The sequence below is a fragment of the Trichoplusia ni genome, chromosome 8 (genome assembly GCF_003590095.1).
Source record: "Trichoplusia ni isolate ovarian cell line Hi5 chromosome 8, tn1, whole genome shotgun sequence".
Lineage (NCBI taxonomy): Eukaryota > Metazoa > Arthropoda > Insecta > Lepidoptera > Noctuidae > Trichoplusia > Trichoplusia ni.
The window spans coordinates 1,253,212-1,375,107 of NC_039485.1; the positions used below are offsets into that span (position 1 = coordinate 1,253,212).

The window sequence follows — 121,896 nt, forward strand, 5'->3', positions numbered from 1 at the left end:
AAATCTTCACTATACAGCCTACATTGGTTGAGTTGGACTTATCATCATCGGCCTAGCTTTTTCCCAACTATGTTGGGGTCGGCTACCAGTCTAACCCGGATTCAGCTAAGTACGAGTGTCTTACAAGGAGCGACTGCCTATCTGACCTCCTCAACCCAGTTACCTGGGCAAAACGATACTTAACCCTTGGTTAGACTGGTTGTCAGACTTTTCAAGCTTCTGACTACCTGTAACGACTGTCAAAGATGTAGGAATAACAGTCGGAACCCACCATTTAACGTGCCTTCTGAAACATGGAGGAACTCGTTATGACAAAGATGGTCACCCATCTACTGACCAACCCCATCAAGCATAGCTTAACCTGTAATCGTTTCACTTATGCGATTATAGCTTAGCCACGAGCTCCTGGAGTTGGACTTATCTTGAATTTATTGAATTATCCGCACTTACGAAGTGATGCCCTATTTTGTAGATAGCTCGGGAGATCGGCTTCGTAGATAAGGGGCAGGTTTAGACAACCATTTCAATGGGTGACAAAATTATTAGATATTCATTCCGAAATAGATTTCACGGACTATGTTTGGCTGCTCATTGTTTGTTAATTATTTATCAGGTATCGTTAAGGATATTTTATGGTAAGATTTTATTAACTTGTAATATTACCTCATCTCTATACAAGTGGGTATTAAAATAAAAAAACGACTCCTCACGAAGGAATTTAATACTTGTGCCCTATGATTTCCACAAAAAATCGAATCACATTCACAAAAACACTTTTAACAATTCGTGGATTACTCACGTTCCTGTCCTAGGTGGGGGTCAAACCCGAGACACGGCACACTGAAAGATTGGTAGTAAACTTTACCACTCAATTATACGTACAGCCCGGGCCTCGGATATAGTCACTTCAATTGGTAAAATCTTTCATATACAACTGTCAAATTTATAATTATTTCTGAGGAAAATTTCTCGCAAAGTGACCTGAATCATCATTCATCAATGGCCTAGCCTTTTCTCAACTATGTTGGGGTCGGCTACCAGTCTAACCGGTTTCAGCTAAGTACAATTTACCACGTACTGCATGACCTGAATTAATTTATCAATAAAAAAATATTTATTAAATGATGTAACGGTTTACTCACGCGTATTTATCGGGGTAGCCCGACTAGTTTCGGACCCAGCCGGAGTCCTTAACATCATTTAATAATGAATCAGTCTCACGATAGTTATTATAAAAAAAATATTTATCACATTATTTAAAGGTCACGGCTCGTTACGAGGCTATAGTAAAATCTACATCCAAAGGTACTACGTTAAAAGACAATCTAAAATATAACCTATCTGTTACCAACTTCGCTTATTGTATCGAAACCAAACATAACCTCCTACAAAAGACTTACAATATCTAAAACTAGAAATCGCTAATAATTGAGCTCTAAAACTTATTGTGAAAAGGTTCTATTGTTGTAAAACCAATAAGAGCTGCCGTACCTTATCCAATTCGCACTTTGTTCTGCGCTAGCACTTTGTTCTTTGAAGGATAGATACGATTCGTGAGGGGAATACTATGATACTAATGAATACTATTCTTTGAAAATAAACGATGTTAGTAGAAGTATAGTGAAGAGTAGGGAAAGACAGGTTTTAGAGTTAAATATAAGAAAGAAAACCTGATTATGGTGCTAAAAAAAGTTATGGTATTTTTTTAATAATAATCTTCTTCTAACATATAAAATTCCCGTGTCACAATGTTAGTTACCGTACTCCTCCGAAACAGCTTAACCGATTTTTACCAAATTTTATAATATAAAATACGCGTATTATGCGTATTCAGTAGGTCTGAGAATCGACTAATATCTAATTTTCATTCCTCTAAGAGTTGCTCAAACTAAAAAAAAAAAAAACTTTTTTGGACGAAACTTTATTTTTTTATAATGTGGCATTAAAAATACATACAACTAGAAATAATTTATCAGGCAAAACAACGTTTGCTGGGTCAGCTAGTAATAACATAAGTCTATGATGTCTGTCGGGCTGTACATTCGTCTGCCTGTAACTGTAACTCATATTTCTTGATAGCTAGACAACTGAAATTTATACGAATGATATTTTTTTAGGGTTATCGCTATAACAACATTATAAATAAATTTCGAGCGTATATAACAGTTGTTACATCATATACATATATTAAAAAGAAATGTTTTTGTACTTGTTATTTTATAGAACTCTCGGTGTTGCGGTATTTTAATAACAATTAAATAGAATCAATTTATTACACAAATTTAACCCTAGACAGGACTCGAACAAACAGCAGCTCCACTTCACCAAGCAACCAAGTTGAGGTCACTGACCGGAAGCTCAAATCCTTCCACAAAACACCACTTTGTAGGTACCTAACGGCTGTTATATTTCACTAGTATTCCTAATATTATAAACGTAAAAGTTTGGCCCTTTTCCAGCAGTGGGTCATGATAGAGGGCTAGATAAAAAAAATGTTTGCATATGGATGTGATTTATTCCTCTTTCACGCAAAAACCACTGAACGTATTTTGACCAAACTATGCACACAGATAGTTTACGAACAGGATTAACACATAGGATCTTTTCATCTCGATTTTAAATTCCTGCATGATCATTTTCGACTTGTAGCAAGCTCACTCGCAACAGCTGGTTAAAAATTACTTTGCATAGCATACATAATAATATTCAAAAAGCATTCACAAAATATTGTTAAAGCATGCTGGTAAGAGCCAACATCAGTCAATTGAGTGAAACAGCAAACACTAGGAACTTCAGACAATATAATTTCCCACGCATCCGTTGATCTGCAAATAACATCTGATATATCATTATTAAATGATGTAACGGTTTACTCACGCGTATTTATCGGGGTAGCCCGACTAGTTTCGGACCCAACCGGAGTCCTTAATCATGAGCAGACGCGGCGGGATCGCGAGTCGAGTTCGACTCGCGATCCCGCCGCGTCTGCGCGTTACATCATTTAATAATGAATCAGTCTCACGATAGTTATTATAAAAATCTGATATATCATTGTTTAACTTGTAACTACCGCGGAAACTATCCATTATCAATATACTTGAATATTAATTAAGCCTGTTTTCCTCAAGCCTCGATTTGAGAAGCTATTTGTCTTATGATTTTTTTTTATTCTATGTGGTGTGCTTGGAAATTTTTTTATCAATTTTCGATAAGGTTCTAATTACAAATACAATTAGGAATAAAGATTTTCATAAGTGACTTTATGCGCATTAATTTTTCCGATAAACAGATTTTTGACGTGTTATAATACTTAAATAGAAATCTATGCTTACTTCTCTTTCATATAAGCAGGTTTTCTTACATTTAAACAAAACACACTATACTTTTTTTTACAAATTTGAAGTAAAAAACGGTATAAACTTGAATGTCGTTCGTACAGTCTCGTGAACTCCACAACATCTCTTAATTAGACAAATTCTCTCAACAGACGAAGGAACTCCCAACACGCCGTGCAAACCGAAATCTCTTTGAAATGCATAATTCATTTTAATAAAAACTTTGACCGAAATCGTCTACAACTCAATTAAATTGTGATTATTATTGCAGACCGACAGATGTATTACCGAACTTGAAAAAGAAAAGGAATCGCAATAATATTGCAAAATCGCTTTCAGAGAACATAATCTCAAGTATGAAAAATTATTTCGTTTCGATATCGCAAAGTCGTCGCTCTTTGCTTGCTTTTGTCTGACATGTAATGTCCGTGCTTAGAGTTAAAGACTTGGGAGTTGCAATTTGTAAATATTGGTCACACTCAAAACCGGACATTTGAATTATTAAGCCAATGCTGTTCAGAACTTTGACTTGGTGATGTTTCAAACGGATTTGTTTTTGATGATAAATTGGTTGGAAGTTAGCGGAATGTTAGGTATGCCCACAGTTTTAGGTCAGTTGGATTACGATTAAACTTTGTGAATATCTGATCCGTTATCTCTCGGTGTGCTAAGTGAATGTTACTGGAATTGTAGAAGACCGCCAGTTCAGAAATCATATTGAATATTTGCGAGAATTTCGGAAATATCTTTATTCTTTCATGATTTAAGAAAATAGATTTCTATAGAAAAATAGCAGGGAAAGACCTAAAATACATCGAAATTTTTGCTTCTTTATTTCACGAGTTCACTAAACACACATATGTTATATATGACTTCACTTGACGGCGCTGACGCCACGAACAACGCTATCAAATCCAAACTCCCAAGTCAAAGTCTTTCATTCCAATAAAATGTCCGAATCAGACGAAAGCATTACTTTAGTTCACGTACAAAATGAGTTAGCAATCCATCAATATGAATTGGCAATCATAAAATCAGTAACCTTGCAGTCCACGTGGCTCCCAACTTTACAGCAATTGAAGGACCCTTAATGTTTATTTAAGATAAAACACTTCGAACTCGATTCAATCAATGTGTACAGTTTTTAAAGACAATTCGCCGACGCAATGAATACTAAGCGTTTGACCTTTGGCCCACCCTCCTTTATAGACGAAATCACCTCTCCCTCAAATTAGAATTCGTTCAAATCAACTTTCCCTTTACACAAAGGATCACGGGTATTAAGCACCAATAAAGCTATAATCATAAAACTTTTATTCAAACCTAATATTTACGTAAGATTCGAGATCCCGGGGGAGATCTGGGCGAACTTAACAACCGACAGGTTTAATTAGGGAACGAAGCTAATTCCCAAGTTTTGATGAATGCGATTTCACGGATACAACCCCATTTCACCCTCGCCGGGAGTAGCATAATTTGAAATTTTGATTTAAAGCCTTGTTTGGTTAATTGCTGTTAATACTATCTGCGTCGGGTTGGTTATCGTAACCGAAGTGATCGTAACCCTTTTGTGATTTATATCAGATTTTGTTGAGAGTTTTTGATTAGATTCTTATAAAATTTTCGGGTTAATTGTTAACAGCCGAGCAACAATAGCCGTAGGGTTTGTTAGTGACTTCGCGATATTACTAACGATACAATGTTAACAAGAAATACTTTAGAAAAGGTACCAAGAAACTAAACTAAAATGTTATTTATATTCAAAAAATGTTACAGACACTGAAAATAGTTATAAATATTTTAATACTAAACTCATAAAAATTCGTGTCACAAAACATTGCGTGATACGAAAACTTTTAGCTTTTGAGAAAGAAAATTTTACTTACGACCTAATACCTACTCGTATCTCAAAGATCTTTTCCAACTTGTGATTTTATTAGGTATACGGGCTTAATTTAGTCTATTTCTAGACGCTCAAATATTTGTGGGTGTGAAGCTGTGGAAGTATGAAGCGCTGCGTAAGACAAACACTCATATGAAAGTGTAATCAATGTTCAATTTGTGAGCCGTCTTAGTCCAAGATGAGGTACTGAACGAAGGAGGTTGCTTCAACACTAGATGTTTAGGTTTAGCAATGTTACTTATAGTGATATACCAATTGTTCAGTATTTAAAAAAAGGAAAACTTAAAAAAAACTGAAGTTGGTTCGGTCATAAATTTGTTGGTTCATCATCATTCCCCTGCCCTTATCCCAATTATTTTATTTGGGGTCGGCGCAACATGTCTTCTTGTCAAATTTGTTGGTTGGTGACTCATAATTTTCCAACCTACTTTTCTTTGGCCTAATTGTCGTACGGAACCCTCAGTGTCACGAGTCGAACTCGCATTTAACTGGTTTTTAAACTCCCTTTGACATGAACAACATTATAAAACACAAAATGTAGCAAAACAAATTTTAATTCAATAATCGGTTAACCAATTTCAAAAATTGAGATAACAATATTATCGAATCTCGTTACGTGTCGAATCTAATTATATTTGATTGCGTTAAAGGGAACTGAGTGTTATTTTATGAGAGTTTGACCCAACTTGTTATCGTCTAACTGGAAATGTAAAATTAAAGTGATTGCTTTGTAATAAGCCTCGGAATTTGCTGATCAAGTTGGCTGTTTTAAAAATGTTATTTTTGTGCTTTAGTTTGTAGTTTCTCTTTTGTTTTGTGATATATTCGAGGTCTTTTGCGTATTGTTTATTAGATAATGAGTAAACTTCTTTTAAAGGTGTGAGTTATATTCCAACTATTGCTTGTTAAGACATAATTTTTAATATTAAGATGAAACTAAAAGTAAAGGGCTAAATAAAACGTAAGTAAATCTTAAGATGCAAGAGTTTCACTTCGCTTTTTTGTTTTGTGGTGCTTAACGATGTAAGGAAAAGTATTTTGCTATATGCTTAACTGTACAAGATAAACGATCACAGGTTGAGCTACGCTTGATACGATCGGTCCGTGGATGGGTGATCACACATCGTGTTTTAGAAGTCAGGTTAGGATGTGAGACTTAAAGTGTGAATATTACGAGTAGTTAGAAGCTAAAAAGTCTGACCACCAATCTTACTAAGGGGGAAAGGCGTGCCTAGGTAATGGAGTTGAGGAGGTCACATTGGCAGTCACTCCTTGTAAACAATGGTACTAACATAGTTGCATTCGGTTAGAAGCCGACTCGAACATAGTTGGGATAAGGCAAGGCTGATGATCTTGAAAAGAAAGATTATGAACTCTCCAGTTTGAAGTTGCGAAAAAATAGGGTTTAGGGTTAAAAATATGAAAATGTCCCCCGAATATAGAAATAACAAGCTCAATGGTACATTGAATTGAGAATTTATTAAAGTTCCTTCCACCGGTATGGAATCTGCATTATTGCTTGCGCTGCTCCTTTCCGTTGTTAGTTCCAAGTCAACTGAAAACAGATAACTCAATTGAATTTGTGAGATAAACTGCATGTAAAGTGTGTGGGAAAATGCTGTTGCATTGAGGAATATCAATAGCACTTAGATACATACTTAATAATTAGATGTACCTAGTAATGCAAAGAGGCAACACCATTATCATGTAGAATGATTTTGTTGAATTGAGTGAGTGAATTAATTTTATCATAATTAAGAATTTTAATTTTAATTTTGGAATGCAATTATATCGGACTTTTTTACGTTATGAAAAAAGTAGAATTGCGTCATTTTTATTGTTCGATGGTAACTATGTGTTATTCACTTCCACTGACTGGACTATGCTGTAGGAATAGTTTTATTTATGCGATACCTACGTCAAATTTAAAATTAGGCTAGCAGGCTAGTAGTAAAGGTATCGTAGAGTAGATTTCGTAGAGGTAAGCTAGAATCCAACAATAGAAATGGATTTTTTTTTTCATTGATTACATTACAAAAACCGCCCTCGAAAACAATACCGTCGTAGAAAAAATCGCACTTGCATAAAACAATACTGACATATAAAACCTCTTTGCTGCATGAAGATAAGCTCACTTGATTACCATGATTCCTCAGTTAAGTAAATAGTACTGAATAAACATTTAATGCACTTGATCTGGACAAACGGGTTCGTTATTTCAAAGAATAGCTGAATCGCACAAAGTGACGCAGACATGCTTCAGTTTCTCCTGGATTTATTACAGCTGACTACGTTTATAGCGGACTAAAAGAATTTTACTATTGTCTATCTAAGAATAAAGGTTTGTTTGTCACTATGAAATATTAAATTGAGATGTAGGTAGAAAGACAGGTATTTATTTGAGAATCAACATATTATTATAAGTAACAATTTAAATGTGTTTTTACATAAAAAGTATGCAATTAAAATATGTTCTTATTACTTTCTTTTTGTAAGCGAGTTGCGACACTGTAGTCTTCGTAAAAGTAGGAAAAAAACATATCTATACTAATATATAAAACTGAAGAGTTTGTTTGTTTGTTTGAACGCCCTAATCTCAGGAACTACTGGTCCAAATTGAAAAATTCTTTTTGTGTTGAATAGACCATTAATCGAGGAAGGCTTTAGGGTAAACCATCACGCTGCGACTAATAGGAGCTAAGATACAATGGAAAATGTGAAAAAAAACCTGGCAGGTATACCTAAATCATAACTTATAGGTATCTTCTACCCACGGGGACGAAGTCGCGTGCAACAGCTAGTTTTAAATAATAACATATGGTGACATGCGTATGGTATGCGTCAGTAACATATTTATGTTTATTTTCGAAGAACTGAAACCATAATTTAATATTAATTATTGAAAGTGGTCATTTAATCATAATTGTACTTAGGAGAGTACAAAACATTCGTTTTTGCATTTTTGTTTATGAAGCGAAAACTGTCGCGGTTTTTACAAAATAACAAACGGAATTCTTATATATGTTTTGGTATGTTGCGTAAAATTAATAAAGGCAATGTAAAACGCAAGCAGACCGAACATAATCGTACTAATATTATAAACGCGAAAGTTATATGGATGTTTGTTCCTCTTTCAAGCATAAACCACTGAATGGTTTTAGACGAAACTTGGTTTACAGATAGTTTATAGCCTGGATTATCACAATACATAGGATAATTTAAATCCTGATTTTATGTTCCCGTGGGTTCATTTTTGATTTGTAAAAGACGAGATTGCGGGCGCCAGCTAGTTAACATAAAATAGGAAATAAAATAAAAACGAGGTCATTTTAAGGTAATTCGGTAAGCCTTAAACATTTATATAAAAGCATACGATCATAACAATTGTTAACTACATTCTGAATTTAAGACTGGATTGATATGACTGCTGTAAACTTTGATATGATACGTGCCTGACCCAGTTCTGAGGAAACAAAGGATTTAAGTCGAGCTCCAAATAAAGTTGGATATAAAAGATTGACAGCGCGTAGTTGAAAACAAAACGAAGCCATCTTTTAATTTAAAATCCTTCACTGATTTTCTTCGAGTATAATTTCGCTTATAAGAAATGTACTGTTTTTATTTACAAACCAAAAGACAATTGAAAGTTTAAGCACCTTTTTTTAATAATGAATAATGATGATTCCTATCTCTATAGAACCAATTTTTAAATAATATGTAACGTAGACAAACACTTAATATTCAACTAGAATAAATCAAACAATAACAACTCATTAAAATAAACCTAACTTTCCACCCAATTTAAATCATAAAATTTCATCTTTAACCATGAAATATGAAACAAACCCTTGAAAACACAAAAGCCCATTAGCATGATATCAAACGCTCTCCACCGGTCCGGAACACCTAAAAACTCGATTGAAACATTTATCTTACGATCCTAAAACATTCAGTTTTTCATTCACCATTCACCGTATTTTAAACTGTGACACTTCGCTTTAATAGTTCCCTCTAACGATCCCTGGGTACATAAAAGATAAGATAATACCAGCTATCGACACGCTGAACGGAAAATTTCCACAGTATTTGATCGTCCGGGAACGGATAAAGGTCCATGGTTAAATTTTAAAATTTTCATTTTCATCTCCTTTCAGACCATTGGTCGTTATCGTCCTTACATGTTACGTTACATCGGGTTTACATGCAGATAATGTTGCCTTTGCTTAGTTTCAAAAATTGCATGTTTGAAGAGCTCGTAAAAGTTGATTGGTAGGATAGTAAAATGTTGAAATTTTGGGACTTTGCTGCACTTTGCAGCTTTAAATTTAAATTTAAATTAAAAAAAAAAAAAAAAATTAAAAAGTTTTTATTGACATAAAAATACAGTTCAGCATAAATGTAACCCTGACGCCTGTGCTAGGCTTAAAGCCTGTGTTACAGGAGCCAGTGTCTTCGCCCGCTTAGGTTATTATATTTATATCTTAATACTAACTTAATGTTAAAACTGAATTTATATAAAACTTATTATTGTTTAAACTATATTAATGAGATCATGTTTTGCGCGTGTGTGTGTGTGTGTGTGTGTGTGTGTGTGTGTGTGTGTGTGTGTGTGTGTGTGTGTGTGTGTGTGTGTGTGTGCGCGCGTGTGTGTGTGCGTGTGCGTGTGCTTGGTGAGCTTAACTTGGATACGAGAGCTTTACTTAGTAAGAACATCGTACGTTGTAAAGTTGTTGATGTACTTTCGTCCGAATTATCTCTACATCGTTTCTGCTTTAATGAAGGTTCTTGGCAGGACTCTGACTGATCCGCTTTTGTAATCGTTTCGTGGTCAAACTTAAGGTGCGTCAGGAGGCTTACGTTTCATATCGACAAAACCAAAATTTAACATGGCAGTTGCTGTTCCCAAAGTTGATTATACCTTTGCTATCTTCAACTTATTGGTTTCGAATATTATTATTCGACCAATTTCCAATTACAACTTTTCTTTCTATATCCCAAAATGGATCAAGCATGCCAAAAAAAAGTGAGACAAACTCAGGCATTTTGGAGGGATTCCCATCAAAAAGCCAGTAATGTTACACCATAGAAACGGCTATTAGAATAAAATATATATATTACGTGCTGAACTGAACTACTCGTTAAGTGTAGTTGAGTAAATCCAAACGAAATGAAGGGTAGCTTGTCTAATTACAGTGGTATTAACTGTAATGATCTCTAGGCACGGAATGAGAACACGCGAACGACCAAGGAGTCTGTATCCTTAAGACTAGATGAGGCATGTATTTTGGTTTGAGTTTTTTGTTCCATTATAATAATGAAATGAAAGGTACTTCCAGTGTTAATGTGTTTGTGGTTTTTGTTGATCTTAAATGATTGTTTGTTTCAGTTGGGGATGGAACAATGAACTTCGTAAGGTCGAGGCTGATGGGAGGAGACTACAACAATTATATATTTTGATTATTTTATTACTGAAAGAGAAAATAATACACCTATTATTTCATGGAATATATATTTTCAATCAAGACTTATAAAACATAGAATTACTTTAAAGTTTTTGCAAGTTATTGAGATAATGTCCTTTTCTCGATGAAGTCCGTATTTATGATTTTAAATCTAGTCGGGCGAGGACAACAGCATGCGACCAACATTCGAATGACAGTCACACAAAGCACACTGACTCACCCAGACACACACACTCACAAGCATTTATATACCACACAAATACTTATCCTACGCGAGGGTCGAACTCGCGGCACGTCGCGCACAATGGGTTTGGCGTGGTGACCTATTCCACTCGTCTATCCATGCAGTCTAAAAGAAGAAATCTAGAAGGAAAGTAATGATTGCAGGTACAAAGTAATTACTGTACTTGTTTTATTTCAGACACAGCTACACAAAAACAAAACGTATTTTATTTTAGCTCTACTTTTCTCTCAGTGCCTTACAACATTCACATAACTTAAAATTATGTAAACACATCATATTACGACAACAGCAAATAAAACATAAATTCAGCGCACTGTATTCATAAAAAATAGCGGCAAGTAAAACCGACGACAGATTTACATAGCCGTACAATAGGAACGCATGTTTGCGTCCATTCGCGCTACAAAAAACGCGAGAATCCAAAATCATATACAGAAAAATTGTTATGGAAAAACTTGAAATGTGAAGACATATTTATACGATGGAGTTATATGAGACTTACAGCTTCATAAAGTTTGTAAATGTGATATGTGATAAAGCGAGGAAATGTATGGGTTCGATGCGAAGGTGACGCTCAATGCGACTCAACCAATGTACTTGGATTATATTTTATTTTGTAAGAAATGTAACGTATTCGTTGATGTGTATAATCAAAATATCTCTTTTTTGTGTAGTTGATGTACAATCTGGTGTCAGAGTTTGAACCACACATTGGAATCTATCGCGGCTGGCAGGATTGACACATAAATGATTGAAAACTACCAAGCTTAAAAAACAGGTCCATAGAAATTCAAACTTTTTCTGGAACTGCCTATAAAGGATTCAGGTCTAAATTAATGTCTTAATATATTTTAAATTCATCCTAAAAAAGAGTCACTAAATATACTTTTTAGCTCGAAATTATACCCAATCAACTCCTCAAGCCTAATAGCTATGGTAAGTATAGTGATAAGAGCGAGATAGCGCAATGCTATCCGTTTATCGGCGGCGGGGGTCTCGCTTGCACAATAACCCTATTTAAAAAACTCAAAATCCACTGATTTGGCATCTAAAATTCTACAGCAAATGCACAAGCACACATACAATAAAAAGAACTAAAAACGATGCACGTACAGAAACTTCAAAAAAATCCCAACAATTTCACTTCAAAAAATCAACACGTCCGTTTAATACCCCGGTCTTTTCCCACTGCTATACCTTTATCTCCGGCATTGTTTACAGCAAGTACCGTTTAATTTCTCCCGCGTTATAATTGAAACACGCACACGTTACGCCGCTTGCATTCATAATGTTTATAAATGGTCAAACTCGACTTTTTTCCGAATAATAAAACCGTTTTAATGTAAAAAGTTTTAAGAGTATACACCGCTTTTCTGGTTACAACTTTTTTTCGAGAGATTCCTTTTTTAAATTTTAGATTTTATTTATGTCGTTGCTCGGTTTGCGGTTGGATATTGTTTTTTGTGATTATTTATTGGAAGGTTGAGAATTTAACGTTTTTTTTTTCTTTCTATTTATAACTTTCTCCGCTTTTATTATATTGGCATTAAGACAGAGAAAAATAAATATGATTTTAGCATTTTACGGAAAAAAAGGAACGTAATAATTTTGTTTGTCTCACCTTTTAAGCCTTAACTCGAAAATGTCTCAGAAAATTTTTAGATCGATTTCTATTAATTTAATTATTACGTTTTATAACTGCAGTGTGGTACCTAAGCACCTTTTTGATATTAATATGACATATTCTTTTAAAAATGGTTCCCTCTCGCGTATTTTTCGTGATCGCCCAACCAGTTTCAAATCTAACCGGAGTATTTAATCATGAGCTGATACAGCTTCGGGCTCGCGACTCATAAGTAGGTTTAAGTAAATTTTAATTAAGTATTTGAGTCAACGACGAGGAACTTGCAAGGCTTAACCGAAATAATTTAATGATGTCTTCATCTTGAGGCTCGTAGAATGTAAGTACTTAAAATTATGTAGTTAAGATTAATTAAGTAATTTGTCTTTAATTTTTTTACATGCCCTGGTCTAGTATGAGTCAAACTATCATTTATCATTATGATAATGCTCATAAATGAAATTTACTAGATGACGGTTCCATATAATTAGTCTAAAGAATTCAAATCGTATCGCTGTGTAACAAATAAATTTGCGCGTGGGTATCCAGCAGCACAAATGTATTAGATACAAACTCGATCTTAATTTTTGTTACGGAGCGTTAAGAGATACAGTCTGGTAGAGGATGAACGAAGACAGTAGACCTTCATTCATGGGGTTCTATTTGCACTCTTGTTTACGGGAGTCTAAAAAGTTTTTATTTAATTACATAAATAGATACTAGTCTACAATCGACCGTCGTAGAAGCAAATCCAAAACTTCTCGAAGGTAGTATAAAAACAAAGCATGAGTGCTTGACGTGTTTTCCAATACCGAGGATGAACTAAGTTCTCCTAACTTTGAATGGCCCCAGTCCGGCAAAAACGGCGCAAAGTTTTTAATTTAACTTTAAAAGCGATTTCTCTTTTTAAATGTAATCGTTGCGTGTCTTGGTGTAGTTAAAGATTCCATGGTGTGGGTTACATGCACTAGAAAAGAATGTTATTATGATGATTTGGTCGAATGCGTTTTGGAATTGAATTTATATATGGTCTATTCTACCGCCATTTTATACGAGAAAATGATGTTATTGTTTATAGAAATGTTCAAGTTGTGGTTATGCGCAATAAGAGTACCTATTCATACTTGAAATCAGAAATCTTCGATTTTGATTTTGAGTTTATGAGTACTTTCGTGCCTTTACGAACAAAAATATAAAAGTAATTCAGCCAGCGAAACCGACCTCTATTTCACACGCACAAGACCCTTATTTATATGAATTAATTGATGGACAAGATATTAATACAGTGAAAGTTATTAAAAAAAATTGTTTGAACAATCAATTCAATTTCCTTTTGGAAAATCGACGAATAATGGGCAAAGTGGCACCAAACCTGTCCACTCATAAAACCCATTTTACGAGCCATTTTGGACCACAAAATGGTCGTTTGCAGGGTACAATGTGTTCCAGAATCACGTCACCGTTTCTCCTGTAAGCTATTAAAAATAAATATTATGTTTTACCCATTTCAGGGTTAAAAAATGATAAGTATGTTTGTAAGGCGAAACTGTCGGCTTGAATAAATATCGCAATCTCGTTATATAATTCAGTGTGTGAGTTTAAAATTGTGTAGAGGATCCCTAGCTTATCTTAATAGGCATAACCTATACTATGCGTATTTTACGCATTCTCTTTATCTAGCCAGACAATCAGTAGTCAACTGTCTAATAAAACTTAAGTAGCTGTTGCTTAGCTGGTTTTTTTCTTCAGAAATGAAAGTGGCAGTATTTTGCCTTTAGAGATGCCTTTTCCTTAATTTAGCTAAATACTTTGACTATCCTATAATATATCTAGACTTAAGAAGTACTGAGTGGAAGTACCGAGTAAAGTCTAGATAAGTATATTGTAAGAATTCCACTCAGTACTTGCAATTTAAATAATAAATCCAAATCGACATGCATACATAGTTATCTGAAACAATATTAACCCCGTCAGAAAAGGACACATTATTTTGAAGCGAAATCCGCAGTACTTTTGCATGCCTGTTCGTCGAAACTGCCTGCAAAAAAATGAGGTAATCAAAACCCTCTCCTGAAATACCCAGAATCCAGCGTAAACCAAAAGCGCCACTTGCTAAGTACAGAGGCTTTTCCGATCTCTTCGTTTTTCATTCGTGTACTACAATATCGAATTTTGAGGTGTACTTGCATATCTGGCAAACGCTGGAAACTTCGTTCCCCTGTTTTTAACGTAATTAAAGACAGGTCGTGTTTAGCTTTTTTGGAATTCGTTTGAGTGCTGTGGTTAGCTCAAGGATTTTTTTCTTTAGAGTTTCGTCGGTTTTATGGCGTTTCTTTTGATGGTTTCGTTTTGTTCCTGATGCAAAAATAGGTTTTAGTACGATAATAGGAACTGATAGTCGTGATTATTTCATAACATTTTCGATTTAAACGAACTACGGTACTCCCGAAGTTACTTAAAACTAACAATTTATGATTGTATACTTTTTGCCAATTACGGAATGTCGCTCATAATTATTTATTCAAGACAAATTTATGTAATACCCACTGTAACAATATTCTAACAAATAAATAAATATTCTGTAATCTATTCTATTCTGAATGAGATTTTCTTAGAATATCAAATTCAGAATATTATTTACCTGTCTATCTAATATTTATACTCCATCTACTTTATTTAAAATTGCTTCGGGATTCAATAGAAATCCTACTATCCATCCATCATGCTTAAAATATGTTTGCATTATTCTCTCAAACATAACATACCGAAAGATTTAATCACATCATTCTGGAAACACATTTCGCAGAACTTTCCGGTATTTTATAGATCATAAATATTGGATGTAATCCACAAAATTCAATCAAAATTATGTTATAATAAAATCAGAATGGCTTAATACTGAATTCCGTTCTAATTTATTCATGAAATTGACGGTATAATTGCGGTTTAAGGCCCGTTTCTAATTGCTCCTTTGTAGGAGAAGCAAGAAGCCAATATTTTGTCTTCGGTGTATGAAATACGGTTAGGTGTAAATTGGACGATAACTGAGGCATCTGTGGGTAATTTGGTATCAAATATGCTTTAGTATGGAATTCGATCAATATGATATGACCGCGTGCATACAGTATAGTAGTTATGATGAGATGCTTGAGCGTCACTAGTAAATATTTCAATTTGTGCTTCGTCCCGTCGCTAGGCACAGGACCAGGTTCGAGCATATGATCACCTGAATTTTTCTCATTACTTGGTAGTTTTATGGAATGTGATAAAGTGTCTATTTTGTTTAAAAACCAACCATGGAACTGTTGGTTTTTAGGGTCTAAATTATGCCTAATTTTAATTAAATTCGTTTAATTACTTCTTTTGATTTATCTTGCAATATCAAGTTTTAATTTTTATCTCTAATAATTATCAAGGTTTACCTCATAAGGACTATAAACGCGTGTTATACTACCTGAAATTTTCAGTTAATATAAATTCCACATCAATTAATGTTCTACGAGATCTCTCTCAATTTAATCAGATTTCCATATAATCAGGTGCTTATTAGCGAGAGTAATTTAATGATTCTCTTTAATGTGCTTAATAAGACCCCTCGCAAAATTCCCATATCAGTATGGATTCGATTAAAATTTTGATTAATTTGTTGGATATAACAGTTCCAGCTAAAGGCTAGTGGATATTTCGGTTGCTGGTTAATGTGGAGACGAAATACGAAGTACACGAAGTAAATACGAAGCTCTTTTCGCGTTAAATTCATGATAATTTCTCTTGATGAACATCAATTGTGTCACTTATGACAGTGAGATGCTATCTGATAGGCTCAAAATAGATTTTGGAAAACCCGTTTAGACGAAAACACAATAACTGGTCAAGTTCGAGAAAAACTTTGATCCTTTTTAGTATTTGTTGTTATAGCTCTAAAAGAAATCTATACTCTATATTCTAATATATAAAGCTGAAAAGTTTGTTTGTTTGAACGTGCTAATCTCAGGAACTGCTGGTCCAAATTCTTTTTGTGTTGAATAGACCATTCATCGAGGAAGGCTTTAGGCTATAAACCATCACGCTGCAACTAATAGGAACTAAAATACAATGGAAAATGTGAAAATAACAGGGCAGGTATAAATCATAACATATCTTCTACCCACGGGGACGAAGTCGCGGGCAACAGCTAGTACATTTTATCTGTGAAAATGACAAGCGTAGCTATTGAGGTTTGTAGGATACTTCCTTGTGACAGTCGAATAGACATCGGTACCCAAGTAATGGGGTACGGAACCTTTTAAAAAGATATGCTAAATACAGACTAGATCAAATGTAGAAATTGCCAGCCCCATCCATTATTCACTCGGGTAATTCCGTAGGTTGTCGGTAATTTTCGGGTGATGACTTTACCTACATTAAATCGTGTAGGTCCTAATGGGCCTCTGAGCTGAAATTTCAGCAGAGCCCTAATGCGTCAGTCCAGTGTAAAGGGTGTTGTTACACTTTGTCGTGAAAATGTAGGAAAAATTACTTTAGAACCAAAAATATTTTTTGCGTAATTTTAGTGCTTTTTAGGATTCCATACTCATAGGGTGAAAACGAAACTCTATTACTAAGTTTGTCCGTTGGTCAGTCACCATTCGGTTTCTCATTAACCGTCATTGATATAGAGTTCAAATCAGATGATAAAAACAGTAGATAAAAAACAACCCTTTTCCTTTCAAAACTATACCGTTTGTATACTTAATCCAAACAAGCTATGTAACTTTGTTTTGTGAAGGTGGAATTTAAATAACACTTCCAAAACTTCATCAGGAAAATAATATTCCAAATAAACTAAAAAACTTATTTTTGCCACGTCTTCACAACTCCTTTCATCAAAGATATCCTTTTAAAGAGATCTTATCCTCAGAACGCAATGCAGTGGCACATATTAAAAAATTCGATCAAACACGTATTAAAACCACTTGTTTGTCGCAAAGAGCAATAAAGCCTTCACATCCGAAACCGGAGCAAATGAACTTTTTAATTACACTTCCTCCTCAATTTCGTCGGTGTTTTGTATTGACGTACAAAACCGACAATGGAAATTGTATTTTGATGGAAAGGTGTCATGTTTCAAATGGCCTTTCTTTTTGTTTGTATGTGGTATTTACATATGCTGGTTTGCAAACATCGGAGTTACAAATGAGTATCTGTATCTTTGGAGAAACATGATAAGAGAGAAATGTGTTTAGTGAAAAGGACTGTTTCCACCCTGACAAACTGGTGGCTTTTTTTGTTTCATTTCAAATCTTAAACATACATCAACAAGTTTTTAAGGAAATCTACTCACGAGTTAGCTTCTAATTAAAATGAAAATTCCATTCTTTATGAAAGTAGCGTATGGAATGATATTTCTCGATCATTTAACATTTTTCCAAATATTTCCTGCTTATTGCTTGAAAGCTGGATGGGTATTCAGTATTTCTGAATTAAATGGAAAACTTAATTGGTCATAAAACAAATCTTCTTTGTTTCTTTCTTCTTAAACAGGTTTCTCGGAATGACAAATAATTTTCATGGAAATTCACAAAACTTTGTAATTTTTGGAAGAGTATTCCAATAAATAGTTTGCTGGATCTGAAATCGTAGAAGCTTTAATAAGTAGTTCCGTATAAGTCATTCTATTCGATAAAATTTCCAAAAGAATTTTCATGTGAAATTCGTTAATACAAGACCGCTTCATACTCTTTCTGCCTTGTTCTTGGAAATAGTATGATAGCGGTGTAATAATTCGATTAAGAAATTCACAAATCTCTTTACAGATTGCTAACCTATTTTATCCTTAACATCAACTATTGGAAATGACGAGAAAGTTGCTCTACTTCTAAATACGAATAAGATACAATATAAGAAAAAAGTGAGAAAGTAGCTCTACCTTCGATAGTAAAATGAAACACACTTCGACATATATATAATTTGTATTAAATCAACAATATTCTCAAGTCTTTACATTCTTTGGCATAATCGTCAGCTCGTTAGGTACAATTAACTATTTTTTCATTTAAATTCACAATTTCATCCGATAGAATCGAATACATCTACCTATTTATATTTATATTATCAATTATTTTATAATTTATACATTTTTTATTTTATGCTTAGATTTATGCCTATGTATTATTTGCCCAAACAATAATATGAAGTAATAGTAGAAATTGGCACACTTGTAGGTTTGAAGCCGCTCCGGGTGATGTCACTGAAACAAAAAATAAAAGTAAATCTTTGACAAACAGAAGTGTTAAAAGAAGAGTCACAGAAGTGAAATCTGCAAAAAAAAAGTTTAATTAAGATTCTTGGAAGCTTGAAGGCTTAATGTTCTATTTTGACTTTTCTCATATATCACGTAAACTAAAATTACTGAAGTATCGAAGGAAGACACTTAAAGTAAAAAGTACAAAGAAAAGAAGAACATTTGGTAAAATAGACGCGATACATGTTTAAGAGTTAGCAATTGATGAAAATATTTTTCGTAACGAAAAGTTGAAAGTTGGAGTGATCATAAAACGTTCAAGCTTTAAAGTTAAAAGATCAATTATGACCTACACATAAAGTTATTATTCCAATTTCTACACTAATAGTGACATGCTATTGTGTAATGAATGAACAAAAATACCCACAGTTTAATATATTCAATAAACATTTGGGAATAGTTCCAGATGGGGTAACATAGCGGAGGTTAGTCCCACCGTCCCACGTTAACTAACGACGCAGTGTGGTTTGTGGGGAACGTCGAACGCAAGCGATGTCCCATGTTAAAACAGGACCCATAAATTGTTCTATGAACTCGGTACTGTAAAGCTAAACCTCACTAAATACTGTTGATATAGGGTATTGGAAATATATTAGTATATTTCAGGAAACAACTATATTATATAGAGTTAAATAGTATTGGTAAGCTTTCCCTATAGAGTGTAGACAAACACTAATGATGATAGAGATGAGTTCAAGTGTGACGTCAATTACCAGTACTTTTTTCTGGGCCCCGTCCTTCATACGTTGTCCAGTATTGGATTTGGAACCTATAAATCTATTATTTTTAGTGTCCAATGCAATGCATTGTTAATGATTTAACTTTTTACTTAGCTTCAGCGTGGTTTACAGCAGGTCTTAATTGTAATTGTGATTAAGGGGATTTCTCTCTTGTGGTTTTGTCTGTGTCATGATTGTTTTATTGATACTATCGTTATGAATTTAGTCTGAACAACCTAAATTGATTGGACCATTTGACACGTGACTTATAACCGTAAACAGCATAAGCCTAAATTAAAAAAGCCCAGTAAAAAACTCTATAATGTCGTAAACAATGTAAAATACTTTTGACTGAAAAAATGTAAATTTGAATTAAGTGAGAGATCAGATAACTTGATTAAACCTTTTAAGATAAATGCAAATTGTAAAACCTTTAGACGCAGATCCTGTTCATAAACGGCTATAACCTAGTTCTGAGGAAATCTCTCAGACGCTTACAATACGTCCATTGTAGTTTGACCCTTAGCTCATAGATAGAAGGTATTCTACTCTTCAAATTTCACATCACCATTTGCATTGGACGATTTCCAATTCATTGGGATCTCATATTTGGTTTGGACAGAGTGTTAACGAGATTCGATATTTAATTTAGAATTCGATTTGATCGAATATCTGGAACTATGGAACTTTTAAATGAATGTAAACCGTATTCTATAGTCGAGCGATTTAAAGTAGAATGTAGCAACAGCTCAAGCGGAACCCATTTCTTTTTCAGGAGTAATAATAAGAGATAGGGATTCAATAAAGAAATAGAGATTCTTAATAGAGGTGTAAGCATCTCATGCAAAACGGTATTAATTCATTTACATAAATACGTTAAAAATTATAATTTAAAGTATACCCTTTTCAAAAGAACTCTGTGCGAAATAAATAAAAAATCCGTCTCTAAAGACCAAAATTCTCTTTCATGTAGATGTGGATCGTTTAGGTAAGGTACAAAACTGTTTACTGTACAGGGTCTAGACTTTCTAGAGTAATCTCAAGTAAACTTCCCTATGTAAGTACGTACAAAGGGTGTGTAGAAGCAGAGTGCCGACGAACCTTGCTCTTTCTTTGAAAGCCTTCGCTAATTTAATTTCTGCCTTAAAGGTTTTCGATACAAGGAGCAGAAAACGCTGAATTTGAGTGAAAAATTGTGCGGTCTATTGTTTTTTGTTTCCCCTTTTCAGCTATTACAGTTTCTTCTATCGAAACAGTATGGTACGAAATTGGAATAATATTGGCTTTTAAGTCTCTTAAAATGTACCTTTACCAAAAATGTTTTTTTTGTTTAGCTGTTAACTGTTGCTGAATAACGCGAAGTCCTGTAGACTTCGCGTTATTTTTCAATTACAATTCCTATCATATTACCCTAAAAAGTTGACTTACAAATAAAACAAAAAATATACATATTTAAACCCAAAGTAAACAGAGGGAATGGCGACTCCTGAAAATTTGACTAACACCGAAGAGATTGCGCAAACGAAGTTACATTATAGCATCAAATTCGAAAACGAACAGAATATTTATCAGAATTTAAATATCAAAAATACGTAACAGTTCTGCGAACGTACAAAATTCAAAGAGGCAGGCGTTACCGCTCGTCAGTGAGCGTGTTTCCTGCTGTAAACGCTTACCGTGTGCCGAAGATAAATTTATTATCTACCGACAAACGCCTCACTGTTGCCCTCAGAGGAAATTGTCTGGGCAAATGAGACGGGAGGCAATAACTCATTGAGCCCTCAATGCCCTCTTTGGTTCTTGTAATCTTATTAGCCAAGCTTCCTCTCCACGGATATTAAAGATACGCGGGTTAGGTCTACTCAAATTTAGGTATTCATTGTTTGTATTTTTGCTTTTCCTGTTGCGTCATTCGTTTTCGTTTGTTTTTAGTTTTGTTCTACTGTATTGAAGGGAGTGTGGTATTTTTGGTATTGTATAACTTGAATAGAAAAGTTATGAATAGAACTGTTTATTTTATAGAGTTGTCGTAGTTTTTTATCGATTGATTATGTGATTCGTTAAAATTCTTAAAATGTGGGTGATCTTTAGTTACATTTATAAAACTAACCAGTTAAATAAAATTACCACTGAATTCACATTTAGGTACATACATAATAATACGGAAAAATACGGAAACAATAATTCTAGTAGAATATTAGTCTAAAAAAAGCACTGAGAACATATCGCACCCAATAACCCGCATGATTTGCCCTTCCGCGCCAACCTAACGTTCACAACAATAATTATGTATTGGATAATGACGGGACGTTAGTGTGTTTGACGACATAATCGATTTCAATATAACAGGTTATAGGTTGATTAAAACGTTTATACAATCAGCAATTACGCTTTGCCGGCGTCAAATTGGAATGTAGTACATTTGACGGTATACGAAGCTTGATTGTTTGGTTCCCGTATAAATTGAATAGATTTTGAGGTTTTGTGATTGTAATCAAAGAGTACAATCGTGTAAATAACAATGCTAGCCGTAATTGGCTTTGAAAATGGCTCTGAGTTATGAATGGAATTTAGGTGTTAGTTGAATTCGATAAATTTAGCATGTTCGGTCTGTGAATTAGTATGGATACAGTTAGAATCGATACAACTGCAATTGGTAACGACAGGGAATTTATATCAAATTAAAAAGAGAATGGTTAAGAAACAAATGAGGTTTTAATAATATATATTCAACAATATTAGCGATGTTAAAACTGTGTGATGTGAGTGAGTTTACAAAAATAACGATGTACAAAATATGTTATGGGAAATAATAAAACTGAAATTGTGACCACACTATTGAATTGGGAAATTCCTGTAATGATAGTGAAGATCAGTTTGTAAATAAATAAATAACTAAGGCTGAAATAGTTACTACTAAAACAATGGATTATCAGGGTGTTCTTCTTCCCGATAGGTTTCACAATTTTTGCCTAGATAATACCTATTAAGACAATATATACATTGTGAAGAGCGAATCAAGTATTGAGTGTTGATGTTATCAAATGCGTTATAACTGCGATGTATTTAAACCTCCTTAGAATCAACGTAACAGTCAAACATCAGCCTCTAACATCGGGCCATAAGAACAACCCACCCAATTTCCTCAAGCCATAACTCCAACTCTTTACAAGAACACTTCGAGTCAGACCATATGTGAAGTAATAATGCTCAGATTTAATAATACACGAATATTATGGGCCGTCATGAAAATTGTAATTATGCCTGAAGGAACCCCACGCAACAGCCTTTTCTCAGAACATCGTAATGAATAAATTTTCTTAGGGCTGTTGGATACTTTACATAATTTCACATTATGAATCCACCCTCGAGATTACTAAAATCCAGAATCCACTGCAAGATGTAATTTTAGTTGAGAAAATGTAAGTACCTTACTGTTGTAATTGCGAACGTTTATTTAACATTTCTTTTTAACCTGTACGTTGTTGTTTTCTTTAAGAACAGTTGTAATAAGGTAAGTTGCGTTAAAGAGATTAAAACTCAAAATATAAGACTTAAATAAGTTTTTTTTGGCACGTATACTCTTACATTAATCGTTATTTCATTATCAACTTACCTCTCTCAATTTTAGGGTCGCTATTCCCTGAGTATAGCGCGACTGCGGCATCGTCCCTGTACAGGTCACCTATCTTGGCCTGGCAGCGCAGTATGGGTGCCCCTCGCTCGTAATGGGCTGGCCACAACTGGACTTGCACGTAAAGTTCGGAACGGAACAAACCCTCGGGTGCGGGGTGGACTTGATGTGTGCCAGGAGTCACCTGATGAAGGAAAAGAACATTTAGAAATTTCATCGATATCAAAAACTGTTTTACCATTTTCAAGTAGAAAACAGGAACTAAAATGTTATAATACTTTATTTTCCCCTTAAGTCTGAAATGCTCGGATCCAACTTTTGCTAGCTTACATAATTTTGTTTGAAAGCTTAATACAGTTGAAAAGTTAAATGTGTTCGAATTTCTATGTACCAGTGGTCGTGCCTTTACTGGCATCTTTGTAAAGGAAGTCCGGAAGGAAGTCAGAAAGGAAGTTTGTAAAGGTCGGAGTAAAAGCACGACCTACATAAGGTCCAAACAACTGTTTACCGTTCAGAATAAAGTTCTGGAGCTTTCAGTAAATCATTGTTCCAGTTTGATTACATTGTCGATAACTTGTATAACATAGTAAAACGTTAAGTATATCAAGTAATATGAGAAACGTGACTTCATGTTATATTTTTTCAAGCAAAGCTCTCAAAACTTCAACAAATGATTTCATAAAGCTAAGTGGCATAATAACATAAGTAGAACAAACAAATTCACACTCTGTACATATTCATATAGAGTTAAAATTTCCATAATAGCGGGCAATGCAGATGTGATTAAATCTGAAGAGCCCTCGCACCAGACGAAGCTGCTTAACGTTGGAAAATTGCAAATATCAACACAACAAACAATGAGTCAACAGTTGTTGTGTTCGCGCCGCAACGAATTCAAGCGACTGTTGACTGGGTGGTGATATACGAGAACTTGCTTTGGGCGGACACGACATGAAAGTGACATGAAGAAGTTTATTTTATGATAAAAAATACATCGATACTATTGACGTGTACCATTACGTACTTAGTTATTTTTTCAAGTGATAGCAAATCCGGTCAAATGGGAGATTCGGTACAAAAATTATAGCAGCAACAGATACACGTCATTTGAACAAATCTCACCCGTCTAGCTATCACGGTTCATGAGGCTGATAACTTGGGTTAATAGGGTTCCAGTTTACCCTTAACATTTTAAATTTGAATAAAGTATATGAACCAACAGAAGTATTTTTAGCATGGCACAAATAAGCATATTATCCGTATATTGCAAAAAAAAATCGATTACTGCCTTAAAAAAAACAGCTTAAACCTACAAATTTTGTCTATCCAAATCACGAAAAATAATAAGAATTACATCATTAAATAATACGACAAAGTTTCAGATACGCAAACAATACGATTTTCCTCTCTCTAAGCTTTGATTAAAAGTTGTTTGAACAATGTCGCACCCGAACAATTAATAACCGCTCCCTATGTTTCCATTGGTGAGCAAATTCATACAACTGGTACTATACAAATATTTTGTTTAAACAAATTTTATTCGGAGTCATAATGAGTTGTGGTGAACACTTTTAATGTTTAATTCTATCATAATTGAGTTACAACAAATATTATGTTTGGTTTGCTCTTAGTAAATACGAGTATGAACAATTGTATATTTTATGAATTTGAGTTATTTTCATCGTCATACTTAAAACAAGAGAACGTGCCAATGGCCTCAAAATTAAATATCTTACGGAAGATTTTTGTCACAGATAGTAATTCAATTTGTCGAACTTAAAATAATTTCTGAGCTGAACAGACTAAAGTGCTCCAATATAACTCACAAAAGAGTCTGAATTCATGAAAAAGATGAAAACTGCACTGAATTTCATCGTCTGGTTTAAAATGTCCCACTAAAATCATAATATCGTCACTAAAATAGTTTGTTCAGCATCCTTTGGAACAATGGAATCAAAACCGCGTTCCAGATACTTTCCAAAATCTCAAAAGCATTCGCGGTGAGATCTGCGAAATGTGAAACTGTGAAGGCATTAAAACTTGCCACTATAGAATTTGAGTTGGAACAACTGTAGCTTTCGTGAAGTTATTTTAAGTTAAAACTCTTGGATGTTGAGATGTGGAAGCCGGATTTTGTAAACGGATTTGTGAGAGAGGCTATGGGCTGCCAAACTGACAGTACTTGTAATTCGATTATCTTATGAAGCCATAGACAATTGTGTTTAGATAATATCGAAGGACAAGCAGATAATATAATAGATGGAATATACTTTTGTTGAAGATACGAAATGTGAGAATAAGATTGGCTAATCATTAAATGAAGCATCTCTATTTCTTTTACGTGTAGTATTTCCACCGTAACACTTTAGAGCTGTCAGTTAGACAGATGATATAACGGACTTCCTAAAATTGGAAAAGCCTCGGATTTCGATCTCGCTTCCAAATCGAACGTGATCTGAGTTTAAGATCATCCATCATAAAGTGTGCAGTTATTGTACTTGGCCAAGGAGTTGTTTATCGCAATAAATTTAGTTTCTGCGAAGTCATAAATATGGTAGAAATGTTTAGGATAAAGCGTTTGCGGCTGGATCGCTGTTCAGTCTTGGCTTTTGCCGCAAATTTCCGGATTCGATGCCTAAATCCATTTAATGGAGCGTGTGCTTCGTAAACTAGATAGTCATAACTGGATTCGATTTACATGTTTGTGAGCTAGGGATCGTATCTCTTATTGAATAAATTGAATAAACAGAATCTTAAGGAATCGTGTTGTTGTGTAAGTAGAATTTGTAGCAATTTCCTGTTGGAAAGGTCAAATAAAGGTTAGTCTGCGTGGGCTTGGAATAGTCGATTGTCACTTTGTGTGCCTACAGAACAAGATTTGACATTATTATAAGCGATTAATGTAAGCCAAAATGAAAACAAACCGTAATAATTTATCAGTGTCTGAATTGAACTACAATTTCATGTCATCAATTAAACTAATACTACCTTTCAAGAGGATTTCATACATATCCATGGTGGTTTAGCATGCACCTAACCACTTTAATGAATGCAAAAGTTATGTCATAAAACCAATTTATGTTATCTACTAAAACCTAGCATTTTACCATCGTGTATTTATAAAAAAGATGCTAAGATCAAACCTTACCCTTATGGCTAACAATATTGACTTATCCTTCGACTATAATGGTCAGATTCAATCCTATGCAAATTTACGGCCAAAAAGGGTCCTGTCAAATAAATCTAGGAGATCTAGCAATTCGGTTTGGAGATTAAAAATGATTGTCAGTATTGGCATTGCTTTCAGAAAGGTTAAGCCAATAATTCTTGAACTTGCGTTTATGTTAATTATGTTACGAGTAGAATGAATATTGAAGTGGAATTTAAAATTGTATCTAAGTGGATAACAATAATAACTTGCCTTAAAATGTAACGAAGTATAAAATCTGATAACTCTAAGAATATGATAACATGAATACTACTAAAACTGGCACTTCTACAAATTTGAACTAAACTCTATCAAATATGCGTAAACAAAATGAACTGGATACTGTACTAGATATTTATAATTCACAGAATTTCCAAGGTTGGCAAAATTTTTGTCATTGCAAGGATTTATTAAAAACAACTATCAGGCAATGTTAATTCTTAAGAACTATTTGGGAAATATTTTCTTGTACAACAATTTTTCCGTGTAGTGGATTGCGTTGAAGTGAATTTAAAGTGTTGTTTATACTGACCGGCATATCATTGATGAAGAAGGCGAGGTCGGACGGCGGACGACTGGGCCCCGACGAGCAGTTGGCTCGCAACACGTCGCCCGGGATGTAGTAGTGTTGACTTGTTAGTATCGTTGGCAACGACGGTGGTAGGGCTGTATGGGTAGACAGACAAACAATATAAGACTATTTTGGAACTTTGGTTGCACGGATAGCCAAGTGGTGATGATACCTACTCCAGTGATCACTATATGTATGTTCGATCTTTACATGGGACAATTATTTGTAAGATCCACAAACGTCATAACGATCATGTGCTTTGAATGCCTGTAAAACCCATTGCGACGCAAGGATTAACAAAAAGTTCGTGTATGCAAAGAAAATATGTATATAGCTAATTATTTGATTGACACTGTTAATTTGATGATTAAATAATTGAATTTTAGGCAAATGAGAGTAGATAATACAATCTTAATTGATATTAATTAATTTACAAGAAATCTTGGTCTATAAAAGTAAAACCAGATTTTCACTTACCAACAACCTCCATAGTATTGGATACAATAGAAGTGGCGAATGACGGAGCATCGGCTGTGACCTCACAGCTGAAGTTACCGGACAGGCCAAAGCTGACCCTGGTTAGCACGACTTGGCTCTGATTGGATCTCGCCAACTGTTACATAAAAAAAGCATTATTGGCTATAGAATACAAACCAGAACAACACCGATAAATAAGCACAAAATTATGAAACATTTTTATGTTCGACAAAAAAGTATCGTATATCTTATAAATAAAGGTTACTTTAGCTTAAACAGTAACCTCGTTTGGATATTGAAAAAAAAAAAACATTGACTTTTAAAGATATTTTGCGAAATAATTTTCTATTTGTGCTCGGTCGTAAGGTGCCTTCCGGTGACTGGTGACTGATCCCCGAGACGTTGAGCAAAACCAAGGATTACTGGCGAGGTAGAAGTAATCTTACTTATTTCTTATTTTTTGTATCTTAAACTTTGTGTATAAAATAGGTTTTCTTTTACTGGACCGGACTTAAGTCTGACTTATTTTTATTTACATTATTTTTAGGTTTTACCTGAAACTTACAAGCTGTCAGCGTTAGAGTTATATCGAACTCATGATAATGAGTAAATTTGGAATTTATCGATTCAAGGAGACCAAAGAAGGGATTCAATCAAATAATAATTATAAAAAGTATATATATTGTAGCTGTTATCATTTTTTAAGTTATTAAATTTTAAATTTATGCATTCTTTGTAAGAAGTTTTCTTCGCATTTCTCGTAGCCTAAACTGGAATTCAATCCTCGTTGCTATCACAGATTCCATGTAGCGGTCAGAACATCGAACGAGTCTAATTGTCGATAAAAAAGAAACTCGAAAAAAAAGTTCAGAAACAAACATTTCATTACGGTAACAAATTAACATCGTTTGTCTCAGTAACAAGTTAACAACCTGTTTTAATCTAATTCTGACCGAGATTGAGTTGAGATTCAAAGCAATTAATTCTTGTTCCACGTATTTTTCTAGGTCTTGTTCGTTAACAAATGGCGATCCGCGTACCAATTGGTATGTAGGACGGAACTTATTAACCAATTGAGCTGGACTGAGGCTTTCATTTAGGAAGGAAATGTAATTGTTTTCAGACTGATTTTAGTATGTATAGTAATAGCGTTAATTTGCCTCAAGGTTGTTTTAGAAAAAAATCCTATTAAAATGTGGGTTCATATAACAAAATTTTTACTTCAATGTATTATTATTTGTACAATAATAAACCACTTTTTCAATAGACTCGAGTATCCGCCAAAGATAAGTTAGCGACGCATAAGTTTTTCTTGAAAACCTGTGCATAATTATATAATGATACAAACGGTATAGAAAAACGCGTTTTTTGCTAAAAAGCTTTGGTAGAAATTTAGACTAATATGGCGATACTTATTAAGTTTTACTGATATTTAAAGTCAAATTAATTTTATTATTTATTTTACCGAAAACTGTCCAACTGCTTTCAATAGCAATTAATCTTTTTGTCCCCTACAATAATTAAAATTTATTTGCATAAGATAATTGGGAAGGAAACGTAGCCCGGAAAAATATTTAATAAGAATTTCCTTTTTTCATCTTTGTTTTCTCTAGAGCATTTTTTGATTTCATTTTTAATTTTTATGTTATTCTAAAAGATAATTATTTTAGATTAACATAATTCCAAAAATAATCACAGAAAGTTACTTTGAAATAATTGGTCATATTTACTACATTCATTTGCAAAGGTACCCATTTTTTTTGGTAGATTAAACAATTTTGTATGAATGGGAAGGTATTACAATCGTCAGCACTCAATACCCTTCACAATACATAATAAGCGTGATCTATATGCTCATTTTGTCGATCAATTCCTCATTCGGACGCGTATTGTGTTATAAAAACGAACGAGTGTCGTTTTAGGCTGAACGCTGAGAGGGAAACTGGAATAAAAACGAAACAAAACGACCCATAGGGTTATTATCGCCGCAAGACTGCGAAATAAGAGGCAGTGATAAAGGGTTGGATTTATGAACACGTGCCGCATAGACGACGAGGAGAAATGGCTCTTTTCTAAGGAAAAAAATGTACAAGCCGTTGCCCGAGACACGGGGATAAAGCATGTGAAAATTGCTCGGATTTCCCTTCATAGAGAGTGGAGTGAATGGCTGATTGTTTTTTTAGGGTTGACGCGAAGGAATGGGAAGCAGCTGCTCCTAAAATTAACTGTTCGGATTGCCCGAAGTTTATTTTGTATGAAAAAAATAACATATTGTGTTTGAGCCAGTTGTTCTTGTGTTATGTCAAAAGGATATGGGGAGCGGAGGTTTAATTTATTTTTATGCTTCAGGCGCAAGATTGTAAGATCCTTGAGGAACTTTGAAAATACATTCGAGTTTTGTTTCCTCCTTAGGTAACAGCGACCGACCGTTTTCATTTATTATTTCGTACTTCTAGATAATTGTTTTTGGAATTCATCTAATAGTATCATTTTGTTTTGTTACTTTGGGAACACATTCTCATTAAGCTATGCAATTATGATTTTTGAACATCTTAATTTTTATCAAGCATTTACTATTACAGGTCATTTACTGATTAAAAACATCAGAAATCCTACAAATATAGCAGTTCATATTCTATTTGCGTGTTATTACAACACTTTCCAGACAACTTTAGTATTTACAAGTGAGATTAACTATTCCTAAGACAAAGCTGAATATCCCTTTGTTAGAGTAGTCCTCTTTGATGGTATTAGACGAGCAAACCGTTACATTCCAATATAATTGTGTTGTAGAAAAAACCAGCCAGATGATAGCTGGACTCCCGATAATGAGGGTTCCGTAGGAGTAGCTTAAAGAAATAGAAATAGTAAGTCATTATTTGCGATTATTGTAGTTTTAAATTGGCACCGGTTATAGAGAAGCTACGTGGCAACCGGCTGTCATGGTATGGGCATCATAAGCGGAGGAATGAAAATCATGTGTTGAGCATGGATGTGGATGGATTTAGGAGAAGAGGACGACCAAAGAAACGTTGGATGGATTGTGTAAAAACGATATGACTGCAAAAAGTGTTACTTGTGAGATGAAATCAGATGAAAAGGTACGGAAGAAGAGCCATGCAGCGCCGACCCCAAATAAAATAATTAGGATAAAGGTAGAGGAATGATCATGGTGTCATTATGCTGGCAACAGAAAATTTCAACTCTCTAGCTATCACGTTTTCTGATTTATCGCCCGGTGATATACGGACAGATGGCCTAACAGCGGAGCCTTAATAGGGCTAAGTTTTTGCCCTCTGAGTACGGAATCCTAAAAACAACCTTTTCTACCAAGTCAACGTGAATTATACAAACAATTAGCATTGAGTTGGGCAGATAAATAATTTACCGTCCCTGTCTGGTCCAAGTGGAATAATTAATCACAGGGCTACCTTTTGTCGAGTTGTTGTCGTCTATAAAATGACGGATTTTTTGCGAACCTTCAAATTTCTATTGAAAGTCAGTCATTTTGATCTTTCATTTAAATTAATGCTGTCTGAAATAAAGTAGCCCATTGTTATGGCGCTATTTGGTTCGGAATTTCAATGGATGAAAACTGACGAAAACAAAACAGATCTCTGTTGCCATTTATTGTTTTCATTATCCATATTTTGTATCCTTTTGAATTAATGGGTTCTTAGTAATCTGGTTGTATCTTTATTTCTATAACTTTGTTTTGCAAGTGACAAGATTTCGACGCTGATGAATTTGGGAATTCAAATGTTGTTGAATTCCATTTTCTCTTACTTTAAACTAATTTGTAGAAAATATTCTCATTATACTTTAATGGAGATTTTTAAAGACCATTACAAGATCTGCATTAGGTTTAGTGCATTTTGAATCAGTATCATGAAGTTCCACTGCCTCATTGATATCCAATTAGATTTTATTTCCATTGATCCAGTCAAAAGTTTTAAGCATTAAAAAACAAATGTGTTCCTCTTGAAAGTATTGAATCGAAATCAATACTCTTACTTACTTAGAAATAACGATTTCTTGTGTTCTAGAGAATAGTCAGTAGCACCTTACATCGAGGAGAATGTATGAATAATTCGATGAGAGTGAATGAAACGCAGCATCAAGATTAAGAAAATCTGTTGATTAGGAAATCTGTTTTTTCCACTCAGTCATAGTGTAATATTAAATATAAATTTACGTAATCGTATTTTAGTATAATTACGAGATGTAGCACACTACTACTGTCTAATTATTTTGATACCATTGGTTTTAGAAGCTCACTTTGTACTGTCACATTGTTTTTCAAGGTTATAATGCAATCTATGCTTGAAACTTTCGCATTTATAATATTGGTAGGATATCTTTTCGTGAATACCGACACTTCTACAGTCATATTGGGCGCGGAAGAGATATCGCGCTCTCCGTCATGTATTGCTCTATCACTCTTCCACAACCATAATAATATTATTTCGAGAGAACTTGATTTTTGAGACCGTATTGTTGAAACATTGCTTCATTGATATCATTGATCAAACATTTAACCACTAATAGTTCGAAATATATTTATTACAAAATGCCTCACTGGAAAGGTCACTGAAATATTCCAAGACCTCCGACGTCCTTTATCACAGAACGAAACTACGCAAACACAATTAGGATATTCAATTAAATAGTTTAATCTAAATGCTTGTGTGTCCACCCAACAAAGGGGGAAAGATAACAATTACAATGTATTATAGAATATTGTTTGGACGCGTCGAAGCGAGTTAGCTTTGTTAACCGACGGCGGGTTTGATTCATAAGACCCTTTCTCCCTTAAAAATTATTTTAGGGACTTTTACATTTAGTAAAAAGTTTGTATGATATTCTGTATTAATGATATTTGGAATTTTTTGAATGGTTTTAGGCAGGGAAATGATTTGCCATAGGGTTTCTTGTGAGATGACGTCAGATAGAAAGGTATGGGAGAAGAAGACATGTTGCGCCGACTCCAATAAGAAAATGGGTTAAGGGCAGGGGAATGTTGTTGATGACGATAATATTATTTAATTTGTTGTAACATCTCAAATTGTAAATGGCAAGATATTCTGAAAAATCCATAAAATATGGTAAATTATTAATATATTCCTTTTAAAAGTAACTCTCTAACTTCATTTAGAAACTAGACTTTCTAAAATTCTTCTCATGTATAGTGCCTTTACTGAATTTAACTATTTATGATATTTCCTCAAATTCCAGCTAACATCAAGCTGATGTCAGCCATCAGGCATATAACAGTCAATTGCGAGAAATAGGTCACAATGTTATGCTTAACATACGGCCTGCTAAATTGTCAGTATTGCCAGCCTAAACTGAGCAGTTTATAGCTCTGATTGAGTGTAGCGTTAACGTAAATTATCACTATGGTGTAAATCTTGTAGGATTAGCTGAATGCTATTGTATACGTACAGTAATGGACCTTATCTTTGGCTGCAAATCCAACTTCCGAATGTGAAGATTTTGGACCGATTTTTAGGTATAACAATCTTATGTTATAAGTAGCTATTTTAAATAATGGTAGTGATAGCCTCTAAAATATGTTACGAGGTTTTTGCTAAAGGTATTTGAATTTCCAGGCAAAAGTACTAATGTAATTTTTAAAGCAATAAAGAAGCAATTGATCCGAAGATACATAAAACTTTACAGAACTAATACCTAGCGGATAGAAGCAATCTCGGTTAAAACAATTTCCTTCAAGATCCTTTTTGTACCAAAACCACTAACGACTTTCTTAGTACTTCAGTTTCAAAGAGAAATCGTATAACAAGTTCTAAAAGCTTAGTTCGTCGAAATCAAATGAATTTAAAGAGCACTATGTTACTGAGGTAAGATATGGGCGTATTTCTTTGACGTGCGTATCCACTTATTTTTCTGTTTGAGAATAACGATCAGGAGTACTTTCAAACTAAGTACATATTGTGTGGGCTTCGGAATGTATGAACTTACTCCAATTGAAATTCTTACCTAAAACATTCCACTTTACACGATAAACATGACTATCAAACAAATGTCCCCTTTAACGTTACACCAAACCACAATCCTTGATACGATGTCGAGATATTCTCTTTCATCAAAATGAAAGTTTTACGACAGACCATTATTCATAAAGTCAAAAAGTAAAAAATATTTCCGAATCATAAACAAAAGAGCCCATTGTGCTCAAAAAGAATACCTTCACTCGAAAACAACTGAACAAGCAGATTACAAAATTATTTAACCGCAAACATTTCGGAGATTTGAACAGCGACTCAACACATTTTCTCTTCCGCTAAACTGAGCCAGTATATTAACCAAATTCCACACCATAAAATACATTGTTTCAACCACTCAACAGGTAAAAATAATTGCTGGGAAGTTCCTCTGCCCGACGACAAGAAATATGGCTGTTAAAAGCGTTTCGCCTGATATTCCACATTTTTCTTCAGTCGGCACCCGAGATTCGCATATTTTCCCCCGACGAGAGTTTTTACATTAGATATAATAAATCTGTTTTGTGAAATGAAGTTTTGAGCCGGTGTACACTGCGGGCGAGGGTAATGCGACTTTGATGCGATATAAACAAGATTTCTCGAGCTTAAGATTAAAGAACAAGTTCTGGTTTGTTTTGAACTGAAAATAATTTTAAATTGAATAGGATTATGTTTTACTCAAACGCTTCACTTAAGCATAATATACTAACATGATAAACACATTTCCTGTAACTTTGCAGCAAATATTTTCTTTTCCAATGAATTGATTATATGGCTTGTGCTGGCCAAGAAAATAACGTTAGGAACTTTTTAAAATCTGCCTTCTACGACGATGCAAATTTCCTAAAGTTCGCAGATCATTTGAAAATTTCGCATCGATTCCAACATCAGACTTGGCAGTGTCCCCGAACATTAGCGATTCCCCTGTCATAGGTTGTATAGCTTCGCGAACTCTTCCGTGTACGTCTCTTACTTTAGTCGCATGCATTTACATGACATGAGCAGTCGTTCGTGACAGTTCAGAGAAGACAAATCGTGTACATCGTGTATAAGTTTCAAGGAATTGTGTATAAGGGAATTCATTGGAGTGACTTACGTACGGAGCGTTAGCTTAAAAGCCCGTTTTGAATATTTATTGTTGAGTTTAATACGTAGAGGGTTACGTAATGTGTTGATAGATGAGGTAGATTACTTCGCAAGGCCTCGTGGCATTTTATTCTTACTTTTTTAATAAATTGCTGTAACGTTTTCGGAATTTTAAAATGAGGTTTTTCAAGAATTTGAACAAAAGTTTGATATTCAACTAATTTATGGCCAAGTTTTTAAATATAACTCATTGTCGCCGTATCGTTCTCGATGGCTCTATTGTGTTCTCATAATTTATGATATTGTTCTGATTTATCTTAATTGTTTTCCAATATACCCTTACAAACTTCTATCGTTCTGGAATGTGGAGGCATTCTTTTTTGTTTTATTGTCTTTTTACATGTTTTTCAAGAGCATATTAACAGCATATTTCAATGGTATATTGGCTTCAAGTAAGTAATGGGAATGCCCATTTCATACTTGAGAACCATCAGTACCTCATTAATTTAGAAAATTTTTTCAATGTCTATTGCCATCAGGTTGTCTTATGAACAATACTAGCTTAATACTTTCTCCTTCCTAAAATAAATTGATCAATTACAGTGAAAATTAAGTGTATGTGTTTACTGACTTGTTACGTCACAATCTTTGAAACGGTCTTCTCTCTCTCTCTCTTATTTTTACAGGCAGTTAATGAAAACGTATTCTTTTATTCTCTATCTGAGGGAATAAATAGGTTTTTACTTTTTTTACATTATCGACGAACTTTGATCAAATATAAAGAAAGGATTCTTTATATTTGATCAAAGTTCGTCGATACCAATATTATTTCATGTTACGTTATCCGTATCAATTACAAGCATTTCCTCAACAACCTCGTTTTTTGTACAGAATGTCGGAGTAATAGTGGGTCTCTCTTGTACACCTGATCCGATACCCTAATCGGTTTCATGACATGTAAGGATAGACAAATAGATTTTCGGGTTAAATTTCCGCTTCACATCTTTCACATTCCGTTGATTTTATAAAGTATTCTTTTGTTTTATTTATATTCTATCAAAAACAATGTTGGGACCATTGGTCGAGACTGTCGTCTTAGCTATAAATCATGAATAACTCAAAATAACTCGCTTATCTCTATATTTTTCATTATTTGTGTTGTAGATAATTTTTAGGCTTTAAAGTTTCAGTACAATCAATTCAGCCTATGGAGGTCCAATGCTGGACATAAGCCTCCCCCAACTTCCAATACCTATGTATAACCTAAAATTTCAGTAGGTACCTTATCCTACACACCATCAACCATCACTATATTTGAGGCGGCACAGCGATCAGCGTTTTACCATGATAGAGTATTGATAAAAACAAACTTACATCCACATTAATCCCCGCGAAGGGAAATATCTTGGTAGTGGGGTTTTCTGTTGGCGAGTAGCGGTAGAACTCGTGGCGCCCCCTGTACCACTTGACGGAGTAGAGAGGAGCGTCCGTGAGCTCGTACAGACACGCGAGCGTCGTGTCGTTCCCTCTCTGCACGACTGGTGGAGATATCCGAAGGTCTGTGGCTCGGAGACCTCCCACACCTGGGACAAGATAAAAGAAAAGCTCTTTAATGTTAAGGTCGATGATAAAGGTTACGGAGTGAAAACAGTTAATTTTTTTTTTAAGTCAGCATCGTGTTTTCTGTAATCGGGATTGTTCAACAGCCTTTCTGGGAATGACGTAGGAAATAAATTACCTAGTGAGGATGCCAGTCTTTTTAATCGAACAGCTTTTGTGAACTTGCAAAATCGAAAATCGATGTAAAAACGAAGAGAAAGCAATGCACTAGAACACATTACATACACTTACTTAGCACACGTACAAATGTATGTACTCACACACATACACACACATAAAAATCTTTATGCAAAAATGTATGCGCCAGCCAACGGCAAAACTTTTCACAATTTCTTTGTTTAAATAAATAACTGTATGAGACGGGCAAAAAGCTAGGCGGTATATGTTCAGAGCAAACAAAGACTTTGTACGGAAACCGCTACCGCAAGCTAGGGAGGCGGATAACCGCTTAATTGCAGTATGCTGTTATAATTATGCAAGCGTTTCTATTAATCATTTATTTTAGCCTTTAAAATATTCAGCATTTACTCTTTTAGTTCACTTCTGTAAGGCTAGTTTCTAATTTTGTGTTTTATTACTAAAACGTTTAGATTTTTTTAGTTTTAAATACGGATACCAAAACATAATTAAGTCCTCATGGATTTTCAGTACGATTACAAGATTTGTGACAAAGACACACACTAAAAACAAATGCCAGGACCAAAGACATATAGTTATGTACTCAGTATTAAAACCATGCAAAAATGAAAATAAAATCAACCTCTTGATAAAACTAACAGAATTAGTGGTGATGATGTTTGACCAGGCATAAAAGGGAAACAAAGTGAATCAGCTATTTGTCTTTCCACCAAAGTTTAAAGAGTAAACCAAGGGAATTCAATGGTGTTTGTGTTAGTAAACTTACGGGAAGTTAGATAAGTTAACCGAGGGAAGGGTTAAGGAATTATAGGAGTTTTTGAATTGTATCTCACTGCAGCAGTCAATTTAGATAAAGTCGAATCAGTAGAAAACTTTTATCGACTTACAATTCACGCTACCGAAACAAAAACTGCAATGAATAACGTAGCAACAAATCTAACCGTCTTTGCAACTGAGTATTAGAGGACATTACGTAACGTACCACGAAAATATCCAATTCCATCACTTGTACTCAAATATCCCAAATGGTAACCTCCTAGCTCACATCTCACAAAAAAAATACTACGGAACGCGTATTATTAAAACTCTTTTGACCGTAACAGACAATGGGCAACAAAGGTGGAATCATAAAAATGTGATGTGAAACACAAAGGGGTCGGTAGTAAAATAGAAGGGAACGCGACACACCTGCGTCCTTACCGAGGGTACGACGGAATAGCGAAAATTTAGGAAATTGAATGTCGGTGTAACGGTCAGCTTAAGATTGTCCCCTTTTTTGTTTTAGAGGAAAGTCTTCGCTTTTGTCTTGAAGATTATTTTCTATTATTCCAACGTTATTTGGATCTATAATCTTGTTAGCTTTGTGAAGTATGTCAGTGTACGGCATGTCTTCATGTTTCACTTTTTACTTCTATGAAGGAATGCATGACTTCTTTGTCTTGATCTATTATTTTCTTACTAATAATAGTTTTTTATCATGTGAATTTAGAATTAATCGTAACTTTTAATTTTAGAAATTAATATTCCTAAAATGTTCGATTGGCTTACTGTCACTGTAATAGAACTCAATGAATTACCAAGCTTACCAAAAGCGTGTATAATTTAAGTAAATTATTTATCTTAGTATTTGTACGGCTTTTCCTTATGTGTTGCTACGGCTTTATCTTACTGATCTTAAGAGGGGGATACCGTAATCATTTCTAATACAGCTTCCCTTGGTAGTCATCCAATACTATCTTTAAGTAATTGAATTTCATTTTATTTATCATTTATTTTATCCCAAATGTTCTGTTGGTTTCATATCAACATGTCTCACAAGGAAATTCTCTTATCACTTCGAAGACCCAGCGGTTATATTTAAGCTGCTTTTGGAGACATTTAAAGATTTTCGTATCTCCTAACTATTTTTGCCATCAGAATGGTTTCTAAAAATTTCATGTCTCACTCAGATAATCTTTATAATTCTTGAAAGCTTCATCATGTCGAAAATAAATCTATTCCTCTAATGCTAAAAGAAAGTCACATTTTAGCTCACGGTCAGCCTAATCTAAACGACCAAATATAATTCTTTGTCTGTCGTTAATAAAACCTCAGCGAAATCAGCAAGAAAGCTAATATTTATAGGATTTTTGACGTAAATTTATGTCCTGACTAATAGCCCTTATCTGGCTAACTTTCAGTCTGATACAGTCTAAGTTATTTGCAACTTAGCAGTTACGCAAAATAGAGTAGTAAACAAGTTTGGCAGACGTGCAAGTTGCCGACTTCAGCTTACTTTCTGTTTAAAGGTTTAATTTTTAGTATCTTAGCAGACGATCTACTTTAAGTTTGGCTCGTGGATCGGTGATTATACTACATCAACCTACTTTTTCACGTCTTCATTCTTATCTCTGTGAAATTTGGGAACTTAATGGTACGATACGATATTATTTCTATTTTGGGTCAAGATTTGTCGTTAATGATCATGAGAAAAATAATTGTCGAGGATTTCTCGAACATTTATGGTCTTATAAAACTCATCGGCTCTAGAAAACCTGTCTGCACTAACAATCATCTATTAACACGATCCTCCTATCCTTTTCTTTCTTTTATCGATATCCACTACAAAATGATAATATAAGTCAAGTTTTGTTCTAGATTGAAATCCTTAGTGCTAATAAATTTAAAAGAAGAAAAACTCACCGACAACATCGAGCCTCGCTGAGGCAGTGTAGTGCGGGTAGGAGGGAGCGTTCTGTATGACCTCACAACTGTAGTTACCGCTAAGATTCGGGACCACCCGCAGCAGGACCACGTGCGTCTCGTTAGAACTTAACCTCTGTGGACAAACGGGAACATAAAACAAAAGGAATACTGCTAAATTGAGGACAATTCGAAACAAAAGAAGATTAGAATCGAAAAAGTAGAGAAATAAAAGAATGGCGTTATTACGTTAGTTGCTAATGATAAGTCTCAGATATTAACTGTAAAAAAATCTATCAAGTCAAAAATATCTTTGTAATTTAAAAGAAAAGTGCTTTTGTAACACCGCGTCATAATTTGTAATCATAATATATACAGGCATTAGTCAAAAGTAAGGCTTAAGTCTTATAATAAGACTTAATGCGAATTTTAACAAAGTTCGTTATAAATTTTACTTAAATGTATTTGTATAACGTCAAACATATTAAGTGAAATCTCACATTCGACAGTCATTAGTAAAAGGGTATTAACCAAATACCTTTAAGCAAGAATGTTTATCGCGGCATAAATAAACACGGTTTGCTCATTTTCACACTCCACTATCAACGTACACTTAATTATATCTAAGATACTCACATCAACTTTAATCCCATTTACAGGCAGCACCCTTGTCGTAGGGTTCTCCAAAGGAGAGTACCTGTAGAACTCCTGAGTCCCCTTGTACCACTTGACGGAGTATATACCGTAATCGTGAAGCTCGTATAAGCATGCAAGTGTAACATTCCTTCCCCGTTGAACGACGCGAGGCGTTATCCGGAGTTCCGTGGTACGGAGGCCCCCAGCTCCTGTAGACAAGAAGATTTGTTTGATGAGTGAACTCGTATCAAAGGATTACAATGTTGCATCTCAATTAGATTAATACAATGCAAATTTGAGTGAGCATACGTTTGAATAGGGGTTTAATATAAGGGTTGCTTGTCAAAGGAAGATGAGATAGGTAATTTAAATTTGATCCTCTTTTTGTACAGATTTACAACATTCAGAAATTATACGTGAGTATTAGAACGTTAATGAATATGATTTTACACGACTTGCTTTGGTTTCAAACTAAGCAAAGCTTATATTATGAGTCAGTTACTACTAATTATATGTCATACTTACATCTAATATAACACAGAAACATTTGTCTTGGGTGAGAATCAAACTGACCTGTAGTATAACAGGGCCTCTAATCACTAGCTAACGAACTGGCCAGTCAAAATCAAATGCGGAACATTATTAATTGATGATTTTGTATTAAATTTTTTGAACTACGAGTATATGATGCTTTTCAGTGTCTAAATTGTAATATCTTTTAGACAAACTAAAGCAGCCTTCACGACGCCTATTGAAAAATATAAAATGAACGGCAAAATGGTCAAAAAGATGTGAAAATAAAAACACTATATTAACTACTGGGCCCTCGTTGGCCAGCCTAATAAGACTGCAATATATCTGCAAAACGATTTCATTCTCCCTAATAAATTATGTGTCCGCCAAAAAGCCGACAAACAAAACCACTTAGATCCAAAGCTATCATTAGCAGAATATCCTTATACCCATCCCAGGGTTGCTACCATTTCGTGAATTCGCTATTTGGTAACGAGAAATTGTCTTCGTTGTAGTAATTTCGTAAAGAGACTAATATAAATTAATGTATGAGCCTAGTAATTGTGTAACAAAATTGTCTGGGCAACTGTTGTTGGTAATTAGTCTGTTGCTTATAAATTCTTACTTGTTGCTTAAATTAATATCTTTTCTTAGGGATTCGTAAGTACCTATAGGGTAAATACAGGCTCTGCGGTCAGTCCGAACCTTGATTGCACTATCACAATAAATATAACTAGAAAAGATCGAGCTCGGTCGGTTCCCACCAACTTCATTTGCCAATCAACTGATTTTGCCTACGTGTATGTAACTCTCACTGTCGAGTCCGACTCTCTTGGCCGGGCTTATTTAATGTAATTATTCACTTATTGTCAGAGCTTTGTAATAATATTTTACTTTGAAAGGTGTTTTATTTAAATCCTCTTGTTTTTTATTTGGAAACACGGTAGTTATCTAAACGTCTTGGTAATATCCATATGATTTAGCAATAATACTGAAATTCGATAATTTTATATTATTTCTTGTTTTATTCTACTGAAATATTGTAATAACAGTATATTAATAACAAAAGATTTTGTTTGCTATGTTCAGTCCGTACTTGGTTACATAGTGGTTTCATAGGTTTACGCGAATTTTAGACTTTGAAATAAAACTACTTTTATGGATTTTAGATTTTAGTTCCCGACGTTTCGACACCTTTGCAGGTATCATCGTCACGGGAAGACTGTCTCGAAAGGTGTCGAAACGCCGGGAACTAAAATCTAGAGCTTGATCTGCACATAAGTAGAAATTAATACATTTCCCAAATAAAACACTCGCTATTTGAGAACAAACCGCGCGCCTGTAACACCCACTTTGAAAGCGTGTTATGCATTACGAGGAGTATTGTGGTGCATTAATCCCAAGCCGAGAGTAATTGGTCCCACTGATGTGGGATGAACTCGGTTTTACTTTATGTCGACTGCAGTTGCCAGTCCAAAAGCATTTCAACGGATCTATTGTCTAAACTGTTATTTGTAACTCGCTCTAACAAGGTTTTATGATTGTTATTAATATACTTACACATATTTTATGAAAATTGTAAACTTTTAATCATGACGAATGGGTGTTGGTTAGAATTTAAAATGCGTTTATACAAATTCAGTTTAATTCGTTATAATCCTTGCAATGAAATTATTTTCTATTCAATATTTTGGTAGCCCGTAAGGGTATGTATATTAATTTATATATTTAGTATTTTTTTAAGAATCTGGTTATGATTATCATGATTAAAATGTGAACAATGATATAAGTTGCTAGTTTAAAAGGTTGTATAAATTTGTTTTTGTTTTAATAAAAAGTACTGTAACTACTTACGCCCATTCACTGCACTTTAAAGTAAAGGTTTAATTACTGCCATCGACGTGAAATGATTTCCATTTATTTCGTGTGAGCCATTACCATTTTAAAAGCGTTTCAGAAAGTCCATTGTATGCGCACTATTATTTTTTTCCATGAACGCGTTAAATTACAATAAGATAGGTGTGACGTAATACAAGAGGTAATTGGTCAATTGATCCGCAGCCTATTCGGTTTTGCCTCTCATTTCGTATTTTCATGTGTGGATTTTATTTTATTTGTCACAGTAAAATAGACTTTAAGTCTTTTTGCATTGAGATTATAATTCTTTTGTCTTTTAAAGATATAGATTACGAAAATACATACATACGCTTGAAAAATTGATCTTCGGGTAAAAATCTCGTTATTTTGATACAACATCTTATTGTAACAAGATTTAAAGTCGAAAATTGATAAACATTAAACCCCATTTCCCATATTGATACGTTGAGTAGAACTCCGAATATGTCCATTATTGCAAACCGAATGCCAACTCATTGCACTTCACCAAATATTGGTACTGTATTTGAGGGCGCTAAACAACGTCAATATTAGGTGTTGAGTATTCAGGGCAATTTCACTATCTATTAAGTGTCTCTAATTGACGCAGATGACGAGCTGAATCTTATGTTCAATCATGATCAAGAATCATAAGGATTTAAATAATATATGTAGTAACTTTAGGGTGACTTGATTGCATGGATGGTGGAGTGGTTGAGGTCATCAAATCAATCGAACCGAATCGAAATCGATCCTTGCTTAGGACAAGCATTTGTGGATCATACAAATACCTGTCCTGAGTCTGGGTGGACATGTGAATTGAATGTTGGGTACCAGACAGAAAATTTACCGTCCTAAAAACTATAAAAATAATCAAAGAAGTAAGTTAGCTCAAATACTGATTCATCTTTACCTTGATAAGGAATTTTCAGTTATCTTCGGATTGTCATGGATTCATTTCGATAGCAAATCAACATTGTGAGCTCGCCAATCTAAGCACTACCTACGAATGCTATCTACGAAGCTATTTTGAAATAGATAGTGAAGTGCAAGTGTGACTCGCGACACTCGATTCCGTATTAACAGGTCTTGGTAAATTAAAACGGTTATGGAGCAAATTAATTTAAAAGCACAAGTTTTTTCGCCCAACAATTTTTTGACCATAACTATCGTTGCTAAGCCTTGATCTTTATTTTTAACATCTGTTGTTTGAGCAGTACGTTAAGTCCGCCATTGTACATTTTAAATGTATAAAAAATGAAAATAAATAAATAATAAGAAATAAATTTCAACTGTCTTACCATACTATAACTGTCTTCCGTTTCTCACCAAGCCGTATCTCATGAACTGGTCATGAGATATGGCTTGGTGAGAAACGGAAACACAAGCAGCCAGACAGCAGTATCAGTAATAGGGATCCGTTTTACGGTAAGGAACCTTAAAAGCAACCAGCACTTTAGAGTGTTGTCGCGTAAGAGCTTGTTACTACCGTCTAGATAATTCTATTAACCCTGCTCCCTTATCTTTTCAGAGTTGAATTTAGCTTGAAATCCAATGCATCACAATGAGGTTTTTTTTCTACTTTTTCAGATATCATAACGTGAGCGACCCCCAGAGGATTACTAGAAACAATGAATATAGAACGCAGTTCTTTTTTTTCTGCGGCGGAGCAGGTTGGTACCACTTATTTAATTCCGGCCAGGGATATTTATTTCAAATGTATTTTTTGGCGTTTACAGAAAGGGTTGAATTGGCTTTGAATTCGCATGTTTTGTTTTGGAAAAAGGATGGTGAAAATTTTAAAGGATATTTTGATGGTCTATTTTCGTATCCTGCCTATTTTTTTTAATCTGAGGCTCTTATTATTTTGTGTTTATATTATTATGTTATTGAATAATTTTCATCCAATTTGGCTTCAACAAAAATGTCACGTTACACAAATTAACATAGTCAATAAAATCACCACTATATACACATAAATGTTCTAATAAAACACATAAAGTTTATTAAACTAAAGTCCTTCGACCACGAATGAAATATATGGACCAAACTCACCAAAAAATGTACACCCAAAAATGTTCAAGTCAAAACACCATTTTTTACCTTTAAATAAATAACCTCATAAATCCACTACTAAATGCTTCAAACTCGTTTTAATATCGTGCAATAACCGTAAGTTTGAACGAATATAGACTGCTTTAGTTCTTATTGGCGTTGAGAACGCACCTGCTACTGTCCAAGTAGTGATATTTCTCTGTCTATACTCCCCGTTTTGATATCGTAGTAGGGGAGCGGTGACAGCGATTTTGTGAAAGCGATTTATTGGTTACGCCTTCGAAGATTAAAAGTGAATTATTGAGCTATTTTTCGATGTTGCCTTGGCTGAAAGTGAGCTTAGCCGTTACTGCTTAATTGGATAAATGGCAAGACCGGAGGGCTTATCTAGACTTTGTGATTGCTGAAATAGGATCGGCGTTGAAATTAAAATTCAAAGGTATTTGCTGCCTAGCTTTAAATAAAATAGACGAAACTAAGCCCTTTATTGGTTTAGTAGCTTTTCCCGGTAACCGTTCGCGGAAGCAAAAAAAAAACAGAGAATTTATTACATATTTCCCAAAAAACAGTCAATGTATACACACTTTATTTGCCGTTATAAAGGTAGGGAGATTTTAGCGAGAGTCACTTCTACTAAAATTCGCTGTCGCTTATGCCTTTATCATCGTAATATATTTAAGGATAAACATAGATGTGAAATATTTGAAGCGTAATTTAAGACCGTCCATTGTTTTATTGGTTTCATTCGCTGTGTAATTTACTCGTATTTATTGTTTTAGATTCTCGAATAAATCATGCGAAGTCCATTTTGGAATACTAAAGTTGTTCTTTGCTTTTTGGGTTACCGACTAAGTTTAGAAGCGAATTCAGTTTGGTGTTTAGAGTGAAAGTATTGTTGTTTTTTGGAAATAAATTAATTTTACTACTCTTTTATATTATCAACTAGCTGTTGCCCGCGATTTCGTCCCCGTGGGTAGAAGATATAAGTTATGATTTATACCTGCCCTTTTTTTTCACATTTTCCATTGTATCTTCGCTCCTATTAGTCGCAGCGTGATGGTTTATAGCCTAAAGCCTTCCTCGATGAATGGTCTATTCAACACAAAAAGAGTTTTTCAATTTGGTCCAGTAGTTCCTGAGATTAGCGCGTTCAAACAAACAAACAATCAAACAAACTCTTCAGCTTTATATATTTAAAATAATATTAGTATTAGTATAAGTATATTAGTATAGAGTATAGATGAGTGGTTGATATGTGAAAAACACTCATGAATTAAACTTATTCGTAAATGATGACGATTGTGATTTGAAACAGAAATTGGAAATAAAAAGACGCTAAATAATAGAGCAATAACACTCAACAGAGACTGATTTTTGGTTTCTCCAAGGGACTACAAGTTATAAGTGCACCTGAGTTGACACAAACCTCAACGATATAATATAAAAGAATAAAATAAAGTCAATTTGATAATCTTCAAAGTACAAACAATTGAGAATGAAGTCTTATTTTAAGCAATAGATGCCTGTATTAGGATACTCCTCACATACATAGGGCATCTTTCTTACCTATTCCATTAGATTTTTTTTCATTCATAACGATTCTTACTATCAATGTATACAGATGTGTTAACAATACATTGAAGCGAGCTGACTTCGGTCAACATTAGCAATAGCTCCAACAAAACGATCTTCACAGATTTCATACCAATGTTTAGAAACCTTTTCGGCTTCACTTCGCCCTGAATGTCGGCCCATCTCAATTATCCCGATCCACATTCGATTTCCCAAAGCACATTACACATTACGTTTTGTTAAATTATATTTTTTTCTGCCACACGCTTATTGATGCGAGCATTTACATTGAACTCCAAATTGTAAGGAATAATGTTGGGAACGTAATTCACGTTTATAGCTTTTAGAGTTTTTTGAAGAATTAATGGTGTTTTGCGGGTGGTTTGCTTGATGACTTGGTGTGGAAAAATTGTCGATCGTATGGTAATAAATCGTTGCATACAAAGATACAAAATGTGGTTAAGAATAAGAAAAAAAAATGATTTCATGAATTTACCTGAAGTTTTTATTGTTCGTCAATTATATACTCTGTATAGTTATCATAAAAAAATCCAATAGCGTATATTGGTCTAAATGCTAAAAATAACTCGGAACAGACGAAACTTTTTGAATAATGATGTAAACATACAGCCAGTACTATTGAGTGGGTCTGTGTGTAGGTTTGAAATCTCTTCACGCCTAAACCAGTAGATCGATTTTGATGAAATTTGGTGTGTTTATCTTCACTTCATTAAGGAAGAGTAATGTTTTTGCATTGATTATCAACATGTAGTTTAGTTAGTTTAGCCAATTAGTTTATAAAAACAGCTTGTTTAGTTATTTTTAATAAAATAAATTAGCATAAAACATTAAAAAAATACGCTATTAATTTATTGAAAAACAACAATAACACGGAACAAAACTAATCAATTTACAAACCGTTTGAAAGTATCTATTATATACTTATAGAATGTAACACAATCATTTGGTACGACCATTATGTCACATAAAAAGTGTAGCTACGCCAGGAATTTGGTTCACCAGATGAGTTTACACTCATAAATCTCCCGGCAGACACCGAACTCCGAACAAATATTAGTGGAACGTACGACATTTGTCACGTGCTATCAAACCTAGCCTTTTTATGCGAATACCATTGCTTAGTCACTATGGTACGTCATGAGTGATTGACTGTAAACGTGTGTAATGGACGCGAAAGTTGATTTGAATGTGTGACGTAGTGATGATTGAATAAAAGTGTTGCTTTGTGTGATGATCAAAGGGATGTATATAAGTATTGAAAAATTAAGAAAAAACATCTTAGAGTAGACTTTGTTGAATCGTTTATGTACACAAAAAATACAGATCACTGCAAGAAAACGTCTCCGAGCAGTTGGTGTCTCACGTCCTGGAGTGCCTAAAGAGCCCGCACACCTGCATTTCATAGGACTTGCACTTGACCAATAATGATTTTATTTGCCTGGCAAAATACGGGGCTCATCAATTTCAAATTTGAGGTAGGTTCACCTTCATTGTAACGAAAAGAAGAAATATTAGAAAACAGAACGAAACATTTAAAGATGAACACGGTGCTGACGTCCTACGAAGCAATATTAATTACTTAGTAATTTAACCTTAATTCCGATTAACATAAAAAATAAAAAAAATACTTCCAGAAACAACAAACATCTATAATAATGTCGTCCAAATCAAGCATCGCACCCTCGCGACATTCAGTACACAGTAACACCAATTAGTTACCGAATCTATAAATATACAAAAAAAAATTTCGTTGCAGGAGTTTTTGTGGAAACAACGTAAATAACTCCGGAGCAATCATTAAGTTGGACACGTCTCATTTAAATTTAATCTAGCTTTAGGGAAACATGTGAGTCGAACAGACACTTAATTACAAACTCCGACTTTGAATATAATATATCTAACTTGTGCAAAGTAATTATATAAGTACTTTAATTAATTGAGCATTTAAGTTCCATTCTAACATTTAGTTTAATTAAATTATCTGTGCTGGTTAATTCGAATGGAAATATTTATTTGGTGATATAGAAATAATTTTAAATTGTAAGCCTATTGAATAACTGTATGATTGGGATAATACATTTTTATTATTCCGAAAGAGTTATATTGTGACAAATATTTTGTTGGACGTTGTTTAATATATAGGTACAATGTTTTTTTAATGCCTTTTAAATCCAATAACAAAAATTATAATCAAAAAATAATTTAGCAAAAGTATAATGAATTATTTTTTACGTAGTATTCGATTGTTCTGTATCTACTTTCGATTCTTCATGTCTGTTCTTCCATAGTGCGGTGGTAAATAATCCATTAGATTCTAGATTAAAGTTCTCAACAAGACCAGATCTCTACCCGTAAAGCTATCCCATAAACAAATGAATTTAAGTAAAACCTTCAATAGTCTCGATATCTGTTTATGAAAACACTAATATGGAATAAATTAACATAAAACGAGTAAAAACGGGCACTGTATTCACTGAATAAAACCATTTAGGAATTAATTTGAAGATAAAACTGATTCAGTGGACTTTGTACAGTCAGTTGCACGTCCGACTAAATTGGACCTAGATGGCGAGTCGTGCTCCATGCTTTCAAAGAGGTTCTAAAGGGATGCGCTTTTTACTGCACGGACGAAGCTACGTTCGCTATTTACTAAGCTAAATTATAACAGCCAACATTTGCTTTTAAATACTGAAATTTTGTGATTATACTTGAAGTAACTCTTGTTATGTAAGTAGAACAAGACCTTCGTATAAGTCATCACCACCATAGCTTTAAGCAAAGTCTAATGAAAATTCAGTGAATTATATTATCATATCTAGGAGTTGAGATAGATAGCTATATCCCAGAAATATGCTCTCTTTTGTAGGACAAAAAATGACAATAACAAATAGCAAAGAGTAAAATAAAATGTTGCTAAACATGTTGATGATGTTTTAGACTAGATCGAAAATAGAAATCAAAAAATTCCACCGAAATCCTTAAGGTATTACCCAGGGAATCGATTGACTGCCTTGGGACCCGTAATGAATTGAAAAAGATAGATGAGAGTTCAAGAAATAAAGTAGCTAGCGCCCAGATTGTAGCAAGATCTAGCAAAATATCATGATGACTATAATATTAAAAAAGCTTAAGCGAATCCTTCAGTAGAACTTAAAACAACCCATCTCACAAAGTAAAAGGGATTGATGGAGATCCTACCAATACAAATATTTCTCACAATTTTATAACGCTCCAGTCCAATAACAAACAACTTTTATTCCGTATCTAAGAAAACATACTTTTGAAACAGAGAATTTATTTCGAAATCTGCTCGAGAAAGCTTATAATACACACGATACTTCCCTACAGGCTTTCAACGCCAGTACATCTGTTGAGCAATATAGAAAATGACTCGGCGTCCATTGAAATGTCTTCAAACGGTTCAAAACACTGCCCGGCCAAGCGTGAACTGTGATCAAGATACGACGATTTCTCGATCTAAGGAAACGATTCCGATTCAATTATTTTATGTTTTAACAATACGAATATTTTTGGAATTATCATTTGTGACTGGTATTTGTAATGAATTATTATGGAAATTTGAGTTTGAAAAATCCCTTTTTTTCCTCATGATAGCAATGACGTCAAAATGATATCAAAACGCCCATAAAATATATTAAGCATAGTTGTTCTTTTGGATAACTAAACCTATCCAGAATATTTAAAAAATATGTCCTTTAACCAATAAGGTTCCGATCATGTGATCGTTATCTAGTAAATAGGTACTCCTAATAAGATGTCAACAGTGATAGGGCTTAACTTAATTGATTTAGGCTTGTGTATAGATCCAGCCGTAATAATGTGGTTATGTCATTATGTGTCTTATAGTAAAAGCTTTAAAGTTAATTGTAGAGAAACAAGTTTTGAGAAAATATTTTGTTTTCAAAGAGACAAAATATTACCTAATAATATCCAGTTTGTGGGTGAACTTTACATTGATAAATTAATAGCAAAATGTGTAAAAGAGAGATGAATATGAATCTTCTGCCATAATAATTCTAAATTCCGTTGCAGTTTCATGTTTATTACAATCATAATAAATTTAATATTAGAAGGCATTGTTTAATGAAGGTATGAAGGAGAATGAAGATTATGCTGAAATAACAAGTACCTAAGCTGAGCCGCAAAAGGGGAAAATGAGAAATTATTAAATGCATCTAAAATAATAATACGCAGTTGGAGTCGAGATGAGAATAACGCTACAGAACAATGTAAGGATGAATTGTTTAGAATATACATAGAACGGAATGACTGACAAAATGTACCAAGACAGTTTGTTAAGCAGGAAGAAAGCACCATGACGAGACACATTCATGGAGTAGCATGGAGTTTGTACCAATGAGTCTCTTTAAAGGCCTGATACAGGTCAGTTTTGAGTGATCGCTCCCATAGCCATTCAATAAAACAGAGTACTCCAGCGAACCGTCGACCCCTAACCCACGAGAATGGAGCAGCCTGTATGTTCCTGACATATTTTGGAAGCGGAATAAAGCGCTGTGTATTCGTCACTCGCTGCGAAACGCAACAATACATCGTTTGCTAATACCTAGTACGTTTGTTTGCTTTAATCCTTTTAAGCCATGAAAGCGCTTACGTATCGGAGTACCAATTTGTAATGTCTGATCTCTGTTCGGTATTGTCTTGTATTTTAATTCTAATGAACTCCTTCAAGCTGCGTTTGTGAGATGGAATGCTTAGGGGTTTTTGTAAAGGGCAAAAATAACAATGCAAGTAGTATGCTTGCTTATTGCTGCACAATGGGATGAGTAGTGGGTATAGGTCACTATGCCAAGTATTTCCTGATCAACGAATGCTTGTGCAAAGTTTGGGTGTGATTGTGCATATTGAAAGTTTGTGAAAAAAGAAGTTAAATCTCGGTCTAATGATTTCTATGAAGAGTATCTACATATATATTGATAAATAAATTCTTCACCATAACAAACCGTAACGAAAATAAAATTTTATGCAAATCGTACGAGTATGCAGATATCGAGAGCAAATATTTTACATTGTCTCTCAACAATATTGTAAAACGTACAAGAACGTAGTGCTGCATTTCGCTCTTTTGCTTTTCTGAAGAATTCAAACGGGGGACGCATACGAATTTCCAAATCAAAAGTCTTAGGGCGTGTTCGCACGTGCCACTACCAGGGTACAAACATGTTACACTTAGGTCGCATTTAGCTGTGAGATGGCGTCAACGACTGGATTAGACTCTGGATAATGTGCATAAATGCTTTTTTTTATACATAATGATTAATTCCAAATGTCAGAAGCTATATGAAAATCAGTGCTGCGCTCTCTCAGTATATACTGAGCTGGTGACCTTTGTTGTGTAGATATCCGGAATGATTTATATTTAACATAAAATAAATAGTTTAAATGAATAGTAGAAAAATAAACGCATTGGAATTTATTTCTTAGTTTTAACCTGCAAGCATTAATAAGAAACTTTTACGGTAACGAATCGATCAATTATTTTCTACAATGAAAATGGCTGGAACTCTTACAAATTGGCCCTAATATTACCAAGTAACCACACGATAACTGGAATGACGGGCTGTCAACGCCTTGACTGACGTCACGTCCGGCGGTCTAAAGAGGATTGTACGGAGAATAATTATAATTGTAATTACGAGCCGCCTACGAACGTTAATATAATTTGAGATCGTCGCCCAGTTGTGTAACTTGTTCATTTGAATTTAAACTCTACTGTATTCAATTTACGAATTAACGTGTCTTTATTGGTGCTATTCAAAGTATTTCTATCTTTTTCTTGTATTTACAGGTACAGGTATTTTTTTTTTGCCACTTAAGTAATAATAATAATTTTGGATGGAAGAAATGCTGTTAACGTATAGAGAGAGAGTGTTGATGGTATATTTCTACCTATACTATCTACGACCCTATAAAAAAACCTAACATGTATTTGAATAAACAAGCTGACTAACCTTTTAGTTATTGCTTAAGCCACAAATCGTCCATTTTATGCCAAAAATTAGTTCAAATTTTCCCACTTTGCCACAACTCTACTCCAACAAACCCTACATATATCAAATAGAACCCATTATCACCCTTTGAGCTGTCAAACATTCCTTCCTGAAGCACTCATTACGTTTACTATGAGCATCCGTTTACGAGCCATATTGGTCGACAGTCTATCAAACGGTTGATTGCAATCTCGCGCACTGCCGACCGGAAACCGTTCATACCGCCCCGATATTAACTACAATGGATGGAGCGTGACGTCATTGACACCCGATGACACACGGCTTGTCAAAGGTCGTTATGATCAAATGTTTTGATTTATCGGATTATAGTAAACATCATCATTATCAAATTTGCTGCTGGGCATCTTCGGTGTAGTTTTTCTATCTTTCTCGATCATGTGCCACCCCTATTACTTTAGATGTTGCAATCCTACTAATATATTAAACGTAAATATATTAAAGTTTCTTTGTTCGTCTTTAAGCAAAAACAGCTGTACGGATAAAGACGGAACTTGGTACACAGATAATTTATAATCAGGATTAAGACGCAGGATACATTATTATCCCGATTTTATGATCCAGTGGGATCATTTTTTGGGATTTCCAGCAGGCTGTTTCTTGTCTCAGAACAAAAACTTGGCTACCATAGTACTTTTAAACGACAGGCATTTTTGAAAGACAACTGGGCGAGTTCTTTTTGCAACATTATCGACTGGAACTATTTAACGCGTTAAGCGTCTCAAATTCAGGACAACTAATGTAATATAATCTACTTTAAATACTTCTTCTATTTGTTTTCCCCTTGAACTAAACACGGCAACAACAACTCTATTTTATAAAATCTTTCAAAACTAAAGTCTCAGTCTTAAAGAGTTCTGTTATTGGCAGTTTTCCTCTTTCGTTTAGTTAAGCAGGAAATATATAGTTGAAGGAACTTTTCCCGACGATGCGGAAAATGTTAAACTCTTTTTTTTTTAAACTCCTCAAAGTTTTTTGATTAAAGTAAACATGCCTCGTTAGGGAAATAGACGCTACGGCTCTAGAATATTAGGTTTCAAGAATATTTCTTATTTAGGTTAAGAACATTGATTACGAAGAATTTCTTTAAAAAGGTAAATATTGTGTAGATTTTTATTTAAATGAATTAAAAAATAAATGTTTTGTAAGTGTTTAGAGTGATTTTTCAGTTAATAAGTTTTATTCATTCGCATTTTCGTCGCTACTCGACAGTGGTTTGCTATTCCATACATTCTGTGAGGTCTGTTCTCATATAGGTTTGGCTCTTAGTCTTTCTTTTAGCTGAATTCTGCTCTACATTATTACATGGAGCGAATTCCCATCGATACGTATTTTTCCTACTCCCAATAAGACCCATCCATACCTATCAGTTTGATGGCTAGTGAAAAGTAAACGTAAAATTTTAAAATTTCAAAACAAACAACAGTTTGAAACTAAAAAAAAACCCTTCTTCTGTAGTGAGTCGATTTATCATAAAGTTTGTAACAATCTTAAGTCTTTCAATTTGAGAGCGCAATAAAAACTGTTTAAGTTTAACTTAAAGCGGATGGATGCGGGCTGCCCAGGACCGGGATGGTTGGCGCTCTTTGGGGGAGGCCTACGTTCAGCAGTGGACGGCGATAGGCTGAGATGATGATGATGATGATGATGAAGTTTAACTTGGACGACTTTGCTCTTTCTTTGTGCATTTTTAATAAAGCAAAAGGAATTTTGCTTTCGTCAATTTCATCCGTAATATTGTGAATTTTGTTTCTTTTGTTGGATTATACAACTGTGGACACTTTAATTTGTTAGACAAACAGAGATAGACTGTTCTATTATTAATCAAGTTGATAATTATTATACGGATATGTATTTTACACGCTTTATGTATCTAGTGATAGTATATAGGTAAATAGTTAGACTTTCAATAACAGGTACTTTGCTTTGACCACACGACATAAAAGTGTACCTTAACATGAGATCGATCAACGTATGCAGTGGTACGTCAGCCACGAGCTCTTTGTTAAATGTGATGTAAAATCATTGTTATCCAAATTCTACGTTAATAAATAAACATAAACATGTAATACATATAAAACACTCTCGGAAGGGTAACCCAAATGCGCACTAGTACACAAAATCATCCGATCCAATGAACCACTCTTCGTAAGGAAAATTCCGTTCTCGGTAATCAAATCAAAAAGATTTATTCCCGGACCAAAGCGCATCTTTCAAGTACGATTTGCTCTGTAGCATAAAAATAAACTCACATGCAAAGGGGTAAAGACACATCGTAAACACTCGACAAAGACTTGAGTACTAACACAATTGTTTGTTTGTTCGTCATACTGAAGGAAGCCACCTTACCATTAGCCGTTAATGCGTTTTTGTTTATTTTGCTGTCCGATCTACTGAATATTTCCTTTGCTCCAGCAATCTATTTATGAAATAAATTAATTTTAGATAAGTAACACGTACACAGCCAAATTAAATTATGTAACAATTAATTAAAATTAATAAATGTTCATTTTTAATAACTTGTCATTTTGGATGCTATAAATGAAATAAATTTGATTCTATTTCTGTTTCTTTTCTTCGTCATAAAAATAATAAGGACAGGCACATTTTATGGAGCAATAAAATGTCAGAACGTCTACGAATATGTGTCTATAAAGTCTGTCATAATTTAGTGACATCTCTATTTTGTCGACATGTACAGATCTGGAGATTATAAATGCCTTGTAAAGATGCTCAAACTCTATTTCAGACTGAAAGGTATTTAGTAGGAAATGACTCATCTACATAAAGTCCTTGTACAAATTACTGAAATCATAGTTTCCGAGGTTGAAATGCAAAATGTGTGTCAGTATAAAGCTTGGATAATGACACAAATAACCAAAATAACAACTATTTGAAACATACTACATCATTTTCCCGAAAGGAAAAAAGACCAAAACAAAATCACCAGCCAAGCTAAACCGTGGATGTAAAATTATAACAAAATAAAATCACGTTAATGCGGAACTTGTGAGCCATAACTCATCCCGCCCACAATTGCTTTCTATTTTTAAGAGCAAGCTTTCTCCAAAGGAAGAAGTAACACACAATCCTTTTTTCATAGTTATTTAGAGACCAACAAAGCGCGTATTTGGAATATTCGCGGCAACAAATCATATGCCGCCTTTTAGAAGCCATGAAAGCATTCTTAAAACAAGAACATTTGAACAACACTGTTAAAGTAGCGGGTTAAGGTACAGGCGGTAGCGGGAAGCGATGACGGCAAATAAAGAAGTGAGACGAACATTGTTTGACGAGTTTCAGCTCGGTTTCACTGGTTGCAAGCTGACTGGTTAGGTGATGTGATAGCACAAAAAGTTATATGTAAAATTAATTTCCAGTTTTTTCTACGACAAAAAACAAACAAACATGCAACGCTTTACTTTAAGATTTTTTTTTTGTTTTAAAGTTAGATTTTTCTTGACTTCTCAGTTTATTTTATTAAGTAAGTAATATAATATACAAAATAAAAATTCGTTTCACATGTAATTTTGATGTTATGACCTAAATAACATTTTATTGTGACAACAAAACCGGGTAACGAAATGAAACTTGTCAATAACGTGAATGAACGAAACTCTTTTTAATATAATCGCCTCACATTGCTTATATTATAAACAACTCACGTACTATTTTAATTTAATTCGAAGATCTCAATGGAAAATTTAATTACGTGTTCCGAATTAGTTCGCTGTGCTTTTGAATATTATTTTGTGAATTCGTTCGAGATATTGAAGAATGGAAAATATTTAATCATAATTGAAAACATGACAGTGCTTATTCCGTAATTACTGATAGCGGAAATTTGACGTAAATTTGCTGGTTCAATGTTGAAAATACTATTAATTAGTTCATTAAGGTGTTAAAATTAATGACATTCGATTTATTGGTTGTATTTGTAATAGTAATTATGTATGTTTTTCAAATATGTAAGTTCGTTGATTTGTTTTGGATAAAAATTTTACACAAAATATAATTATGTATGTCGATAGTCTATTGCGGACTGCAATCTTAACTAACCACCATTTATTATATTTGTTGCCCAGCTGTTTTCTTTCCTTTAACCTATTTGTGCGGGCCCTCATTATTACGATTTCAACCTAGCTCTATACCTATAATTTCTCATTTAAAAAAAAAAGAAAAATGTTGGTTTGTCATAATCAGACCGGATTAATTAATTAACTATATTGAATACTATATTAAAATAACACATTCACTGCACAAAAACAGTACTAAAAATATCATTGACACAATTTCTTACATTAAGAACATACAATAGTTACTCATAAAATTAGTATAATAATTATTCGAAAAAAAAATCCTAATAATAATAATTAATGTAAAATATAGAAAACGTTTTAAACAAAAGTAGGTAAATATATCCTACAGCAACATATTTCAAAGCTAAATTGTTTTCTAAAACCTGTTGCCGCCGCCTCATCTTATACCTTGAACCACACCAGAAAAGAAGCGTTCCGAATACGCCAGTGAATCACAGTGGAAAGTGGGGAATGCGTTAATAAGTCCTGAGGCATGCCGGGATTCCGACTTACCATACATGTACAATAGACAGCATGTATATACCAGTATACGTGTATGAGTGAGAACGTTCTGAAAAAATAACGAGGTGAAGACAGAATTGAATGATTAAAAAAGGATGTGTGGATATTTGAGTGGTTCTGGATTTTCTTATCAGTATTGTATGGGGGATGGAATTTATTTTGAACTTTAGCAATAATAATAGGAAGTCGAAGTTTATTAACTAGTAATCGACGCAGTTTTTTAGATACGGGATAAAACGGGGTGAATAGTATTTATACTCTTCTGCGTCGTGTATTGAAATAAAGTTTTTGTTCAGGTTTCATACGTTTTATGGGACAAAATAAAATCATTCAATCATTTAATGGACAATTTAATTAAGCAGTTTTTATGTTAACAAACGCATGTGAAAACCGAATAAACATTTTTACGTAAATATAATTTTTCAAACCTTATTTGATATTTTGTATCCACTTTAAGAATGAACGATTTTGAGCTTAGTAGTTCTATTCAGATTTAAAAATAAATTAGGACACATTTTAAATAAACATTTTCCTGACAAACGGTGGGACCTAAAATCGTATTTCAGTATTCTTAGTAAATATTCTTTCTTGGACTTATTAATCTAGATCTTCAGAAGTGGGTGTAGTAGATAGCTAACCTTTTTTTCGAAATACCCGATATTTATTTAGGTACAGAAAGGCTATAAGCGGTATTAAGTACAGTACAAAAGGTATCATGAAACAGGGTCTTGATGTGAAAATATTTTCTTCAATAGGATTATTTGAAAAGATGAAGAAATGTTTCTCTTTTAAACATGGGTATTTCTCTCAGTCTCATATCGATTTATTTATAAAAAGCGAGTTATTTTTATCAAGACTTTTACTGGAAGCTTATAATACCGGGACGCAACTTATCTTAAGCCTTTATTGTAGTTTAATGTAAATTTAATTGGTTTTTTTTTGTAACTTTATACGTGAAGCGAGATAGCTACGAGCTATGAGCTTTTAACATATTTAGGGCTCCGTACCCTAAGAGTGAAAATGAAACCCTATTTGGGGTTCTAGCAGGATCTGCTTTGTCGGTACATCTGCCTTTCACCGGGCTTTATTCTTAAGCCTTGTGGTGTAATTTGAATACCAAGTCAAAAGCTGTAGGATCAAATCCTTTCAAGCAATAAAAAAATTCGAATACATTTGTGTTTATCATAAAGTGACTATCACGGTGACAAAAGACTCGTTAAGAAACCAGTACCCCAGTAATTTTTCAAGGGTGTGATTAGTCACGTCACAGGTCTACGTGCGGCTAAAACTGTGACAAAGGGTTACTTATACTTCAATGAAACGTAAAAAAATTGCAATGAATTTTCAACTAGCTCTGTCCTATAAATACTAATTGTAGTGAAACTGCAATCATTATTACACACTATGTGTTAATCCCGGGTGTCAGCTAACTCCATACCGAATTTCATTAAAATCGGTTCAGCCGTTTTGACGTGAAGAAGTAACAAACATACACACTCAGAAACTTTTACCTTTATAATATTAGTGGGATTAAAATCACCACGTTGAATATAGTACCTAGAGGTAACTGATTTCCTTTCGCGTATACCAAGCGATATTCACCGAAGTGTTGGCAACGTTGTAGCTATAACATAGTGAATGGACTGCATACGTCACTACATACAGCAGATATACTGTGACTATGTTTACTTTCAGAAACTGTATATTTGGTTGTCTGTTTCTACAATTTTAAACGTGAAAAAGTTTATTCGGGTGGTTATTCTTTTGTTCACAGAGATGGTACGTTGTAATTTGATAGGCTGATCGGTTTTAGGCATCCGTACCTCTACGTTGAAAATTGAATATAACTGAGGCTCTGCTGTCTGCCCGTCATCAAGATTTATCAAAAACCGTGATAGCTTGGCAGTTGGAATTTTCAAACATGGTGTATTTTTTTTTACCGCTATGCTAATATTATCACAGCAATAAATTGGATTGGTAAAATTTTCTTTGGAAAAGTTAATTTTCTTAAGCTTATTTGTATAGAACCTACAGTGCCATGAGTCTAACTCTAAATCAACAAATTTGAGTATTCATTATTTGTAGGATTTATTACATTTTTAATACTTAGATACCACTCGACGGGTAGCTTCAATAGGAGACTTACCGACAGACAGACATTAGATTTTAATATTGTTTATACATATAAATTGTTTGACATTCAAAAGTGCCATATACTGGTCTAATTGAAATAAAGAATTTGATTTTGATTTTGACTTTGATTCCCATTTCAAAAGCCCAATGTTACATAATAACGTAACATTCCTAAACTACAATAAATATCGATACCCATCACCTACTACTTGGTAATGGCACTTCCAGGAACTCAAGCATAATATTATAATGATACTATTAAAATCTAGCACATAGGTACATGCTGGATACAAATATTCTATTAATCCATATTCGAATAGCTTTCAATAAGCAACAGTGACAGTACTATGATATCTTAAAACAAGTCGGCGAAAATTGTTAGAGTGAGATAGCAAACTACATCGCTCGTACGAGTAGCTTCGTTTCCCTTCCGCATTGGCAATAATGTCTATTCAGAGAATGTTGATGTGTTTATAATACCAGCTTATACACGTTCCTCTGCTGGGCACAGACCTCTTCTAGGAAAGGTTTTGGGCATTGATCATCAGGCTAGCTTACTGCGGATTGGCGAGTTTCAGATTACAATATCTGAAATCTAGGTTTCCTTACTATAATTCTCATCACGTTTATGTCAGTTGCGTCTTAGAATAATTAAGTGTTAATTTTTTATACACAATTTTTTCTTGTTTGCTTGTCGTTTAAGTTGCATTCTTGCAACTCAATTTTAAGGCACTTCCCTATAAGCTAGCATATTGATATTATCAGGGTAGCTTCAAACCCAAAGACAAAGCAATTTACAACTATAAAAAGGACTGGACCTGACTTTGATAAATATTCAAAATAGTGACATTTAAAATCATAGGGTTTTAGATTTTTTAAATCTATTAATTTATTATTTAAAGTCACATTGATACTTTGTTTCCTTTGGTATCGAACCAGCATCTTGTGCACGCCAATCTGCTTTTAGACCCGCAAGGCCACCACGACATATGCATGTGTTTATCATTAATACGTATTAGTTATGTTGCTTTGAATTTGAGATTTTCAGCACATCTGAAGAGCTCATATTACATATTAATATAATATGTCAACAGTCGAGAGGCTCAAATCCTAGGTCTAAGACTTATGTGTAGGCTTCTTACTGAAGGCTTAACTGTACGATAATTGATTCAATATCGATACTGGATTAGTGGTAATTTATGTTATAAGCGTCTCGTTTTGAAATTTAATGTATTTCGAAGTGATCGTATTCTGGAGTGACTAGTTTCTGATTAAGCATACGTAAATAATAAAATAAAATTTTGATTATTCGTAAAGATAAATTAGTAACGGGTCCGATTGGGACAATGTATCATGAGCGACGAATAAAATTTCGTTACAATGTTACATTTTAGCTTTTGAAGGATAAAATATTCAAAATCAAAAATGTTTTATTTCAAGTTTTCTCTCAGGCTCTTTCCAAACTTTTTTAACAAAATCTTATTAACTCTAGTTGCGAGTTTAAAAATGTGACTAATTGAGAGGAACTATCAAGAAATTCCATAATGACAGATTACGATTTAGAAACACCATATATACCAAATTATGTGGGTGGAACTAAAATACACCAAACTTTATAAAAATAACACATTCAATAAATTTTGTAGGAATTAAGACAACATGGCAACGCCAATAAGTTCCGATGCAGTAATCGGATCGTGTCCTGGGCGCGAGCCAACAGATATCTATGATGAAACAAAACTTGAAAAAAGAGGTTTTATGTATCAACACAAATACTTAGACAATGATATCTTAATAGCTAAGACTGATAGAGTAGCTTGCATACACGGGTTTCTCAAGTCATGTGAGTATTACAAGGTTAATTGTCACGAGCACAAAAAGGTAAATGAAAACATTATCAGGAAACTAGACCATTGTATAATTTTCAAAGGTGTTCATAAGCTTAATGCAGTTTAAGCTCTGACCACAGGTTGTGTGTTGCATTGGATATGAAACATGCAAAAAGATGTAGGAGAGCAGACTCGGTTAGGGTACACTACCCCCATTAGTAAATATCAGTAAAGTGTGGAATTTGACTGGTGAATCGTCAGTCGGATTTCTAGAACATCATTTTGTTAGAAGTTTAAGGTTTTACAAATAAGGTTGATTTAATATCAAACATGGAATAAAGTTTCTTAAAAAGTCATTGGGAAACATCAAAACCATACTTACTCCGTGGATTCAGCAAAACTAATGATCATAAATAATAATCGTCAAATACTCAAATATTATGTTTATGTCTAACATTCGCATCTCGTCATAGATTGTAGCTTACGATACAAGTAGTAATACTACCACAAACCATGATTCATGAACTGTTCTGCAAGACGTAATCCTATGTTAAATAGACTATGACTAAGTTCAAATAATTCAAAAGCGATTTTGTACGTTGCAAGCTAATCTGACAGTTTATTTGGATTCTCATAACAAATGGGTTCCATCCATCGTTGCTTTCAAATGACTCACTCTTGATACCACGTCATTACATGAACCTTCTACTAATTTTATTCGTAAATGACTTTAGTTTCATCCCATCTACTCATCTTATCACCATTACTTATCAATGCACATCTTAAAAATCATAGACTTTCACGGTCATTTACGATAACATTATGATGCATTTGTTATCAAACTATGATGGACCACAAAGTATATCACCCGCTGAATATAATACGAATATTGAAGAGTATATGGACCAAGAGCCCATTATTACAGTTCATGCACTCAATCCCAAAGAAGCTCGAATCTCCAACACTGACTCACCTAACACAATTTTCCAACTCATAGATCTAACCAATAAAATCCATGCAGAGCTCCAAAAGACAATACCTTTATGACGTCAGAGATAATAAATTTTTATTAACCATAATAAAAGGTAACATTTCTGAATGTGGAACGAGTAAAATCATTTATAACAATTTCAGACATGGCGACCTCTTCGTAATAACGAGTGTTATGGAGCACGGTATATATTTCAAACTTATAGAATTGGAATTTCAATTGTAGTGAATTACTGTACGGCTAACGGGATTTGTTTGAAATATGTAGCTGCGATTAGCTATTGTGTATTTTCAATTTCATTTTTGCTGTGTTCATACTGTACATCCTATATCGTTATTGAACTTTTTTTTTAATTAGACTAATAATCAATAAAGCGTAGCATGTTATAATAAACTAAGCTTGTTTTTGGACCAAAAAGTTTTATAATATTCCACCAACTTAATTTTAGATCAAACACGACTTTTCCCAAAAATTCATTACTAATTATATTTTTTTCAAATTGGCCTACTTTAGTTTCTTAATTTTAAAGTTCTATAAATAGACTGTTTAGCCTTAGTTTATAAACATTTAACGTTGATGTATGAACACAAGACAAACTAATTATGGACGTGATGAAGCCTCGTGTCCCCAAAACAAATTAGACGAGTTAATCCGTCATTACTGACACACGCCTGGCCAGGACTAGATAATAATTGGGCTCATCCAATTACAATCTTGTATTGATTAACTAAGGAATCTGTTTAGATATTATTAACTAAATTAAAGTTAATTTAAATTTGATATGAGAGAAATTAGTTGTTAAACAGAAAGCATTAATCAACGAGAAAAGAACATTATATCGTTAAGAAGATTTAAAAAAATGACATCCTTTTTATAGATTATCATGTACTTATAAATAGATTTCTAAACATATGGAGCACCTAGACAAAAGTTGTATGGAGATGATAAAAATGAAATGTACAAATTCCTATTTTCCCATCCAAAGATAACAATAAATTCGAAGAGAAGCGTATATTAATAACAACGAGTAACTGGATACAAAGACTAGAATAAATTTCCAGTAGTGGAATGTAAATTTCAATTCTGTACCATATCAGGCAGTGGGAATTTATGACGTTCGTTTCAATATCCGTGAATCAAGGTCCTTGGTATTGAGATGAATGGGAATAGCTTCGTGACTCCTGCCTGATCAATCTATGGCCTGAAATGGAATGCGTATTCCTCTCATAACTCTTACTTCAATGTCAATATTTTTGCTCATGTTGCTATGGGGTTACTTTTCGGCTTTGTTTTTCTCGTTCGCGATTTCCCATTTTTCCCCAGCATATTAAAGGGAATTGCAATAAAAAGTTTTTTGTTCTTGATACGAATTACCCCTTTCGAGAATTTTCAAGTTTTTTGATATATTTATAATAAATGTTTCGGAGTTTTGTAATTATTTTCGCAGTATCAACCAGTCCTACTTGAGCGGAATAATAAATCAGCAATATATTCTGTAATTTTGTTGCTCCAACATCAGCCTCGGGGCATTCAACGTCAAAAATTCACCCTCAAATACCAAAGCTACAGAGTTGAACTTTATTACACAAATATTAGTTTTCTTTCTCATAATCCTACGTATAACACATTCTATCTCAATATAACATAATCTTGTTTGCTTTCAGTCATTACGTTTACCTTCAATGTTTGAACAGGTTTGTAGTATTCGATATACAGTTCGAAACCTTTTTTGTTACCTGTTCCATAAGGTTCGGAATCGTATAATCATTTTTTATTTTTATGCACGTCGAAATCAGATACCCTTGAGTGTTTGCTAATAAGATTCTTCATGTTATTCCGTCGTGAATGCCATTATGTGTCATAATGTCGTAAATGGGATACTTTGGCATCTCAAAGGGATGTTATGAGTTTATTATTTCCGGCATTCGGCCTTTGAGCTTGTCCGACCTCCGATGTTTGATTTAATATATCGGCTGTTATAAAATTTGGTACTTTCAAAACAGGGCCGAAGTCCACTGAATCGTTTATTTGGTGATTTTTCGTCTATAAAATCTGTAGCTTTATTTTGTTAGGAATTTTGATAGCGGTGTCGAGAGTTATTAAAGAGAATTATTTTTACGAAATCTCTTTTATTTATTGTATTTTTTATTATTTTTATACAGTCGTAGGATAGGTTATTTGAGCGCAGATATATTGGTCGTAAACCTTCTGAATAAGTCTAGACCTCACTGAGTTAATCACATATAGAATCATAAGAAAGTCGATATTTATAATGTCGTTAGGTATTAAATATTGTTATCGAGTTCTGGTAACAACTTACTTCAGCCGTTATGTGCTTTTGTGTTATCTTCATTATATAACATGACAACATAAATAAACTTTACTTGTGACTTTTATTGTCAAACAAATTTGAGACCAAAAGCCTCTTCAGAAATATCTTTAAGAAATTAAAGATCTGAATTGCAAATAGGCCTGTTTAATGTTGGATGGGCTTACAACCCTTAACAAACAAGGGTTAAGTACTCTTGGAATTTAATATCGCCATGCAAAATGCAAGAAACGGTGAGACTTGACGCAAGAATGCCAACGATTTGAACGCTACCAAAACTAAGTGAGTGGTCTTATAATTCTTATAAGTTTGTCCTCCTTTGACGTCGTCGAGATTTTGACGGAGTTTATTTCGTTCCTTTATACGATTTCTTTGTAAAAGGGTTTCGGTCACTTATGGCAAGTTCCAATTTCAATATGACGCGTAAGTTGTTGAAAAGTTTTCGAGATATTTTCTAGAGAAGAACATCAAAAGACAAATACGTTGGAGACTATTTGGGTTAAGAACAAAGACAAAAACAAAAAAGGTTATTTGTAAAAAGATTTGATGTAACTTAACGTTCTTGTTTAGATCGTTAAGAGTTTTTTGACTTATTCAAATCTGCAACTTTTTCTACGATGCTTAGTTAATTTCGTGTAGACTAGTTTTTAATACGATGTTTTTTGATTTTATTCATTATTTACACATATCATATGCGTGATAATTATTTAAACCAGTGAAATTAATACGCACTAAAACAGATATATCGATGAAACAGAATTCAATATCCGAAACTCAGTATTCACTAGCGGCAATTTATACTTTATAAAATATTCATATACCAAAAAGCACGTGAAATACGTATTGTGTGAGTGTGAATTTATACTCTAGTGTGTATTTGAATACATAAAGTATATGGTTCTTTGAAGTTTTGTTATGATATTATACTTTTAAAATTAAAAGTTGCTGTTATAGCTATACAAGCTGTCCCGGCGAACTTTGTGCCGCCTAACAGTCGATGACAGTGGAGACAAAATATTAAGGGTGGACAACCCTAATCACTTAGGGTTCTGAAAAATGAATAGTAGCCGATTCTCAGACCTACTGAATACTTATATAAAATTTGGTGAAAACTGGTAAAGCCGTTTCGGAGGAGTACGGTAACTAACATCGTGACACGGGAATTTTATATAATAGAAGATTAAATTTAGCAAAACTCTAACCTACTGTATACTATTGTTATAAAGCTGAAGAGTACGTTTCTCTCAACGCGCTAATCTCTGGTTCGATTTGAAAAAGCCTTTCACTCTTAGCCCATTTATTGAGAAAGGCTGTTGATTAAAAGGAGCAAAGCAATAATGAAATATGTCACAATAACGAGGAGAAGACGCGGTTATTAGATGCGCTCAGTGTCTTCATACCCACGAGGACGAAGTTGCTCTCAACTGCTAGTATATTAATAAGGCTGCAATTTGTTGTGTTACCGTAGAGAAAATAAGAGCCAATTTTTAAATATTGATACAACTTATTCATCATATTAGTTAAAAAAGACTCGTTAGGCCTATATCAAAACTACATATAAGTAATGCTTAAGACCTATCAATTATTACACTGTCAACGTCTAAATCTGGAAATCAGAGTTTTGAAAGGTCACCTCTACGACCTAACCTAAGCTTATAAGTTATGACACCCTCTCACCATTTGAACCTGAACTTATTGAAGCAAGCAAACTTAACTCACTATGACTAGCTATAGTTATAGGTCACCACAGATGGAGGTGACCGCCCGAAAACGCCAGTGAACTTTCGAATTACAGTGAACAGAAAACACTCCGCATTTGAAAATATAGAACTGAATAATCAGTACATTATTTGGTTTCATTGTGTTTTGATTTTTAACCCCGATAAGTTTTTGGAGGCAACAGCGAGTGCACTAATAGAGGATTGGTTAAGGTTTTATAAACGCTTGTCCTGTGTGTCTTTGTACATGTGAGTTGAATGTGAGTAGAAACCATGAGCGACAGAAGGATTTAATTCGTCAGTGTGGAAATCGCTATCACTACATAGTATAAAACAAAGTCGCTTTTTCTGTCATCATGTTGTATGTCCCTATGAACGCTTAAATCTTTTAAACTACGCAACGGATTTTGATGCGGTTTTCAACAATAGATAGAGCAATTCTTGAGGAAGGTTTTAGTGTATAATAAGTTTAGGTTTTGTGTAAACTGACAATATTACAACGATATTAGTTAAACATGTCGGAAAAAATTAAGCCATTCGAGAGCTTTCCTCGAGAACGCTGCCAAAACCTTTTGAGTTACAACAAAACTATGTATGGCGGGTTTGTACCTCTTTAATAAATCTACAAAAAAGTCCGCGGTGGTATATGTCTATCTTCCAAGGATAACCCACAATAACCATTTTTATGTGTTTTCTTAATACAGTAAAATTATGGGTTATTTACGAACCTATTTTTAACAATACAGTATTAATCCTTATCCAAATAAATAAGTTAGATATATTATACATGTTATATAGAACAAAATTGCCTTTTACACTACGCCAAAAAAGTGAATAGGTAATGAGTTATCGTAATATTAAAATCTCCGCGCGAGAAATTAAAAATCGATGAAACGTAGCGAAGATATCGTTGGCATCTATATACTAATATACTTATACTAATATATAAAGCTGAAGAGTTTGTTTGTTTGTTTGAACGCGCTAATCTCAGGAACTACTGGTTCAGATAGAAAAAATATTTTTGTGTTGAATAGACCATTCATCGAGAGAGGTTTTAGGCTATATATCATCACGCTGCGACCAATAGGAGCGAAGAAAAAGTCATAACTTATATCTTCTAACCACGCAGACGAAGTCGCGGGCAACAGCTAGTTTAAATAGAAAGCCAAAAGTTAATTACAATAACAAACGAGATAAATAACCCCAGTATAAAACACAACCGAACGCCGTAAATCATAGGATTTTTTATACCTACACTATTATCAGCCTCTATCTTGTCATCTTCAGACATTTTTTCATCATTTTTTTTATTAAATCTTTTTTACAAGTTATAATCATGAAGCCTCACTTTCATTCAAAGTGGTTTCCTATCTTCATCTTCATTCAATTCTACCTGCTCTATTCTCACTTTACCTTCAACATTTAAACATTTACCTTATCACGGTCCTATTAGTTCGTCGAAGTTTACATAATATTCAACCGTTTTCGTGTGATCGAGTCCCAAACGCTAGACGTGTCGCACTCGACTCGACTGTAGTTGATTGGAGTTATCGACGCGTATATTTGTTGAAAGCTAACGTTCCGTGATCACATTTAGTAGCGAATTTAATACGGCTCAAGTATATTATTAATTTGGAATTTACGTTTATTTACTCCTGATGTGTTAAGACTCTTTGACTATTTATTAGAGCGTGATTGTGTGATAAGTATGAAATAAAATTCGTAAGTTTTAACAAGTCACGTGCAAGTCAGACTCGTGAAACTGAGGGTTATGCAAATAGGATAAAGACAAACAGATTAGTGTTGTGACGAGTAAATTTGAGGGCGACTTCACAAAAATTAATACGAATATGACCGCAATAAATATTTCTTAATTTCAGTCTTTGAATTTGGATATAAACATCAGTGAAAATTTCAACTGTCTCACTATTACGGTCCGTGAAATGTCTCTGAGGTAAAGAAGTGTCTCAGTAATAGGTACCCTTTTATTTCGGAACCCAAAAACAGTTCCCTAGGAACGTGAAAGGATTCAAAGAAGAGAAAGGGAAAGATAATATTGAAGAAGATTATTGTCTAGCATGCTAGCCTTCACTATTCTATCATGTGTATCTAAGCTTGGATATTGAGAGAACGGACACGATCCAACGAAAAGAATTTAATCACTCGAATGCGAACCGAGGGGACTGCAACATTTACTTTACTTGGCAGATAGATTAATGACCAAATTTCTGTTGCTTGCCGCTCCTGTGGGTCTCATATATCTTGACTGCAAAATTGCATTAAAGTTTTTGCATTTTACCACGAGAAACACCTATATATAACAACGCAATGCGATGTCAAAAATTATGTATGGGGTATCTTATGTATATTGCCGCAGATACTAACACACGATGCAACATTTGAGAAATTCAATATTGTAGATGACCTAAAAATAAAAATATATGATTTTCGTCCAAGTATTCCTAGTATTCAGTATAATTTATTACTCAGTTCAAAGACTGAAATTTTTTGGCTACAAATGTATAACTCCTCTAATTACGTCATCTAAAATTATGACGTGATATTTAATTTAATCCAAAATGTATGATATCCACACAGCGATGCAGGCTACTGCAGAACAGCCTTAGTTATCGTTGCATGCCTCGACCAACTATGCCAACAAAATGGGTGACCACACGATGAATGAATTTACAAGAGACAAGGGAATTCAATTTATCGAAAAATGGTTTTTGTCCGCACCCGTGGGAGTTTTCGAATAAAAATAATGGACATCCGCTGATGGGATGTTGTGGGCCGACGCCATATATAGGATGACGTCACATATAGCCGCGCACTCTCATGTGTAGTTAATAAAAGGCTCCAAAGCTCTCCACTGGAGCACCTTTCGAGCCCGCAAATAATCTCATATAGAATATTGAAAATGAAATTGCCGGGTATTGTAGAAGATATTGCTTCAAGGAAATTCTTTTTTTATAGTTTTTCGATAGACGTATGTCGATATTATTGGTAAAAAGGTAAATATTTTTTGTGCAGATTCTCGGAGAGAGTTTTGTCGGGGTATCATTTGTTTTTGATTTTGCTTCAGTCCGATGTTGCGAAGGAAAAGCTTGTTATATTTTGGGTATTATCTTTATAATATCACTGAAATCCGGATCAAATTTTTTATGCACTAAAATGCTAAAATTATTATTATTACATTTTATTATCAAGCCACTATTACTAGCATGATAATAAAAAAAAACCATTGAGAATGCCTGTTTCTTATTGACTAGATAACATATTTTAGATACAATATTAAAAAAGAGTTTGGCTAGCAGTCTCAAATCACAAATAAATAATTACAAAAATATCTCAAGTACATTAAATTAGAAAACAAGGAAACCTAATAAACTCTTGGCACATAAAGAAACAAAAGCTAATCGTTTTACAAATCTCTGCATTCAAAATCTCGAACGATGTCAGCCGACTGAATCCGAGCGTAGCCGAATGAAATCGGAATCTCGAGTAACGTTAGCATATTCAATATATCACAATCAAAAGCATAACGTCTATTAGCCTGATCCGTATTAGATGGACGGAAATGAGAACAAACGATTATGTATAACAGACACAAAAGATTTATTTTCATACTGGAATGATGAAAGAACAGCGGGTATCATTTTCTTGTCAGTTTACGTAAGTTTGTTTTTGTGAGATAGCTTATTTTTAGATGGATAGTCGTCTAAATCCAAATGTTCTTTTTTTGTCAATATTTTGAAGAAATTCTTAGTTGGAACAATAGGAGTTACACCAAAACATACTGTCTCTTACACTCACTTGGCGTAATAAGACACCTTAAAGCTAAATCAAAAAATATTTTTCCAAAAACGTCTCTGTTATCGTATTCTGGTTAAAAAAGTAGTTAACTTACTTCACTCTACTCTGTCAAACCGAATGCAGAACGTTTGACAACATTGTATTCCAACTACAACTGGCAATACACAATGCAATTCAAAACAATACCATAATGCGACACTGTGTAAAAATACACAAACAAAAAACAAGTGCTATCGCGACACAGTTTTAGTTTAAAATACACCAAGTGGGTTGACGTTGATAGACGGTTCGTACGAGAGGCGCTCGTCTGGTTGCCGTTGAGCCAGAAATGGACAAGCTTACTGTGATGAATATTCTTTTAGATCTCGATCTGTCACTTTGTGCTCGTTTACGAGATGGTACTTTTGTTTTACGAGGTTGCCAATTATTTAATTGGCGAAGTGGTGAGAAAACTTTTGGTGAAAATAATAATCGAACGGTATATGAAAGTGATATTAGTATAAAATCGGTATGAACAAAATTACGAGTACACCGGAACGATGCTTTAGAAAATTGTAGTCAAAAGGAATCAGTTTTTTTATTCATCTGTCACACAACGCCGTCTAGTCTTAAACAAAGCAAAGCTGTATTGAAAGGCCTAAGAAGAAAAAAAAATAAACATTCTTATATTTCTAGATACACACATCTTTTAAAAGGATACACCCAGGTATAACAACAATCACTAATCATTAAACCAACAGACCAGTCGAGTCGAATTAACCAGGACTAGGGACATAGGTACCAGTAAGCTTAGCATAGCAAAAGCACTCGTCAACTATGTAACGCAAGTCTGATACCCTTTGAGTTTAGCCATCTATGCGTTTGTGCCTCTATGCCTTTCTATGGCGAGTCGCTTGAAGCCTGATTTCGTCGGGTGTGTATACAAAAGGTTTTTAGGTATACATTTCATAGGGTAGTACACTGAACCAGATGGACATATAAGGACTATGCAAAACTCTACTGTTCCCTATTCCATTTATTGAAATACTCTGCATTAGTTTATACACTCGAATTTGAAAATTGTCTGGACTTTAAAAGAGACTGCGACCCCAGAGTTTGTTTCGACATTTCTTCTTAGGGTAGTCAGCTAGAAAATGTCGGCTCCATCGTTCTCAAAAAAGACATGTAAAAGTGATAAAAAAATATCCTATTTGCAGAATAAATAATTTCATTTCATTTCATTTCATAGGTACTCCTGTTCAGTTGATAATAAGCATTTTGTCCATATTTTTTATCATATGACGTTCTCTTTAATTGAACGGTAGATGCGAGACTTTAAAGGATGTGTTTCGCTTTTGGATTATGGGCCGCACAGAACGAATTACCATAGTAATGATAGATCAGCATTTGGTTCTTAATTAACTGGTCGCAGTATGAAAATTCAGGGACAACATGTAGGTGCTGAATAATGCTACCTAGATAATGTACCAGAATTTTATATTAAGTAGATAATATACATTTTTAGGGTAATATGGTGTCGAAGTTTATTCATGGTTCATTCTGTATGGATTTCTATAATCGCAATAAGTGGAATTGCAGCTAACCTATCACCAAAATTTGTTACAGTCGGTTGATAGGGTAAGTACTTAGTACTACACTTTTTACATTTAAAGGATGAGGCACATTGAAAAGTGATATAATATCATGGCTGCCTATGCACAACAACTCCCAAAATACTTCTCACTTCAATAATACACCCCATCTTAGCCTACCCTAACCTAATCTTTAATTTTTTTAAATTCTCCTGAAAATGAAACATAAACAGCAAAATCCTCTTACTAAAAACTTCTAAATAATCAAGCTCTTATATTCATTAGAACAGGCTACAAGCTCATAAAATCAAACTTTACCATCAAACACCTTAACTTATGCCGCAAGATAACATGCTCCTAAACTAGCAACAGCAGCTGAAAGTTAGCCACACACGCTACACACGCAACTCAATTATCTAAAAGATAGAGAAATTAAAACGTTGCACAAACTCTCATTACGCAACACAGAGTTCCATGGAGCCGCGGGCTACCATCAAAAACTATTTTACACAGTAACTTGTTCATAGTTCTCTGTGATCCTGGTTTATGAAACTAGTCGTCGTGCCCTACAGTTTTAAACGCAGTTTTCAGTTACGTCATGGTCCTAGCTTTTTCCCAAATATGTTGGGGTCGGCTTCTAATCTAACCTGATTCAGCTGAGTACCAGTATTTTACAAGGAGTAGAGAGGAGAGGAGAGACTACCTATATAGCCTCCTCAATCCTGTTAACTGGGCAACATAATACCCCTTAGTTAGACTGGTTGTCAGACTTTCTGTCAGACTACTCGTAACGACTGCCAAAGATATATGGCAGCAAGGGCCCGAAATTTGTCATAGTAATAGTCTGACTTTTACCCAGGATGAACTATTCCAGGACGAATACATTGGCATAACAAAAAATATTTAGTAAAAATAAACCTCAAACTCCCCTCAATAGTTTTCGTGTGAAAAGATAAATTTACTAACAAACTAGCTGGTACATCAAAATTCATAACATTAGTAGGATGAAATTAACGACACCTAGCGGCCGAAAATAGTAACTTTGTTAATGATGTTATTTCATCAGGCCCTTTGTGAAAGCATTATCGTAAATTGAGGCTCAAATTATCACGGCGAGGTTATTTTATTTTTGGTGCGCTTGGATAAATATGGTTTAATAAGCTTTTGTAACGTGTACAATCGTGAGGAGAGATCTCAGCTGAACACTTATATAAAATGATTGATGTATTTCTGATTTGTTCTCGTACTCTCTCCAGCTTTGTATTTATTTGGAACGATAATAATTGTACTTAAATACAACTTATTACCTCTCTATTTATTTAATTTGGCCTTTTTGAAGACTGTGCCTGGTAACAGACGAATCAATATATAATTGGTTTTAGTCTCTTAAAGATGAGTCAATAAGAAATATTCTAAAGGAGATGTTTCTATTAATTATCATCCTATCCTTCCTTGTTGGGGTCGGCCTCCAGTCCACTTTTATGCACCTCATTTACAGTGCTTTAAAAGGACCGTCTGCCTATCTGACCTCCTCAAACCTGTGCAACACGATATCACTTTGTCAGACTTTCTAACTTCTGACTACCTGGCACGACTGTCAAAAAGTTGTGTAAATAACAGCCGGACCCCCCAATTTAACGCACCTTTCGAATAATGTAGAGAATCGTAATAACATAGTTGGTCACCCATCCACGGATCGACCGTATCAAGCGTAAATTAACCTGTGAAACTGGTGTAGTTGCTGTTTGAAATGTTACTATTAAGAATACAAAATTATATAATTTAACAATCATTTTATCAAATTAAAAAAAAAATAGGATTCCGTCTTCGTAACAATGAAGGCTTTCAATTATTCTGTCAACATAGACATATTAATTAGAGATTCTAGCCTCAAAATTGCCTACCTGAGCATCGTTAGGGTGGTTGTTGTGTTTATCACGGCTTTTGACATCAAAGCCATGTTATTATGTTAACGGGATGAGGTCAATGTTAAAGTAAATGTTTGTAGTGTCCCCGTCTTCGGATACATTGAGGTTGCTAATGAACGGTAAGTGAGATGTTAGTGCCCCACAAATTTATGTGCTCCTGGTACCTGCTTGGTGAGTAGTAATCAGTTTGTTCGTCCCAAGTATTGTTTATTTATTATTGCGGAATAATTTTATTGCGGAATAATTATATGAAAAAGAGGTATGCACGAATATGGTTTAAGATTTTCGTGTTCTAATAACAAACAATATTATTATAAGTCTTTATTACTTTTAAATAATTACGTCATTTTCTCTGTGGACTAAAAATGTTGAGTAAGAAAATAAAGTTTTTTTGTCTTAATTTTTTTTTGCGTCCAAAATACGATTCGTAATGCTCGTTCCAAATAAATTTTCAATATGGAAATCCACGTTTCTTATGCCACATTACATTTGTATAAAACCTTAAAAATTGTTCGTTATTCGCTGAACACCGTCCAAATTTAGGCGAATGATTGAAAAAGTAATAATTTATTACGATAAAAGAAAAATTGTTCACGGGTCGAATTCTGTAGCTACTTATAATATATTTTTTTGCGAATTTTGTTCTTGTAAATACGTAGGGAAAATACTTCTTACGTCTGATATTTGAAAGCTACTGTTTCTTACAATATGTCATAAATGGACAATATCTCTTGCAAAATGATTAATTTTCTGAACTGGCTGGATGATAGCCGTCTGGATGTTTATTTAATTTTTCTATTTAAATGTAGAGCACATTACTTGTTTTTCTTTAACATAACTTCTAACTTATCGAATTATTGTCCATAAAAAAAGATAAGATCAAACTTCTTAATTTCAATCGCTACAAGATTTTTCTCAACCAAAATTAATTCGGATAGAATAAATCTGAAGATCAAAAACGGGCAAATGTTTAACGAATCATTCAGGCGGCGAAACAAAAGGTGTGTTTTGTACACGTGTCAACTTTTAAAGGTTGTTTAATGGATCCGTAGAAAAAGAGCAAATTAAGGTTTAGTTATTCGGGCCGCGTACCGGGGGTCCCGATAATTTCGCCTCCGTTGCTTCTCATTAAAGATTTCACGCTTATGTTGATTTACAACGTTTCTGATCGTTCGGCATTTTGATTAATACTTTTCAACGGTCGGGAAAGTTAGATGAAATTTTTTGGTCGCTAATTACCAGAGATTAAGGGAACGGGACTTTTTAACGAAAAATAAATGCCTGACGTTTGATTTTTGAAGAAGAAAATTGGAAAGATTTTGGCTGTAAAGTGAATTATGTTCAGTTTATGCAGAGCACGCAGTTTTATTTTCTTAATCGTGTAAATCGTTTAACTTTACTTTTTGGGTAATTTATTGATAAGTTAATGTGTAAAATAATAACAGCCTGGGAACATGATTGTTTTCATGTATGGAAGATTTCAGTATTGATCACCATGCCAGCTCACTTCGGGTTGGCGATTTCAAATTTAAATCTTTGGAATTCTGGTTTCCTCGTTTTAGATCCTTACCATATAATATAATATCTTTTACAGGATTTTAAAGTTCTCAGAGTAAGAACATATGACATAAGTTTGTCTACACATCTGCTAGTACGTTGCTCCAATATATTGATAAAATAAGTCTGTATCCCCTTGCTTCTTTTTAAAAATGTAAGAAACATTTTGTAGTTTTCAACTGGTTTCGCTTGAAAATATTCTGTCGAACAAAATAAATGACATAAAATCTTTCGCATTTTCAGGATTAGCTACTTCGATATTTTTGGCTTGAACACTTTCTGAGACTGGTTTTATGATCAACAGACTGATTTGTGTCATGTAAACATGATATTGAGACGTGTATAAGGATACAGAAGAGCCCATTACTTAGAAATATTGTTTCGTCATAATATATGCAGTTGGTTAGGTGCCGATATTGATCACGTAATACACTCACACTTTGTGATGGAGTTATTTTATAATGTAGGTGATTTGAAATCAAAATGTTTTTTTTTTTCCAGTAGCCTCGAAACCTGAAGATACAACGTCTCTTCCTGAGGGTGTTGTAAAAGGCAATTAAAGGAAGAGACATTTAGGAGAATGGACATCAGCCATATCCGTATGACAACCAAGATTTAAGCTTATGTAACCAAGCCCCGCTTGCCTACCTGGCGATTGAGCAAATTCGCGCATAAATAGTCAATAAAGGCTCTAGTTCCTGGTAGTCCTATGTCCAGTTTGGGTAGCGCGATAGGCTGAGTTAGTTGTTTCAAGCCTGAAAAGCCACTTTAAAAACGTTAAGGTATCAGATCAGATTAAAGTTGAGCAGTTTCGATTTAAAAAAAAATTGCCAAGTGACTCCATTAATCTTTAAAAAAATATACCTTACCTGAAGTCATACCAAGGAAGTCATTTCAAAGCGGAAATAGTTATTTTCTTTTTTAATGACATGGTTCATATAAGGAATACCTATTTTTATTTAGGAAAATTCCGTAAAAATAACAATACAACACAATATTTATTCGTAGGAAAATTCCAGAAAGCATATGAGGAATATTTCTGAACCATTCTCCGAACCTCGAAATAATTCTCGAAGCACATTAAGGAAAATGGCATTATTTGATCCGGATAGAGCAAAGCCTTTGGCAGCTACATCTTTAAGACTTAAGGCATGTAGACAGACATAGTATCCCTCTCTTGTTCACAGTATGATAATAATTATAATAATACTTAACAAAATAATTATGGCAATATTTTTTAAGAAAGAAGATAAAATACTTCCATTGAACATTTACCGTAATACATACACTGTGAAGAACAAATTGGTAGTTGTTGAGATGTAATTTGGTTTATTACAGCTGATAATATTTATTTACTCTTTTGTATGGAAATAACATTTTACGTGACTGAAACGGGACTGACATTTTACTGACTGAGGAGCTCGTGGCTAAGCTATAACCGCATAAGTGATTCGATCACAGGTTAAGCTATGCTTGACGCGATTGGTCCATAGATGGGTGACCATCTTTGTCATAACGAGTTCCTCCGTGTTTCGGAAGGCACGTTAAATTGTGGGTCCCGGCTGTTATTCCTACATCTTTGACAGTTTGAAAAGTCTGACGGCCAGTCTTACCAAGGGGTATCGTGTTGCCCAGGTAACTGGGTTGAGGAGGTCAGATAGGCAGTCGCTCCTTGTAAAACATTGGTACTTAGCTGAAACCGGTTTGACTGGTAGCTGACCCCAACATAGTTGAGAAAAGGCTAGGCCGATGATGATGATGTGACTAAAACGGGCTGCAATTATTTTTTTAATCCTATACAGTTGTACTATAAATAAAACTATCCAGATATATATATCTAGCGTGAGGATAGAAGCTACCTACGTTATACCTCACATGTATATAACCTTTTAGAAATATTTTCTTTCCCAGCCTCACCCCGTATATCATGGTTGATGGCACAATAAAGTCTCCCAGTGTGTTCTATAAAAGAACAAAGAATTACTCTAAAGAAAAAAGGAAATTAATAGCTGCGTTATTCTGCAACCGTTAAATGGCCGATACTTTCTCTTGCAGAATATTCTCCAGCTCCCCTTGGTTCTAATGACTTGTCGTTGTGACTTGGTATATTATTTGCCTTATTTATTGGTTTAGTGGGAAATTTATGATCCCGTATTTATACAGGCTGATTTTACTGTCGTGGAAAAAATGTTTTTACCTCAAAAATTTCACTTTGTGGAACGACAATTTTCCCTCATTTTTTTGCGAATTAACCTAAACGCATGCTTCACTAAAAGGTTGGTTTTCATAGTTATAATTTATAGGAATCCATAACCAAGAGTTAAAACGGGACGTTATTATCAATATAAGCCGTGGGGGTTAGAACGTTGACATTTTTACAGATATTTAGTTTTTCTGTCACTTTTAGCGGCTACTGAAACCATATTTTAGGTTTCAGTTATAACAACACTAGGTTTACGAATCTACCTTGCGAATTAATTCGATTTTACTAGTCAAACACTCTACTATAATCAACAAATATGATCCTGTACAGTAAGCTCTCTATCCACATCAGGAAATGTACAACGCAATCGATATTGTGTTGTGTATTTTATGTTCGAGGAATTACCAGCGAAGCCAATAGTTCACGTTGAAAGCCGGGATTAATGCGTTAAGTGTAAAGTATTAAAAACAACGAGTCTTACGTCCTCGGAATTTTTTTTTTACAAATGGCGAATAACATTTTTTTTCTTCAGTCATTATTCTGTATTTTTAAATTTTACATTTCTCTCGTTACATAGTTTTTTGGTAAAAAATAAGTTTATTATGTAAGCGTAAACCTTAATTATATATATAAAAAAACGTGAATAATGGTTCTAAAAATAAAATGTAAGATAGCAATAATTTTGGGCCTTGTGTCCCAAAAGTAGGAAAACCCGAGACAAGAAAAGTGATTAAAGGTTTTTAGTTTTTGTTAAATATAAGGTATGTATTTAAAATAGTTGTGTTTGAGAGCGATGGAATGCAGTACATTGCAACGCACCGATTAAAAGAAGGGAACGTTACTCATTTCTTCCAAGAATGTGGATGTCAAAGCAAAATAAGTTGTTAGTCTTAAATTTGACAATAGAGCTATTTTTTATTGCAAATTTATTTTTCTTTAACCAGTAGTAGTTTGTAGTTCAGTAAATTTTTCAACACCATCATATAATAAGGAAAGGTTTAAAAAAAAAATTGTTGGTTTAATATATAAATGAGAAACATAAACATATGTGCATTCATTTTCTTTGTAGTTTTCTTCGAAATAAAGCGAGGAACAGATAAAATCTCTTCAAGAGACGGCGTATCTTACTAAAAAGTTCTTTGTAACGAACGAAATTCTTTCTCACTTTTTAATTTAGGTTCCTAAATTAGTAATTTTAAATAGCTTTTTCCTTAAAGTTCGCGTTTCTGTTTTGTGTTTTTCCTTTATGGTAAGAGTTTTTCATGATTTCTTATGTAAAATGTTAATAACAATTCACATAGAAAAAATAAAAACACCTTTAGATTGCTGAAAAAGGCTCTATCTTTTTATATTTTTATCTTTACACGTGTAATTCAACTGTACGTGTGTATTTCACTATACTTGTAAGCGACTGGACCGATATCAATGATGTTTTTATATATGTTTGGTTGACGCTCTGGATGGTTTACAAATAGGAATACAAACAGTTACAATTTTTATAACATTCATCAACAGTGGTCCCCAAACTAAGCTGAAGCTTGTATCTTGGGGGCCTGAGTGTTAGAGGTTCTTAAAACAGTTTCTTATTTGGTAGAGCAAGATTATATCACAAAACAGTAAATAAAAATTTTAACAGTTGGAACTTTTATCCGTATACCAATCAGATAAAAAAAAACAAGATCAAATAGTCATAATATGTCTGCCTGGATTACATCGTCCAAGTTTGGCTACTTAAACCCTCCATCCATGACGCCATTTACCATTTACTATCACCGCATCAAATGACGTCTTGCTGTTTATTTCAATATACATTTATTTACAACCTTCCCATTCCTGATAAGATAAACAAACAGGCTAAGGCAAAAAACAACGTGTCAACTTATTTTGTAACGTAAGAGGGTGAGCTGGGGAAAATGGGATATAGCGATACTTGGTGCAGATAGGCCAAGGTTATATGTGCCCTTATGGATTATTGCCCTCCATCCTTAATAACGGAAAAGTGTGACCGTTCCTACATAAACACATACTTATAAGGATTATCCTCGGAGGCTGTGTCAAAGCGTTCCCCCCAAAATGAAAACGCGAACTATATTGCTGAGCTTAAAGAAATATGGTGGAGACAGCCGAAGCCTGTACGTATTTAGAGTAATGTGTTTCGTTAAACCTAAAATTATTGTGGAAAGTTCTTGTTTACGGATTTAGACAAGGAAATTATTTATGGAGTTATTTTCCGTTTTTTTTCCAATAGGAATGACATTTTACTATGCAGATTAGCCATACTCGTTGCTTAACCTCGATGTAGCAGCATTCTTATCATGGTTTATGATAACACCCTGTAAAGGACGGACAGACAGCACCGCTTTAGTAATAGAGTTCTATTTCTTTTTTAAGTAATTGGACACTAAAAACTATACCTATTGTATATCCTGCCTCAAATTTATCAACCCACAATGCAAATAAAAAGTGCCCAAAATGCCCAACCATTTAAAATTATACAAATAATAAAAAAATACAAACATAAAGAGCAAGACAAATATACATACACCAAAATGTGAAAGAGAGGCAAACAGTAGACGGGGAAGTTGGGCGGAAACAAACCATGCAGTTTCATTAGAGACGTCGGCAATTAGTCCGAACCACGCTGTGACGGAACAATTCTCATTCCATGCTAATTGTGTCGGGAATTTTTATTGTAATACATTAAGAAATTGCAAATTTCAACCCTATTTGTATGCTCTTAAAGTCGGTCTTGTTGGGTAACAATTTGCATCTTTTATTCCCATTGGAAACTGCACTATTGAGTAAAATCAATATACAATGCAAATTAGAATCGACGTTAGCACTAAGCAGTAAGATTGATTATTCATTGATGAGATATATAAGACGCATAGCAGCTTAGGTAATGAGCAACTAATTTCATTGAATTAAAAGATGATCCATTTATAATTAAATTGAAAATAGTGAAATGGATTGCATTGAATCCCGGTGAACTCTACATTAGTCTATTTAGATGTCCTACTGACATCATTTTTCATCATTTTTTTATTGTTTCGTATCAAAAAGGTTAAAAGGGGAAGGGGAAGCACTGCTTTCTGTTCGTCTGTGATCTGGTTGTAGGTATCTCTTAAACCTATATATAGAAAATTATAAAATTGTTATATCTACGAAATTGTTTTAAATTATAAGTGTGTTATCGCTATAACAATAAAAAATAATATTAAATAGTATTTGTAACAATTTGGTAAAGTTACACATTAGATAGGTGCCAAATTTTTTACAATATTTTTTGTCGCATCTGACTCGCATTGGACCGATCTTATTGTTTAATCCTGCAATAAATAATCTATATATCTATCGACATTTCCATATATGAAACAGAAAGCGCTATCACAGCTAAAATAATGCGATTAACGTAGCCTTATAATCTATCACGTGGGCATCACGTGGCGCGAGCACCCGCCATTGCGGCGCAGGCTTGGCAGTCTACCATATTATAAATAATGCCTGACATGACATATTTACCACCGCCTCCCCATTTCAGGCCAGCGGGGTTACAGATAACACGCGTTTAGGTGAATTATAAAAGTTATATGTATGATTTGACTTAGTAATTTGGGTTTAATAAATTTGTTTTAAAGCTGATTGCTTTTTTATTTTAAGGTTGAGATCTTTTCGCTCTTTTGAAATTTAGTTAAATTTAATTTGATCTCAGATTTTGAGATTAAATTAAACAAAATGAACAGTAAAGTTGTGTGTCTCTAGTTTAATACTCGATGGTATTGTTATGAAGGGGGCATAGAATAGTACTATTGAGCCATTGAGCGACCTATTTTGGGCTTGACCCCAACTGAGTGAAACGTAGTGAACGTGTTATCCATGAAAATATTCCAAAAGTAATATCTATTTTTCATCCCTTTCTAGCTGGCCTGTTGACTAAACTGTTATCGAAATAAAAAAAACAAACCGTACTCTCAAAACCAAGAACACAGTAGAATACGCATAACAAATGAACACCGAAATTATCCTCGCTTCTTCTCAGAAATAAAAGAAACATCATTACTGACACCCTAAACTTTGTAGAAATATAAATAGGTACACTCAACGAGGAAAAATATGAAATACATAAATAATCTTCACGCATATGTAATGCGTCGCGTTAGGATAACTTGAAAGGCTGAGCGGAGGCGTCTCGGGACCAAATAAATTGAAAAAAGAAATGTTAATGGATAAAAAATTCTAATAAAAGCAGCAAGGTCGTAGGCAAAACATTTAAGTGTGAATTGAAAGTGATCAAGGACACATTTGGTCCCGTAGCTTTATCCGTAGAAACTATTTACTCCTTAAGATACACTGATGTAGCCTTCATTTCAGATTTCTTTATTGATGATTTACATACTTTGCTACTACGCATAATGGGTTTGGCGTGATGACCTCAACCGCTAGGCAAACCACATCTTTAAGTAGAGTACAAAGATATTTCTGATTTAAATTATCAGTTCTTATGCTGGATTAAACACACTTCTCGTGACTCGAGCCACAATGGTTCGGAAGGTCTCGTTGGTGACGATTCGACGAATCAAATATATACATAAAAATATACATACAATATACATACAATTAAATATTAGAAGAAATTGCGACTATAACTTGAGATTTAAACTATCGTATCTCTCAAGTTGGATCGAACTGCACATGGTATGCGAATTTTATTATAATCGGTTAAGTGGTTTAGGAGTCCATTGAGGACAAACATTGTGACACGAAATTTATATATATTAAGATGTATTAGTTATACATACAATTAACATTGACATCTACGTCAATGTTAATTATTTGTACCGTTGATGAAAAAAAAACTTAGTAAAATATCAAGTTACGCCTTTTACAACAAATTACATTTTCCGAGAACTTCGTAACCTATAAATGTATTATAATTGAGTCTGTAACATAAAAGGACAGGAGTAACGGTATCTCGCTCACACAACGGTAAATCCTGTATCAAAAGTTCAAGAGGTTCCAAGAAAAAGAAATCCAAAAATAGTATAAATGTTGTAAGTATGTCATCTGAGTAATGAAAGACAGCAAGACGAGGTATTAATTCTTTGTATGTAAAATGACGTGAAAAGTACTTAGCTGGTTACTTAGAACTGAAATACCTCGTACTATCGTGTTAAGAAGAAGGAATCTTCTTTAATGGGAAAGAATATTCCTTAGAAGGTAAGGCTCTGGTACACAAAGGGCAAGGGAATGAACTTGGATGGGTTTTAGTCAGTAGAAATCTGGCCGCCTTCTGTCCAAGAATCAGTTGATTATTTCCCCTCCGAAAAAAAGGAAGAAAGGTTAATAAGTAGAATAACAAAATTGAAATAATAAATGCATCAGTAGTGGATGTGGTGTCCTGTCCTGCGCCCGACCAGGAGCAATATCGCCGCAAAACTTGGCATCGTACTGCTCATTCTAGAACGGCATCTATCCATAATGGCAAAAATATTATTCTAAATAATTCTTTAATTGTGTGTGTGTGTGGAGGCCTCCAATACTTGATAAAGGTCAACGATGGAATCATCCATATGGCATTTTTTTCTCTAATACGGGTGTATAAAATAGCTCAATCCATGCGATCCAGTTTTCTAAATAAATTAGATTCAAATTGATATTGAATCAATCAATAACACTATCCATAAAATATGACCAACATGCATTCATAGCGTCATAAATTCCAAATTTCATGAAAGGAAGAATATTCAAACATTTCCCGAATAATAAAGTTAAGTTAAGACACCTTATGCCGATAACACTTGAAATTCTATACAGTCTTCAAAGAAAAATGGCTTGAAAAATGCAATCACTACAGCCAACACTTGCGAATGACTTTGTATAGAAGATTGATGGTGTTCTAATGAGATTTCTTCCCTGGAACAATAGAGCTTTTGGTGAAAAATCGTTTTACTTGAGTTTGAGATAATGTTATGTATTTTAAAATTTATGGGAGATACTTTAGTTCGTCGATTATTAAGTTTTTTAAAAAACGATTAAAATTTTAAGTCACTTGTGGAGTAAATCTTTATATCTGAACGACAACATAAATTGCTGTTTCAATAAGCTCTTAAGCCGTCGCTTTACACGTAACGGTACCTTGATTCCTCGAAAACACAACCACCCAACCGTAGGAGCAAACAAGACCAGATACTATTCATAATAGCTCAAAAGCTTGCATGAACTCAGAACCTCAGAACCAAGATTTAAAAACACCAGCACTCAAATCGTGATGTACTGATGTAGCACTTGAGCATTTCCTCGTAACGGTGTATCACGTGATCTAATGTACCCTGTATGAACCGAACATTTGACCTGAAGAAAATGCCCGGTTGGTAAAAGGGCAACAACAGCCCATCGCCCGCACTTGTGAAAAAGCTGAACATAGCTAGAGCGGTGCGCGAGGTTCGATATTTCAACGAAAACAACGAGAATGTTACAGATGAAATAGTGACTCTCTTAGTGCCGAGCATTCGCACGATCGTTACATAACAAGGAAATTTAAATGGTCAAATGCCACTAGCGTAAATATTCGATGTGTTATCCACCAAGGCCTAATTTTCAACGTATTTAGCTATAAAACATAACCAGAAAGAACGAGAATGTAAAAAATAGCAAAACAAACAAATAAAACACTCTGTATTACTCCGAGATATTACAAGTTACATAATTTGAATAAAACATGAAATATTTATCAAAGACCAGTATTACGTCATAACATGTTAATGTTCTGGACTTACAAGATGTATGGGGCGGGTTCACCTTGAATAACAAATGCCTGCGATACTTCATAATAATTGTTATTGGAAAGGTTTATTGAAGCTTTTTTTCCACAAAAATGAACTAAGTTCGGAACGTTTTTAGCCTTTTTCTGAAACTCGCATCTTCATTTTATTAAGCGGAAGGCCGAAAAGAAATAACAATGTAGGTATAATTGGTCATTCGATTTAATAATATTTTTTACTAAAATAAAAGGGTTGGTAAATAGGTTGTGGATGGATGGAAACCCCCTGCGTGTGTTAACACTTCACACATTTAACACTTCGAATTATTGAAGCACGAAAACTGATCGAAAGTTTAAGTTAAGGAAGCTATTTTGTTTACTTAAAAAATTGCTATTAATTAGAATGTCATCAACATTACGAAACCGCATCTTGAAGGACTTGAGTCTTATTTTGTCAATTTGGATTAAAAAAAATAAAACTAATAAATTAATCATATTAATGAAGCAGTAAAACATCGTCCCGCTTACATAACCATTATACAACAACTAATAAACAAAAACAAACAATAGTAAGAAACCAACGTGACAACACAACTATCCCGACCAACATCTCAAGGAATTCCATTGTATAGCCATAATTATCCAATTCACAGAACAAAACGCGGCAACAATACGTCCATTTGATATAATAAGCCACAATATACCTTGTTTATGACAAACAGGGGCTTACAATTTAAACCAGCAACAATGGAAGAATGGTCTGGCACCTATTTGTCTTAGAATCCATCTTAGACTGAGCTGATTCGATGATTCGCACGGGCGGTATTTCGAAAAGGGATTTACGCCGACGTGGATTAAATTGTTCTATACAATTTATGCTTAAAGTATTTCCTGTTTGAAAGGTGTTTTGTTGAATAATAATCGATTATTATAATTTTAATTCTATTGTTCTTGCATGGAGATGAACTACTTACTGAAGAAAAGCAAGTCATCAGCATCTTAGAATTATGCCAACCGTGGTAGGGTCGGCTTCCCGTCTAACTGGATGCAACTAAGTACCAGTGTTTTACAGGGGTGCCTGTGGGACTTCTTCAAACCCAGTGACTTGGGTAACACGATAACCCTCAGACTTTCTAGCTGCCGACTAACCGTAACGAATGTCAAAGTTGGGTAAATAACAACCGTGACCCACAATTTAACGTGCCGTCCGAAACACGTAGGACCTCGTTATGACAGATGGTTACCCCTAGACGGACGGACTGTATCAAGTGAAGCATAACCGGCGATTGGTAAAATTGTGCAGTTGGAGTTTAGCCACGAGCTTCTCAAGAAAACCAGTCAGTTTTCGAAAATCTGAATTAGGCTTCCTACCCATTTTTTTTTCGCTACAGTTCCACCAATGAATGTTTCTATAAGTAAGAATTGAAAAGATGTCAGTAATCAACAGAACACCAGGCTCTCCGTCTTTGTCTTAAAAAATAAGTAACAGTCTCTAGCAAAACACACCTCACCACCTCTAACAAAGTACCTTGGTACAGACCCACATCAGATTAATCCTTCGAATCCGAGTATTGCAAATGGAAGACGATATTGCAAAAATAAACCTTTGTACAAAATAATTGACCTTTTCAAGCCAAGTACGTAGAAACGTTAATGTGTTGTTAAAGCTTTATGGATTTCAAAATATGAAAGTAGTATTCGTGTAGTATTTTATCTTAAAATTATCGCGAAAACTAGGCAACAACTCGATTCTACTTATCAATTTAATTCAGTTCATAAGGACATATTCGTAGAAAAACATCATCATGATTTTAATCCTCACTATCCATCCAAAACCATGCTCTGTTTCATAAGTGCTATTATAGTGAATACATACTCGGTACATAGCCAGGCCATAACTTGAACATTTCGTATACTTGATTTTACTCGTGTTTATAGACTCGAAGAGAAACGTTCGTGATGAATCACCGCTCAATGTAAGAGCACATACATTGTACAGAAGTTTCTCGAAGTCGGATTGCAGGAACAAGTACAGGAAACCTCTCACAAAACCCATTAGGAGCGCGTCTCACTAAATTAAATCTTCAAAAGTTCGTTAAAGTTCCCATCACTATATCAAGGTAAGAAACTTAACTTGGAATTTCATTGTGTCAAATAACGTCGCTAATCCCCCCCTGACATTTTACATATTAAGCTCTAGACAAGTTCTTCGGGAAAGTTAGTAAGTCGACAAGTTCAAAGTACTACTCGTGAAGAACTTCCAGTGTCTGTACTACGACTTTTGTAGACAAGACTGGTGCTATCGTGTAAACAGGACAGTGCGCTATACTCCGCATAGCGGCATCTCGTTCACATGACGGAAACAATCTTGTAAAAAGATTGCGTAATAGAAGAACAGCTGCAGTTCTTAATTTGTTCTAATCAGTTCCTCGTAGAAGAAAATAAAAAAGCTAGAGGGACATTAATCTGTTTTCAATGGAGTGTAAGTTATATGCAAGATGGAATAAAGTCGCAGAAGATTTTCTGTATGGGAAAACTTGAAACTAAAAAGTCCTTTTAGTTCTATAATTTTAACTGAATGCATTTTTAATGGTAATGTAGTGGTAGCATACATTTACCACTCCAAATCGACTGTGGCTGACGAGTCACTGGTTCGATCCCGTTCTTGGTCTTAGTGTTTTTGTGTTTGTTAAAAATCACTTTCATTAAACCCGAAAAAAAATTGTTTAGACACCTTTGTAAAACCATTTAATGGATCAAACCTGGAAGGTTGACTAAATATTGTTCAATAGGATTTACAATCGAGTTGGTTTCTCACCTCATTGGCACGTTCGTGTCCATAATAAACGTTATTACATCCTGTTCCTAACTTATTAAGGTCCTTGTTTGATCACCCGTTTTCATACTAAATCCAATAATGATTTCCATATATGAGAAATGATGTAAGTAAAAGACCTAAAACCTCCAAAAAATAGTTCGAGGTAGGTGTAAATAATAGCATTTGCTCAGGCGTTGTGTAAAATGGATCTTTATATAAAACTTTTCGTAAGATAAAAGTTTAACGTAAAAAAATATCAATAACATCGATTTTCAATTAACAAAGACTTTGTACAAAAAATGCTAACAAATTAAGCGCCTTCAATTGTTTACGATGTCGGTTACAAAGGATTTTGCAAACAGCTGCCTTCGGAATCAGACAAGATAAACGATTCAGACAGTGAGAAAATTGGCCGTGTACAAACAAGATTCTCTAAATAAACCACTGGCATTTTAATAAAGGTCAAAGTGTTGAAATACACAACATAAATAAAACCTCAAATACCAAGAACCCACACAATCTTCAGCGATGTCCCGAAAAATACGAAACAGTAAGGATTTAAGGATATCAGGCACAGAAACCTTAATTAATAATGTAAATGTCAGCTAAATCCAATTTTCTTTGTTCCTTATAGAAGGGCTCTTACATAATGGCGACTTAGTCGCACATTTGTCATATTTTGGAATGTTCAGAGTTTCAGCCAGCTAGTCGAACGGAAAATTTATTATATTGGAAAGTTTGTACCTTTTTGGAAACGATATGTCACTGTCCAAGTATTACTTGATGCTATTGGAGTTATGTTCGTTTTTCCTTTAACATTATTTTAGGAGTTGCCCAAGTGGTTGAGGTCAACACGCTAAACCTACTGAGCGACGTGTCTTTTGTGGGATCCACAAATGCTTGTAATAAGTCAGGTGGTATTTGTGCATGTGATTTGAATGTTTAACCTCCTGCAAAAAAGGATGAAATTCCTTAGTGCATGAGTATTTCAAAAAACACGGTATTTAATGTCGGTACTTAGCATAAGCCATTTGTTATTTACTCTAAATTTAACTTTTTTTCTTAAACAGAAATATAAACTTAATTTATTTTCGGAGCAAAGCCTTTATAGAAAAGCCAAGAAGATAAAGATTTTTTTGGTAAAGAAATTAATCCGATCAGCTTTGCTAATAAGGCTTATAAAATGTTTACTGCTAACAAATGCCACTTCGCTTGGAGCTTCTTTCATTTCATATTTCATTTGAACCTTAAATGAAATGAAACGGGACTAAAACCACACATTTCTTTAAGACGTTTTAACAATAATTGGCTTGGACGACGCTTGAAGATTTTAGGTCGACGAGGTTTCTATGACGCTTGCCAACATTTTTTGAACAAGATGTTCTTGTTAAATTGTAAACGAGCTCGGCTTAGATAGACAGTTATTGTGATAGCACAACACAGACATCGCTCACATTTCTGGAAACTATTGAGATACGGTTTTATCTTTTGTACTGATATTAAATATAGAAACGTAAAGGCTGCTCGGATCTGGGCATTCTTTTAAAAGATTTTATAGTTGCAAGACGCAAAGGCGATTTTAAAATAAGTCAAGGGCGAGTCGGGCTCACAAAATTGTGGGTTACAAATAGTTGAAAAAAAATTGCTTTTAAATTTATTAGTCGCCTAACAAATGTCTGTCCGTAACAGCAGTTGTTTAACTTCGATCTTTATTTTTTGTATTTCTGTTATACCTGGGGGTGCAGAAAAATACATGCGACATACAATAATTATAAAAAAATTACCACCAACCCAAATAAACATAAAATTTTACTTTAATTTCTAGCCTTTTTAGAAAGTAGGTACATAACTTAGATTGCTTATTTACTTTTTTACCCGGATCACTATTGTTATTTACCAACACCAATTTAACGAATACTCGTTATTCTAAACACAATTTACCTAATTATTAAACACACAAACACTCAAAGAGACCAACTCAAAACATTTTACCTCAACATAACGTACGGGAAAAATATCTTCACGAAATTTGAACGAAATAAATTACTTTCCAGAACTATACTGTTCAATTTGTTAGCATTTGCCACAAAACTTGTGCATTCTGTTACGAACGTGTGTGGTAGATTGAATAACTTTTTGTTGGAGTATTTATCTGATCGCTTTGCCCGAGATATTGGTTGTTTCACTTTTGGCCTCTTGTTTCGTTATTGCATTACTCTGTCTTGTTTGTTGGACCTCATTTTGGGATTATTATTTTTAAAGGGTTATTTTTTTGTAAAATTTATGTTTAGTATACAAGTCTCGTAAATCTGTGATATTCTTACTCATACATTATGTAAATTGGTGTAGTTATTTCATGAAATAGAATTTATATAAAAAGACGTGATGTTATAGGTATCTAATAGTATCAAAATCAAAAGTTTTTATTTCAAAGAGGCCGTTTCTCAGGCACTTTTAAAACGTTACATTACTGACTCTAGTTGCATGGTTCCAAATTGTCATTCTTATGGAGAAGAACCGGCAAGAAACTCCATAAGTTACTCTTTTCAAAATAAAATATAAGTAGTAATATTAATAGTAGATTCAGTTATTTTATGTAACTCCGAATCTTCTTATCATAAATGGAACTGTGTTTAAAAACTTAATCAAATTATCATGGTTAATTAAACAGTAACTCTAACTGAGCGTAACTAATTACTCACCTTTGAACCGGATCATATGACTAACCTCTTCAATATTGATAACTGCACGAAAATGTATCAACCGATAAATATTCGAAAAAATCGTTGACCCAAATCGTTCGTCCATTGTTTAATAGGAAATGTTGCAACATTTAATGCACTGACATACTTCCAATACGTCTCTCATTGTAACTCATCGCCGCGTTAATGTTTTTAATCGTATAAGTTTGGATTGTTTAAAATAAGGCAATTCTGAAAAGCTGGATGTAAAAAATAGAGATAAGTAAACTGAAGGAGAGACGGCTTACATGGAAGGCTTAAGACAATTTCATAAATATTGAGATACATTCATTGCGTATAAAAAATACTAATAAAATAGGTATTTTTTCAATTATCAATTCAAAAACTGATTATTTAAAATACGTGTATTTTTCACATTTATCTGGATAGCCCAACATACGCGTGAGTAAATTGATATCAAAGAAGTAATTATGAAAGTTAAAAATTTTTTTTTACAAAACTGACGTCTATGAAGAATTGTCGAAAGACACTTTTACACACTCTTGTAAAGCACACGATGGTTTCAGGTGAGAAATAGCGCGAACAAGATCACGATCATTATTTTTCTCGTGTATTTTTCAAAACCTCTAACCTAGTTTCGATCACAAATGATGAGTTTCAAACTACTTCACAAAAAACTGACGTGGAATACCGAAAATAGAAGAGAGAAAGGAGGATTTTCTCTCATTGAAAGGAACGCTCAATTCAGATGTTTTGTTTACCCTACTGCTCTACCTACCTCGTATAAAAGTGTGCATTACCTGGGTAAGCTGTAGCGCCCAAATCCAGAAATTGATTACGTCACACACTTACTCTATCCCGACAAAAAGTAGAAAATCGCAGTGGGATGAAAAAATTGTATCACAATAAGTTTGATCACCGTGGCGGCCTAGAGGTTTAACTAAATTAAAATGCACATGCAGGATTGAGCCTACACATAAGTTCCGATTGGAATCGGAAATCCAGCCTGCAAACGAGTAAGGGCATCAATACTCGTTTCTTCCCAGTATGGGGTATTTTTATTTTAGTTTATGTGCCTGGCTTTTGACCAGTTTTTACTGATGGAAGTAATTAATGCATGTTTTGCGAGCGGGACTCTTTGCGAGAGGGACGTTTTGAGAAAGGGACATTTAACTATCTGTAGTTATTTTGAGAAGTGGTTATTTTGAAACAGAGCCCTTTTGCTCCCCAGTAGGAAATTTACAGTAGGTAATATTGTTTATGTAGAAGTTTGTGAGTAGGCACCTAAGAAAGTGGTTTTTTACTTTTCCTGAAATGATCTTAATACATAATTACGATGAAACACATGTAAACCGCGGATTAATACTAACACTATGTATTTCAAGGCTGCGTCAGAAAAATAACACGCGGGAAGAACATCAGACAAAAACAGGTTAATATTACTAGTGTAATAAAGTGTACTCTAATTTTAACTAAAGTAACTAGATATTTTTAAACGACTCCCGTGGTATCTTATTTAATCCTTGTGTAGTAGACAACACTCAGGACAATCATTCTTAGCTCACACAAACGTGAGGTAGAGCCCACGATACCTTACGCAATATTGGTTTGTCGTGGTGACCTCAAACAGTCGGCTATCCTTACACTTGAGTTTATCTCAGCTGGACGGCAATTGTTTCAAAACTTGATACAAATTTGAAGTTTCAAGTGATCACAATACGCTTAAGGATCCCCAAGCTTGTGACGTTGATTTGCGTTGACAGGTTACGAATTCAAATTCTGCCTCACTGAGTTATTACAAGCGACCCTCTTTCAGCACTTTAACATTTAATTAGCTGGAAATAACGTGAATTCTTAGTTATATTTGTTGCTTAGAAACAATGTATTTTAAGCCTATCTCAACTTAGAATCTGGAATTGTATGTCGTATGCCGAAATGTAACCAACATTTCGTCTAATCGTTAAGGCTTACTAATTTAATTTTGTCGTTTGTCAATTCCGTCCAGAAGAATTTCGTTACCAGTAATGTGCACGTTGTAATTAAATAAAGCAAAACGAACTTCATCATTTTATAAAAGACCCGAAACTCTTATCAATTTAGCAAACAAGAAAATTGCTTCTTGGCTGACATAAAGACATCTAAAACCACGATGGTACAGGAAACGCGTTGCCAAACTCCCTAAGATAGGTACTTCAACTTTGTAAACTTCCATTTGAAAAATACCGTTAATATCGAAGCACTAACCGTACGCACTGCATTAAACGAAATCAAACCAAATACAACCTTATTCCAAACGCTTAAAGTTTAAAATCCAATAATATCAAGGCAACGACTTTAGGCGTCGTTTCGACGTTTCCCTCCATTACCATTTTACAGAGAGTTTCAATAAGCTCCTGCTTTGAAATTGGCTTTTTCATAGTTTTTTTCTCCTCTTGATAACATTATATTACTTGGATAAATAACGTCATTATTCGCTGTATTCAAATTCGAGATCGACCCTTGTTCAAACGCTCATTTCGTGAGCTTTTTAATGTGTCTCCCGCCGTGGTTCTTTCAAAAGCATTAACGGACTGAAGATAAGGCGTTTAATATCCACGCTTGTATTATTGAGGAGCGAAACAAAACACGGTTTGTATGAAACGTTTTCATTTGCTTGCAAATTGCGAAAGGCGATTGGGGGAAATGGATCATCTTTGCGTTGCTGGCAACAAAATAGCATTGTTTATGAGCCATTACGCACTTTATTTCGATATGCTTCAGCTAAACGGAACGCGAATTGTCGTGCAATTCCAGGAATATTTTAATCAAATCAGTTAGTACTTAGACAGTATTTATTGAAACCGAATTTTGTAGTAAAAGCAACTTTGCATTCAGAAAGGCGAAAGAATTAGTAGATATAGGGCTTTATGATAATATTACCAGAACATATTGGTCAATACAACAAGTATGAACAAAAACTTAAACATTTCCCTTAAACCCTAAATTAAAATGTCACCGTTAAACATTCAAATCTTATTCCAATTAAGTAAAAAATGCAGTTTTATCAAAACAAAGTTGACTGAGCTCTATATGACATCAAAGCACCTTACAGAACATGAAAAAACAAAAAATAAACATTGTTTTAATGATCGTTGTGTTGTAGTGTGCTCTTCAGAATTGTTCGCTCGTCGTACGAGAGCACCGGAGCAAACAATTTCTCTAAGGCTTTTGAAACCAACCTAGAAAAATATGGAAAAATAAAAAAATTGTTCCTCAAAGCTGTACTAAATACGGAACACGTGCGACACACAAAATCATTTAAACATCGTAAGCAACAGTCATTTAGGTATCCAAATGATAAAGCTCTGTGTAATTATTCCTATACTAGCTGTTGCCCGCGACTTTGTCTGCGTGATTCTCAAGATGTGAAAAACTATGAAGTTTAATATAATAACGATCATCGTAAAACTGTAATGCAATATAGAAAATGAAACACTTTTTTTTGTTTTAAACTTGTTCCTTTTTTCTAAATTATAATGAATCTTGAACGGCCCAAAGACTATCAAATGTTTGAATCAAACACATTTCATCGTCTACGATACTATCCTGGTGTCAAATATTTCACAGCTGTTTTAATGACTTTTTCTTATTTAGTCCCAAAAAGAGAGGTTTATAACTTTGACATATCTGCCTGCCTGTCTGTCTGTGACATCATAGCTTCCGAACGAATTGAACTATTTTAATTTAAATGTGAATTATGTGCGAGTGTTCGTTTAGACATGTTTGACAAATCGAGCCGTTCAAAAATGGGGGAGGGGGGGGGCGGTGCAAGTAGGAAAAAATAACAGAAGGTATAACTCAGTCTTAGCACTTCTGCTAAAAATGTTTTACATTCGAAATTTTCCATTTACTAATTGGGTGGGTTATTATTTTCGAGCACGTCTGTTCTTGGGCCGGCCTACACCTGAAATTGCTAGACGGATTATGACAGTGATTATGAGGTATCTTAAAATTATTATTGTACTGTAACCAAAGAGGTAAACCAGAACCATATCACAGAGGCCCCGGTGACCGTTTGTCTGTCCGTCACCTGGTTATTTCTCAGGAACAGTGATAGCCAGACAGTTGTTATTTTCACACACGATGTTTTCTGACGATATAAAGAAGATGTCAATTTATTTTTGTGGACGGAGCTGGTGAAGTAAGAGTCGGGCTCGGTAACTGTGGATTTTACATAGTGTCATAAGATATAAGATTTTGCAAAATTGCACCCCGATAAACGGTTTCCTGAAACACGTTATGTTTGATTTTCCTCTTATTATTAAAACTGATCTTCCTCACAAACATTTGGAATATTTCCAAAATAAAAAAAGTTGGTAAACGTGTTATCTTGGCCCCCTGGTGTTTTAATCATGATTTGCCTTTAAATTGCTTATAAATAAATAGCGGGATAATAAAAAAATATCAGACACCCCTTTTTTTAAAAATTGACAATGACAAAAATCTAAAGTAACACATGCACACAAGCACATGAAGTCACATAAAAGTGATTTCATGTGCATGAGTTCTATTTACTGTACCAATTTACAAAGAAAAATTACGTATTTTATTCGTTAACCTACCTGACGATCATTGAAGTAAAATACCTACCGTCATCCCTACTGCATAAATGGAACTTAAATAAAGACTACATGAGGTTGGTTATGAGGTTACGCTGTCGATACCGACAGCCACAATGAATTTTCCAGACATTGTATGACGGATGTAAGTGCTGATAGCTACACGCTATTATCAGCCTTATTTGGGAAATTTCCAAAAATATGTTCCTAATCCTCGTCGGCTTAGGGATCTCAGAGACTCATTCAGTCTTTTTCCTTCCCCTGTTTTTACCAGGCTACGAAAGAAGAAAATTTTAAATAAGTAGAGATTACAATAAATTGTTAAAGGAATTTTTGGAAGGACCACGTGTGCGGTCTCTATAATGGCGGATGTAGACCGATCAAATCGTTAAAATATTGAAAAATCCCAGGTATCAGTAGACATTATTCTAGCAATAGATACATAATGTCTATTCATTGCTAGCTTTGGTCTTATAGATCTTTCACATTGCATACCTATTATGCAGTTTTTATGCAAGTTTTCTGGGCTTTTTTTTATCCGAAATACTTTTGGCCTATGTAATGTTGCAAATTTAAGAAAAAAAAATTGTTGCTAGTTGTTACAGATGAACCAAGGTAATAATTGACTGTGTCGTTCAGTCATTTTTTGTTATGCATAATTATAGATGAGATCAATGTGAACTACATGCAACTTTGGGTTGACTGTCACTACGAGTGTTTTGATCTTGAAGTACCATCGCCAACATTACCGAGCTAAAAAACATAGGTATATACATCTATCGTAAATAAATACAAAATTATATTACGGCATTCCACATTTGAACTTGAGTAATTTTAGTACATCAATAAAAATTAAAATAATTTAAGTTCCTTTCTGTCAAGAATGTACCGATTACGGTAACAATTGCATAAAAAAAAGTATTAGTTTATGTTTCTTTTATTTTACTTGTGAAATAGTCGCGGTAGGCCTATATCAGACTTGAAAGAGAATAAAATGACTAATTTTGTGAAAATGATTTATTTTCGAAAAATCCTATTATTGCTCTGCCAAAAGTCTTAAGATAAATAGCGTGATGTTTTTTTGTGTAAATTGATGACTGTGCTGCCTACTACTCAATGGGGTGAAAATACACCTCATAATTGTATTACACGATGTTACCGGTGAGTCCAAAAATTTAAAACTTTACTGCTCATGCCCCCTGCATAGTAGCGTTATGGTTTTTGTATATTTGTTGTATCATGTGTACGATTAGGTTCATGCAAAATTAGAACGAAATATATTCAGTAGTTTATGAGATATTTTGATATTTGTTTATAGATATAAAAGGCTCCTGCTCGCCCCCTGTAACGAAAAGCGAGATAATAAGTAAAAAGTATGTTGACCGGACCTCGTGTTGATATTCTCTGAAAATTTGAATCAAATCTATCCAGTGCTTTCCGAGATCTTTCCGGATATACATACAGACAAACAGACAAACAGACAAACAGACAAAAATTCTAAAAATCATATTTTCGGCATCGGAATCCTTCGTAGACCACCCTGCAATTATTCTTTTTTTAAAATATTCAATGTACAGTTTTCACTTTTCTACAATTTTATTATATGTATAGATTATTTCGAGCCAAGTATTAAAAGTTTTTCCAAAGCAGATCCATATGAAAAATCAAAAGAAACGTTTCTAACAATGAAAAACTTAAATTTCAAGTCGAGTTCAAGGCTCGGGAGCCTTTTGCCGAGACGTAAAACTCACAAAAGTGATTTAATTCCAATTCATTCATGACCCACTGAATGAGTCCATCTTAATTCGTTTCTTGCTCCATACTTCAATAAAAGTTACAAGATTCCGAAAATTACTTGTTCAATTGAAAAGTTTTCGGATTGCCAGCGAGCAAAATAATTAAATTTAGCTCAAAACTCCGGTGGAAGTAGCTAAGTTTCATAATACTTTACGACAATATGAATTTATTATTTTGTACATATGGGAATGAAATTGCAGCTGAGGTTGAATTTATTTAACACACTTTAGGTAACTGTTCGTACGGTGTTTTCAGAGCTTACAGGTTTCTCTTGGAAGACTGGAGAAAATTGCTCGGTACAGTATCTAAATATACGGGTGCATGTACGCGGAGCGCTGTCAAGATAGCGTTGCAGGTTGTCACTTCATTTAGTTCAACGCATCCTACTCTACGTTATATAACTTTTTATTTATGCGATAATGTTAATATGTCTTCGGTTATTTTAATTTCTCAGTTTTCAGTAACATGGACGTCATAATAATTCTGTTGTAATAAGAAAAAAAAACATTATGGAATGTGCCACTTACGAAATGATTAATGTAATATGTGTGCAATAACAATAAATAAAACCGCCTAATATAAAGTAATTAATTACCAAAACTGTTAACGACAAAAGCATGTGTCTTAAATCAACTTGTGACTCTGCGTATTCGTGCTAATAAACTTCTTATTAGGGCATAAATCCGAAGGTTTATTTAGATTCATATTATAAAATGAGTGAAAAAAATAAGTGTAAGGTTGAAAGCAATATCATTAAGTATTGGACCGGTCACCGAGACTTGAAAGGTCATGATGAGAGGCTACAAGAGTTCTTACATCTCAAGAGGGAAGCGCTATTAAAGAGTTTTATTAATTAGTACGAGGTTTGAAGAACGATTAAGTGTGAGCAAGATAAACATCTTAAGATCGAAGAACATCGTTACTTTATCCAAATATTTATGTTACGGGTTCTCAGAAAGAATCATAAAAATCTCCAAGTTTTCTAATTTAATATCTTAATACCTGTCCGTTAGTTATGTTCAATAATAATATGAACCTAACAGTGAAGATCATAATTATTTATTTAATAAAACATTAACCATAATCCACGCACTATTGTAGATTTTATTAAACCACTGCTTTAATTAAGACTTTTGCACATTAAGAACTAAATGATGCAATCGACTAAGTTCCAGAGTCAATTGAAGCAATTTAATGAACTTTTCAAACTCGGTCACCACTTTAACTTATAATAAGAAAACTTACACATTGGCGGCATTCATTTAATTGCTTAAAGTTCCATTCAAATTGTCAGTTGTCTTCGGAGTCAGTAATAAAAATGGGTATGCTACAAGGGCTCATACTGGGTACATTATCATAATTACTCGTACGGGGTAACAGTAACATAATTTGAATGAGTGGGTGAGCGCGAAAGCGAAATCCTTTAGAGATTAATGTTGAAAGAGTAGTACATTACTCGAAGTAATTACTGACAGAAGCAATTAATCCAGCTACGGTCTTTCCACGCTCCGGGTGAAATATTGTACCCCGGCACATAAGTTTTCAATCTACTTCGATGGATTTTGATGTGATTGTGCAGCTATCTTTGTTGTTACAGTTGCAAATCGATTATACCCGTTTACTTTTCAATAAAGAAGTATAATATTTTTATAGTTCCATTTACTAAGTACATGAAAATTGGACTAGTACGTATTTTACAGGTTTATTTTAATGCGTACCTAAATTCTCCTAAAATAATGAAACGTTGTGGCTCATATCCTGTATATTTGTAAACAAATGCTAAGGTTTGCCCGTAACAATACCTGCTTAAATTGATTACATACAACATATACATTTTAATTAAGAATTCTGTTGTGTCTATTATGTAACTGCTTCATTACTGCAAATGTACAACCGCTACAACATTAGGCGTTCTGATTAAAAGATTAAGCGTGATCTAATTAAGTTATCGCTACGTTTACAAATTACAATCACTCACCGTATATCATCGAGATGAACAGCAGAATCGCATTCAAAACGTATGAATGCCTCTTTATTCTCTTCAAATTCCCAGCCATTTTGTTTTTATATTATATTATTTTTAAATACTATATTAATTTGACACTCTTCTTCTTTTCATCGTCACTTAGCACTTAATGTATTTTATCTATAATTGTTTCATTTACGTCTATCTTCTAATGACTAAATTGTTAAACATCTTGTCACAACTTATTTTCACAACAACCCTACTAGTTTCCACTAAATACGTCAACATTTATCCTACGTGGTAATTAACGCGCTGACAAATAGTTTTATGACACTTACTTAAAACGAATGTCGGTCCATATATTAAAGTTCCTACTTAAAGTTCATCTATTTTTATTTTATCCTTAACCGATGTTTGGCGCATAAATTGTACGACACTTTTAACTTCAGTAACGCGTGCTTGGATTACTTTACAAAACATAATGAGCAAGGAACATCTAAAAGTAACTCGAAAAGCTCTGTTGTTTTCAGATATAAATCTTGTTTAATCCCGGCGCGTAAGTTTAAAAGAAAATTACGTTTTTGTATGACATATCCGTTATTAAATTTACGACCACTTTCCACATTTGTGTACACTCGTGTTCATAAAAGTTTCGCATCACAAGAGTATCCACTGATGCTTTTTGGTGTGAGGAACAAGTTGAATATCGGCATCGTCGGTGGGATTTTTTATGTGAGAGCGCGCGCGTCCGTTTCAGGAGGCAGCTGTGAAAGCACTGGCTGGCTTACATAAGGGATTCGCCCGGTGCCAGCCGAGCGTCTGTCAGAGAGGGATGGCAGACAATTTTTGTAAGGGTTGCAGGTCGCATGCAGTGCGTAGAGAAAGGGACGGAAGAGATTTTCGCATTTAGGCCGTGGTCTGCTAAAACGTAACGCTGAAATCTTGTGTGAAGACGCAATTAAAATGTACATAAATCTGAAAGAGATACGTTTCAGGACCAACACGTCCAAGTTAATAAGTGTCTAATCCGGCAGTTTATAGCCTATCTGCGTATATGACTGCAAAAGGTTGATTCATTATGTAGTGATTTTTAATAACGAGTTTATTAACGCTGGGATTTTTTCTTTTGTGTTATATTCTGACGGGTTATTTGAACAAGCTCATTAAAGAGTTTTGGTGGTATATATTTACTTCAATTCCATTAAACGTTGAATTATAAATTTGAGCATGTTTGGAATTTGGAAACCAATTTTTCAGTTTTTCTGTACAATACTGAGTTGCGTATTAAGTAAAATTGTGGCTAGACTCAAAATGATTACGAAAGTGGTTGATCAATAAACTAAAAATTCCAAAAGTCTTTTTAGCTTTCTCTTTATTTTAGTGTTAAGTGATTGGTAAGTAAATTTGATATTAAAAATAGAAATTGTAATTTTCCAATCGTCTACGCTTTTTTAAATCAGAAAATCTTACGGTATTTTTATGCTGTTAATTAAATCATAAATTATGTCTGGGGTATTATTTAATCTTACGATATAAATGAGTTTTAAACCTATAATCTTAGTACAATATTGTAAAAGTGTTAGCTTACGATGCTGTGGAGTTTATTTCGCCATTTCTTCTTCACAGCCAGAACACTTAGGAAGCGTTGAAGGGTGGACGATACGTGGTGCTGTCTATGTAATAGATTATTTGATGTTCATAAAGTACTACTTTGTAGCCGGATTTTGATTTGACTTATAAATGTACTTGGGAACAGTGAAACAATTCTAGGAAATATTGAAAAATCAGGTCAACATTGAAAAAGCGATACAAACTTTTGAATTAGTTTTGAAAAATACCGATTTTATGGAATTAGACAAAACAGATCTAAAAAACCGTGACATCTTTAATTGTTTACCAGACCAGTAAAGATGCATATACAAGAACAATTTCAGAATATAAAAACAGTTCCCCTTCAGAATAATGACATGACAATTGTTTCGACATTTCAATAATTATTTGGCTCTATATCAATATCATCGGAATTGTAATTGAAATTGACGTCGCGCATATTTTGCCCCTTTTGTAACCATAAAACTGACTGAACTAATTTGACCAATTTAAATTTTCATTTCACCGCTAATTAATTTCAAAAGGACGTAAATAAACATATTGCAAATAAGTTGGTTGCACAAATTCCTAAAATAAATTATACAAGGGAAATTGGTGGATTTAAATTCCAATCTTTCTTGTAGTGTCAAATCATTTCGCAGTTTGTCACCATTCCCTCGTATCTGGCCACACACAAAAAGTATTGTGTCTATCGTCGCATTTTACTTAAGCTAAGCATTTTATATTTTATGCTAATTTTTAATCCTTTATTCGAAATTAGCATGAAAGAGCTTATTCTTTTGTAATTGTCTTCATTTACTTAATTGTCGCCCTTTTTTTCTTTTCCTTAAAACGCGAGGAAAATTGTATGAATTTTTGTATGATTTGAAAAGTATTGAGTTTGCAGTTCTTTTGCTTTTTATATTTAAACGGAATTGTGTTAAAGCTAAAACTGCTTAATGTTAAATGCTTAAGGTTAAAATTGGTAATTAATGATATCAGAATGAAATCATAATTATCAAATAAATGTATACATATCTTCCTAAACATAATTCGGATACCCAATAACTCAAAATCTCAATAAACAATAAACCATTACCGGTAGGACCTCTCATATACAAGTATGTGTTTAGCCAACATCTCGTGTGCCCAAAATGAAATGTTAGGCAACGAAACCTCATTATCTAGATCGCTTTACTAGAAAACAATTTAGTTCAACATTCAATACAATCCCGTACCTATAGTACAAGTTACTTCTATTGAATTGTTGTATGGAATTTATGTTATACGAAGAACATCCTTCACGGACCAATTGAAATCTAATCATACTAGAGATTAGCTTTCTATAAAGGTCACATTTCTCGGTTCATTGGCACGGCATAAAGAAGACAATTTTACTAGCGGAAATAATACCTTCAAAGCTTTATACACTGATTTAAGTTTGATTTAAGCTTTGTGTACATTTAAGAACTTTATTATGACAAGGATGAGCAAGCGAAATCGAATCTTGTCTCTAGAAGTTAAAGTTGAAATTTGATCGGATTTGACGAAGTGGGAATACCGAAAATAGAACGGACAATAAGAGGGGACGATTTTATAATTAACTGCAATCAACACTGACGTATTGAATTTCGAGAATCTTGGTACAATCGACGAAAGATTTCGTTTCGTGACCTTCGTAAAAATTCTTAAGTAATTTATTGTGATATTAAATGTCAGGGAGGATCGATTTCTTGTATTTTTTTTTAATTTTACAGAGTAAGTGGGTGTTAAATTTTCTTTTATTAAAAATATGAGCTTTGAATAAAAAATGAGGATAAATGCAATATAAACTTTAAGACAACAACAGTACAGACCTTAAAAAATAATATTTTGATATTACAACTGAAAATATGATTCAATGTGCATGTGACTTGTATTTTAGGAAACTCACGACACAAAGGTGAAATTTCTTAGTACACTCTCTCGCCAAAAAATCTTCAAGACAACTAATGAAATACCCATAACTAATTCTGTAATTAGTTTCAAACTACGAATGGAACTAAAAGTACCTAAAACTCACAAAAATGAGAAGCAATAAGTCATCGAGTGTACGGCTTTCGCGTTAGCTCGCGCCCGACAGATGTTAACATACGTTGTTTGTTTTCTTACTTTGAGAGATATGTTTGTTATTTCTTCCTCCTAAGGAATGCCCCTTCCCGCTTCCTTTTTATTTATGTCACGAGAAATTAACTGTCTCTAGTTTTGTACGTTAAATTTCCTAATGCGGTTATTAGTTTGCGTAGCTGAAACTAAAATTTTTCAAGGCTCTTGTTCTATAGCATGAAATCTCTTATTATGATTGTCTTAAAGTAGACTGTCTATTACAAGAAACAAAATTTGACTGAAAGCATCGCTGTTAACGTTATTAATCTAATGGGTATCAATTCTTTTTACAAATTTGTTTTTTTTTTAGCTGCCTTAGTGTTAGGAGTCCGACTCACACTTGACCGTTTTTAGCAAGTAGTTCTTTGTAATCAATTAAGAAAGTATCGCATGCCGCGGATTTTTCCCGACTCAATCTTTCGACTCGGAAATCAACGTGTTACACCACTAAGTTCAAATATGTTACCTTCTTTAAGATAATTGCTTTTACAACCCTCTTATTCATCATCAATGCTTTAATCCGACGGGCCTGTTGGTCTAGTGGTTAGTGACCCTGACTGCTATAACGGAGGTCGTGGGTTCGATTCCCGCCCAGGACAAAATGTTGTGTGATGAGCATGATTTGTTCTGGTGTCTGGGTGTAATTTATCTATAATATGTATGTATTTAGAAATATATAAGTAAGTTTATCAGTTGTCTGGTTACCATAACACAAGCTCTGCTTAGCTTGGGATCAGATAACCGTGTGGAGCTGTCCCAGGCTATATTATAAAAATTCTATCGATCGATGGATATTGTTACTAGGGATAGAACTTTAACATTATTATAACCTCCACATACCATACGTCTCTCTAGAATCTGTAGAAGCCAAATTCATCAAAACATTTAATATGGAAAACGCCCGCTACCTATCACCATGTGTTTTGCTATAAAACACATTGATTTAATTTTGTAGAGTTATTGTGATTTGGCGGTAAAACTATGCTTTTCATAAATTTGATTTTACAAGCCTAATTAAAACATTCTATTGCGTGTCGGAGTGATTTGAATATGACATTAACAATTGTTTTCAATTGAAGTGATTGTGGTTAGAGTAATTAATTATTATATTATTTTGTGAGTTTAGCTAAAATTTTAATTTAGGTTTAATTCTAATTTCAATATTATAAGTTTATAAGTTAATATTGAAATTAGACTGTACGGTACAGTATGGCACTGAAAGACGATAAGACGATCTTGTTTTTCTATTTTGTTTAATTATTCTACATGCCTTTTATTTGTGTTTAAGCTTATAATTAAAAAAAACATTAATAGCTTATTAAATTGCAAATGATAAACAGAATTAGGCACACACTAACTTTAAATAATAAAAAGCACTAATACTTAATTAATACATGTGAAGTACTTTATTATCCACTAACTAATCGGAATAATTCAAAAACAATAATTTAATTTCCTTTTATATATCTATACAAGAGTATCATATTAAACTCCAAAACGTCAAAATATTTATCAACGGCAATCAAGGGGACAATACCTACACCCTCAATTCCCACACTCAAACATTTGCCAAAACACAATTCTAAAATTCAAAGAGGGTAAATCATGTATTTATAGAAAAAAAATAAACTATAAACAGTGACAAATGTCGAACATCAAACATAAGTGAAATCAGTGCGGAGGGGAGTTTTAAAAATGACTCCATTTCAATGAGACATGTACAAAATGTTATTTTGGTTCCGTTCGGACTCGAATTTAAGTTTCAATTTGTCTTCATGACTCGCGTTTCTGGTATTTTAGGGTGATACAATGAAGTTAATTAATTGGTGTGTTATGGTACTGTGTTTATTTAGTTTTAAGGGCAGAAATGTTAAGAAAAGCAGGGATTAGTTTATTTAAGTAATGCTGTTCTATATTATGTTACTTTGACTGCACGAATAGCCGAGTGGTTGAGGTCACCACGCCAAACCTACAGAGCGCAACATGTCGCGGGTTTGATGCCCGCGTGGAACAAGCATTTGTGTGACACAAGGATTAAGTTACTTAACGCGGATGTCCCTTTTTAAAAAAAAATGTTTTTTTAGGTGGTCCTATATAGGCAAAGCATTTTTTTAAAACCTCCAAGACATAAAATGATCATAATAATATGCACATCACACAAACATTTTTCCTGGGTGGGAATCGAACCCACGACCTTTGCTATAGAAGTCAAGGCCTCTAACCTCCAGACCAACAGGCCAGTCTAAAAGGTACCATCACACGTTATGTTCTTTAATTTAGTTTCCTATATCTCAGCAGATATTATATTTTCCATGCCGGATCAGGTGCAGTTGACTTCATAGGTAATTGCTGTCTCTTTACGACTGCCTCCCTTATTTGTTTCCTGAGGGACGCTGACTAATATTTTTTGTTGTTTGTGTTTTGTTTATTTGGGTGATTCGTGCTGATCTATGACGAGGATTTGTGGATGCTTGTATAAGTTTAGTTGCTTTTGGGATTGTTGTCTGCTATTGTGATTAGTTCTATATATAAATATGTTTGGTACGTAATAAATTTGCGGTACATGAAAAAATTGACACGTTATCTTAATTATCTACTACTCATAAAAGGACAGTTGGGTGTCAATAATACAGAAAATAATGAAGATACTGTTTTTGCATGTAGTTACCTTAAAATGTACTCAAAATTTAACGAATATTTAATGCAGAATTAAAAACTTGCGAATCTAATCCAATTGTGATCCAACAACTTATTGATAGATGACGCTACCAAACAATTACAAATTATAATGAACTAACTCCAGCAATAAAGCCATTTGAAAACTTCGATTACTTTAATGCCGTTCAATTAAATGTTCCAAGTAATCAAGATGGAAACTACCTGATAACAACAAATCACCGAAAATAGTTCGTAACAAGTAAAACGGTACAGATGTATTAAACTCACACTCAGCGATCTTCAAGCGTTTATTGAAGGAAACAAATCCGAACGGGAACATATAAAATTCACTTTTATTGCTTTTTGATTTTTACTTTTTGTAAACATCTGTTAAAACATTACAGTCCCGCCAAACGAAATTCAACTCAACTCTCCGATCTCAAAGTTCATTTTCGCTTGTTACGATTTCTAAACAGACAATTTTATAATTAGCTACAATACAATCAGTTTGACTTATATCTACGAGTATTGGAGTGAACGGAACACAGATTCTGAAGGCAATGAACAGTTAACTATTTAATATTGTTTTTATAGGGACGTCAAAATAAAATTTAACGAACGCGTGTTGATTTGTAATGAGAGATAAATCGCTGTCAGCTATTTAGTACAAGAACTATGAGATTTTTTGTGTTTGACGTGGTGTTCGCCCTGAAAAAATGTGTAATTATTAAATTGCAAGTGGTTGAAAGAGCGATTTCATGAATTTGTTTCATCACAAGAAGTACTTCAAAAAAAAAATATGCCATCAAATTTTATTGAGTGTTAAAGACTGATTTAAAGTATTAGATTTGGATTAGATTTAGAGTTTCAATATTTTATGTGATGTCAACATTACAAAAAATATAAAAAAACCCACAAATTATTTTATTTTTATAATTTCTTGACTGGTCTTAACGTTCTACTTACAGTGGTGCAAAATATCCATGTAAATAAATATGTTTTCATAATAATATATACCCATTGACATTCCAGTAATTTGAAATGCTGCAACATAAAAAAAAAACTAGACGTTTGTGAGCCGTCTGTAGAGAGAGCTTTCCCAAATATATGACCTAAAAAATGAATACAAGGTTCAAGTTTTAGGCGGTATTTGTTAAGGTCCGGAAAACCCGTGGGGCTTTAGCGAAGCATTCGTTTCAGAATGCTATTCATAATATTTAAACTGGGTTTTTAATGGTTTGAGTCAGTTTTGAATACAATCAAGGTGGATGTTTAATATTATCTATATCTATATCTATACTTCTATACTAATATATAAAGCTGAAGAGTTTGTTTGTTTGTTTGAACGCGCTAATCTCAGGAACTACTGGTCCAAATTGAAAAATTCTTTTTGTGTTGAATAGACCATTCATCGAGGAAGGCTTTAGGCTATAAACCATCACGCTGCGACTAGTATGAGCTAAGATACAATGGAAAATATGAAAAAACCGGGCAGGTACACCTAAATCATAACTTATATCTTCTACCCACGGGGACGAAGTCGCGGGCAACAGCTAGTTTTGGATATGGTTGCTCTTGCCTTTTCTAAATGATGACGAAGATGTTTGATTGTGTAAATTTTATTTTGTACGGATTTCCTTTGTTAATGTTGGTCTTTCTCGTGATCCGATGTTTTTTTTTCTCCTATTTGGGTGTTTTTTTTTCTGTCTTTTGCCGTTGTTGCTTAAGTACTTACTGTAATAATAAATCTTGTGCTTTTTATTTTTAAAAGGGTAATGACGTTCTGTTATTCAGGATGAAATTTGTTTAAACGAGCAATTATAATTTGTCATTGATACTATTATCTATATACTATTACCATTATACTATTATTGATACTATTACCATTTTGAAAACGCCTGTCAAAGGCTTGCCTGAAACAAAAAGCGTTTTGGCTTTGGTATAGGTTAATAAAAATATGTAATTTGATTTAAGTGGAATAATTTGGAATAAGCAATCAGTTTCCCCTTTTGCCTTGCCCCCTTAATCCCTTACTTTATTCTTATAAAGTCAAGTACATCACAATACAAACAAAACACAATTTATTTAATAAAAAAAAACATCTTTTAATATCCCAATATAACATTTTCTTTTACAACACTTAGGTAAGTACTCTTCATCTTAAAACAGGCCAAATAAACAACAAACATAGTCCCACTAAACAAAAGACGAACAAACACTAAATTATTATTAGCCTTACATTATTCTAGAAGGTTCCAATTTTATTATCGCAGAAAAGAAATTGTGCATTCAAAAGTTCACGTGAGAGCGGCACGCGTACATTTACACTTAGAACACTTACTGCGCGCGCCTGTACAGGCGAGTATAGCCGACAGATGTTAACATATGCCCGTGTTTTCTTTATTTAAGAGATCTGTTTGTTACTTTTTGTTACGTATCCGCGGCGCCTCCGGTCTCTCACTTATTATTTATGGCGGCGAATGTACCGAGTGGTGATGTATGTACACTGGAAGTGTTGGCCAATTAATTTTGGATAAATAAAAATATTTATGCTTAAACGATAGTGTTTTGTTTTTGAATATGAAGACTGGTAATTAATAAAATGTAATAACCGCAGGCAACGGTATCTTTGGGATAAAGGTTTATAGAGTATAAAAAGAAACGCCAATTAAAAAACGATTCTGCCAAATTGGTAAATTGGTTTCTGACATAAGCTTAAATACTGAAAGTAATCCACCTATTCGAGTTCCTCAAGGGTTTATATTAAGTACGTTACTCAAAATGCCGGAAGACTCTATAACGGGTCTGTCTGACCTTATAAGCCCTTAAAAAGGTCGTATCTATTGTAGCCGCAAGCGTCGCGAATGTATGAATAAATAAATAAGGCCGAAGTACCTATGTAAGCACGTGGAAATTCATAAACCTTCTCTCTGTGAACGAAAAAAGACGTCATGCATTTGTTTTTATTTCATTTACTATAGCTAAAATTATTCCAGTTATTTTATGTGCGTTAAGGGAATCGAATATGTTTGTGTTAAACGTGAGACATTTGTTGGAACCGTTGTTATCTCGTTGATAAGTACATCAAACTATGCGACAAGACCATACATTTTCAAATTTTAACAAGTCAAGAACAGAGAATCGTGGAAGAATTTAGGGGACTCCTTCGCCCAGCAGTAGGACACAGAGAGCTAGATGACAAGAAATAACAAATTTCAAATTGTGTCAGACTAGATCCAGACCGCACGACATCTATGCTAAAAGCTGGTGCAATATATTGGTGACGGTGACTCGCAATTCCTCATGCACTGTGCTGCATAAACTTGATCCAAACATAAAACATGTTCGATTGTACTAGGGACTCTTTAATTTCTGATTTCAGCTCGCATGAAAAGCGTTTTTCAAGTAGAATATAATACAATATTCTTTAATGAACAGAGCAAAATGCTTTATACATTATCTGCTTCACAAGGATACCCAATTACCGTATCGGTTTTTCTGTCAGTCCGTTCTGGTAGTGAAATGTGTATTTAACGTGTGCTTATTATATTAAAGGGATAATTCAAAAGAGGATGAAAGAATATGGATATGGAAAATATGATTATGCTGCGAATAATAAACTTGGAGTTCAGAAAGCGCAAGCCGAAGAGTTTTTGAATTTGAATGGGATGAATATACCGATATTTTTTTAAGAATTTCATGTCATTTAGGGAAGATAGAAGAGAAATAGATGTTGATGTTCTTTTTATTGATACGTAAGATTTGATCTGAAATATAAAGCAAAAAGGCGAAGGAGAAGGAATATATTACAATGATGCCAATGAAGCCATTAAAACTAGCAGATGAAGATATTATAATGAAACTATATGACTATTAACAGTTGGTCGTTATCTCTCACTCATTAACAAAGTAATGAACAAGAAAAACAGCTTTAATACACATCTGCCATAAACAAAAATAATGGACAATATAGAGGAAACGGAAGTGGCTTCATAGACAATGAGCATAAACCAGGAAATGACCTCTAATACGCAATAACAATAATGATGGCTTTCGGTATGATACACCATTGACATAAACATATATTGGTTAAATAGAAAGAAAGATGATTATGCTGTTTGCTGGTAGTTATTCTGTATTCAATATGTTGTAAATTTGACCCATCGAAATTGTTTCTAGGTATACAAATTGAACAGTGGCTTTATGGAATACATTGCCTGACAAATATTTATGTATTAATATGATAAGGGAGATGATAACAGCATAATATGCCGAAAAAAGGCCAGGAACTAAGAGAAGATAAAGATTATAATTTTGACAAAATTGTTCCAGCCAATCACAGTCAAATTATTAAAGTCATATAAATTACAAGCCGTCTGACGTCTATCATACTCAAACCTGCTGTTTAAAACTATGTCCATTAATCGTTTTGATATTTTTTCCATCCAGATCATGTTACGAATCGATAGCCCCTTCCATTGTAGTTAGCTGCGCGGCCATCGTACGCCTGTGCGGGGTCGGACAACTTTTCACATAACTCAAGCCACTCGATTTGGTAGCTGAGTTTATTATTTGTGCTACAGATCCGTGTATTCTACATATTTTGTGCTTTATCACGGCACACTACATCTTTGTCTGAATCTTAATACAAAGGTTCTTGCTTTGTTTTGATTTTTATTGTTTTTCCGAGACTGTTTCATTCAAGTGCTGAAAATCCTAGTACCTGATACCTTGATACAGTCACAATTTTTATCTTTCGTTTAATAAATTAATAGACAAAAATGCATAATAAACTACTTTACGAAAATTCAGTGTCTGATCTGCCTTAAACTGGCGTCCGCACCATTGTAGCTATACTTCAGAGAATAGTTACGAGAAAATTGCGATCGATGTCATCTAAATAATTTTTAGAAGCTTTCTCAGTTCACAGTTTTTAGAAAGTCCGGTTATGAACACTATTTACTACAAAATAAATTAAACACCGAAATGTAAGAAAAACACCACAGATACATCGTAGCAGCGAACTTTACAAAGGATTGTTTAATTTCTGTGTCAAAGCATTTTTGTGACAGCTTTTATTACGTAGCCCTATGCGATGGTACAATACAATACATGATCCGTGACATTCGCCTGTCGATGCGACCAAAATATGTTGACCGACGTGACGTAGTGAAACATGTTGACGCAATGCCGATTGTTCTGGACTGAGCCATTACAAAAAAACAAGAGACAAACACAGCTCTAATAAATGTGTTGGATGTTAGTGCTTTCATGGGATCAAGATTCTGAACAGAACAAAATTTTGGTAAAATTGGTTTTAAGATTGAAGTATCCAGATGTACTATCCAGTAGTGATATGGGTAACAGATAGCTGCTTCAAATAGATTGTGGAGCTGTCTTGGGATTTCTCAACTCATCGGCAGTTACATTGTATACATCTAATATATAAAATTCCCGTGTCACGATGTTAGTTACCGTACTCCTCCGAAACGGTACGACCGATTCTTATGAAATTTTGTATACATATTGGGTAGGTCTGAGAATAGAACAACATCTATTTTTCATACCCCTAAGTGACAAGGGTTGCCCACACGAAAAAAATATATTTTATTTTTTAGACAATATTGTTTGTTTTTATCTTTTTTATAATGTGGCACTAAAAATACATTAAACTAGAAAAAAAAATCGGCAAAACGACGTTTGCTGGGTCAGCTAGTATTTTATAGAAGTTTAAAGTAGGCAAATTTTTTAATGAAATAAATAACACATAGTGCTGGTGCGGGATAATTTTGCCCCAAAATGGCTTCTTTGATATAAAATACCAATAATCTGGCTTGCCCTGTCTAACTGGACTTGACCCTTATTAGAAAGGCGACACGATAATGCCCATATATTTTCATCAACACATAATGTACTTAGCTAGGCGTCAAATGTGACCTTGACCTCATTGTATCACGAATGTAGGTATACTTTATCCTAGAGGGATTCGATTGATTTATGTATGTTTCGTTTAGGAAGCCAAAAGTTTATTGTGATTATGAACAATGGGTGCACTCATTTAGAAAATTAAATTTGATAGGCTATTTCATTAAGTTATTTCATTGTAAAAAAAATGCTCCTTCGTAGCAATAAGTATTTTTCTAATGATCGATAGTAAAATCTAGACATTTTAAAAAACTAAGAAAGAAATTACGGTTTTAAATCCAAATTCATCCATGACAATTTCAAAATGTACGTAAAAGAAAAAAATAGCAACAAGACATCAAGCGACGTAACTTAACCTTACCTTAACCCTCGCTATTAACATGTAAAACCCAAAGAATATTATTGTGAACATGAAAGCGGCACATATTTTACATGTGCAATAGAATAAGTCAGAAAAGATCTGTAAGGGACATACCCTCTTCATTTCAATAACCATTTATTAGATTTATTGCCGAACACTGTATTTGTGTGGGCACTCGATGACAGAAATTGAATATTATAAAAATGGGGGAATGTTTTTTGTTTTCCTTTTTTTTGGGCACAGATGGCATTTAGGTTTCTGGGAAAGAGTTTTACGTGATGTGAATAAATCTTTGTACGCTTGAAAATAGGAAAAATGTAAGACCATTTAAGAATTTCTATGAATTATTTTGGTAGGCAACTTATTGCCCGCAACCAATAAGTTCTGGCTTATGAATAGTGAAAATAATAGAAGTAATTTATTGTTATACTTGATGTTTATTTTAGATAGGATTATTTCAATTTAAATGTTACATTTTATCACCTCTGGTTTTGAAGCATAAAACATACGGCTAGACACGTTTTCAAGTGTTGCTCATAAAATGGACAAAAATATTTTATAGAAAAACCTCCTATTTTGATCCCGCGATTATCTGAAGGACTACTTTCTCTCATACCTTAAAGCCATAGAGATCCCTTCAATGAATGGAACTTGCAAGTCACCAGGTTCACACAGTCCCAGTCGCCATAACACTTACCAGCCGCCACGCATTTAGGTGTGAAAATCCTAACAGTAAAAACATTTTCCTCGTCGCCCAAGGTCACGACCTCAGTATACCAATTTGTCACTGTAAGTCTTTTGCGAGGACATCAAGGTTAAGGGTGGCGCCATCTTAATCAGACCAAAGCCTTTACGGATTCTCTCGTTGTGCTTCAGAAATGGATTTAGTATTTTTGTGATACGTTAGAACAGTAGCGAAATAAGATTTTCCGGTTCCTGAGTGTCCATTCCGCATTTCGATCGATTCTGGCCTAGGTTATTTATATATCTTTAAGTGTGATATGATTTTGTATACTACGGGTAATACCTAGATGAGGCGCTCAAGACAAAAAGAACAAGCGAAAGGAGTTTAAGCGATGCTGTGTAAAGCGACCAGTTTTGAAAAGAACTTTTATTGAGGTTCTCATTGGTTCTTCTTCCTGATAATGAAATTTTGGAATCCCACGTCTATTGTCATTAATATTTACATTTCAAAAGTGCCAAAAATGGCCTTTTTAAAACAACGATTTTTATATTCTGATTTTGGGTTTCAAGTTTAGTTGATTTTCCTTAGGCTTTTCATTTATTAGAAACGGGTACTTTCAAAATTGTTTTCCAAATGTAACATTTGCATGCAACGTATAATAATACTTTTTGTTATGCAGGCTGAAGCTCATTAATATTATTTTTAGCCTAAAATTGAACAGAGTAACAGGCTACCTAAAACCGCTCCGCAGTTAATGAAAATAATTAAGAAATAACTGTAGAAGCTCGAACAACAACACTAACAAAACATTCATAACATTGCAATACACCTGTAATTTGCAAACCTTTATTTTCAAACTCTATCATAACACCTTAAGGTTTAAATTCAATTAACAGGAATGAGTTCATAAGTTATTTTGCATTTAGATTGGATTTATCAACCGTAGCATGGTCTATTTACACGTTCATTGTAATGGTACTATAAACTGCATAAACGAACGCGTTCCATTGCTGCATTGATATGGCAGTGCTCACAGCTCAGCTCATTTCAGTCGTCAATGCAACATGTAACTTTAATTAACATGCAACGGGTCTATGTATTTGATCGAAATGTTTGATTATTAAGCTTAGGACTGTTCGATTAATGTTTGTAAATTTCTGGCAGCGAATGGAATGGCTATCGCTATAGCTATGGCTATATTTACAGATTGTAATTTTGATTGATATAATTTCGTTTTAATTGATAAAAGAGATCGTTAGTGTGTTTTCAGTAAACGAATGGTAGTTTTTGTTAACGATCTTGCAGGAGCTGGATGCGAGCAGCCGAAGATAGATCTCGATGGCGTGAAATTGGGGAGGCCTATGTGCAGCAGCGGACGATTTTTTTAAAATAAAAATTGTACTAAGCGCAAGAATAACAAATTTAGGCGACATAAGCTACTTCGTTTAACATTTTAGCTCTGCTGATTTTAAAACATTTTTCATCATAAATTCAATATTGCCATTACCTAAGTAGCAATCGACATGCTACGTGTACATGCCCCATTTTCTTATCAGATCTTGCAACTCGAACCAAACAAGGCCAGCCATGGTTGCTGTATTGACAAACACTCATTTCACACTGTCTCTACTTCACACAATGGCTCGAGCGTGTGATTCAAAGGCGTTCCATTTAGTCTGTGGGGTTCTCTATTTGAATATTGACCGTTTTATTTATTGACCTTACATTGGTTCGAGAGATGCAATTTAATAAACGAATATAATACAATTTGATATTATTTTGAGTGATTATAATTTATAATTTGTGGGTATCGTTATTTTCAGACTTTCTCGTCACGTTACCACTCTGAAAGCAAAACTACGAGATAGGCAATCCTTGGAATGATAATCCGCCTTTATGTAGATGAAACTGCAAAAACTGGCTGTTGTGTGTCCATTAAAAATAAATATTAAATAATTTAAAATCGATTTCTTTTAAGCCACGTTTTTCGACCCCATAAAAAATACTTTCCCTACACCTCTGTAAGTCAACCTATTTCGGAAACTTGAAAGGTATTCGCCCTTCAGTTTATTTTCATAATAACGTCTACGAACACAAAACCGGTATTATTCATTGTTTAGATAATTTTCCGGTTATTTTAATCGGCTTACTAGGGGTTAATAATAGCCGATAAAGTGGTTTAAATGATTTAAATATCTTGGGAAAGACCGACTTAACAAGCCGGAGAATGAAGGAGCGAGTAAGGAGTTTTATGGTTCACTTATTCTGACTTCCATTTTTACTGTTAACTTGGTACTGCTGTGGAGTTTCAACAAGTTATTTACAAACGCAATTGTCCTCTTGAGCAAGTTTTTATCCCAAAAAGCATTTTACGCCATCGGTTCACTTCAGACTGAACATACGCCACACACAGTCTGGTCAGCTCCTATCTGTATTCAGTTGCAAAAAAATCATTTTTTAATTAAAATTTTAAAAAGAAAACAGAATAATTATGCTCATCATTACAAGTTCCTTGCTTCTACATTGTCGTAAACAAAGGTCAAACACCCAAAACGTGAACCTCAAAACCTCAATATTAAACAGTTGTCTCGATAAAAATCACACCAGTCTAGGCACTGGCTATCAACAAATATCAGTGGCAACCCTAGCAGTTACAATAAACACAACGCTTTCGCAGTAAGAGATACAGTAACAAAGGGTTGGCACTTGGCATGGATCGGTGGTCGCATTCGCTACAAGCTATCTAGTGCTCTCTGTAAACATCGAACTGCATTGAATATGAAACAGATGCGACACTTTATTGAGAATACACCGTGATTTTTTAGTCGTCTTACAAAAGCAGCCCAGTTCATGTATCCAATGACTAGAACACGTTCATGATAAAAAAGAATGGTATTTATGAGATTTGAATAAATTTAAAATGCAATTTTTATTCAATATTATGATGCAATTCGTAGTTTTAGAAACACAGCTCTGTTGCGTGCGCGGTCCGAGCCTTGTAACGATGGTGAGGGGCGCGGGCGGCGGCGTTTTTATCATTTTTAACAGGTGTTTTAGATTTCTCATGTTTCTTTTTTTCTTCGTACCTATTATCTTAGTTGAAGATAAAAAAGAAATCGCGCCTAGGGATATTTTATGTCGGATACAAGAACAGGGCGATACTTTTGCAAGACGACTAAAAAATCACCGTGTATAAATGCATAAAAATTATAAGTGCTTGTTGTTTTCTGTTTTATTTGCGTCCACTGCTTGGGATAGGCTGCCAGGAATAAATCAATTAATAATGCATTGGTAATTTAATTTTTATTTTCAACTTTGATAGTCGCTTGTTTCTGTAATTCTAAATTGTGTTTTATTTGGTTATAAGTTACCCTGCAACGTCACGTTTATAATCAAATCATCTTGTTTTTTTTGTAATTAGTTTTTTTTTGTTGTTGTATACTTAGGTTATATTTTAGGGTCCATGCGTTTGCTTCTTGTTATTTTGTGCAAACTTCAATCGCCATTGCCAGAAACGGCAAACTTTATGTCTATGGTCCATAAATTATTTAAATATTCATTATTATATAATAATATTTATAGATAAGATTACTTTCTGGGTCAAGTTTAAGTTATTTAAATAGTTTCGTTTTTAAAAGCAAAAAAAACACCAAATAGAACTAAAGAGAAAAATATAAAATTAATAATTGTAAAAACTTATTTAATATACAACATAAATCTATTTTAACGTCCTTCGAAACTTTCTTAAAACGAAAACTTCTCAACGTTTAATTAATCAAACGCAATATAGTTCAGTTACGAAATACTGGCAACAATTTATTACTAAAAACTTTTTTGTAGAATCCATTTTTTCCTTATAACCTGACACAAATAGAGATGAGGGCTTTTTCTGACAAACTGCGACGGTTTGACGGCCTTTGTAGTGACTACAAAGTGCCCCTCGATTTGAAGTAAAGAACGGTAAATAAAATGCTTGTAACGATTGGCTATTTTTGTTTTCTTGTTTCTCGTTCAACGGCGATTGTCCGCCTAAACTTTTGAGATTACGTTAACTTAAAAAAACGAAGCGACATTTTAAATGTATATTTATTTTTAAGCGTCTTTTTAAGTTTCAAAAAGGAACGATTCTGTACAAATTATATACTTTGTATATTAATATCAGATATTAGCTTGTATAATGTTGTATTTTAGGCAATTCATATATTTTTAGATTTTGTTAATGTCTGCCTGGCAACTGAACCAACTGCCATTTAATGTTATTTGGTTTTCAGTCACATAGACAGGTAATGTAATTTAGGAATTTGGCACCAATACAATAACATCTTTCGCTACACGGAGAACGCATGCTGTAGGCAAAATATTATATTTCCGAGGTGTACTTTCTGTTAATAAAATATTCATCTTTGGCGATTTTATATTGGGTTTAACCGGGCGTCTCTACACGCAATATATTTGGGTGGGTGTACCTTACAGGCCAACGCCCATCGCCCATCTGAACACCCATAAAACTATTTTATGTATCTTTTGGAAATTCTCAAGATAGTTGCTAATCTTCTTGGGTTTTCTTTATATTTGTATTTGGCTTGTACGTTTGGTTGTATCGCACGAGAGTGCGCACCCATGTTAACTTATACTCGATTGCCAGAATTTGGCCGTAGAATAAGAAAGATGTTAGTAATTCTGGATTTTGTAGGCAACATGATTTTGTTAACGAATCAACATAAAGCGTGTAGAAGTGGTATTTGTGACAAACGAATATGAATTTTAGTAAATAATTAATTAACGTTTGAAAAAGTAACATCACTAAATAGACAGATCTATATAAATATATTATTTTCGAACTGGTTACAAAGCCTCATTTTAGTTTCATAATATCTTTAGTGTAGATAATTTATTTGTAATATTTTATTGTTATATTTTTACTTTGCAGTATTGTATTTTTAAAAGCATCGTTCGAGTTATTTAAACAATCCTGTTTAAAATAAATCGTAAAAATTGTTTAAATGAATATTTTATATTAAATATGTTTGTATATTTTCAGTACCACGTATAAATACTGTTGTAACCGCATCGCGTTCCGTAACGTGTGTTCAATGTGCTGCGATATCCTGAATAAAAGGTTTGTGGTCAATGTTTGAATGTTTAATGAAGTCTTTTAAATTAATTAACTCCATTTGATTATTTTTGTTGCTGTTCATTCTTAGTGGCCCGTACTTAAATGGTAACGGTAGTGGCGAAACCGCTGTCAGCAAAACCGTCTGTTACTAGGCTGTATCTCATGAACCGTTATGGTTAGAGAGTTTTAATCTTCACCGATGATTATTTCTGTTGGCTTTATCACAAAAAAATAGAAATTGATGACAAGCAACGGTTGGTCGGTCATTTGCTTAAGCTGATTCTTAACATCGCGATTGCACCTCACCCATACCGGATTCAACGGTGATTTATGACCAAGTTCCAATTAATAACAATAATGAATTAAACATATTGTCTAAAATGTGATGGTGACTAATTCATTCAGATCGTATCAGCTTAAGCAAAAATGTCAAAGCCTGAATATGTTTATAATAATGAATGAGGGTAAAGCAATCAAGAATGAATATTGATTGATCCAGCCATTCACAACTTATAATGGATTTCGAAGATGGATGGGCGTTAACGTGAATCCTTTGAAAGAGCCAACGATATACATTAGTAACTTTATCTATGAACTATGGGATAAAATCATCATTAGAAACCTTACCGTTGGAGCCGTGGAAAAGAGATGCCGATTTACGATGCGTCTTGCTTCCACAATGCCGAGTGGTGGAGGTCATCATGCCAAACCCATTGTGCGCGACTTGTCGTGGGTTCGATCCCTGCGTAGGACAAGCATTTGTGTGACCCCAAAGCTAAGCTTGTTCTGAGTCTGGGTGTCTTTGTGCATGTGAATTGTATGTTTGTGAAACCCCCCCGCGACATAAGGTTTAAATTTCTTAATGTGGGAGTCGTTTTCTAGAAACAAAAAAAAAACAATTGCAACTGCTACTACAATGGTATTTACAACTTATTGGCATAGGTCACCACGCCATACTCCGTGTGAGCGACTTGTCGTGTTGTGTGATCCACGAATGTTTTGGTATGCACCTTCCAATTAAATTGTCACTTCAAACAAATGTATGATCGTAACACTTTGCTTTGGATTGATCTTTATTTTGAATATTTGTTGTTATACCGGCAAAAGAACTAATTAATCTGTGAAAATTACATTACTCTAGTTATCACTTTTTATGAGATGTAGTCAGACCTATACACGGACAGTAAAGCTTCAGTAATAGGGATTACCCTTTTGGTCTGAGAACCCTACAAAACATACCTATGATTTTTTGTTTAATTTTGGAGATTTAAAGCCCAAAAACACAAATTATAATAATTTAATTTCTTGCTTCATCTGTAGCCATCATAAACTAAAATAGAATGAAAAAAAAATATCTGTTAAAACCCGTTCCGAATTTACTTGATCCCTTGCACGTCCAAAAAACGTAATCACGATCCTAAAATACATAGCAAGCAACTGCCAAAATTACCAAAAATTTCTCATCAAAAAAATAAATAATACGCTGCAAAACAAAATAATTAGAAGCTATTCACCGGGAGTTTAATCAGCTATCTCATTAAGGACTGGTGGTTAACCGACCGAATGTAAAGCAGTGTTTATATATACGTAGGTTTGTAGTAGCCGAGTGGTCTGCGGTCATCGGCGTGTTGAAACTGGATTGCTTTTTGCTTTGGTAGCATATTCGGTCTGTAAGATAACGTTGTGGCTTTGTGTTAGATGTGCGAAGGTGCTTTTTTGTGAGTTTAGAATGTATCGTCTTTTTTATTTAAACTTCTAAACAAGGAGGTTTCTCAATTCAACCCTTATATTGTTTTTTTTTCAATACTATGGCGTGGACAGTGGTATATTGCATTAGAATGTCTACACGTATAGCCGAGCGGCAAAAGTCAGCTTGCAAAACGTGTTGCTGGTTCGATGCTAGCATGGGACAAGCATTTGTGTGCAAATAAGCAATCTACAAGAGCTTATTCTGAGTCTGGGTGTCTTCTTGAAAACTAAAAGTGCACCTACTATTATATTCCTACCAGCAAGAATTATGTATTTTTTTAGTTTTTGTACTTAAATCCCATGACATACCGCATCCGACCTTATTATTTTTTCCTGAACACATTCCACAGATCGGTTTCCCTTCGAGCACTATTAACATTTTAATCACCTGTTTACAACAGCTACAAAATTAATTTAAAATTAACCAAGTACCATGAAATCCAATTACGTTGATAGCTAATTAAAATTTTCATAATGCTTACATCTCTACATGTTATTTTTAAGCAGTCTTTTGAGGTTGTATTCGGTTGGGATATAACATTATAATAATAATTTGAAAAAAAAGGATATAATGTTTTTACTCATTTTCGATTAGTATTTTTTCCAAGTAAGTGTCCAGTCCAGTCTCGTCTCACAAGGTTTATCTGAATGCTAGTATATTTAACTAAAGTGACCGCCTATGTGATCTCGACAACTAATAGTACTATTCCTCAATATTACTACTTGATATAAAACGAATCTCTTAAAGCTACGTTAATGTTAAAGTTATAAAAATAATAATGTTCAACAAATTATTGAAAAAAAAATTTTTTCCTCAAAACATAAAAGCAATAAAAATACATGCTCATTTATTGTGATATTGTCACAGTCTTTTAACATGACATTGTACCATCATACAAAAAAAATATTGTTGAATAAACACGTTATTGTTCAGACTTCAAGAAACCTTATTTTGCTTCAAATAAAATGGAACGACTTGGGCGGGATCCTTCACCGTTCGCCCTTCTAAGGAAATTGCCACCATACATCGATGTTTATCTCTGAATCTGTTCACATCTTGCATGTCCCAATGGTTTTGTTCCTTCCGTTCTCTTTAAGTGTTACGTATTCAATGGTTGACGGTATTGATAAACAGTTAGTTGTAAGCCCGACGTTAGTGGGAATTGAATTGAATGGAAATGTTTCTATCGAGCAAAAAGTAGAAATTAAAGGGATTGTGTGAATGTGAATGAGGTTGTTTGGGAGTCGTGTTGTGTCGAATCAAATGCGTGATGTTCTGAGGAAATGCGCGTTATCTAAAGGATCATGTGTTATCGGGAAGGTTGGTGTAGAAGGTTAATACTTTGTGTGAGTTCTTGTACTGTAAGCTTTTAAATCTGGACTATTGCTGTGGCTGCGAGCAGTGTAGTGCGTCATCTTTTTCCAACAATAGCTACTTTCCTGCTTTAAAGTATTTATTCACAAAAGTTGAATTTTGTAAATAAATACTCGCAGTTGTAGAACGGCTTGTAAGGCTTTAACAAATAATAAAAATACATGCTAAAACTAGTAATCGTGTTTCAATGATTTTTGAGGAAATCCATTTTTTTCTGAAAAATCGTTGGTGAGAACACTAATCATTATTTCTCATCCATTCCTTCACCTTCTTGGTTACTTTACTCTATTTGTACGGAACCCACAGTGTCTGTCCGATAAGCACTTGACCGGTTTTTAACAATAAATAACCAGCCTATAACAGCCACCTGTTATCTCAATTTAAAACAAATTTAGTATCATTCAAATAATTTGAGTAATGGCTCGAAAACAAAACGCGATCTGTATTTTTTTCAAATGGTGACCATTAAACGGTAACCACAAAACTCTGTTATCGTGGATAGCTTAATGTTGTTTAATCTCATTTATATTGGTGAAAAATAATTGTTGCACATAAATCGTACGGCGATGTGTGTGGGTGAGCAATTTGCAAAAAGCAATTGCCGCTATACATCAATGTCTTATCGTTGGATCTGTGCGTCGATTGTCACTGGACGTTGTATGGGGATATGTGCAGAATACCAAGTACAGACAAATATGATGAAACTAGATGTTACCCACGACTCCTCCGAAAATGATTCCACGGGAACATAAAATCTGGATAAAAACTATCCTGTATAGAGGGGAGGCATACACTATCTGTGTACCAAGTTTCATCTAAATTAAGTTTTTGAGTGAAAGAGGAACAAACATACATACATCCAAACTTTCGCTTTGATAATATTAGTAGGAAGGAGGATCTATTTTTAAACTGAATTGAAAAAGGACTAGGTTCTTAAATTAGTAGTTTTTTTTTAACTTTTGTTAACTCAGAACTTCGTGATGGATGAATCGATTTTGTTTTTCATTTAGCGTGAAATAGCTTTGTTTTTAATGCCATGGTATCAAGTTTGTTTGGTTTTTATTTAAAGTCACTAGTATTTTTGTTGTTGAAAAATATTATGATCTTGAATCATCAATTTTGTATCTTTTCTATTTTTTTTAGGTCAACTGTAATATTTGTAATCTGTTTTCTTTAACAAGCTAGTATTATATTAAAAATACGTGTGGCACTCGGGGACTGCCGCGGTAAAGCTATTGCATAAATACTTATACACCTATATACTTTCTCACAAACAGCTGATTATGTATTCGTCCGATTTCGGAGCAGCTCGTCTCGATTCGGGCGAGTTCCGTAAAGTCGTACAATACGTCTAATCGCATGACACACAGCGCCGTGTCGAAGACTGCCGAACTGACACGACGTTAGACGATGCACGGCCTTCAAGCCACACCTCCGTGCCCGTCGGAGTGGGGAGCGTGAGGTTTTTTCGTTACGGAATGGGGAATATGCATGATTTTTTTTTTATTTTTTATATGTTTCTACTAGTTATTACATTACCAAACATACAAATATCACGTCCAAAATATAAACTATTATGCAAAAAATTAAATATTAAAATCGCGATCAATTTAAACGCGGCCATTTTGGCGCGCTTGCTCGTGACGTCACCATTACACGAGTTCGATGTCAACAGCAAAGTGATTGGTTTACAAAATTACCAAAAAATAAATAAAGTGAGTGAATGTCGACTTAATTACCATGGAAAAGCACAAAAAACCATATTATAAATATTGTGTCGTTCCTATGTGTCCAAATAACATCAACACTGCACCTGACAAAGTGTATTTCCTTATGCCGAAAGGTGAAAATCTAAGGAAAAAGTGGTGCAAGGCGATGAGAAGAGACAATGTATCGTGTTTGAGCTGTTTATACTGTTGTGAAGATCATTTCAATGTAAGTAAGGATATCAAAAAAGTAAAATACATATACAAATCATTCTTACTTTTACCTACCTACTTGTTTTGTTTACAAACCTCTACAAAACATAACCTAGTTTACAAAAAGTTGTAAAGATATTATTAAAAATTCTTATTCGATATTCTAAATTTATCTTTATGTATGTATAAGTATTATTCATGAATAAAAACATCTGGATTTGAAGCGAAATACGTGGCCATCATAAACACGTCGATTTTCGGAAGATTATCCGACTGCGCTTTTACGAAACCGGTTTCAGTCATTCTCTAAGTCCTTCTTCACAATTAATTAATATTTTGAACACATAAAACTATTAACTTAAGATAAAAAAACAGCGACACAATACAATAACAATTATTCCTCCAAAAAGAAACCATACAAATAGCTTGTTGACAGCAGACGTCTCGTGTAAAACTGACGTCACGTTTTGTTCCACCAATAGTGTTGCGTTTCGAAAATTTGCGCGGTAATTTCAAAACAGCCACTTTTTGATGATTAAATTTCATTATTAAATTAAAATAAATTCTAAAAATAATTGTAGTGTGTTTTCAGTAGCAATAAATATTACAAAAAAAAAATATTTTGTCCATATTTAAGTCACGTGCATATTCCCCATTTCTGGGTTTAGTCCCCGCGCTCAAGGCCTGCGATAGAAGCGATGCAATAGCTTAAAAATCGAGCCCAATTACTTTACTGAACCTCCCCTGCACAGTGGCACACTATATCTATTCTTGTTTTTCTAGCTTTTTATTCAGGGGCTCGCAACGTTTTGAACTAAACGTTTCCACTTCTCAATGGGATTTGTATGTAGTTAAAATGAATAAGGTTCACGCCCGTTATAGCTGAGCTGACTCAATTTTAAACTCTAAACGATGAAAGCCATTGTTTTAACTTTATTTAGTTCTGTAGGTTACGGTTCTGTGATATTAAATGAGAAGCTGTATAATTTAATTTACTTTTAAATTGTAAATAAGAAAAAAGAATGTGTTAAGTACACAAATATGTAAAAAAATATTTTCTGAGTATTTTACATTTGGCAATCGGGTTACACATCATTTGTCTCGTTAAACAGTTATTTGTTGTCTTTAAGTCTTTTTGTACGGAACTCGCAATGTCATGAGTACGTATGTTTGCGTCTTCTTCACGCTCAAAATGCTCTACAAATTTTGACAAACTTTGGTATGGACAAAGCTTAAATCGAGTATTAACAAAAAGGCTTATTTTTATCTGATTGCAGAAAAATATTTTTTTCATATATTATGTCGAAGCTATAAGTGACAAAGACGAAACCAAGTTGCAAGAAACGAGA

General features: G+C 34.0%; 1 protein-coding gene across 1 annotated transcript; it reads right to left on the minus strand.

The window, feature by feature from the left end:
- Nucleotides 1-18,500: 18,500 nt before the first annotated feature.
- LOC113496547 lies at nucleotides 18,501-98,330 on the minus strand. Its single transcript, XM_026875803.1, has 8 exons — nucleotides 97,037-98,330; nucleotides 39,625-39,833; nucleotides 38,989-39,124; nucleotides 35,923-36,131; nucleotides 27,458-27,593; nucleotides 26,942-27,075; nucleotides 23,184-23,385; nucleotides 18,501-18,794 (listed from the first exon to the last, which is right to left on the minus strand). Exons 1-8 carry the CDS (start codon nucleotides 97,113-97,115, stop codon nucleotides 18,709-18,711), a joined length of 1,191 nt encoding a protein of 396 aa, XP_026731604.1. The 5' UTR covers nucleotides 97,116-98,330; the 3' UTR covers nucleotides 18,501-18,708.
- Nucleotides 98,331-121,896: the final 23,566 nt, after the last annotated feature.

Coding starts and splice junctions, on each gene's coding strand:
- LOC113496547 (XM_026875803.1), bottom strand. CDS start 97,115: ATGGCTGGGAATTTGAAGAGAATAAAGAGGCATTCATACGTTTTGAAT. Junction 39,834..97,036: donor GTTCATCTCGATGATATACG/GTGAGTGATTGT, acceptor TCTTGTCTACAG/GAGCTGGGGGCCTCCGTACC. Junction 23,386..26,941: donor TCTTCATCAATGATATGCCG/GTCAGTATAAAC, acceptor TTCCTTCATCAG/GTGACTCCTGGCACACATCA.